This window comes from Astyanax mexicanus, chromosome 10 (genome assembly GCF_023375975.1).
Source record: "Astyanax mexicanus isolate ESR-SI-001 chromosome 10, AstMex3_surface, whole genome shotgun sequence".
Lineage (NCBI taxonomy): Eukaryota > Metazoa > Chordata > Actinopteri > Characiformes > Acestrorhamphidae > Astyanax > Astyanax mexicanus.
In genome coordinates this window covers 45,405,810-45,528,334 of record NC_064417.1, presented here as the reverse complement: position 1 = coordinate 45,528,334, position 122,525 = coordinate 45,405,810, and the positions used below count along the sequence as shown (strand labels likewise).

At 36.4% G+C, this 122,525-nt stretch overlaps 5 protein-coding genes across 13 annotated transcripts; 3 read left to right on the top strand and 2 right to left on the bottom strand.

Moving 5' to 3' along the window:
* Positions 1–1,099: 1,099 nt before the first annotated feature.
* On the top strand, positions 1,100–26,102 carry zdhhc2 (zinc finger DHHC-type palmitoyltransferase 2). 3 transcript variants are annotated; one of them, XM_022684221.2, is made up of 14 exons: positions 1,100–1,418; positions 10,595–10,621; positions 10,768–10,859; positions 12,557–12,677; positions 13,206–13,275; positions 13,414–13,446; positions 13,814–13,934; positions 14,145–14,183; positions 15,944–16,076; positions 17,323–17,449; positions 17,571–17,660; positions 19,058–19,176; positions 20,665–20,730; positions 21,497–26,102. In XM_022684221.2, the coding sequence occupies exons 1-13, from the start codon at positions 1,292–1,294 to the stop codon at positions 20,703–20,705; spliced, it is 1,140 nt and encodes a 379-aa protein (XP_022539942.1). In that variant the 5' UTR covers positions 1,100–1,291; the 3' UTR covers positions 20,706–20,730; positions 21,497–26,102. The 3 variants fall into 3 exon arrangements, with proteins under 3 accessions (XP_022539942.1, XP_022539940.1, XP_022539943.1); XM_022684219.2 differs by having other exon boundaries at positions 1,101–1,418; positions 10,765–10,859; XM_022684222.2 differs by lacking the exon at positions 14,145–14,183 and having other exon boundaries at positions 1,103–1,418; positions 10,765–10,859.
* A 1,021-nt stretch (positions 26,103–27,123) lies between these two features.
* Positions 27,124–37,422, bottom strand: cnot7 (CCR4-NOT transcription complex, subunit 7). 6 transcript variants are annotated; one of them, XM_022684218.2, is made up of 7 exons: positions 37,346–37,422; positions 35,122–35,332; positions 34,839–35,032; positions 34,038–34,199; positions 33,377–33,521; positions 33,125–33,235; positions 27,124–28,433 (listed from the first exon to the last, which is right to left on the bottom strand). In XM_022684218.2, exons 2-7 carry the CDS (start codon positions 35,236–35,238, stop codon positions 28,302–28,304), a joined length of 861 nt encoding a protein of 286 aa, XP_022539939.2. In that variant the 5' UTR covers positions 35,239–35,332; positions 37,346–37,422; the 3' UTR covers positions 27,124–28,301. The 6 variants fall into 6 exon arrangements, with proteins under 6 accessions (XP_022539939.2, XP_007258687.2, XP_007258686.2 ...); XM_007258625.4 differs by lacking the exon at positions 37,346–37,422 and adding an exon at positions 37,091–37,314; XM_007258624.4 differs by lacking the exon at positions 37,346–37,422 and adding an exon at positions 37,191–37,313.
* A 1,132-nt stretch (positions 37,423–38,554) lies between these two features.
* mtmr7a (myotubularin related protein 7a) lies at positions 38,555–66,751 on the bottom strand. Its single transcript, XM_022684217.2, has 14 exons — positions 66,498–66,751; positions 62,527–62,649; positions 62,189–62,351; positions 60,904–61,061; positions 59,610–59,738; positions 55,786–55,920; positions 53,514–53,646; positions 50,064–50,173; positions 49,837–49,962; positions 48,499–48,548; positions 45,704–45,904; positions 44,638–44,772; positions 42,212–42,338; positions 38,555–40,681 (listed from the first exon to the last, which is right to left on the bottom strand). Exons 1-14 carry the CDS (start codon positions 66,522–66,524, stop codon positions 40,319–40,321), a joined length of 1,980 nt encoding a protein of 659 aa, XP_022539938.2. The 5' UTR covers positions 66,525–66,751; the 3' UTR covers positions 38,555–40,318.
* Positions 66,752–74,896: 8,145 nt separating this feature from the next.
* On the top strand, positions 74,897–109,320 carry slc7a2 (solute carrier family 7 member 2). Of its 2 annotated transcripts, none has more exons than XM_022684216.2 (12): positions 74,897–75,190; positions 81,349–81,733; positions 82,018–82,173; positions 86,644–86,809; positions 86,953–87,089; positions 88,257–88,479; positions 92,370–92,506; positions 96,857–96,959; positions 100,612–100,811; positions 102,231–102,397; positions 104,067–104,175; positions 105,735–109,320. In XM_022684216.2, the coding sequence occupies exons 2-12, from the start codon at positions 81,370–81,372 to the stop codon at positions 105,884–105,886; spliced, it is 1,914 nt and encodes a 637-aa protein (XP_022539937.1). In that variant the 5' UTR covers positions 74,897–75,190; positions 81,349–81,369; the 3' UTR covers positions 105,887–109,320. The 2 variants fall into 2 exon arrangements, with proteins under 2 accessions (XP_022539937.1, XP_022539936.1); XM_022684215.2 differs by lacking the exon at positions 92,370–92,506 and adding an exon at positions 91,965–92,104.
* A 1,234-nt stretch (positions 109,321–110,554) lies between these two features.
* Positions 110,555–121,436, top strand: pdgfrl (platelet-derived growth factor receptor-like). The gene is made up of 6 exons (XM_007258621.4): positions 110,555–110,749; positions 114,361–114,640; positions 115,651–115,802; positions 116,477–116,776; positions 117,782–117,918; positions 119,583–121,436. Exons 1-6 carry the CDS (start codon positions 110,695–110,697, stop codon positions 119,772–119,774), a joined length of 1,116 nt encoding a protein of 371 aa, XP_007258683.3. The 5' UTR covers positions 110,555–110,694; the 3' UTR covers positions 119,775–121,436.
* Positions 121,437–122,525: the final 1,089 nt, after the last annotated feature.

Genomic DNA, 122,525 nt, shown 5'->3' with positions numbered 1-122,525 from the left:
AACGAGTGGCCCAAGAGTGAACACAATCGTGCACACAGGCGACACAGACCTTTTACCCAATCACCTGTGGGAAGGAGAGGGAGAGGGAGAGAAAGGCACTCCCCTTGTGTGCATATTTATGAACTGCATGCAAAACAGAGAGGGTTCTGATTGGCCTGTTTTCTACAAAGAGTCTGTGAGCCGATCAGATTTTAGTGTGTGTGGGTGGGGAGGGGGGATGCATTTTTTTGACGGGATGCATCATGGCTCCCATCTAAACTCATTTCACCTGACTATTGTAAAGTATATACATGTAAAAAACAAAGAAAATCTTGCTGTACAGTTTGTAATAGTAATTTTAGCATTATATATTTCTGAATCAGTTTCTCTGTTTTTGCTATCTATAGGTATATGTTTGAGTAAAATGAACATTGTTGTTTTATTCTATGAACTAAGTACGACATTTCTCCCAAATTCCAAATAAAAATGTCATTTAGAGCATTTATTTGCAGAAAATGAGAAATGGCTGAAATAACAAAAAACTATGTAGAGCTTTCAAGCCTCAAATAATGCAAAGAAAACAAGTTAATATTCTTAAAGTTTTAAGAGTTCAGAAATCAATATTTGGTGGAATAACCCTGGGTTTTAATTACATTTTTCATGCATCTTGAATCAGAGAAACTGATTCAGAAACTGAAGTGGTCTCTGCATATTGGCATGTTCTCCTCCACCAGTCTTACACACTGCTTTTGGATAACTTTATGTCTTTACTCCTGGTGCAAAAAATCAAGCGGTTTAGCTTGGTTTGATGGCTTGTGATCATTCATCTTCCTCTTAATTATATTACAGAGGTTTTTCAATTTGGTGAACTCAATAATAATAAACTCATAATTTTAAGTGGTCTCTTATTTTTTTCCAGAGCTGTATATATGGGGGGTTAAATTTAATGAGCCAGAAAATAACCTGTAACTGTAACCTACCTGTATTTCCTCAGGTGTAAAGTTAGCTTTAGCATTAGCTGCTCTGTAGCTGCTGGGCTGGTGTGTATCCACTCCCAGCGCTCGGCTTAATGAGCGTCATGGCAACCCTGGTAAGAAGGGGCGGGGCCACCACGCTGCACCACAAACAGAGGACGGACCGGGGCGCGGGAGCGAGCGCAGGCTGGCCATGGGGCACGGGGCAGCGTCGCCCGCGCGCACTCCGCACACCACACCACACCGCTGTCCGCGCCCTGACCGGCTGGCGCGAGCCTGACCGCCGCGGTGCTGCTGGCGTTGTTTTGGCGGGTTTTGGTCAGCAGACGGGCTGGAACATGGCGCCGTCGGGCTCGCGGAACATCAGGGGGGGCTGCCGGAGAGTTCTGTACTGGATCCCGGTTCTGTTCATCTGCCTGATCGTCGCCTGGTCCTACTACGCCTATGTGCTGCAGCTCTGCATCGGTAAGCGCGAGCACCCCGCCGCCGCCGCCGCTGCCGCTCCCCGGGTCAACTTCACCCGCAGCCATGTGCCTGTACACACGGGGGGACCGGGAACGTGGGGAATACAAGTACACACACTCTCACACACACACTGTTTATTACTATGTGTTCAGTTAAAGGTTAGTGACTGGGACATTGCTGGAGATTACACATAAAAATATATGGTTAATATTGATACTTTTATTATTATATAACATTAATATTTTAAATAAATAATACATTAATTAATTGTATCTCATGTCCCATTGTTCTATAGGGTCATACTGGGTCATTCAAATCCCATTCCCAAAAACAACCATTATTATTATAAGAATAATAATTACTACTGATAAAATTATTATTGTTAGTAGTAGTAGCAAAAGTAGCAGTAGTAAGTGTTTCAAATAAATAATACATATACTGTTTAATTAATTATGAATAAAGACTATGTTAATATTAATATTTAAAATCAGTAAATCCGTACATTAATTGTATCCTATGCCCTATTGTTCTATGGGGTCATACTGGGTCATTCATATTTCAGTCCCAAAAACAACCATTATTATTAATATAATAATAATAATTACTACTACTAGTAGTAGTAGTTGTAGGTGTGTTTTAAATAAATAATACATAATATATACTATTTAATTAATAATTAAATATAGAATGTTTTGATTTATAATTTGGATACTCCTAGTTAAAAAAATATCAAAATATATCTGTCCAGGTGTTTGGTGATCTCTCAGGATTTCAGTTTAAAACTGGGCAGTACAGCGATGTTTCTTCTTATCATGATCAAGCTCATCTCAGTTCACCACAGCAGTTGATCAATCTGTTTTTTATATAGTAAGTATTGGAGCAATACGTAAGAAACCAGCAGAGGAGCAGAACATACAGATCTTTTATCTAAAAGTAGGATATAAGGTTCTCCAGTTTCCAGTTCCATACATTCTTTCTGCCATTTATTTATCATTAAGTTTATAATTTTTTATTATTAAACATTTTGGAAGAATAGACCAAGCATTAAATGTACAAAGGTTATGGCACATTTAATGTGCTGATTAATATGTTAGATGTCAACAATGTCAGGCTTTGGGATGTATTTGGCAACCGAAACTGTTAAGGTGACAATAGCAATGACATTTTGGATGTACACCCCCTCCTCCCCCTGCCTCCAGCAGCGCTGCATGTATAAGCACTGCTGTGTAGTGAGCTGTTAAACGACATTTTTAAGTTCATTTTTACACACCTACACCACTTTACAAACTGTACAAGCTCTACGTGTGAAGGATAGTAAATGGTTAGTATCTGTTTGTTTACCAAAAAGTGCACTTTCTTTGTTTAAGTATTTAGTTAACTTAGTTGTTCTATAGCTACATGTGTAAATGTATGATTAAATATAGCACTGCTGAGGTAAATTTATGATTAGAATTGCAGTGTACAGCTAGATTGCAGCTTAATGTGTGACTAGTAACGGACTGCTGAGGTAAATGTACTGAGCTGTGTTAGGAGTGTTCCAAAATATTAATATATCTCAATATTTTGTTGTAATGCTAATTATTAGTTTAGCTGGTAAAGATTTGTGTCAGAAGTGGTTTGTTTTGTGTTGTGATTAAACCTTGACCACTAGAAAACAGTGTTGTAATCTGTCGTTAGATTCATCAACTGATCTGACTGGATAACAAAAGTAAAACTCTTCTTTATTCAAATTTTATAATTGTGTCTTTTATACTATAACTATTTGAAACAATTGGAATATGTTGTGGTGTTTACATTACTGCAATATATTGCGATATATTGAATTGTAACTCCTGTATCGTGATGCGTATTTTCTCAATAAGTTTTTGCCAATACACAGCCCTATGCTGTGTTGGTATGTCTGCTTGAAAAGCTTAAAAAGTGGCAAAAGTAATGCAAACCTGTGAAATTTGTTTGGTATTGAGCCAAATTTTTCATTGTGTTCGCCGGTTTCAGTTTCAGGCAAAAAGTGAATGTTTGTTAATTTATTATCCATTCAGAAGATGTACAAAACATGTAATTTAAACAGGAGTGTCATTGAGAGATGTAGTCCTTTAACCAGCCTAAATATATTTTGTAAGAGTTTAAAGGGAGCTGTGTTAAATATATTCTACATTTTCCATAGGGTTTGTGAAGACGCAGGGCTGTGAAGCAGCAGGGTTGATGTGTTTAAGCTTGTGCGCAGTTTGCTTTATTTCAAAGCGTGAGAGTGAACCCCGCGGCTGTACAGTGATGACCCCCGAGGCTTGTGTGAGTGATGTGTCGGAGGCAGAGAGCACAGTCCCGAGTGCTGATGCTGCTGCTGAGTTACACCGGCGTTTATGCTGAACTGCAGTCAGCCAGGCTTCAGTATACACCCACCCGGCTCTCTGCGCTCCCTCACGCCACAGTACAGCCACCCTGGCCCAGGGGCAGGATGGAGAAAACTGGGGAAAAGTGTGATAGAATCTCCCTCGGCTTCATTCCAAATCAAAGGCTAATGTGGGCATATCAGTGCAGGGAGAAGTTGTGTAGAGGTGTGTTATAAGAGAGAGGTAGTACATCATCCTGAATGATGCTTCAGGGAGTGAGATTTAATCGATGGAATTCATATTAGAATAATTACAGTTGTCTGACTCCGTGTAGACTTCACAGTTCTCTAATGGTGAATTGACCTTGTTGTTGTTGTTGTTGAGTTTTACACCTACAAGCTGTATATGTAGAGGATAGTAACATTAGCTGAGCTGTTGGTTATTTTTTAAACAAAAGACTGCCTTTCTTTGTGTAGATTATAAGGGGGTTAGCTACTTGTGATTTGAGTGGCACTGCTGAAGTAAATGTATGACTAACATTGAGCTGATTAAGTACCCTCTTTTCGTATATTTACTATGAGGCACAATTAAAATCCTTACATTTTCCCAAAATTTGACAGTGCGCCTTATGAATGCTGTAGGAATTCTACCAGTCAGGTATTAAAGAGCAGCAAAGCCACTCGGCTGAAGTACAGCATTATAATGGTGAGTTCAGTTTTCAGTGAAGTTTCTCCAGCACTAAGGCTGAGTGCAGCAGTATTAGCATTAGCCGCTAACTGCAGCGCTAGCTCTTTTGCCATTCAGAGGTTGTTGGTGGACTGTATTATTCGTGTTTGTCATGTTAAAACAAACTATGTCAGACGAACTGCTACCATGAGGAACACTCATGGTTCCTCAGTCTAGCGGTTAGCAGCTAATGCTAATGCTGCTGCACCTAGCCTTAGTGCTGTAGAAACTTCACTGAAACTAAGGAAATCTAAGATTAAGGTATATAAACAGAAGCACTTTACTCACCAAGATAAACACTTTTTATGAGAGAAATCTGTGTACGGTAGATTAACATCCAGTGCTTGTTTGACTTTAAAAGAAAATGTTGTTTATTTAAGAATTGCAGTTTGGTTTACTTGCGTGCTTCCCCCAGCTTCCACATTGGAAGGGAAATATGGCGACACCCTTGATCACTTCGATGTAGGCATCCTTACTAGTGTCGCCCAAAAAGCCTTAAAATTTGGTGCACCTTATGTATGAGAATAGACCAGAAAAGACAGCAACAACACAATACAAAACCAGCAGCAACAACACAATAAAATAAGAAACATATTCAAACATAAATTAAAACAAAGAGAACAGAAAATATATAAGGCTAAAAAAAAACGTACTATACAAGGTAAAGATATATCTGTAAACGGAGCAGTGCAGTAGATGTTGCTAATAGTCATTAAATAATTAAATAATTAACAAAGCAAAGTGCAATGTGCAATGACATTGATTATGAAAGTGCCTGATGTGACATAGAAATATAATAGAAATATGCATCTGTAACAAATTTAGTTCTAAAAAGAGAATATGAATATGTGAATACCCAATCATGAGTAAAGTGTACTTGGGCTGGGGAAGTGTTAGTGTAAATAATTAAGTGGTTGAATAATGTCCATGTGGTGTGACTGGATTAAAATAGATGTTACTTGATAGTGCATTTTATAATCTGGTGCACTTTATAATCTGAAAAATACAGTAAATTCCTTTAGAAAATAACACAGATGAGGAAGCTAATTAGCTGAATGTGTGACTAGTATAGCCTTGCTGACTAGAAGTGGGCGATACGGCTCTAAAATAATATTATCATGATATGGCACACCCCTACTGCTGAGGTAACCATATTGTGCTTTGTTGGTATGTCCGGTTTATTTGATGTAATTCATATTAGAATAATATAACAGTTGTCTGACTTCGTATAGATCACTCTAATAGTGAATTGACCTTGTTGGTGTTGTGCTATGTTTTCCACTGTGAGTGTTACTACCCAGCAGAAGGTAAAGGGTGAATCACTGGCGAGGCAGCATGTGGTCTACACCAGAAACAGAGCTTGTTATGAATGTGTTATCAGCTGATTAGATGTCTCAGAGCTAATCTCATTGCCTGGCTGTCAAAGTGAACCCCAGCAATCTCTGCTTGACCTATTTTTGGTTGTACAATCATGTGCACCACACACTGAGTTAACCCAGAATTCACCGTAACCAGTCCTGACGCCTAACAGTTGTGCGGTCGAGGCCAAGAATATGGCTTCAGTTCTTGATTTGCTGAATTTGATTTAGACTCAGAGGCTGATCATCATATGCTTTCATTAGTTTTGACTGTTTCAGTTTCTCTTGCAGTGGCTCAATACTTGTACGCTGCTGGGGATTTTATTTTTACTGCAGCAATATTTACACAGTGTGGCAAAAATATATCTTAGATCAGGGGGCTCATGATGATCTAGAAACTATATCGGTATCAGCATCAGCTGATTAGGCCAATATTTCTAACCGATACTTGCTGATGTATTTATTGTGTGCTGGAAATGCTACTTAGAAATTCATTGATTTGAGCACATTTTTATTTATTTTTATTAGTTTTGAAACTTAGAGGTGATCATGCATTTTTCAGTGTATGCCCCAAGACTTTGGAATAGTCTGCCGCCCGTTATTCGCCAAGTTACCTCTGTCTTGGTTTTTAAATCAGGTCTAAAGACTCACTTATACAAAGTTTGAAGCTTTTGAACAATGATATTCTGGGGTAATTTAGTGGTCGATGTATCCTATATTTCTTGTTGTGCATTTTAGTTTATTCGCATTTTAGCACTCTTTATTCATTTTATTTCTCTTTTATGTTGGGCTACTTATTTTAATGTGTAATTTAAGGGATTTCTTTTACCTATGTTTTGGTTGTATGTGTTTATGTGTAGTCATTAGACTTTTATATACAGCACTTTGGTCAGTGTTGGCTGTGTAAAGAGTGCTTTATAAATAAAGCTAGCTTACTTACTTTTATTAGTTTTAAAATGATAAAATGATACCAGGGTATCTAGTCTCTCCGTAAGTTATAAATGTGTATATCAACATTGGCATCGGCAGATATATACATGTGTGATATCAGATATCAACATAGGCCCAGAATTCCCACATCGGTGCATCCCCGATTGCATTGATTGCAGCTCAGATATTCGTTTAATTTCTACTAATTTTGCGGTAGGGGCTAAATATTGATAGTGCTTCCAACATCATCCCACACATTTTCAGTTGTGAATAGGTCTGGCAACAAAGCTGTGTGTCTTTAAGGCAAGATCTTGAGAGAGCAGCTGTATGTGGATGAGCATTGCCCTGTTGGAACAGCTCAGCAGAGTGTGTGTTCAGGGCCTCATTAACCTCATTGACCTGTAATGATATAAAGACAAGGTTTGATATCCCAACTTGTTGGCATTTTCTGCAGCCAATCACAGTGCAAGAGATCCAGTAAGAGGAAACTGTCTTTATTCATTCATATGAATAATTAATAATGAATTCATCCATATTAATTCTGTGTGCTTTAGTTAAGAATCGCTAAGGGTACAAACAACTCATATCAGTTGTTTCTTAGCAGGTATCATTTTGGAAGAAAAAGATGCGTCTGATATAGATTTTAAAGCATTGCATCAGTTCTGTTGTGTGTTTTTGACAGAATGTGATTTTGGAGAACAATCAGACTTGCCGCGTGTTCCTGATAGTGAAATATCTTATAATTGGTGACCCATTGGTGATTTGGTATTGTAAGATATTGCACTCCTTCAGGACATGTGTTTCGTTGGTTGTCTGCACCAAGACAAAAGCATTGTCACTGACTCGTCACTGACAATGACCCACTGCAAAACAGTAATAACTGTTTGGCAAGACTACCCACCATGTTTGATTCCTTTTGGTTGATTCCTTTTAGGTGCAACTATTCTTTTTTTATTTTTGTATTACATCTGTACAGACAAGATGTTCAAAAAATAGAATACAATGTTATTCTCAAAATTGAACATTGTATTAAACCTAAAAAAAAAAAAATATATATATATATATATATAGTTGCACCTTTAATATATCTTATCTTGTGCTTGTGGGTAATTGAGGGACTACAATATTCTTTGTGCACATCAGCCTTTCTTATTGAAAACATTTGCATTATAAAGCAATTGACACTGCAGTAGATGCTTATAAGTGCAAATATTAAATATTAAAGAATTAAATATGGAAATAGCACACATCAGTGAAACCGGGGAGCCTGAGGAATACATTCATAAAAGAGTTATTTGAAACATTAAGAAGCACCCTGTTGATTCTCTTGGCACTGAGCACCCTACTACCTCACTGGACTCTATTGCACACTGTGTAATAGAGGTAATTACTACCTCACTGGTCTTTTTTGCACACTTTTTGCACACTGCATAATTTGCACACTGTCCTGTTATTTATTATTCTTTGTCTGTATTGTGTTGTATTGTCTGTCTGCACTTTTGTACTGTTGCACTATTGTTCTGTCTACACTGTGTTTATGTGCACCATGGTCCCTGGAGGAACGTTGTTTCGTTTCACTGTGTACTCTGTATATAGCTGAAATGACAATAAAAACCACTTTGACTTTGACTTTTGACTTTTGAGTTTCACAGATCTTTTCTATCCTCTGTTTAATGTGTGTAATCAGAGTTATTTATACCAGGTTATGCTGATTTACAGAAAGCCAGAAGGCAGATTCGGTGGCATCACAGATATGTCATTGTGTTTGTTAAACACCAGCTTTAGTTTATGTCATTGGTTGATCTGTGTGAGTGATCAGCTTGTCGATGCAGTGCAGGTAAGCTGGAGTGCTATGTTAGCATGGCCTGTTCACAGCACCAGTAGAGAAGTTGAAAGATTCCAGTTAGAGGGTCTGGGGATCTAAGTGTGTGATCAGCAGCTTGCTTCCCTGTGGAGCAGGTCCAGCATCAGCAGTTACTGCAACTGGATGGGAAACCATCTGCTGCTTGTTTGACCTTCTTTATACTGCATGGATGTTTTCAGCTGTACTCCACGTTAGGGGTGTGCCGTATCGTACCGTATGCGATAATATTGCCAACATTTTTTAATATTGTGAACGATATTATACCCTGAAATATTGTGCCATATCACCCACCCCTAATTATCACATCAGGGTACTACTTTTTAGCTGTTTTTATCAACAAAAAAAAACTCAAATATTTTTCAATATATATCTACGAGCCAGATTAAAGCTGTCCAGTATCATTTATTTTACTTTAATCCTGGATATATAGAGATATTTGGATAATTTTTTATTTATTTATTTATTTATTTTTATTCAGTGTTCAGTGTATAGTTATCGCCAAAATACCATGAAATATCATAATATTATTTTAGGGCCATATCGCCCACCCCTACTCCATATACTAGCACAGGGTCTAACCACTGATTTCCTGAATTGTTCAGTTACTATAACAGGTTTTGTTTGGTTATGAAAAGTAATATCTAAGAACTAATGTTGTAATTCTACAAGCAACAGATCTCAATCTATTTTTACTGGATTGCAAGTACAGCAAGATAAAAATATAAACATAAATGAATGAGAGACATTCTTTTATACTTCTATCTTTATCTTGGGGTACTTGTTGCTGTATTAAAAAACATCCCATTATTATCACAACATAAACAAGTACTTAGTTGATGTGATGTGAGGGAGTTGTCGCTGCCAGTATGAACACAGCTTGGGCGTTCTCGATACACGTGTGTAGCATAGTGAGTCTATAGTGAACTTGTGCATCAGTGATGTATCCTAAATTATGTGATGGACCCTGTTTTACGATCACATGATCAGATCGGGGGTTATCTCTACTGAAAATGTTGTTTTATTTACTGTGTAGTTCTTAGATGTTGTGTGTCCTATGAATATGGGTTGTAGCAATGTTAGCAGTAGCGATGCTAATACCACAGTAGTGATGTTGGGGAGAGGCCAGCAGCCAGCATGGTTGCGATAGTAATAGTATAGTATAGTAATGCTAACACCGTGGTAGTGATGTTGGTTGAGGCTAACAATACAGAGACGATGCTGCTAGTGCTGCAGTAGTAGTGCTGGTTGAAGCTGTTAGCCAGCATGCTGCTAATTGTTGTAAAGATTCACATATAAGTTGAAAACATGAGCTAATTTTGAATATTGGTCTTGTGTTGAATGTATGAATCAATGGGGCATTATTAAAATGACACATATGCATATAGTTAATAGTTAAAATTAACAGTGGATGAGAATCACTTAATTCAATTTCATTGTTCCAAGATGTGATTAATAAAATCTTATAAAAACCTTATTAAAACATTTCTAATACACATTTATAAACATGTATACATTTTAATGTACTTTTTTGTTACATTTTATTTTATTTTATTTTATTTATTTTTATTGTATTTAAGTTTACAAATTACAAGTCATTTTTTTATGGTAGAATATGCCTGGATTGGCCTCTACATGGATTATTATATTATAGGAGTCATTTACAGCACTTTATGTTTAGACTAAATCTTAAGTAGTTTGTTTCTTAAACGACAGAGAGAATAGAAACTGCTAGACTCCAGTCTTTCAGAAACATGCTGATATTTATGCCTTTCTGAGGCGAGCATTATTGAGGTCAGCAAAAAAAAAAAGCGTTATTTCCGACAGCTGCTGGACATACAAAATTGAAATATGAACAAGGAGAGCGCTGGGTACCATGAGACAAAGCGTTCACAAAAATAGCAAAATGAAACTGCTTATTGAGTCTAACCTCTTCTTTTTTTTCCGGCTTTTTCTCTCTTTTTCTCATAGAAACAGTGGAGAACCTGGGAGAGAAAAGTAAGTAAGCTATTTTAATAAAAGGTTGTGTGTGATCTCAGTCAGTACACACTGCTGGGAGATGTGAGTGTGATCTGTGAGCGGCTCTTGTGCTCATTAACAGTAGCCGTTCTGTTGTTTTATAAATGTTCTCTGTTTTCCAGTAGTTTACCTCCTGGCGTATCATGTGCTCTTCATCTTGTTTGTGTGGTCATACTGGCAAACCATCTTCACCAAACCTATGAATCCACTCAAAGAGGTATGTGAGAGGTTTTACTCAGCACTGAGATGGTCTAGTATAGGAACTGTTTTGAGAATTGTAGTAGAAAAATGTAAGAAAACTATATTTTGTGCTGTAAACATAAACAACCCCTCAAGGGTATCATGTTTAGCTTGGGTGTTATCTTGTGGGTGAATTTAAACACTGGCCAGAGAGCAAATGGATGGGGATATTAAGTTCTGCTGACATTTATCGTATTTTTCACACTATGAGGCTCACTTAAAATCCTTTTATTTTCCCAAAAATTGTAAGTGCACCTTCTGTCTGAATTCTACCAGTCAGGTTGTAGTGAGCATTAAAGCCACTCCGGTGAAGTACAGCGTTCAGTTTCTCCAGCACAGAGACTGGAGCAGTATTAGCATTAGCCGCTAACCGTGCTAAGTGCTAGCTCTTTCGATGTTCAGAGGTATTGTCAGCCTGTAGTCTGCGTTTTTACTGTATTAAAGCAAGCTACGTTGGACGAACGGGCTAGCTAATATCGCCCTGGCTTATTAGAACACTCAGGGTTCCTCAGTGTAGCGCTGCTGGGTGGCATTAGCTGCTACCCACGGCTAGCCCTAGTGGAAATCTGGAAATAATATAATCTTAAACTATAAATAAACAGAAACACTTTACTCACTCAAATGAACAGTTTTCAGGAGAGAAATCTGTCTAAATTAACATTCAGCGCTGGTTTGTCTTTAAAAGAAAATGTTTTTTAAGAATTACAGTTTGGTTTACTTAGCTTAGCTTTACAGGTCTTGGCACCCAGCAGCAAGAAGGAAAACATGTTGACACCCCTGTTCCTTACTATTGTCACATAATACGCCTTATAATCCAGAAAATAGACGTTTATTGATAGTTTATTGAAAAATATGGTAACATTTGCATTCGTCAGCTTACACAAGCTATGGCTAAAGTCTTTATAAGAGAACATTATAAGTAGGTATAGCCTATATTGTTACAGAAATAATGTTCACACAGTGTTCCCAGCTAGATAAATAGTAGCAATAGTAGCAAGTGTTAAAAGAAACATTCCTGTCCAAAAAGTTTTTAAAAACATTAAATAAAAACATCCAGAAAACTTGACATATTGAACTTTTTGTGACTTTAAAAAAATTAACAATTATAGCCAGATGATGCTGGTCATAATCTTTATCATCCATTCTATTACGTATTCCTGATACACACAAGACACTGTGGATTGAGGAATGTTAAATTTCCACACAACTCCGAAATGAAATGTCCTATCTAGTTTGTATCCACTCTCAGGCCTCACTCCATCTCCAATAATTTACAGTATATTACCTACAAGACAACACATCACAACTTATACAGGTTCATAAGGTTCAGAATAGATCTGCACAATATTGGAATTAATTGATATTGTTTTTTTTGTTGTTGTTGTTTTGCGGTATATTACAATATAAAAACATTAATTTTCACTAGAATTGTAAAATTAATTATATTGAGCAAATATTGTCTCTGCCAATTTTGCTTTTTTATCAAGCAGCAAAAATCCTGTTATTGCCTAATGTGACCATTGCATGTCCTGGGATTTTACTGATGCTAAAACGATATATCGTTCAGCCCTAGTTTCATCCAGTTTGGTACCAAAATGACTAGGTGAGGCGTGTGAATAAGCTGCCAGTCAAACATCTACAGAAATCAGAGCATTGTGTCTTTTATTCACTCAGTTCCACCTGTCTCACTCGGACAAAGAGCTGCTGGAGCGAGAGGATCGCGGGGAATCTCAGCAGGAGATTTTGAGAAGAATCTCGAAGGATTTACCCATTTACACCCGCACAACTTCTGGAGGTCAGCCATCATTCCATCACTGACTTTCTATAAGCATTTAGATTTAAACTCTGGTCACGTTCTCTTGATGATCTGCGGATTAAATAAAAGACGTATTTAGGCTAGATTTTAAATAGATTTATTGGATTAAAATACAGGCATTACAAGTGGTTCCTAAATATCAAGTGGGGTCTGTCTGTCTATCTGTCTATTAAAGTAACATTTTAGGAGAATTATCAAGGTATAAAAGACATAATATTACATGAATAAAATTAGTAAAAAAAAAAGTTATTTATCCCTTATCCAATAAGATCAGTAGGATCTGAAGACACACAATGTTAAACACATTATGAACATTTATAAATTTATCTGCCACTGTCTTTTCATGTGAGCTATTAATAATAAATCGATAGTATGTTTTGCAATTCTGTATCGATTATTAAAAACATTATATTGTGATACTTCAATATATCAATATTTTCTGACATCCTTAATGATGTGGATTATTAATCATCATTATCACCATCATTATTCATTCTGTCTTCTTAGCTATTCGTTACTGTGAGCGGTGCCACCTGGTGAAACCTGACCGATGTCATCACTGCTCAGTTTGTGATAAGTACGGCTTTCATATAACACACACACACGAACACAAACAAGAACACATACACACACACGCACACACACGTGGAGTTTATTTGAGAAGTCATGTTGCTTTTATAACAGCTCACCTGTGTTCCTCAATTCTGTTCTGCAGGTGCATCCTGAAGATGGATCACCACTGTCCGTGGTATGTACCAGCTCAGAAAACTGCAAGCAGATGAAGAATAGGAATAAATGTATTTTATAAAATGTACACACACAAATACAGGATGTATGTAATATCAGGGTTCGTAGGGTCATGAAAAACCTGCAAAAGTCATGGAATTTGAAAATAGCAATTTCCAGGCCTGGATAAGTTTAAAAAAAAAAAAAAATACCCAGACAGTTTTGGAAAAGTCATGGAAATTTGGTCTGCATATCTTTTGGGTTTCGTTTTTTCAATGGACAAAATCTATTTTGAGCTAACAAATATGTCAGCTCAGATTTAATTCAGTAATTAACATTATTAACAGTGGTTCCAGTATTTCAGATTTGTACTTCCTGTTTTCTGGCAGGGTAAACAACTGCGTGGGCTTCTCAAACTACAAGTTTTTTACACTGTTTCTCGCATATTCATTGCTGTACTGCCTCTTCATCACTGCAACAGACTTGCAGTACTTCGTTCAGTTCTGGACTGTAAGTATAAATTATGTATTTTTATGATTTTATTCAGTTGTGTGGGTTGATCATTCACAACACACATCATTCACATCATTCTGTTCTCAGGCCTTGACTTTAGCAGAAGACATTCAGGATTAATTAAAAAATCTCTCAGTCGGCACTCCACACATCTGAAAAATGTGTTGTTTATACTCTTTGGTTTTGTCTTTTTTATTTCTCTGCAAGGCTGGTGGTAAAGCCCACGATCGGCTGAGAGAGTACTGGGTAGGAGTTAATCTGATGCTGAACGCTGATGGATCTTTATACGCTTCTAATAAACTCCTGTAGAGTCCTGTAGAGAGTGCAGAGCATGAAGTGTAGAAGTGTGTGACAGTAGAGCTGCACACTATAGAGCACTTTTAACCAGCTCACTGCTTTACAATTAGAAAAAAACATAGAATATATAAATTTTCTAGTATAGGGGTGGGCAATGTGGTAAAAAATATGACATCACAATACTTTCTCTGTTGTACAGTACAATAAGTTTCTATGATGTTTAGCTTTTCTGAGAAACAAGTCGCATATTTTCTATAATTCTATAATTATACCCATCCAGAGGGAGCAAGGCCAATTGTGCTCTCTCAGGGCTCTGGTAGCCGAAGGAAAGCTGCATGAACAGGATTCAAACCGGCGATCCCCTGATCATAGTGATCTCAAATAACTAATGTTCTTTTTATTTTAAAAAGCCCATCTTTGATATGGAAATAGTTTGTTGTAAAAATTAACACATACCTCTTAAATTATAATACACTCATATGTTTTCTCATAAAAAAAGTCCACATATGTGGAATAGGGGTGGGCGATATGGCTCTAAAATAATATCATGATATTTTATGTTATTTTCGCGATAACGATACTCTGGCGATATGACAAAATACACTATACACTGCAAGAAAAAAAAAAAAAAATATATATATATATATATATATATATATATATATATATATATATATATATTATTACATACCATATAATACTGCATATAATCTGTCTCTAGTAGATATATAACAGGAAATGGGAAGGGTGATATGGCACGATATTTTAGGGCATAATATCGTTCACGATATTTAAAAATTTTGACGATATTATCGTGTACGATACCATATGGCACAATCCTAATGTGGTATAAACGGAAAAGCCATACTGTTTAAAAAAAAAAAGAATGGCTAGTAAATATTTTGGCCTAATAATAATATAAACATAACACTCTTCTGCTGATTGGTAGAGATTGCACAATTAGTTTCATACCTCCATATCTCATATTTAGTGACTAAAAAATTAGCAAAATGTCTTTTTGCACCCCAGTGGCTGATTCTGTCCCTCACAATTTAATTGAAAATCTGCATTTAAAGTCATTTCAAGATCACACATTGAACTAAATTGGTAACATTTTACAATAAAGTTTACAAATAAAAGTACCTACGACAATAATAAACATTTTTAAATGGTTAAGTACTTAATCAATTAAATATTAATTGGCACTAGTTAAGACATCATTAAACAACATTACAAAATGTTAATGCTTAAAATGTTTTATGTCTTGTAATTAAATAAAAACATTATTTATTAATAATGTATTAACTAGTGTTGACTACTGTTAGTTCATGTACCTTTATTTTAAAGTGTTACCAGTAAGTCTCATTGATCTTGGTTAAATAAAGCCACTATTCACTATTCAGACATGGAGTTTCTGAGGTGTGCTGTATTGATATTGATATTGATATTGATAAGATATTATTAATAGCAACATCAAGTTTGTGGGTCCCTAAAGGTTTAAATGATACATTGCCTTTGTTCAGTGTTTTATAAGAACTGATGATTTCCATAATTTACCAAGGAAAAAAAAAAAAACTGTGCCACACACATCCACATCCTCATATTGCCCACCCCTGATTTACAGCAGCTCTGTCTGTAAGCTGTGTTCTGCACAGATGCTCACAGATGTTGATTGGAACTCCCTGGTGTTTCTGTGTGTCTTTCCTCAGAACGGGCTGCCCGACACACAAGCCAAGTTCCACATCATGTTCCTGTTCTTCGCCTCCTCGATGTTCTCCGTTAGTCTGGCTTCACTGTTCGCCTATCACTGCTGGCTCGTCTGCAAAAACAGATCTACCCTGGGTGAGTGGATTCAAATAAAAGACGTAAGACAGCAATATACAGTAGAGTACAGCAGTAACACGCAGTAGTATTATCCAAAACATATAGTAAGATGTCTTCTAATTAATAACATACACTGCCTGGCCAAAAACAAAGTATCCACCTGGATTTAAGTAAGTAAATGATGTGGGGTTGATGCTGCAGTTGGTCTGCAGGTCTAGGTTCAGCAACAGTATGTGCTGAAAGAATGAGGTCAGCTGACTACCTGAATATACTGAATATAGACCAGATTATTCCATCAATGGATTTATTTGTTCCCTGATGACACGACTATATTCCATGATGATAATATCAGGATTCATGGGTCTGGAATTGTGAAAGAGTTCAGAGTTCAGGGAGCATGAGATCATCATTTTCACACATGGATTGAGAGAGAGTTCACCACAGAGTCCAGATCTTAACCTCATTGAGAATCTTTGGGATGTGCTGGATGGAGAAGAGCTGCTTTGTGCAGTGGTCAGACTCTACCATCATCAATGCTGCTGCAAGATCTTGGTGAAAAATTAATGCAGCAACACTGGATTGATGACTCAAAACAATAGAATTTTCTCAGTTTTTTTATTACTTAAAATATATTAAATATAGTATGTGTAGAAATAGATTGTTGCTTTGTCTTGAAAATGGTAAAATGCATTTTAAAGCAAAATCAGTAGAATAGAGTAAAATAGAATACTATTGTCCATCTCTGGAAATGTGTCTTTAGCTTTACCAGGTTGCACAATTTAAAAGTATGAATAATTAAATAAAAAGTTCCTTAGAGAAATTCAATAAGGAATAATTGAATTATGAAAAAAATGATGACCAGATGTATTCTTTAATTCTCTTCAGAAGGAAGTACTGGTAGATCAAATTCAACAAACATAGGATAAAATCATTTCTGTTCTTGCTACAAATTGATGAAAACTTAAAATTGTTCTCTGCTGTTTTGATCAGTTTTGTGTCATGATGGCACACAACCAGTTATTTTTTAGAATATTCGAAAAGAATTCTATTACTGCCGATTAATATGCTTTAGGCTCATATCATACATTTCTTTTATTTCTTCTTCTTATAATTTATTTCTTAAAATGTGGATTTTTTTCATACCACAAAAATAGCCTCAATACTTGTTTACACAATCACTTTTTACAATTCATCTTTAAGCCGTTCATTTTACAAGTACCTTCTTTTCATTTTTCTGGTCATCTGTTTTGTTTTCTGTCCTCAGAGGTTTTCCGAGCTCCTGCCTTTCGCCACGGAACCGACAAGAACGGCTTCAGTCTGGGGGTCAGCAAGAACTTGCGTCAGGTCTTCGGTGATGAAAAGAAATACTGGCTTTTGCCTGTTTTTTCCAGGTGAATCAGAGATTTATTACACGCTACACATCTACAGTATATACTGTATTATCAGTTTGGGTCAGTAAGACTCTGGGTCAGTAAGACAACCTGTTGTTGTGTTTCTTGGTTGGGATGTTAGTCAGGGTGATGGCTGCTCCTTCCCCACCTGTCTGGTGAACCAAGACCCTGAACAGCCTGCCTCACCGTCCGGACACGCTGCTGCCAAGAGGTCTTTCACACAGTATTTTTATTGAAAGATTATTATTTTAATTTAATTTTAAATTCCTCATATCGTTTTATACATTAAGGATTCAGAATGCTAAAAACAGCACATTCAGATGTTCAAAATTGGCTGTGTCCGATTTTGCGAGTTCCAGTGGTAACTAAGCAATGTTGCGCTGACCTGTGGGAAATACTAGTGCATCTCAAAAAAATGTGAATATCATTGAAAAGTTACTTTATTTCAGTAATTCAGCTCAAAATGTGAAACTCATATATTATATAGATGTAATACACACAGAGTGATCTATTTTAAGTGTTTATTTCTGTTATTGTTGATGATTATGGCTCACAGCCAATAAAAAAATAAAAAAAATTCAGTGTTTCAGAAAATTAGAATATTATTTAAGACCAATTGGTACTTTTGGCAGTATGGGCAGTGTGCCAAGTCCTGCTGGAAAATGAAATCTCCATAAAAGTTGTCAGCAAAAGGGGAAGCATGAAGTGCTGTAAGATTTTGTGGGAAAACAAAACTGCACTGACTTTATCTTGATAATAAAACACAGTGGATCAACACCAGCAGATGACATGTCTCTCCAAACCATCACTGATCATCAGTAAATTGTACATTTCATTTGTAAATCAAGGGATCAGAGTCTGGAGAAAGAGTGGAGAGACACACAGTCCTGCTGCTTGAGGTCTAGTGTGAAGTTTCCACAATCAGTGATGGTTTGGAGAGCTGTGTCTGTGTTACTAAAGAGGATAAAATACTTATTAATAAGAAAATACCAGGAATTATCGATTTATTGGTTCAGTTTCACAAAATTTGACAACCAATATTCCTCACTACAGGTTTACCCAATTCATTTGATTAGCGCCACCATGTGGAGTAATTAAGCAGTAACTTTAGTAAGTCTAATTCTTAGGGAATATAGAGTACCTGTGTTTTAATTAAAAAAAAAATACTGATATTTGTTGCTGCATATTAATAATCGCAAACAAAAATGATGATCTATCACAATATGAATATTTTGTCCCACCCCTACTGTCCACTGTGGGAGTGAATGTGTACTATGATGTATTCAAGTACTTGAACATGATGTGGTCATAACTCCCAACTTGGGAAGTAGGATATTTATTTATTTGTTTTTTTTTTTGTTTTTTTATAAAAACTATTGCATAATAACATGGCGTGTGTAAAAAAAAAAAAATCCAGAGGAGGGGAATTTCGAATTAAAAAAAAAAAAATTAACAAAAAGTTATGAATAAAAATTGTATTATAAAAGCTCTGTGGTTTTAATAAACCCTATGCACAAATGTATGCATAAAGTATATGACTGATACTTCACTCTCTGGTGATTCAGGCTGTTACACTCTGATCTGTTTATTCTGTTTTATTCTGACTAGTACTGAAGGAGAAACGCATCCGTTTCCTGCTAAACCTCTCAGAGAGTCCCAGAGCCGCCTGCTGAGTAACGGACAGACCTGGACAGACAGCGAGGGGCCGGAGGATAAAGACAGACAAGGTGAGTGAACATTGTGATTATCTAACCCATGTCACTGTCATTCACTTAATTACTGAAACACATGGAATACAAGATCACTAGCTCACAGTGGTGAAGCACTAATGCACTAAAGATAATCTAGGTCACTATAGAAAGCAGAGGGACCCGGGGATACATGAGTGTGGCTTTTATATTAAAACAAAGTGTGTTTTGTTGTTTTTTCCAGTCTCATGACTTTTGTAGATGTGATATTATGAATTTGTACTATTTGTAGGCTGATCAATTGTCCTTATGACCGCTTACACAATACACCCTCTCATAAAAGAAAGTACATCATGTTTCAAAAAGAAGATATTTTCACATATTTGTGAAAATGCTTCATTTTGTGTTTGTTTCTAAATTAATAAACAAAAATATTGTATTTAAAGCCATTCCCAGAAAACCAAAATTATCCTCAACATTTAACCCATTTATAGCAGTGGACACACACAATAGTGAACAGGTGAAGTGAGCAGACACAAAAGACAAAACTCACCAAATTTTATTATGAATATGTTTTAAAACCCCAGATATTCATGAGCCGACTGCAAATTGTAATACATATCCATTTAATTTTTACATTTTAATGTTCATTTTTATTTTCACATTTTAATTTCTCTATTTTTCTGTCTCTAATGAATTATTATTTACTGTTTTGCATGCATTTTTTTTTTCACAATTTTTTTTTTTTTTAATGGCATGTTTTATATTGACTTACATTGAAAATTAAGAATGTTTCTTATTCAGTGTTTTTATTACTTGGTATTTGGTAAGTTTATGAGGACAATAGGATTCGTCATCATAAGAACATACAGTCCCAATCAAAAGTTTGCACACATCTCTTCTCATTCAATGTGTTTTCTTTCTTTTTATTTTTTTTTTTACGTTGTAAATTTAATATTGGAGACTATATTAAAGCTCTACATGAACACATGCTGAATTATTTAGTAAACAAACCAGAATATAGAGTTTTATACTTTAGATTCTTCTAAGTATCACATTTATCTTTATTTATCTTGGGGGACAGATCTGCACACTCTTGGTATTTTAATCTCAGTGTCTTTATGAGGGAGAGTCACCTGGAGTAGTTTTCTCAGCATCTTGAAGGAGTTTCTGGAGGTGCTGAACAAATGTTTCCGCTTTTCCTTCATAAGTGTGAAGCTCCAGCTCATCCCAAATAAATCACCTCAAATCACCATCTCAGGTTTAGATCAGGGGATTAATGGGGGGGATTAACACTTTTTTTTTTTTTTTTTTTTTTTTTTTTTTAAGTGTTTACAACGTAATTCCATATGTGTCCCTTAATTGCTCTCATGTCTTCAATGTTAATCTACAATGTAGAAAATTAATGAAATAAATATATTTTTTATCTGACATAGATTTATTTGTTTTGAGTCTAAGAAATTCTTTGTATCAATATTGGTGTTAATATATATAATATTGGTATCTTTTTCTTGTTGTTCTGAACAGGCACAAGCAACCCAGCCCTGACTATAGAAAAGGAGACATAGATTTGGTTTGCTTATGGAGAAAAAGGTTGGCTTTTTTTCTTTCTCTTATACTTTGCGCTCTGTATATTGTAAATATCTTTGTAATTCATCACAAAATAGGCTCTGTTATTTTACCAAGAAAGTTTTAATTCACCTACTTTTTACAGGGATTGAACAATGAAACTGAAACACCTGTCATTTTAGTGTGGGAGGTTTCATGGCTAAATTGGAGCAGCCTGGTGGCCAATCTTCATTAATTGCACATTATTGCACCAGTAAGAGCAGAGTGTGAAGGTTCAATTAGCAGGGTAAGAGCACAGTTCTGCTCAAAATATTGCAATGCACACAACATTATGAGTGACACACCAGAGTTCAAAAGAGGACAAATTGTTGGTGCACGTCTTGCTGGAGCATCTGTGACCAAAACAGCAAGTCTTTGTGATGCATCAAGAGCCACGGTATCCAGGGTAATGTCAGCATACCACCAAGAAGGACAAACCACATCCAACAGGATTAACTGTGGATGCTGTAAGAGGAAGCTGTCTGAAAGGGATGTTTGGGTGCTAACCCAGATTGTATTCAATAAAAAAACATGAAACCACAGCTGCCCACATCACGGCAGAATTCAATGTGCACCTCAACTCTCCTGTTTCCACCAGAACTGTCCGTCACCACAATAAATTATTGTGGTCTAAAACCAGGTGTTTCAGTTTCATTTTCCAACCCCTGTAAATATCTGCTGAACATTAGAAACCTAAATGTTCTAAAAACAAAAATGTGTTTTTTGTGTTGATCTTCATTATCTTCCTTAGATCCTTTGTGGTCCTGCGTTTTGTCCACGGAACAGTAAAGCGTGGTCTCCGGGCTGAGGAGGCCGGTCCGCTGCGGCGCCGGATCATTATTCATTGGGTTTCTATCTAATTGCTTGAGTAGGGTGCTTCTATAGAAAAGCTGACTGTGCAGGATTTCCAGTATGTATATTCATAAGGACGTGGTCAGAAAGCACGGAGCGCTTTGTGCTCTGTGGAGACGCTGTGTTCGTACACTGTGCCTGAAGATAACGCTCACTGAAACAGTTGCACTCTGGGTAACATTCGACTTGCACACGTTTGGTGACCCAGTCGGTAGAACTCCGAGAACCGCGATTTTAAAATGATCACCAAAGTGATTAATGTACAGCTAATTAATGCCTTGATCATGCGTATCTTCGATATGTGGTGGCGATTGTATTTAAGGCTCAGTTTTTCTCTCAGTTGGGGGTGAGGCGTCGTGGTTGTGTGCATGCTGTGTGGTGAATATGTATACGCTGTGTTTCAGATCTGAAACCTGAGAGCCTGTTACACAACCTGAGGCACTGTAATACGTACTGTGATAGCTGTGTCATGAAGTGCTGTCCAATATGCAGTAGAACTCTTTCACGTAAACATTAAAAGTACATTTTTTGTGTGTTTTTCTTATTGATGAGTGTAGGCAGTTAGGAGTTATTTGTATTCTTAATGATGTAGGCGATGATGATGGTCTGTCCTGATGATAACCAGTGTTTACTGGCTCTGCTGTAATATCGTAAGGTTTTGTTTTAAGGTTCATTGCCACAGAAAGTCAAATAAATCGAAAACATTTTAGTATATAAAAATATTATGGGCTCTTGAAATATTAAAGGGGCACTCCAGCCTAAATGAAAAATGTAAGCATCTCTATATTCAATTCAATTCAGTTCAAATGTAATTTATTTATAACAGACTCCCACTATTTAAAACTCCCTCACACTAAGAGAAAGAAACCTGGAGGGGATCCAAGACATCCATTGTAAACAACTCTATTGTAACCCTTCCTGATGATGTATTTTAAAGGTGGGAGGAGCTTTTGGTGGATTTTAGGTGCAGACTGTTTTAAGTGACCCATTTTTTTCATTACATTACATTGTTAGAGTAGCTCAACACACTAAAGATCTCTGCATACGTCCTGCAAAATGAAGTTTGTGAGAGTTACACAAAGCTGAACACGCCTTTTTGTTGCTTCGTTTTGCATGTTGCCTGTCGTTCCACAACTGTGGGTGATGCTAGGAAATTTGTGGAGTTAAGTTTCATGACTACTGGAATACAATGATCACTTTTTGTGCTCTCGTTCGAGAAGAAAACAGGCTCTTCCATGGCAACGTGAGAAATATGGAAAGTGTATAAGTGTTGTTGTGAAATAGCTACGCTTTGGGAGGAGGAACATGCCTGAAGCTCCTCCCCTTTCGAATCTGGCATCTCATAAGTACCCTGGACATCTCTTTTGTGTTACAACAAGTTTTCTCACCATCCACCACTTATAGGAGAAGGGGGTACTGGCTTTCTACGATAAGCAGAACCTCCCCAAACTCTAGCCTAAAGTTTCTCCCCTCTCGTTCTCTTTTCCCGCATAGCCATAAACTGATGACATTTTTTTGAGGAGCAAAACATATTTGAGTGAAAAAACGTGAAAGGTTTTTATTTTTATTTTTTTATATTTTACACTTCTACTTAGTGATAAAACTCTTGCATCCAGACTGCAGTTGAAAAAACAGGAGGACCTGAGTGAATTTTTAGGCTTTCTCAGTCACTTGACATCCTGTTCAGTAGCTCCTCCATTTCCACTTGGTGTTGTTTACATGGATCTCCATGGAAACACACGTCCAGAATGTGATTACGGTGCATGGCAGTGCACAAATAGCTATTTTGTTAAACGCATGGTGATGAAACTCAGAGATGTGCGTCCGGTAACCACATGGCCTCCACATGTCTGAACACGTGCTTTTTTTTTTTTTTTTAGCAGCGGCAGCCTTAAAGCTGTGCACCTCAGTTCTGCACAATTTTACGCAGATATTTCCAGTTAGTCAAAATAATGCTTTTATTCCCAGAAAAACGATGTTATTTACCTTTTAAAAAGCCATTTAAATGCCTGATTATTTTTGTTTTGCTGTTTTCCTCGGGTTTTGAGTGCTTTATATATTATATCGCTGAAAACAAAAACAATGCGATGTCAAATTTTCCAATATCGTGCAGCCCTAGTTTACAAGATTGCTTAAGTAATCAGATAACTTTAGTATTTTTTTAATTGCATGTAAACACACTCTGTATTGTGCTGGCACAGGCGTCTGTTAGCTGATGTACCAGGGCTGAGGATCCAGCACTTTCCTCCAGAAGTGTTTCTGCCCAGTGATGCTCATTGAAAGAGCATCGACAAAACAACAGAACATCATGAATTGTCTCAAGCCATGGTTGAGGTATATAATGTGCCGTGACAGAAGCCTAATAAATCACATCATAATAAATAACTCTGTATTAAATGCTAGCTTTAGTCTGGAGAGCCCCTTTACCATTTCCAATACTGTACCATGAATACACTCCTGAGCTGTGTGGGACCAAAAGAGCAGGAGGAGGGGTTTTAATTAAATACGCCTCCACAGAGAGAATGAACTACAGCCAGCAGGAAAACAATGAGACGGTTTGACCTCATAAGCACAGAAAGAAGAAGAAATGCTGGCTCATTTGCACTTTATAAAACTACTTTACATGTGAATACACTTAAACCTGCTTGCAGTTTTATTATGTTTTTCCATTGTGAAAATAAAAACAATACTGATGCTTTACCAATAGATAGTTAGAAAATAATCTAGATGTTTCTACTACAGTTTGCAGTCTGAATTTTGTTTTGTTGGTTTATAGAAAGGGTTTTGTGCTTTTCTGATTTTTTTTCCCATATATACTGGTGCATCTCAAAAAAATTAAATATCATTGAAAAAAAATATCATTTTTTCCAGTAATTCAGTTCAAAATGGAAAACACATAAAATAAATAGATGTGACACACACAGAGGGATCGATTTTAAGTGTTAATTTATTTTATTGTTAATGATTATGACTACAGGCAATAAAAAAACCCAAAATAAGTGTCTCAGACAATTAGAATGTTATATAAGACCAATTGGTGTGGAAAGTGTGCCTGCTAGAAAATGAAATCCGTTGGTCCACTGTGTCTCCAAACTATCACTGATTGGTGGAAACTTCACACGAGACCTTGAGCAGTTTGGACTGTGTCTCTCCACTCTTCCTCCAGACTCTGCTCCCTTTATTTACAAAAGAAATATACAATTTACTGATGATCAGTGATGGTTTGGAGAGACATGTCATCTGCTGGTGTTGATCCACTGTGTTTTATTATTAAGTCTAAAGTCGGTGCAGTTTTGTTTTCCCACAAAATCTTACAGCACTTCATGCTTCCCTCTGCTGAGGACAACTTTTATAGAGATGCGGATTTCATTTTCCAGCAGGACTTGGCACACTGCCCACACTGACAAAAGTACCATTCTGATTTTCTGAGATACTGATTTTTGGGTTTTCATTGGCTGTAAGCCATAATCATCAACAATCTATCTATAATAGAGTTTTACATTTCAACATAAATTACTGAAATAAAGTAACTTTTTAATGATATTCTAATTTTTTTGAGATGCACCAGTATATTCCAAATTGTGGCACTATATGTTAGGGGGTTGCATAGACTAATTGACTAGTTGATTAGGACATCTACAGTTTGCCGCAGTAGGGAAATGTCTAGTGATCACAAACAGCAGCAGTAGATGGAAAAAAAAGCAAATTCCTTTTTTTTTTTTCTTTTTTTTTTTGCTTCAGCTTAGGAACTCATAACTAGTCTAGACTAATCGATTACTTCTCTGAAAAGCTAGTCGACTAGCAAAGATTAAAATTAGTAGTCATGCAACCCCTAATACTGTATGTTGAGACAAGTAAAATATATAAATATGGCTGCAAATACTGGATTATAAAGTGACACCATGCTTGAAGTCAGGTATGATGTTTACAGTCACTACACACACACTGCTGAAGATTTACTAGTGGTTTTGGGTGGACGGTGGAAAAGTTCCTAAGGGCTCTATTTCTATTTGATACTGCCTTTTATTTAACATGATTCTAAAACTACGGCATGATAAACAACACTGATATTTTTTGAAAATATGAAAAACACAGACAAGCTAAGACTTTCTATGTGAATGTGTTAAGTGTTTTTTAACGTGCCTGTTTATAGTCTTTATCGTGGAATCTGTCCAACATAAGACTGACCATCATACCACATTCCATTAATCATGTGATATATTAGCTTAGTGTAGCGTAGCATAGCGTAGGTCTAGCGTAAGGTTAGCTACAGCCTCTGCTGTTCTTTATGTACGTTTTTTCCTTTTATTGTAGAATTAAACAAAAAAAAGTATTAAAAAACATATTTTGGACTCGAGAAGACCAAATGAACTGTACCCTACTGTACTCTACTGTACTGTGCTACATAACCTCATTATTACATTATTTCTCATGGACCATTTAATGATAGGACCTTAATGAATGTTTTCAGTTGAAATACTGTAATAAATCCTATGTTTTATGTATCTGGTTGTGGTGGTTTTAAGTTTGAGTCTGTTCTTATTTATGCTGTTTTAAATTGTATTGTATTTTTATAACAACATGCCAAAAGTCACAGGAGAAGAAGTATTGTCTATTATTGTGTCCCAAGACTTTTTCATCGTTCTGTAGAATCTAAAACTAAAAACTACAGTGACCTGCAATGATCTATGTGTGATTTCTGCTTGTGTAGATGGACAATTCTAACCAGACACCACCAGTCACGATCATATTACCACACACAGTGCTGTCAACTGCAGGTATCAATATTCTACTATATAGTCTTCTATAAAGCAATACCAATACACACACAACACTAGGGATAGAGAAATAATCAATCCTCAGATATGAATAAATAAAATGGAAATTGAATGTCCCATCCATGTCCTACTCACTAATAAGATAACAGCTCACAACCTATACAGGTGTGGGCATTTCCAAGTCGTTCCCTAACGTAAGATATTATAAAGAATTGACATACTGCTATCCTATGTCTTTTGGCATGTCAGTATGCACTGCTTTATGTTCCCATATGGCAAATCTACAGCATCTTCAATGAACTTTTAAAAAATGACATGGAAGTTGATGTAAAAGCATTTTTTTTTTTTTTTTTTTTTTTTGGAACTTGTCTAATGATTGAAAAACAAAAGACAAAAAATATATATATGTATATATATCGTCGCTGTCCAATGAAAAACAAGTATCTCCATTTTTTGTCGATTTTTACTTTACTACATAATTTGAACTGCTTAACTGTCCCTTACACTGTGTCTAAACATCTTGATGAACAGACCAATAGAAATACTTTAAAATGACCTGAAATAACCTTTTTTTTACATTAACTTCCATTGAAAGGTCGGAAGGTTGTTTTTTTTTTGATCTCCTGTTAAGTTGCTGTTTTCGTTGGATAGATGATATACTAATGCCAAAAACAGGATTGGAAAACAGGCTGGATTAATTATGACTACACTGCATAACAAAATCAGCTGTAAAACATCTCCCACAACCTTTAGATGTTAGAAAATCTGAGGCCTTTATTTACAAAAGCTCTAAAAACAGTCACCCTTGATATTGCATATTCTCAACATGGATATTGTACACACGTAATGGAGTGGAGAAAAGGGAAAGGAGTCTCCGTGTTTGTATTTTTTTCTCTTGTCATTCTCTGGAGGCGACATTCAACGAAAGATAAGCACTGTCCATGCAGCTCACGTCTCTGTAAAAGCTCAGACCATGACTCAACACAGCATTTATTCAAACGCCTTCAGTACATGCAGCAGATCTACACAACATAGAACTGGAAAAGCAAACAACCCAAACGGCACCAAAAATCTGTGCATGATTGAAAAACCAGTGCTACAGGTCAATCTAAATCCACTGACACTGAGTACTCCAGTTGCTTAAGATTTTCCTTGTTTTTTTTGTTGTTTCGTTTTAAAGAAGCATAATGAATAAAAGGCTTTGATTTTTTTTAATACTAAAATACTACAAAACCTTTAAGTCACCTTTTTAAAAATGAAATGAAGAGACAGTTCTGACACAGAAGAGGTGATCTCACATCAGTTAAATAGTGGCAGTTATGCATCACTCTCCTTGGTTCGTGGTATAATCTGTGCTAGCCCAACATAAAGGTAAAATCAGTGCAAGGCTTCACTCGTGCCGGTCTGTAAGTGCCTGTACATTCGCCTGTGTGTGTTTTTTTTCTGTGGAACGCTCCGTTCAGTCTCAAGCTGCTGCAGAATGTAAAAAAGTGGATATAGTGAATGTAGTACTCCTCTGATCAGGGAACAAACAAACATACATGTAGATAACTGGCATCATAAGGGTTTGCTGAATTAGTCTACACACTATTCAAACAAAGCATGAGAACAAACGTAATAAATTAATAATGATAAAAAACATAAAACGTAGCTTAATATTAAGGCTGAGCTTTGCAGGAAAACAAAACATAAAACACCCATATTTTTTCCTTTTCTCTTATCATAAAAGAGGAACATTTTGTGACAAAAGTTTAACATAGAGAAGGCAACAAAGTGGAGGAAGTTCTTTAGCTTTCCATCTAAAACCAAGAGTCTCGTTGGAGCTTTAAAGTGCAAATTCCTATTGAACATCTTATGAAAACTAAAAAACCCATGTTTTTAAGCCCTGCAGGTGAAGTTCTCTACAGTGAGGGGGTTTGTGTTGTGTCATGACTGCTGCTTGTTGGCCTCCTCTTCGTAGGCATTGCCGGTGCCGTTCTGGACGTAGGACGAGCCGGAGCCCAGTCCGTATAAGTGACCACAGTACTTAGCGTCGTCAATATGATCCTCAAAAAACATCTGAAATCACAGGGAAGGCAGAAGTGGATATGTGGGTCATTTTACACAGAGCAGTCTGTTGTACTCAGATTAAATTACATGCTTAACATCTATGTTGTACAAGAACAGAAATGCAATAAATAAAAGATACATTACATTATATTAATGAACAAAACACTTTTACACAAGCAAAACCATTGGATCTCCATTTTGCTGTTTTTTTTTTTTTTTGATCCAGCTATTTTTTTACACTAATCTGTCCAACATAAATGCTCCAAAATAGACTGTAATAAAATCTTTAAACTGCCTGTATGACACCTATATTAGGTGTTATAATAATAATAATAATAATAATAATACATTTTCTGTAATCTATAAATACATAATTAAAAATCTTATTATTATTTGTTTAGATATTTTCCTGACCTGTTTTTCTTATCTTATCTAGAACTGTATAGGTATGTTATATATGAAAAAGGTAATTATTAATTATGAATAAACAACAGCTGACATCCCTGTAATACTGTCAAGACAACAGTTAAAGCTGGTAGAATTGAGTGAAGTGGGCTGTAATTTATAATTTTTCTTTTTAAGAAAAAAGGAAAGATCTACTGCAGTTCTGGGTGGTGCATCCAGGGACCACACCCACTGAATGCTAGCATGGCTAGAGGGATGAATGGACATTCTAACCAACAAACATAAAACAGGTAAATCGGTAGACAAACAAACATATGAGCATGTGAACAAACACAAGGATGGATGACAGGCCTAAAGAGAGAGACAGGTTATTTATATGGTCTATGGGGTTTTGATGTGAATTATTTAATAGAATACTACTAATGCAGCATGTTTTATATATGTGTACAGAATGCCCACAAGAGAATAATAGTTTGGGCGTTTAGGCTTTAAATGCAATGAATTAAAGCATACAGAAAATATAAAAGCTAAGATTGACTCTTGAGGCCAGATTTTGATCTCCTGGACAGGCAGAATTGCTGAGGGAACTGAGGTAAATGTAATCTGAGACAGTTAAATGACTATTATTACACACAAGCTCCAGTTATTTATTTAAAAGAAGCTGTCGCTCAGCGTAGTTTACAAAACATGCAAATGTGACTGTCGAATAGAGTTATGCATAATTCAGCATCACACTGAGGCAGGCTGTCATCAAGCAAATAGCTCAACAGCAGATCTCAATGGGATCATTAGAGTCACGCTTGCAGCTGCAGGACGAGCACTGACAGCTCAGCACAAACACACACATTTCCTAACTACTGGAAAGACTCACGTGTAAAAGAACTAATGCTTAAATTCTGAACATTGGTTAAAAAAGAAAGAAAATCTATACCGCACATAGGCAGCCTGCTTTACTGAGATTCCACTTCAAATTCTACCTATGCATGATAAGAAAATACTCTTGTATAGAGCTGTCACAATAATTACTGACAAATTATCGACGTATTGTATAATACAGCGCTGGAAAAAAAATTAAGAGACCACTTCAGTTTCTGAATCAGTTTCTCTGATTTTGGTATTTATAGGTTTATGTTTGAGTAAAATGAACATTGTTGTTTTATTCTATAAACTACAGACAACATTTCTCCCAAATTCCAAATAAAAATACTGTCATTTAGAGCATTTATTTGCAGAAAATAAGAAATGGCTGAAATAACAAAAAAGATGCAGAGCTTTCAGACCTCAAATAATGCAAAGAAAACAAGTTCATATTCATAAAGTTTTAAGAGTTCAGAAATCAATATTTGGTGGAATAACCATGTTTTTTTTATCAAAGTTTTCATGCATCTTAGCATGTTCTCCTCCACCAGTCTTACACACTGCTTTTGGATAACTTAAAAAATTAAGCAGTTCAGTTTGGTTTGATGGCTTGTGATCATCCATCTTCCTCTTGATTATATTTCAGAGGTTTTAAATTTTGTAAAATCATGGGAAAATATTTAATTATCTATTTAAGTGGTCTTTTTTTTCTAGAGCTGTATATGGACATGATCTCAATCATTTATGCTGATCTCAATATTTCAGTCACTTGTTTTTGTTTTTTTTTTGTTAGGAAAATTCTAGCTAAAATTAAGATCCATTAACCACTGCATTGCTGTCCACTGTGGGTGGTGATGTCTTCTATGACATAAACCTGGTACCCACGTAACACTGGGAATCACTGAAACTGGGTTCACAGCAACAGCTTCCACATGAAAATGCTACATCTGGAATCAGCTCCAGACCTTTTTCCTGCTTAACTGATGGTGGATTAACAAGGCAATAGTTCATGAAGCCAATAAAATTGAGATAATTTGTTCAATTATTTTTGACCACCTGAAATGAGGTGACTGTTTAGGAATTACAACCATTTCTCCACACATTGTTCACATGTTCAACTACTTGAATGAAATGTGGAAATCTACACTTTATTTGCATCTCATCAGTTTCATTTTAAATCCAATGTAGAGTCTAATTTATTAAGACTGTCTCGTTGTCCAAATACTTTTGGACATAACTGTACATACTGGTATCCCATCACTTTTGACATGCTATTGTATACACTTTATATTAAACATTTTCATAAACACAGTAATGTGTGCTTTTCAAAATGTACTGAGTTCGCTGACTTCCAATCTCAGTAAAGCAGCAGAATAAAAATGCAGACTCTATGTAAAGGAGCATGGTAAAAAAAAGTAATAATAAAAAAAACCAGTAACCAAGCACCTTAGTCTGTTGTCTGTGAATAAAGTACATAAAATACAAGAGTTAACAAGCTGCAGCAGCATCATCTCAAAATAATTCCAGGTGACTCTACCTCAAAAAGCTTACCGAGAAAAGGCCAAGTAAGCATAAAAGAGTTAACATGCTGCAGCAGGAGCATCATCTCAGATTAATCTGGCAAGATTTGCTCTTCATAAAATACTCTAAGACAAAGCTGACTCTGAGACAAAGCTGTTAACTGAAAGTCATTCCAGGTGACTCTACCTCAAAAAGCTTACTGAGAAAAGACCAAGTAAGCATACAAGAGTTAACAAGCTGCAGCAGCATCATCTCAGATTTATCTGGCAAGATTTGCTCGTCAGAAAATGCTCTAATATCATTATTTTAATTGCTCTGAAACAATGTCCAGTTTGAAAAACTACTCCCTCTACCAGAAATGGAGACTGTGTTGTTTTGAAGCTATGTGCTGTTTTGCCATAATCTGGATTAAAACATTACTCAGATAGAGCTATTCACTGTATACCTGTAACTCTACCTCTTCACAACTTTACAACTGATGCTCTCAAACACATTAAGAGACAAGAAATTCAGGTAATTAACTTTTGATGAGACAAAGCTGTTAACTGAAAGTCATTCCAGGTGAATCCACCTCGAAAAAAACTTACTGAGAAAAGGCCAAGATGTGCATACAAGAGTTAACAAGCTGCAGCAGCATCATCTCAGACTAACCTGGCATGTTCTGCTGCTCAGAAAATGCCCCGATATCATTATTTTAAATGCTCTGAAAACAAACTCCATCTACCAGAAATGGAGAATGTGCAATGTTTTGAAGGTGAATCCTACAATTGAATTTCTGCCTGTTTGTTTGTCTGTCTATGACTTTTTGAAAAGAGTAGAGGATTCTCAATACAACCAGACTGAACAGGGTGGGTCAAATGCACACTCACTGCTGTGGTTCCAGTGGCCATTAAATATAAACAGTGCATCAAAATTTTAAACCTGTATCACTGTCTGCCTTCTTTCCAGAGAGAGTCTCAAATACAGTCTTTCCTGTAGACTACTGTCAATGTCTGGTCTCAGCCTATCAGAGTAAAGTAGGTGGAGAAATTAAAGCGGTTTATAACATGTTTAACTGCATTGTATTGAGATACAGTGTATTCTACAACATAAAAACCTTAACATTTACAAATACAGAACCAGTCAAAGGTTTGGACACACCTTCTCATTCAATGTTATACATTTCCTAAACTCTAAATGAAGTCTGAACTCATCCAGACTATGAAGAAACACATCTGGGCTGCTGTTAACTTGTGGTTTCTGAGGTTGGTAACTGATGAACTTATCCTGTGCAATAGATGTAACTCTTGGTCTTCCTCTCCTGATGAGAGCCAGTTTCATCATAATGTTTTAGATGGTCTTTCTGAGTGCACTTGAGGACACTTTCAAATTTCTTGAAATGTTTCAGATTGACTTACCTTTATTTCTTATAAGTATTTTTTCTTTACTTGGTTGAGTAATGTTTGCCATAATATGGATTATCACATTACTCAAATAGAGCTATTCACTGTATACCTATAACTCTACCTCTTCACTACTTTACAACTGATGCTCTCAAACACATTAAGAAACAAGAAATTAAAGTAATTAACTCTTGATGAGACAAAGCTGTTAACTCCAAAGCTGTCATTCCAGGTGACTCTAAACCTCTAAAAGCTCACTGAGAGCCAGCTAAGATATGCATAGTTGTCATCTAACAAGAGGTGCTACTCTGAAGAATCTAAAATCTAAACCATATTCTGATTTGTTTAACACTTTTTTATTTAATAAATAATTCCATATGTTTTTCTTCATAGTTTGGACTTTGGTATTTAAAATAAAATAAAAAACCACAGAATTTAAGGTGTGTCCAAACTTTTGACTGGCACTGTATTGTACTCCTATTATGAGATAAAACAAGTATTCACTCATCACAGCCAAGACAGTTCCACACTTACCTCTCTCATCTTAAAGAAAGCCATTCCAGTGAGGAGAGAGTCTGAGCCTGCCTGATGCTGAGGCCCAATCCTCTCCAGCTCGAGCTGCTCAGCTACCTCCTGCAGGCCACCCTGCACATCACACAGACACCACTTAGTTACAACACTTTCATACAATTTTAACTCCAATACTAATGCCCTCTTAGATCATAAGAGCTCTCCAAAAATACAACAGATTTGTATAATTCAAATAAAGTATAAGATAATACATGCCTTCAGGTTTTTACAGCTCTTCATGAGGTATTTCACATCGTAGATGATGGGGAAAAATAATCTGAGGATGTCAAAGAAGTCAACTTCCTCCTCTGGCAACTTGGAGTTGGACAGAATTTTGATCAGGTAACCAAAGTCATAGCCACTGAATGGGAAGGAAAAACAAAGGGTGATGAGAAATTTAATGAAGAAAAAAAAGGAAAAAATATATACTTAAAATGGTTTTACATAAAAACAATTAAATTACTGGTTTAAATGTTTTTAAACAAAGCTTTTGAGCCCTTTTTTGGGCTCTATATTTGCCATAAATGCCACTATTACATCAGCTTATCTCCAGATTAAAAACTAACCTGAGATTTAATTTAAGATAAAAAAATGGACAATATCTCTATAAAAAAGTATTAGTAAATAAATTAGTAAATTAGTAAATGATTTGGGTCTAAAAATCTGACGTTAGTACCAAAAAACTTGTTGAATAATAGTAGAAAAAGTGTTTTTTTTTTAACAGTAGTAGTAAGTAGTAATTTAAAGGAAAATATAAAAGAAAACAAACCAAAAGACTGTGCAATTAAGGGTTTAAGTAATCTTAAATAATGTTTATGTTTGCAAAAGAAAGTGATTTGAATAACCATTAGAAGACGGTTGTCTGTGGTGGAGATACCTATGGAATGAAAGCCACTTGACGCCTTCACAAAGCACCACACCCGAAGTCATGAGGAGCTCTGCAAAATACAGTGTTTCAATGCCCTCATCTTCATGCTTTTTGAACTGGATACCTGATGTAGTCAGTAGCTCTATTGAATCCTGTGCATACATATCTTCCCTGAAGAAGAAGAAGAAGAAGAAGAAGAAGAAGAAGAAGAAGAAGAAGAAGAAAATACAATGATCATACTCTACCATGAAACAGAACTATTTATGCTCATATGCCACACCACTTCAAGTTTCAGAGTTTTAAGATTGGACACACATTCTCATTAATAAATGTTCTTTACTTGTATTATTTACTTCATTGTAGATTAATATTTATGATTAATAACTATTACTAGACAAAACAAAAGTGTTCATCCTTCTCAAACACCTGATATAAGAACCAGATATACTACCCAAGTGGTTTGGGACGAGTTGGAGCACAGAGGGAAGTAAAAAGCAGTTATCAAGAGCTCAGCACCTCTAGCAACTCCTTTAAGACAGTTGGAGAACCATTCAAGGCTCTACCTCATGAAGCTGACTGAGAGAATAATGCCAAGAGTGGGGAAAGCATGCATCAAAGCAAAAAGTGTTACTTTGAAGAATCTAAAGTATAAACCATATTTCAGTTTGTTTTACACTTTTTCTGTTCACATCTTTACCTCAATATTATCATGATATTGGTAGGGTATTTTCACAATACCAATACTCTTGGCAATATGACAAGACATTGAATTAAAGTGTAGTATATTCACACAAGAAATACTGCACTTACGTGAGGTTAAATTTGAAGTTAAACTGCCATGTTGAAGTTCCTGGGGGATACTCCCCTTGTTCATTCATAAAGGTAAGGCCAAGCTGGATAATCTTTAACAAATCAACGTTACACCGCAGTAACTGGTACTGATAGTCTGCATTGCTTCTAAACTCTCCAATCGGCCTCGCAACTACACCTGGAAACTCTGTGTCCTACAAACACAGAAAATTAACAAATCAGATTAACTGAAACACTGCAGATTTTAAGTAAATGGTATATGGCGAAACAAAACAAGGCTCACCATTGCAATGTAACTGTATTTTCGGATGACCTGCCGAATCCTCTTCAGCTCCTCATCCAGGTTACTAGCCCACACCTCACATATTCTTTGGCTATGATCCACAGTGGCTGCGGGCATAGTGCCACTTTCAAATGGAAGGCATCAAAAAATGAAACAAATGCTCCCTTGGGGACAATTTCGTAGAATTTTGGGTCTAATTCTTTATTTACACCTGTGCAAAAAAGGAGGACATATATTAGACTTTTAGAAAATGAGCAAAAGTGTGACACTGAATGCTAACTTACAATATGCTAGATACAACCTTCAGTCAAAAGAAATAGTGAGCGGAATACTCTATCTGTCCATTCACATTTATAGCACAGAATGCGACACAACAAATGACCTGGGTGCCCTTTAGTGCCCTTAGGTTAACTAACTAGTTGGTAAGTTAGTTAGCTAACCATGTAGTCAATTAACTAGCTAGTCATTTAGGGTTATAAACTAGTTAACGAGTTAGTTAGTTAACTGTATAGTCAACTAACTACCTAGTCATTTAGGTTAACTAACTAGTTAATTAGCTAGTTATGTAGTTAGTAAGTCTGTTAGTTAGGTAACTAACTTGCAGCTGAATTTATCTACTTCATACCATAGCAAGAAAGCAGTTATTTTTCTTTGCTAAATAACTAGCTAGTAAATTAACCTAACTAGCTAGCACGTAAGCCATACCATGACCTCATCTGAACCTAGTACCTGGCTAATGAATCTAGTACCTCATTTAAACAGCTAGCTAATAATTGGATCTAAACACAAAGCTTAGTTACCCAAAGTTCCCATATTGGTGCATCCCAAATTTTTACTGGGATTATGTGATTATATCAAGATAAATATTGTGTATTGAAAAAAGGGCTTATTTGTAAATACAGTGACATAACTAAAGTAATGTGTTTATCAAATCGCCTAGCCCTACTTTACTGCAACTTAAATAAGAATTAAGTTTACTAGGTTGGTTAGCCAAGTATGGTATGGCTTACCTGCTAGGTAGTTTAGTAACCAACTAGTTAATTAACTAGCTGACAATTTAAGTTAACCTTGCAGCTGAATCTATCTACCTCGGACCAACCTAAAATCAGATCATTATGGTCTGTGTTGTCTAACCAGAAAGCAGTTACTTTTGTTTGCTAACTAACACAAAACAAGGCTATCTAATCTAGCCATCTAACATACACATAAGTTACTTAAACAGCTAACTTATATAGGTTTAAACAGCTAGCTAATAATAAAAGCCTAGCTACTAAAAATGAGTTAGGTTAATAGTCAAATAGTTAGATTAACTAACTAGTTAGTCATTTAACAAACGAAAAACTAACCAGTTAAATAGTTATCTAGCTAGTTAACTAACTAGTTAGCTAACTTACCTTGTAGCTTAATTTATCTACCTCATATCAACCTAAACCAGATTATTATGACCACAGAACAAAGCTACCAAAAAGCTAGTGAGCTAACAAACACATATTTAAACAGCTAGTTAACACAAAGATAAGCTACCGCCCCCAAACAAACCAGGTGACTAACTGTTACCTAAAGGCAGCTAACCTAGCTAAGCTAACAGCCACAGGCTAGGCTAGGCTAGCTGCCACACCAAACTACACCCACAAACAAACAGCCGACAGAACCTGACACCTGCCTGCCAGTCAGAAAGCTGTGCAGCAGGACAGCCTGGTGTTGGTATATTATATCTGTCACGTTAGACACCGGCTTGCTAAGCTAAACTAAGCTAACGAGGCTCCCTCCTGCATGCTAGCGAATCCTAATAGGAGCTGTTAGCCCCACACAGCAGCTAGCTAACTAGCTGTAGCCCCTTAACTTTGTGCTGCAGGTCTTCTCCAGCTCTCCCCCTCTCTCTCTCTCTCTCTCTCTCTCTCTCTCTCTCTCTCTCTCTCTCTCTCTCTCTCTCTCTCTCTCTCTCTCTCTCTCTCAGTCACTTACTTACCTCCCTCTCTCCCTCTCTCTTTCTCTCTCTCCTCTATTATAGTACACTCATATGCACTGGCTGCTTCAGCAGCACGCGGCTGTCCCGCTCACACTCTCACCAACACTGGGGTCTCAGCTCCACCAAACCCGCCACACAGTTTATTAATCTAACCCCGACATCAGCAGCCAGCTGCCGCCCCTCGGGCTCCATTACAACCCGCCGCCGCCGCCGCCGCGCACCGCGTGACGACACCGGGATACGAGCGCCACTGACCTTGGAGCGTCACGGAGTCTGGAGTCAGTCCAGCAGCGGCGCGGCTTCAAACAGGGGTATAAAACGGTGCAGCAGCTTTAGGATGGAAAAATATATATATAATAATAATGCGTGGCCACGTCTTATTAAAGCGTTAGAACGAGATCCTATTGCGTGGCTACAACCCTAGTTAATTAAGGGAGTGCCTGGAGAGGATATTGCCAGGACTTAATTATTCTGTTCCCACTCTGTAAGAAGCCATGGCCACCTCTTAGGGCCACACATTTTATTTTATTTTTTTTAATATATATATATTTTTTACATAATGTCACATCACATCAGTGTGGAAGCCCATTTGTTTAGGTGGCGGGAATGGGCTTCCATACATCAGGGGCTGCGAAAAAGGTACGGAGCCCCTAAGGTGACATCATGTTTATAATGTTTGATCCTAAGTCATTATTTTGAATTATTAAGTCATTATTTTCAGATATTAAGTCTTTATTTTAACATTCTATGTTTTTATTTTAAAATATTAAGTCACAATTAAGAGATACTACGTGTTTATATGAAAATATGCTAGTATCTCAAAGTAATGACTTAGTTTCTCAAAATAAAAAGGTAGCAGCTCATAATTACAACGTAGTATTTAAACATAATGACATAGTATCTCAAAATAATGACTTTACTACAGACAAAGGATTTCTAAATTGACATTTTCAAAGCTCAGTTAATAAGAGCTGTGAGCTGTTAACCAATCAATTGTCTGGTAAATTTTTTTTTAAAAATATGCTTTTGCAATATATATATATTTATATGTATATTTGTTAATTTGTTTTTCTTAAAGGCCCTGCCAGTTTAAATGGCAAAAATACAGGGAAAATATGGGGGTGTTCTAAAACTTTTGACTGGTAGTGTATATGTTTGCAGTTTCCCAATATATATATAATAGAAATAAACAAATGCCTAACCAAAGAGGGTGAGGTCACATGTAAACTTTATTTATTTTTATTTATTGTTTAGGTACAATTGCACTAGTAATGTAAGTGTGAGAACAGAGAGTTACCTCTCAGCATCCACAGGGAAATGTATATAATGCTTACACTGCATTTTTTCATGCATATTTTCAATTACTGTATATGAGAGAATTAATGCCCAACATCATCTGAATAAACCAGTGTGAAGATAAGTTCCAGCAGTTTCCACAATGACCATCTAGTGTGCTTTATAATATGCTGCTCATATATTGTCTTTATTATTTATTATTCTTTTGTTCTCAGTAATACTTTTATAGTGTGTGTTCAGACTGTAGGTTGTTATGGTGTGAAGTGAAGCATCTTTGGCCTATGATCATAGATTATGAGCTGTGAGAAAAAAAAAAAAAAAACTGATGAGAGAGGTCAACAGAGAATGCTGGTTCAAGATGGTTCAAGACGACAGAAAGGCTACCATAACCCTGGCTACCATAATCCTGTATTCACACTGGCAAAGAACAAGTCGCTCACGCTGCCCCAAGTTGGTCTCTTTTGGGTGTGTTTGAGGCAGCTTGTGTTGTTGTGTGTGGGTGTTAACAGGTGTTAGTATAGTTTGTTAACATGCTGGCTAATCTAGCAAGCTACGTATCAACTGACCAACCAACCAGAGAAACCAACAGTATCTGCTAATTTCTCTCTCGCTTTATTTTATTTTTCTTCAGACTGTCCCTGTAAATGTGCAGATTTGCATCATAACAAGGGGAAATGAGAAACAACTATGATTTTCTTTCCTGTTCAGAAAAACATTGTAAAAAAATAAGAATGAAATGCTGGTCAGAACCAAATGTTCAGATAGAAGAGCATGTATAGACCTATCTGGACGGGATTCGCTTCTCAGGGGACATCTGTGAAAAAATATTTCACACTTATACTCAACTAGTTTATTAAATGAGAGGTGACGAAACTCAGAGATGTGCATCCGGACGGGACTAAAATTACCGGAGTTCAGCAAAAACAGGTAATTCTGACTGTAATTGTATCAGAGGACGTCTGAGAAAACCACATACAGTCATTCCGGGGGGAAAAAATCACAGAGAAAAAAATCAAAAGAGAAAATTACCCCAGGACCCCCTGAAAAACGAATCCCGTCTGGATAGGGCTTATGAAAAAAATTGTCAGGCTATTGTGAATATCGCTTTATCTTGTTGAAATTAATTTGCATACGGAAAATTTTAACTCAATTTGTTGTTCGCCACTTTGTCAATTAATGCACCCATTCGATATTACTTTGCCAGTTATTGAGTTATTAAGAATAACCCAGATAACCATTCTGTAAAACGAAAAATATTTCCACTTTTGTCAGCCAAGAACAGAAAGCTGAGGCTGCAGTGAGCACAGATTCACCAACACAGCACAGTTGCAGACTGACATAATTGTACTTGTGCTGTTCTTTCTAACTAGGGAATGTTCACTTAAAGAACCATTGAAACTCTTTGGCTCATTGGGAATGTCCTTTGAAAGACTGGGAGGTTGTGACACGTGTTTAGTATTATGGGAACAGAGACATCAGTCCAAACTTTTGTGAGGTCTTGTCCTCACAACTGAAACCCCTTACTCAATGCTGTTGTCCATTTTCCTTTGTCCTCACAGCTCTTTTTTCCTTTTCCTTTATGTAAAAATTGCATGAATTCTGATCTTGGAAATAATAATATCAGATTCAGTGTGTTTTTTCTGTTTACACTGCCACACATATCACACATCTGTGTCACACATCACTAAAATGCATGTTGCTACGCTGTGACATGCGGGTTTACAACTGCAAATCATTTCATGCACATACAAAATGAAATAATGTCATAAATATTGTAATAAATAAATCAACACTTCCCTTTGTTACACCGGCAACAATAAATACATTTGATTATGCATGTTTATGCATTTGAAATGGAGCATGTAGTATGTAGCATGATTGCACAGGCCCCAATGGGAATGCTATGGCTTTCATTTATTATAGATCACGTTTTTAGACAGTATTAAAAGCAGCTTCATCTAAATCAGCGTCCTTTACACTGTCTTCACTCGGAAATGAATCCCCGCCGCTGGAGGAGTGACCGCTGAAGTCGGCCACTCCGGACTCCTGATCGCTGTTGTCGGGGTCTGAGGTTTTTGGAGTGACTCCAAACAGGCCGAGCCCCGTGCTCTCAGTCTCCTTCTGCTGGAGGGACCAATCTTTAGGACTGCTCCCTAAAATTCCTTCGTTGTAATCCTGAGGCGTGTTGGCCAGGCTTATGTGTGCTGGCTGAGCCCAGAGAGCCTGGCTCTGATTAACTGTATGCTTATTCACACACACACCGTTCACCTGCTCTTTACCCAGGGCAGCGAGTTTCTGCAACAAGACACACAATTCAGTCGTTTAACAAAAAGCTTCAAATCACTGCAACCTAAGAAAAAATACTGAATTCCCTTTAGGGGTGGACGATAAGGCCATAACATGATATTACAATATTTTAGTGTATTTTTGTGAGAACAATTTTCTTGGTATGATATGGTATGGCAAAATTCTGAAAAATGTATAAGTATTTTTAAGAATATATTACCATAACAAAATATATGTTTGGTCATGTCCTTAGAAATACTGAGTGGTTGCGACACAAGCCTTTTATTATAATGGCAACAGAGACAGCAGTCCAAATATGTGTGGGGTCTGTTACCTCTGCACTGAAACCCTCACTGCTGTTGTCCAATTATTATTGTAAAGAATATACTACCATAACTAAATACAGCTCTGTAAAAACTTAAAACCTCTGGAATATAATCAAGAGGAAGATGGATGATCACAAGCCATCAAACCAAACTGAACTGCTTGAATTTTTACACCAGGAGTAAAGGCATAAAGTTATCCAAAAGCAGTGTGTAAGACTGGTGGAGGAGAACATGCCAAGATGCATAATAACTATGATTAAAAACCAGGGTTATTCCACCAAATACTGATTTCTGAACTCTTAATAAAACGTAATGAATATAAATATAAAGGTCTGAAAGCTCTGCTTTTTTTTGTTATTTCAGCCATTTCATATTTTCGGCAAATAAATGCTCTAAACGACAATATTTTTATTTTGGAATTTGAGAGAAATGTTGTCAGAAGTTTATAGAATAAAAAAAACAATGTTCATTTACTCAAACATATTCCTAAATAAAATAAATAAATAGCAAAATCAGAGAAACTGATTTAGAAATTGGAGTGCTCTCTTATTTTTTCTGTATATATATATATATATATATGTTTTATTTAGCATAACAGTTTCAAACTTTATATTTAGTGCCTAAATGTAAACTGCAAATATAAAAGATTAAACAAAAAATATATATTATATTATTATTTGTATTATTTTATTATTTTTATATGAAAATTATTTTGAACATCCCAAATTCTTTTACAGAAATACCCCTGCATTTTATGCAGTATTTGATAGTAGCTTTTGAGCCTTTTGATCTTTTTTCTGTGCTCTTTATGTTAAAATCTGACAATAATTTGTGAAAATAAAACTAAAGGTATTATTATATTAACGCACTTGGTGCATATAAGATGCATATAATGTAAGATACTAAGATACTGTCACTGGTGTACTGGGTTCGTAGGCATGAGTGTATTATTGCTTATTGTGCATTACTGGATAATTATAAAGTAACTGTTTTTTGGCATTTATTTTATTTAGCAGATGTTTACACATAATATTTTCAAGATTTCGGTCTGTTCTAATACTGTAAGTATATCTGAGTTAAAATGGAAAAAAAAACTGTGAAGTGTTCCTTTAAGACAGTATGAATGCAACTACTTAAACCATGACTGCTTTTAAATGTTCTTATTCAGATATCTTGAATAATCACATCAGTCACTGTGTTAGCTGACCCTTACCTGTTCACAATCAGCCAGCAGTTCTTCCAGCTGCTGCGTTTCCTCTTTCACAGCCATCAGGCAGTCCAGCACAGACTGACGCGGGTGCAGCCCTCTATCAAAACGATTATACAGACCCCTCCAGAACCTGAACACAACACAATAGAACAGGACATATGAAGGTTACTGTATACTAGTAAATCTAGTATACTAGTATACTAGTAAAAAAGATAATGCTTCAGCATGACTGTTTTGTAATTAGCACTAATACAATGGTTTGGTTGTGAGACTTTGAGACACAGTGACCCACGTGTTTAAATCTTATGCACAGATCTCAAGAGACATCTAGAAGCTCTCATTCAACGATTTAATTAATTTCTTTCTTTAATTTAATTTCTACGTGGAATATTAATATTAAAGACATTAAAACAACTAAGTGACTATAGAATTATGTAGTAAACAGTAAAAAAAATGTTTGTCCTGCACATTAATCCCCTGATCTAAACCTGATGAACTGAGATGGTGATTTGAGGTGATTTAATTGGGATGAGCTGGAGCTTCACAGCGTGAAGAAGGAAAAGCAGCAACTATTGTTCAGCACCTCCAGAAACTCCTTCAAGATGCTGAAAAAACTATTCCAGGTGACTCTCCCTCATGAAGACACTGAGATTAAAATACCAAGAGTGTGCAGACCTGTCCTCAAAGATAAATGTGCTGCTTAGAAGAATCTGTAGTTATTTTAACAAATTTTTAAAAAATAATTATGTATAGATTTAATATGTGTCTTCAATATTAAATTTACAATGTAAAAAAAATAATCATAAAAATAAAGAAAAATTATTGATTATGAAGGGGCGTGTCCAATCTATTGACTGGTACTGTATGTTCAAATGTTTGCAGACACCCCTTCTAATAAATGTTTACAGCTTCTTTAATACTGTACCCTACAGATGTGCAAAAGCACACAGACAGACAGCATTCCTGTGAGAAAGTGCCAACTAATAGAATATGATTCTCTGGAGCAGATAAACATGGACCTACAGGTCATAAAATCAAGTATATAAAAAAGTGTTCATTTTGCTTTTGTTGGAATAACTGTGCATAAGTAGGTGTCCAAATACTTTTGTCTAAATAGTGTTTAAATTAAGGCATATATATTTAGCAACCATGTGCAAAATTAGCGTATTAACACTGTACACAGCATGTAAAATACTGTGCACAGCATGTAAAACACTGTACACAGCATGTTAAACAATGTACAGAGCATGTAGAACACTGTACACAGCATGTACAACACTTTAGGCAGCATGCAAAACACTGAACGCAGCATGTTAAACACTGTAAACACTGTACGCAGCATGTAAAACACTGAACGCACAGTTAGAAGCAGCAGTCAGTGAGAGGAAGAGTTAAAAGTGCTCCAGCATCTCCATAGAAACTGCCTGCCACTACTTTAGGGTCAGTGGGTTTAGAAAGCCTAAATTATTCCTCAAACCAGGCCAGTTTCAAAGAGAGAGAGAGAGTACAGAAAGAGAGAGTAAAATAGAGAGAGACAGAGAGAGAGAGAGAGGAGAGAGAGAGTTGTATGTTTCAGTTCTAGGATATGGAGAGATTTCAGGTTTGTAAACAGGCTCTTGTGCCCCAGTTGCGTCAACTGCACACGGCTGGGTGGGTGAGTCGATCAGTCACCAGAGAAACAGGGCACAGCGACCCATGGGGGAATTTTGGCTGTGCGATTTAAACAGTTCACTTCACAGTGGTCTTAAATACCCAGCAGCTTAGCTTAACCACCTGGAGAGAGATAGCCTGGAATACTGGAACACTGGACTCTCTCACTAGAGCCGAAATATTTTGGAGATGCTACAGCACTTCCTAACAGTTCTGTTCGCACACAGTATACATTCTAGACCTGCAGGTACATTTCCTGTATGGACAGACTGGACTTTAAACTGTTTAAGCCATTTAAACCAGCAGCAGATTTCCCAATATAACATTTTTTCACCATTTCAGGAAAATCTAAAAAGTAAAAGTGTATCCTTTGCATATTTTACACAATAATAACAGAGAAGAACTTTAACATATTTCACTGTCTTCCAAATGTACACTTTTTATAGTTTTAAATCAAATATAATAGAATTGTCTAGAACACTGGAAAAGGCATAAGTTTATTTTAAAATGAAAAATTAAACAGAAATCAAATAATAAACCTTGTGTCTTGACCTCCTGATTTAAACATACATTTTTTGTCTGTATTCTGCAACTTCAACATTACTGGTATATATCGTAAAGAGTTAACAGCACCCACATGTTAATAGCAGAGTATTTTATTTTGTTTAACACTTTTAAGTTACTACATGATTCTCTATGAGTATCTTTAAACATGAAATCAGTCTGTTGGGAATTGGTATCTGACACAGAACAGGAAGTATAAACATGCTTTAACCCACTTGAAACAGTAGGGGGTGGTGAGCGGCCGCAGAACTCCCTGAGTCTGGCTGTGGTCTGTTCTGAACAGAGGGTTCATGAAGTCTGATTTATTGGTCCACAGGTGAGGCCACACAGAGTGAGTTTTCTCTTTAATGCTAGAAGCAAAACAGATAACAGGTTATAATTCAACTTCTGAGAATAAACACAATTAAAAATTTAATGTGTACATATATTACATAGATGTAATGCCTGTAAAATTGAAATTTATACATTGACATTTTCCATTTGTGTTCCCTTATGACATTTTTTTTGTTTTATGTATCAAAATGGGGTATCTTTAATCTTTACGAGACACTTTTTATAACTTGGAATTAAACAGGCTGTTGTCGTTACTGTGCCTTTAAGATGATAATATATGTAAATATATTGGACACTTTGTCTTTATTTAAAAAAGCAGTCCAGATTCAAACCCTGCATAGTTTTAGGCTGAATAGACTGACCTGTTCTAGGCCAAATAAGTTGATATGAGACTTGTATGGTGTCCCATGACTTTTGCACTTTTGCAGCGTACGCATTTAAAGCCTCCTACATTGAATGTGAATGTGATTTCGGTCTTTTCTCTTCAAATGGACAATTATAGCCAAATGTCGCCGGCCATCATTTGACTTATTCCAAGTAAACATGTGACACTGTGGACAAATGTTTAATGGTCACACAATTTAGGAAAGAGACTGTCTCATCCATCTGGCACCTACTATCCGGCCTCACTCCAACTCCCATAATTCCTTTTGCCTTGCCATGAGCATGCTGGCCACTGTTTAACCTCGCTCACAAGATAACACCTCACAACGTATACAAGTGTAGAAATTTCCCAAGCCGTCGCCTGATGTAACTCTTTACGATCAAATTAGATACAGCTATCCCATGACTTTTGACATGTGTATTCAAATGTGTAAATTTTGTAACATTTTAACAACCTTGCAGAATTTACTCGAAATGCTTGAGCAAATATACATTTTCATGACTGAAGAACCCTTTTTTTTATGAGTTTTTTCTAAATATAACCCTTTAAATAAATATACTCACCCCAGGTCTTTCCTCTCTTTCTCACAGTTGCTAATGAAGTTGCCATAGTGACAGGAGTGAACATGATTGTGGATGCTGATGAGGAATCTCTCGTTGTATTCGAAGGCACAGGGAAACTGCTCCATAAGCTGCCACACACACTCCAGAAACTGGTCTATAACAGGGGACACCTCCTTGGGGTCTTCATCTAGATGACTGTATCTAAATAAGGAAAAAATCAAATCCAGAATCAGATCACAAAGAAAAATTTCCTTAAACAAGTCAAAAGATTTTACCCTGCTGTTATCTTCATTTGTCAGGAACAGAAATGGTGTTCCTGGGTTAATTTGATCCAGTGCATGTTTAATTATTCAATTAATATCCAAAATAATAATTGTCCAAAATAATAATTATTCAAATAAATCCAAACAAGCAGTGTGAATATTTTATTACTAACTACACTGCTAAATATGATTAAGCAATATTCAGTGGAATGGTGTTTTCTTACCTTTAACAGGTAATGGTTCAATCAGGATAATTCATTTGTTTTTCAAAAACAAAACATGTTCAAACTTTTTAAAATGTTTTACTACTTTACTACTTTTGAAAGACCAACATATTAGACATATTAGCTTCACATAACATTGAAACATAACTTTGAATTTTGTTTTAGTTTTTGTTTATTGCAGGGGGTTATATGTTGATTACACTAATTAAGGAAAGCAGAAAAAGTTTTTTTTTCTGAATTTTATTTTTTTTAAAACTATTTGTCCTAGATCTTCAAACTTTTGAACGGGACAATTTGACCCATAACATAACAGGAGGGTTAAAATAAACAGAAAATGTTACACGTTCTTTGATGTATTATTCCCCGATCATTATCATTAGCAATCTGGCTAACATTGTGTTATTTCATGTGTGTTTGTGTATTTATTGAAAAATGATTGTAAAAGAACACAGTGTGTGGACAGAACTGTTACAGTACTATAAAAGCATTTATCAAACTCTATACAGCTATCTCACTCCTGTCTTGCTAACAGAATTAAGCCATAACACTTAAAGTGGCCCTGATGCCTTCTCATTCAATGTCTTTCTTTTTTTCTACATTGTAAATGAATACTGAAGTCATCCAGTCTATAAAGGAACACATGAGGAATCATGTAGTAATTTAAAAGTGTTAAACAAACCAAAATAAAATACTCTGTAGAGGGTTTTCCATCCACCAAGTTTTTGCGCATTTTGAAAATGCGCATGAAAAAAGCTGGATGGAAAAAGTCAAAAATTTGAAAAAAGCCCCAAATATCGCAAAACGATTTTTACGCTAGGAGGGGGTAGAAAAGTTAGAATATCGCATCGCCAAAATTCGGAAAAACTGGATGGAAAAGGGTTTTTCGCATAAAAAATGACGTATGTGGTATATGGTGCGCAGCGTTATTGCGCTGTGCTATTTCTCGCGCCTCCGTCGCGTCCGGTAATGCAATGTACCGGTTCATTAGTTTTATTCGTATTGCTTGGCATACAGCGTACACACAACGATGGACTGTTGTTACGCTTACACCAAATGTTTCACCCACTACTCTGTACTTAGCACAGGTGGCCAGCTTGTATATGGCGATGGCGATTCTCTTATCAGTTGGCACATGTGGGCGATCACTGGAAATACGTGGCCCTACATATGGTCCAATCATGACGCACAGCTTTTCAAACGTTGTTTTGGACATTCTAAAATGCCGAATCCAAAGCTGATCAGAAAAATGGCTCTGAACGATGTTCTCCCAGAACAGTTTGTTTCGTTTGTGCTCCCAGGTATACGGTGGCTGTCGCCGTGGTCGCGCCGAGATTTCCGCCCTTATAACGTTTCCAGAGCTCGTCCTGCCCGGCGTCTTTGAACACCAAACACCATCACCATGTAGAGATGGCAAATGGACACGAAAATAATTCTGCACAGAGCAAAAACAGAATCAAACCTCTCCATTCTTGTTTGGCGTCCTCTCCCACGTTATCTAAAGTTTATTCGCATAACTGTAGTGAATGGAAACACAGCTTAATTCGCATTTTTTTCTGCCGAAATTTGGAAATTGCGCATTCTTTTTTCGAAAGGTTTGGATGGAAACCTGCCTTGTGAAGCATTCTGAGGCTGGGAACTCTGATGAACTTATCCTGTACAACTTTTCTGGGGCAGTCCTGATGAAAGCCAGTTTCATCATTTCATGTTTCGGATTGGCTGACCTTCATTTCTGAAAGTTTTTTTTCTTTACTTAGTTGAGTAGTTCTTGCCATAATATGGATTATAACAGTACTCAAAGCTATTCACTGTATACCTGTAACTCTACCTCTTCACTACTTTACAAATGATGCTCTCAAACACATTAAGATGCAATAAATTCACATAATTAACTCTTGATGTTCAGCACAGCTGTTAACTGAAAGCCTGAATTCTAGGTGACTCTTCTTCATAAAGCTGACGGAGAAAATCCCACCAAGATGCGCAAAGCTGTTATCTAAGTATATTTTTTTCTTCATAATTTGGATGACTTTAGTAATAATCTACATAATTGAATTAAAAAAAATTAAAAACCACTGAATTTAAGGTGTCCAGAATATTGAGTGGTACCATATGTAAATCTTTATCTATCACAGCTTTAACCTCATCATAAGCTTCACTACCGGGTCATTAGCATTGCTACTGTGCCAGCCACCAGCCTTGCTCAGCACCCAATTCAAAATACTGTTGAAATGCCACTGACTATTCCGTTCCAGCAAAACTCGATAGAAATATATATAATATATTTCTGTACTTTTCTTCAGTATCTCACCTGTGGGAAAACTTGTGTCCAAACGAAACCCAGTCTTTTTCAATCAGCACCTGCACAGCAAACACAGAGGTATTAGGTATAATGTTTTGATTTGCATAATTTAAAATAAATTGAATTGTAAAAAGGATGTCACAGTAATCTATTGATTCTGACATAATCCATTATTCTGGCAACCTACTTTTTCCACTCCGTGCAACAGGAAATGAAATTTTGTCTGAGATGGGATTTTGAGACACAGCTAATCTATGCCGCGAGGCTTCTTCACCCTGTTCACCCCTGATGGAGTTCATTTTTTCCTAGAAGCGATATATTATTCTGCAAATATGAGCCTCGCTCCTTCCTGACTGATCTCCAGGAGAGGTAGCGCAGCCAGACAGAATAAATCCTTATGATCAAAGGAATACGGGCTATGAGCACAGTTTGACAGTTCTTCAGGCCAGGACCATCATTATTTTTTGCTTACATTTTGATTTTTCAAAAAAAATTTCATGGTGGCAAGCCATTATCTAGTCTCCATCAGTATTTACTAGAACTTTTTTACACCAATACTGATATTAACACTTTGAGTACTGACTGATTTTACAACCCAGTTCCTTAAGAAAGATGGGACACTGTGTAAAATGTCAGCAAATGCAAAATGCAAGGATTTGCAAATCTAATAAACCCATATTTAAAACTTTATGACAGCAATGCTTCTCAAAAAAGTTTAAATAATAAAAAACAGCTGAAATATGAGACGTTTGCAACCAATTAGTTTAATGATTGGGTTTAAATTCTAATTCTAATGTCTACAAATTGTGAAACAATTTTAGAAAAATGCTATTCTGTGTAAAATTGTGAAGACTTTAGATATCCCACCATCTACAGTACAAAATATCATCACAAGATTCAGAGTTTTAAGTTTTAAGAGTTCAGAAATTAATATTTGGTGGAATAACCCTGTTTTTTAATAACAGTTTTCATGCATCTTGGCATGTTCTCCTCCACCAGTCTTACACACTGCTTTTGGATAACTTTATGCCTTTACTCCTGGTGCAAAAATTGGAGCAGTTTAGCTTGGTTTCATGGTTGTGATCATCCATCTTCCTCTTGATTATATTCCAGAGGTTTTCAATTTGGTAAAATCCAGAAAAACATTATTATTAATTAGTCTCTTTTTTTCCAGAGCTGTATACTTGTTACGTTCACTGTACTTATCTAATTATATTACATTAACCTTAAAATGTCTTTGGTAATCTGTTAAAACAATTTTTTTAAGTTTAATGAACTTATTGGGTTTTACAGTGTTTTGATACTAATAAGTTGTGCATTACAGGTCACATGACACCCTGTGTTTACCATGAGTCCTTTCAGGGTCCTGTAGAACGGGTCAAGAAGTACACTGGCCACAGAGCACACCTGAGCTGTCCGATCCCAACCGTCAGAGCAGTGGACCAACACACTGACCCCTTCCTCTGCTACAGCCTGCACACACACACACACACACACACACACACTCATTTAAACACACAGTTAGTACATACAAAATCAAGTCCCAGTCACGGTCCCAAAATGTGTTTTTTTACCTTGCCAATGAACTTTCCAGCATTCAGTATCGTCTGGATGTGTTTCAACCAGTCTGAATTTTCCAGTCCCGATAGGAATTCTCCCATAGATGGAGAACGTAGATCAGACACTGTGAAATGAGTCACCATAGCATATTAAAAACACCCTAGAGACTAGATCTGACAAAATAAATAAATTATATTACATTTCTATAAAACAGATGGTACTTACTTACTCACTGCTAGATATATTCCCTAATGTTTGTGACATTTCTAAAGATGAACGCTAAAAATAAATATCCAGCGCTTGTTGCTGGACTATGTTCAAATATTTTAGATGGAAGCATGAAAAATGAGCTGAATCTAAACTGAGTGTTTTGTTATTTGTTATTTTAAATACTGACAAAAAGGACTGGAAAAATAATATATGGCTGATTTTGTTTTTATTTCCAGGAGAAAAATATGAGGATTATTTTTTGGATATGCAAATCAAATTAAAGCAGTATTAAAATGAATGTAAGGTGGTATTATTTAATTCTAACAGAGAATAAACGTGCTTTCTATGATTTTTGTATTAAGAAAATGAGGTAGAATAATACAGGGACAGGGGTGGGTGATGACATAGCACCACCAGAATACCAGTACTGATTTCAACACTTCCTCTGCATATTTTTAGTTTTAGTGGTGTTAACAGACATCCTAATTACCCTCAGTCAGTGTTATCTAGACTACTGCCTCTTTCAGACTGTTTTAAATGAGCTCCCCTAAATACACAAATACGGTATAAATAGTGAGGAATTTTCCTGGAAATGCTGTTTTTATTTGTTTAATGTTTACTTATCTCCTCTCGGGAATTTTAAGAGAAGAAAACAGAATGAAACAAAGCAGTCCATGCAGTCCATTTATAGAAACTATTTTAGTTGTGCTGTTTTTGTGAAGTCTGAAGTGCTGTTTACATTAATCCGCATGTTTATCCTGCAACAGTTTCCATTTGCACTGATGTTGTAAAGAGTACTTTTACAGTTTACTGAATACGGTACAATACAGAGTAGATTAATTACATGCATACGATACCAGTTTAACATTTTGATGTTTTTTTTTTTTTGTTTGTTTTTTTACATTATTTTAAAATGTTCTGTACAGTAGATTGTAGAGTAATACTAAAATCATTCAAACTATAAAGAAAACATATTGAATTATTAAGCAAACAAAATGCTTTACAAACTAGAATCTGATTTATATTTTAGATTCTTTAAAGTAGCTACTCTTTGTAGATGTCAGTTTTGCACATCTTGGCTGGATTTATAAGGGCAGAGTCACCTGGAATTCGGGCTTTCAGTTAACAGCTGTGCTGAACTTGTCAAGAGTTAATTACTTGAATTTCGCAAAAACATCAAAAACGTTATTATGAAAAAATATTGTCATTTAGAGCATTTATTGCAGAAAATGAGAAATGTCTGAAATAACAAAAAAAGATGCAGAGCTTTCAGAGCTCAAATAATGCAAAGAAAACAAGTTCATATTCATAAAGTTTTAAGAGTTCAGAAATAACCCTGATTTTTAAAAACACAGTTTTCATGCATCTCAGAATGTTCTCCTCCACCAGTCTTACACACTGCTTTTGGATAACTTTATGCTGCTTTACTCCTGGTGCAAAATTCAAGCAGTTCAGTTTGGTTTGATGGCTTGTGATCATCCATCTTCCTCTTGATTATATTCCAGAGGTTTTCAATTTGGTAAAATCAAAGAAACTCATAAATTTTAAGTGGTCTCATTTTTTTCAGAGCTGTATATTCTTATAATATTGCACAGGGGAACTGCACTAATAACTTAAATATGCCTTATAACAGACTGAAATATAGCACTTTTTTACACAATCAGCAAAAATAATGCAGAGCTAATGGCTTCCTCTACATGTCTCTATAGATCAGAGTGCACCAGGCATGAACAAACAGGTGAGCAGGTTCAGTCACACGGCTGATGTCAGTGCTAATAAACCTCTGTTCTAAGAAACAACCATACTGGGAAGCATTAAAGACAAAAAAGGGTCCAACTGGTTTTACTGTAACGAGAGCTAAAACTGCCATGTCGTCTCTGCTGGAGGGATACACGATGGCATTCACCCTGAGGACTCCCCAGTGCTTTCTGGGTCAAAATGTTATCACAGCTAGTCCTAGCATTATTTTTCCAACACTGAATCAAATCATTCTCACGCCCCTCCTTCCCTCGTGCGGGGGAAAGGGTCCCCCGATCGGCAGCTCAGCGGAACCAAAATAGTGGAGCAATGAAAGCCAGATGGATTGAAAGATGGCTTACCATATCCCCCTGCTTTACCGCGAAACCCTCCTACGGGCCAATCTAGGTCATCACACCGCAACTGTTTTCATTACAGTGAATGAGAGCGCTAGGTGGTCCAGAATCCAGCTGTACTCCAATCTTACTACAAGCGGAATTACAGGAGGGATGGGAAGCTGCTGTACTTTTGCACTAACTCTGCTTTGTCCAGCACTAAACCATAGGGGTGTGACGAGACACTAATATCACGAGACGAGACGAGACACGATACTGGGTTCACGAGAACGAGACAAGACAAGATTTAAAAATAAAATTTTAAAGAAGACGTCAAAAATGATTTTTTTTTTTTGACAATATCATATAACGCAAACTTAACAGACTGGTTTCTCTCACACATTGATTGTACAAAAAATAAGAATAAAAAATAAAAATAAAACTTTTCTAGGTCTATATAATGAAAACAATAAGTGCAACCACAACCAGTCAGTCATATTAAGCCTAGGGTTTGTGTTTTTTCTCCTTAATCTCTTGCAACTTAACCACAACCAGTCATATTAAGCCTATGGTTTGTGTTTTTTTCTCCTAAATTTCTTGTAATTGAACTATGCATTACCATAACCAGTCATATTAAGCCTATGCTTGAAGTGCAAACAGAGACAGAACATTTTTTCAAAATACAGCACAGAGCTAAGGTAGGATCACGTGTAGGATTTACTTACAGTATTTATATATGGTTTGTGTCTTGTTGGTCACTCTGTTACCGTTTATTGTTTCCACTGGAGCCAAAATGCAGCCAGACATACAACTTAAAAGTAGCAGAAGCTTCTTCTATACAAATACCCGAATTTCCCTCTTCTGCTAAGAGCTGCTCTCACTGCTCAGCCACCATAATCTATCGCTATCGCTACTGGGTTGCCAAATCCCGCGTGCCACGAGATCTCGTCACACCCCTACTAAACAATGCAATGCTTAAATCTCTGAATATTCAGAAACAAGCTTAAGCTCTGTGTTTCAGAAACCTCTGGAGTGTTGTAGAGACCGTGCAGGACGTGCTGTAATGTGTGTTTTATCTGCTATGAGCTCTTTGTTTGGTTAACACACAGTTTCAGGTTAACCTGACAATAAAATGTACAAAATACACCGATAATGCCAGTAGCAGCAGCAGCAGCACAATACCTTCAATCAGCTTCTGTTGACTGTTCCTCATCACATGGATGTTTTCGATGCCGATGAACTGAAACTTGATGTTGGTGTAGTTATCCTCACTTTCATAACCCTTCCCTGTCGCCCGATTCGCCATCGCATTTAACTGGAAACAAAAAGCATCATTTACATTAAATCATATTACATTCACATGTGTTCTTCTAGGCCTACAGTACCAGTCAAATGTTTAGACACACATACTCATTAATTAATATTTGTCCTTAATTTGTATTATTTACTACATTGTACACTGTAGATTCATATAAAAGACTAAAAAAACTATAAAGGACCTCATATGCAATTAGGTAGTAGACAAAAACTAGTATTTGGCCTCCACAAACAGCTGACTTTGGGATGAGTTGGAGCTCAGAGTGAAGAAAAAGCAGTTAAAAAGAGCTTAGCTCCTCTAGAAACTCCTTTAAAACAGATGGAGAACCAGTTCTACTTTCTAGGTTCTACCTCATAAAGCGGTTGAGAGAACAATGCCAAGAATAGGCAAAATTGGCATCAAAGAAAAAACTGCGTACTTCTTGACCACGAAGAATCTAAAGTATAAAACATATTTTAACTTGTTTAGCACTTTTTTGTTTGCTTCATAAATTACAGCAAAGAAAACAATCAGAAATATCCTTTCAAAATTTAAATACTGATTAATACATTTTCTACAGTTCTACAGTGATTTTACCTACTGTATATCAGATAGTTCAAAGGTTCCTACATGAACTGGTTCTATGTAAAAACAGTGTGTGGTTTGCATGTTAATAGTGACACGCAACAACCTTGTATTTTCATTATATTTTACATCATTTAAATGTGGAAGTTATTCTTTTCAATTCTGTTACATTTGGATTAATAGAAATGTTTCAAAATGGCTTGGAACAAATTAACTTCCACTGAAAGTTTAATTTCGTAGAAACAAAGTTAAAACCGCTATGCATTTTTCACATATTGCTAGAGGCGCTGTGGAGCGCAGTGTAGAACAGCACCGGTAAAGAGGTAGATCCAGCTCGATAACTAACGCTAGCCAGTTAGCATAACAAACGCTCTGTCCTGCCTGGAGAAAAATGTCTGAGGAGCTCCTGCTGCTGTTCCTCACTGTATGAGGGGATTTTATTCAAGTTAAATAGAAAAACAACAGCAAACAGCAATTATTCATTCAGAAAACAGAGGAATGGAATAACATAACAAAGGTTTCTCTTATCCCCCAAAAGAGCTTAGAATCAGTTCTGGGTACAGAATTATTTATTAAGTTCTAATCACAGGACAAAATTTCAAAAATCTGTAACAAATCTTTTCTTCGTTTCATTTATTTTTATTTCATGACAAAATTTGTATCGTCATTCATTCTGAAGTATAATAATAAAAGGAAAGTAACTTTGTTTATGGGCACTGACATGCTGATGTGACATTAGATCTGCAACTAAAAGAAACCTGAGCTGTAGAATATGAGTGGGAATCAAGAAATGATTGGTTGTTAAATTGTCATTAAATTCAAAGTGGATTCTGAAAAAGGTCTTGTTCCCATTAGACCATAAATGCTGTGTAAGTCACACACAGACCCAGACAATTCTGGGTCACTTAGGGACCAGAATTTGCCTGCCAGCAGCAGCAGCCATATTCACAATCAGTCATGCCATTTAAACTCTGGTCCCTCACGTAGCCTACCATGGAAACTGTTTATACAACATTCCTAGCACTTTCCTGTGGTACCGAAAATGCCACATCCAGACCATTCATAGTTTACAAAGTGCTGTATTTGTTATTTATGTAGAATATCAAAGACATTAAAGCTATACAGGAACACATGCAGAATTATTCTGTAAACAGTAAAAAGTGCTAAATAACCCAGAATATGTTTTACACTTCTTCTAAGTAGCACATTTAGCTTTGAGGACACAGCTGCACACTCTTGGTATTTTAATCTCAGTGTCTTCATGAGGGAGAGTCTCCTGGAATAGTTTTCTCAGCGTCTTAAAGGAAGGAGTTCCTGAAGGTGCTGAACAATAGTTGCTGCTTTTCCTTCACGCTGTGAAGCTCCAGCTCATCCCAATTAAATCAACTCAAATCACCATCTCAGTTCATCAGGTTTAGATCAGCGGATTAATGTGGAGGACAAACACTTTTTTTTTACTGTTTACTACATAATTCCATATGTGTCCCTTAATTGTTTACGCCTTTAATATTAAACTACAATATAGAATACTGTATATCTGTATTTCTTTGTTTTGTGTCAGAAGGAGCTCACCTTGGGTCTAGTGTCCACCACATACATGAACTGGCTGCCCGGGTTGGACTTCATGATGGCCTGCAGCATCTGCTCATCTTCCAAACAGCGGGCGCTGAAGCCGGACAGTGGCTGGCTGCTGCGACATATGGCTGCCTGGCACAGAAACAAGCATTTGGCACAATCAGGCCTGGACTGAACACAATGCTGTGAAAAAGCAGAAGATTCTGTCTGGAAATAATAATTTCTGTTACTGTGAAAAAAAAATCAGGGAGTAAAAGACTCCATCTTCAAAAAGTTGAAGATGAAACATTTTTTCATTTTTATTTATAAATATATACACATATAATATATAATATATTTTTTTCTGAATTAGTTTCTCTGATTTTGATATTTATAGGTATATGTTTAAATGTTAAAATGAACATTGTTTTATTCTATAAACTATGAAAATACAAATACTGTAATTAAGAGCATTTATTTGCAGAAAATGAGAAATGGCTGAAAAGAATTTTGCAAAGGAAACAAGTTCATATTTATAAAGTTTAAAGAGTTCAGAAATCAATATTTGGTAGAATAACCCTGGTTTTAATCAAAGTTTTCATGCATCTTGGCATGTTCTCCTCCACCAGTCTTACACACTGCTTTTGGATAATTTACTCCTGGTGCAAAAGATTCAAGCAGTTCAGCTTGGTTTGTTGGCTTGTGATAATCCATCTTTCTCTTGATTATATTCCGGAGGTTTTCAATTATATATATATATATATATATATATATATATATATATATATATATATATATATATATATATCAAGTACATAAAAACAAAGTTTTAAACTTTTAAACTTTTTTTGGTTTAAAGTGTCACACAAGTGGTTAAACTGTCCACATTTAGGACATATTTTTAGCAGTAATCTAGCTGCATGGTTGAATGTGCTTCTCTCTCTCTCTCTCTTTCTCTCTTCAGCTCCTAACCCCACCCACTACTTGGGGTTTTGACTGACAGGCAATTAAACCAAGCAACTTGCATGAACGAAAACGTATTGTAACAATAATCTCCTCTAAAACTCTATTTAAATAACAGGCAAATTTAACAGGGCTATATAATATTTTATGATAAATGCAGGGGTCCAAACAAATAATTGAGAAATGTGAAGGGGACACATCTCCCTCAGATTTAGTGGCAGCAACATCCATGCCTTTAGAGTTGTGAGTCAACAGGTTTTAAATGCTTTAGTTGCAAACAGTCACTCCCTTTCCCTGCATTTCTACTTTTCTGTTTGCTGTATTTTTCAATGTTTCCATTCTGGTCACAGATCAGACCACTGCTAATGAACTGAAACCACATTTCTAAGTTTTACTGCTCTTCTGAGCCAACACTATGCTGCGAAGCTGGAAATTCAAATTCTCACCATAAAATATAGTTACCAATTTACATTCTTCCACCCCCAGAAGATAAATCAATCTGAGAGCAGAGTGTCCTCTTCCACAAACTGGCTCCATTTCATGAGAATCTGACTTTGGCTTGTGTTAGTGATGTGATTTTTTTAGACACTTGTTCCGATCACATATGGCATTATCAGAGATAAGAGAAGAGGCTGTTCTACGACCACGAGGGTCACGCTGTCCTGCTCTGTAAGCAGAGGTCACATTTTATACTTTATGCTGCTTGAACCAACACAGGACCGTAGAGTCTCCTGGGAACGCTTGACCTCAATAAATGGAATGGCCTATAGTGAAGTAGCCAACCCACACACAGCATGAGGATTCTGACCTATCTTTACAGCAATCCACTTATCACGGGTGTAATACTGGAAGATTACGCTGTGCAATATATTTCAGAGGCTTCTGGCAAAGGAGATACAGTACAGCTTAATGTATCACACAGTTTAGATACAAGCAAAAAGCACAGCTATTTAAATACATTTTGCCAATGTTTTAAAAAAAAAATGTGATTAAAAATACAGCTCTGGAAAAAATAAGAGACCACTGAATAATGATGAGTTTCTTTGATTTTAACAAATTAAAAAACTCTGGAATATAATCAAGAGGAAGATAGATGATCACAAGCCATCAAACCAAGTTGAACTGCTTGAATTTTTGTACCAGGAGTAAAGGCATAAAGTTATCTAAAAGCAGTGTGTAAGACTGGTGCAGGGAAACATGCCAAGATGCATGAAATCTGTGATTAGAGACCAGGGTTATTCTACCAAATATTAATTTCTGAACTCTTAAAACTCTATGAATATAACCTTTTTTTTTTTGTATTATTTGAGGTCCTGAAGTTTGTTGTTTCAGACATTTCTCATTTTCTGCAAATACATTTTCTAAATGATATTCTAATAATATTTTATTTGGAATTTGGGAGAAATGTTGTCCGTAGTTTATAGAATAAAACAACAATTTTCATTTTACTCAAACATTTACAGGATTTATACACTTTTTAACCAATAAATTTCCATTATTTTTTCCATGACTGTTCCATGCCTTCCAGGCAAATTTTCATGACCATACGATCTTTAAAACAGTGCAGACATGGACAAAAAAAAATCAACTAAAACTATAATCGAAATTGATTATAGTAGGCCTAAAATAACACAAAAAAAACACACAATATTTAATAATAAAATGTGTGTCAGATCCTGAAAGCTCCATTTTGCAGGGCTAAATTACTGAATTAACTCTGAGCTGACGTATTTGTTAGGTCAAAATAGATTTTCTCCATCGATAAACTGAAACACAAAGATTTGTAGGCCAAATTTCCATGACTTTTCCAAAATGTTCTGGGAATTTTTATTTTTCCAAAACTTATCCAGACCTGGAAATTGTTATTCTCAAATTCCATGACTTTTCCAGGTTTTTCATGACCGTATGAACCCTGCATATACCTATAAATAGCAAAATCAGAGAAAGTGATCCAGAAACTCAAGTGGTCTCTTCATTTTTGTTCCAGAGCTGTATTTTATTTGACTGAAACTCACAAAATGCAAAACTACAGGTGATTTTTTATTATATTTAAATCCACTTGTAATGGAGGGCAATCTATTTGCTGTGATTATGAATTATTTATGATTATATGCATAATAAATTTGAAGTTACTTAAAATTAAGTAACGATAAATCAACTGACAAGCGCAAAATAAGCTACAGCTGATAAGTCACGTCAATACTCACACAAGATTTTTGATGGTGTTGGTGCAACAGGATTTGGGTAATTCATGAACTTCCACTGAAATAATTTTGCAATCTGTTCCCTTATCTTACCTGTTAGTTCATGCTCTTCAGCCGACCTGACTTAATTTAAAGATGGTGGTGCTTGAAGAACTACCTGAAGGTACTGTGTATATAAACAGTGTTTTTAATCAACTACCTGCATTTTCAAAGTTCTTAGGGCCTCATTTCAAACGTCAGGATCCTCAGAATTCCAACAATGAAGTGTGGAGCTACTTTGAGCTTAATAGTTAATAGTGTAAAAATAGCCACTCCTTTGCATGAACAATGCTACGCCCCTATCACTAAAAGTGACGTATTTCGGAAGGCTGGAGATGAACTGAAGTGGGCCATACAGTAAAAGTTAGTACTTCTTATGTTTCACTACAACCCAAGTCCATTTTACACTGGATTCCACCTTTAAACAGTACAAAAAAACAAGGCAAAAGCATTACCAACCAGACTTTTTGTTGTTACATAAAGATTTATGAGTGTTTATGTGTGTTTGTGTTTTCTTTAGCTGCAAGTCAGAAGCCACAGAAGCAAGACAGATTCAAATCTCTAAAGCCTCATAAACAGACCCATAGAACCTGGTGTTCCTCTTTAGGAATGTGTTGAAGGGTCAGCAGGACTCACTTGGGTTTCTTTGCAGAAGTATGACAGCGTGGGAAATCGGCCTCTGCTGCGAAACTTGGAGCTCCCCACGATAACCGGCAGGGTGGCTGATTTAGGCACGAACAGGTCTGCAGGATACGTGTCACACACCTGTCTCAAAACACAGCAAAGGCAACCATAAAACAACCATACTTATAAAGGCTGTAATGCACTGACCGTACTTGATTTAGATTTCCACAAATAAAATATAAAGCTCTGGAAAAAAAAAATTATTGTCATTTAGAGCATTTATTTGCAGAAAATAAGAAATAAATTTTGTTAAAATAACAAAAAAAGATGCAGAGCTTTCAGACCTCAAATAATGCAAAGAAAACAAGTTCATATTCAAGTTCACATTTATTTATATTAAGAGTTCAGAAATCAATATTTGGTGGAATAACCCTGGTTTTTAATCACAGTTTTTAAGCATCTTGGCATGTTCTCTTCCACCAGTCTTACACACTACTTTTGGATAACTTTATGCCTGCACTCCTGGTGCAAATATTTAAGCAGTTCAGTTTGATTTGACGGCTTGTGATCATCCATCTTCCTCTTGATTATATTCCAGAGGTTTTTAATTTGGTAAAATCAAAGAAACTCATCATTTTTAAGTGGTCTCTCATTTTTTTCCAGAGCTGTATAGGGGTGCACAGACATGCCAAAAAGTCATAGGACAGCAGTATGTAAATTGAGAATGAAGTGTTACATCATCAGACATTTGGAAACACCTTAAAAGAGCAGTCCGTGCAAGACAGACAAAACTACAGTTTTGTCTAGAGTTTTGCAAAAGAGAATAATAAAGTGTGCCAAATGTGCAAGAACTGACCATGCAGGGTACACAAACTTTTGATTTGGGCCCTTTTACTTCTTTATTGGTCTCAAACTAGGCCTGTCACGATAAAAAATTTTGTGGACTATATATTGTCCCATAAATTACTGTGATAAATTATATTATTGTAATTTTAAGAACACATGCCACGGACAATGATAACAGAATAACATATCAAAGCAATTATACACTTTTAAAGACAACAACATTTGTAATTAATCATCGATAATGAAATATAAACTTTTTTCTTCACCTTCTGAGATATAGTTATTAAAGCATTGGTCATTATTGCATGACTGGCTAAAATACTGTTTACTGTTATACATGTGAACAATCATACAAAGAAACACAATAGACCATATCAGCAAAATTTCAGACATAAAGACAAACAACTGAATACAACATCTGAGTTACATTTAAGGAAAAAAATATCTGAGTTATTATTACCCTGTATTCTCGGTTGATGGGGGAAAGATGCCAGAGCTTATTTGGTACTCCCATACGACTGTACTCAGCCCGAAGGTCTATAAAGTTCCAGGCCTGGTCCCTCTCAGTCTTGTCAAGATTAGGCTTAAAAGAAAAACAATAAAGCTCCTCATATCGCTCTGAAACATAAACACAGAAAATGACAGAAAACATCAGCCAAATGTAACAGTCACAAAACAGCATGATGACACTGAGTTTCACCGCTGATACTTTTTGCATTGCTGTTATTGATGCCAGTATTTATCTATTTTAAATCACAATCCAGTTCCAAGCCTCTGTTTTAACCACAGTGTTCACAGCACCATCTACTGCCCTCATTTTGACATTACTGAACACTGTTGCCAAGCTATAACACTGAGGAGAGTTCTCAGAGGGCAAATAAAAGCCTGTTAATCCTAATACACCCATGCTATAGAAACCCAAATAATACCACATTTAGCTCACACTAGACTAAATAACCTGCTAAACTAAATGAATTAGCTCAGAATGTCTCATCATAATATTGTATAAACTGTTCATATAAATAAAACAATATTGGGGTGTGTTTTGTAAGTCTGCATTGCAAGCACATCCAGTGTGCAGATGAGCTTACATATACTGGAGTGTAAAATTGCATAATTATCGAAGAAAGGTGCTAAGTGACAAAGAATGCTAAAAAGGGGGCTGGATAAAAGGTGTTTATAAAAGGTGGCTGGTGCTTTTTCCTGACTCTGTCCTGTGATTAATGCACCTCTGGGCTGCTCCACTACTGACTATAACAAAAGCAATAATAATAATAATAATAATAATAATAATAATAATAATAATAATAATAATAATAATACATTTTATTACATAGGTGCATTTCTGTCACTTAAGGAACCATACAAAAAGTGTAAAACGCATAAGAAAATAAATAAAACAGAAAAACATTGCATAAAGATTTAAAACTAGTTTAAAAAGACAATGCAATTGAGTCAGATGGAAAAAGCAATTCTACGCATGTGTTCCTTATGTTAGGTGGTAAGGAATTTTCAGAGTTTATATTACCCAATAAATGGTTCTTTGATTGATATCTTGGTGCAATAAAGCAGTCACTTCTGATTTCATAAAGAATGATGTTTTTATAGTGTAAAGAACTATTTATAGCACCTTTATTCCAAAGAGCAGTGTACATAAGCACACATTGCCACTTGTGATGCTATAAACACAAAATCGACATAAAAAACACCTGGAAGACTACAGACGTGTGAATTAATCAGTTTACCTGCCCTGGAGAGACGTACGAGTGACATAACCACATCATTGCAGTCGCTCTCTTGTGGGATGATCAGCTGAATGACTTGGAAATTCTTGCACTGGATGAGGAGCGGGTATCCCAGAGATGTAACATTCTGCTTCTCAACATTTCGCACTAAACTGTGATGGACCTACAGTATGATGGAAAATTAAATCAACTGTAAATTTAACATAAAGCCTAGTTTATTTCAAAAGTTCTGTATGATCTTCATTAGAAAAACACTGAATTCTTATTTACTTGATAAAATTTGCTTTAATAAAAAAGATCCAATAAGATCTACAAATAAGGATCAATCAACAACTCACCCATGTTTCATTGCGAACCTCAGCCTCACTATCCACAAAGATGGTATGAGATGCAGTCAAGTACAGAGTGCCGACCTGTGGCCTTCGAGAAGATCCCCTCTCCACTAGATGGACTTTATCAACCTGCAACATAACACATTCAGTATTTGATAAGTTTTGAAAAGGTAAAAAAAAATATTCTCAAATGGTTTATATACATCTGAATGTGTCTAACACATTAAACTCTAAAATAAAACTAATATTCTGGGCTCCTAAGTGTCAGCCCTGGTGATGCCATTATTCAGTAAGGTGGTAGACTACTCTGCAAGCTTTTTCTTCATTAGCGTTAGCATTCACAGAAGTTTGTAAAATGATAAATGAAAGAAATGAAAGATGTGGCTTCCTGTGACTCAGGAAAGAAAGCATGTTACATTACTTTGAAGATTTTCTATCATCATGTTTACTTATTTTATGTATAAATAATATATTATTGAAGTGAATGGTACTAAAAAAGGATGACATCAATTCTAATGTCAAGAGATCAACGTTGTTTTAATGCATTAGCGATTTGCTATCTGAAAATAATGTACTGTTAGTCTGTCTGCTGGGATAATTAAATGTTAAAAATGTTCATTGTTCAAAAAAAAAATTCAAATTGTGGTTTTGTACATCCTTTTTTGAAAAGTAAGACGTATAAATTTAGGCTTCTTTATTTATGCAATGGTTGAAAGTAGCACAGCTCTCTTCAGACAATTGTTTAATTTAGTTTGGTTTCAGTTAAAATAAAAGAAAATATCATTTATGAACCCTTGGGAGTCCCTGTGGATATTACAAACTTAAATTTTGACTTTAGATAACCAGCTGATCATTTGAATCAGAGCAAGGAAGCACACTAAACTTGCAGAGTAGGAGGTGATTTTCAGGACCAGAGATGACAGAGAACACAGTGTTGAATGTACATTGCATTATATTACATTACATTACATTTGGCAGACACTTTTGTCCAAAGCGACTTACAATAGTGAAGTACAAAAGTAAAAGAAGTTAAAGGTAAAACATCTTTAGAAAGGAGGTCTAAGGGAAAAGTGGAATAGAGGAGGAAAGAAGGGGAGGGAGGAAATGAGGTTAGAAGTAGTTAGTGTGTTAGAGGTGTTAGGAGAGTAAGTGCTCTTTGAAGAGCTCAGTCTTCAGGAGTTTATTAAAGATAGTGAGAGATTCCCCTGATCTGGTAGTAGAAGGTAGTTAGTTAGAGGTGTTAGGAGAGTAAGTGCTCTTTGAAGAGCTCAGTCTTCAGGAGTTTATTAAAGATAGTGAGAGATTCCCCTGATCTGGTAGTAGAAGGTAGTTAGTTAGAGGTGTTAGGAGAGTAAGAGCTCTTTGAAGAGCTCTGTCTTCAGGAGTTTATTAAAGATAGCGAGAGATTCTCCTGATCTGGTAGTAGAAGGTAGTTAGTGTGTTAGAGGTGTTAGGAGAGTAAGTGCTCTTTGAAGAGCTCTGTCTTCAGGAGTTTATTAAATATAGTGAGAAATTCTCCTGATCTGGTAGTAGAAGGTAGTTAGTTAGAGGTGTTAGGAGAGTAAGTGCTCTTTGAAGAGTTCTGTCTTCAGGAGTTTATTAAATATAGTGAGAAATTCTCCTGGTCTGGTAGTAGAAGGTAGTTAGTTAGAGGTGTTAGGAGAGTAAGTGCTCTTTGAAGAGCTCTGTCTTCAGGAGTTTATTAAAGATAGTGAGAGATTCTCCTGATCTGGTAGTGGAAGGTAGTTTGTTCCACCATTGGGGAACTCTGTATGAGAACAGTCTGGATTGCTTTGTGTGAATGTTTGTTTGGTAAAGCGAGGCGGCGTTCATTGGAGGAGCGCAGCGGCCGGGAGGTGGCATAAGCCTTCAGGAGTGAGTGCAGGTAGGAAGAAGCTGTTCTGTTCTGTCATCACCTTGTAGGCGATTGTAAGCGCTTTGAATTTGATGCGAGCATCAACTGGCATACCTGTCAAGTCTCCCGTTTTGGCCGGGAAACTACCGTATTTTACTCCTCTTTCCCGCCGTCCTCCCGTATTAGTATTTTCCCGTAAATTTCCCGTATTATACTAAATTAAAAAAAATATAGGCCACAGGCGACAATGCACTGTGTGTCTCTTAACCAATCGTGTTGCCGGTTCAAGGAGAAAGTCCCGCCTTTCAGGAGAAACAGCCAATCAGCTTGCTGGTTTTGCGGAGCGCAGTTTAGTGTGGGGGAAGCCCCGCCCCTCCCCTCGCTGTGAGTTCAGGCAGCTAGTCGGAGCAGCTGTCGTTAAAACTAATCTGGATATACGGAGATTTTTCTAAAAGAAAGGTAACTAACCATGTAAACTGTGATGAGATTGTTTCTGATAGCTGGTTAAAAAGACTCTTCTCTGAATCAAAACATAAATTAAACCCATTGTGTGTTTAATAAAATCCAGCTTGTGACTCAGTTAGCTTAACTTTTGAATTAGCTAGATAGATATTCAGGGTTTGAGAAAAATCTACATACATATAATGCCCTGCCCTGATGTGCCTGATCAGCCAAAACCTATAATTTCCAAACTCTATTAGTTCAGGGCTAGTTTTAGGGTTTGTTAGAATTTGTTTAAATCTCAAGTATTGTGGTGTAATGTATTATTTAGAAGGGGTAGAAGAGATGGTTGAGCTGGAGAGAGAGAGACAATGTGGAGAGGGCTGAAATTAACTGAACTGATCAGGAGTGGACTGAACGATCGAAAGAAGTATTAATGAAAGATTATTAATTGTGTAGGCCCCTTAGGACTATTATTTACTTATGGAATATATCTGATCCATGTCCTTTTTGTAAATTTGTGCACCCTTCAATTTCAATTTTAAATCTATTAAATAAATAAAAAATAATATATATATATATATATATATATATATATATATATATATATATATATATATATATACATATTAATTTTTAGCCCTCGGTTGGGCTGTTGGGGCGGCGGAAAAAATCCCTTATTTTTAAGTCCAAAACTTGACAGGTATGTCAACTGGTAGTCAATGGAGCTCAATGAGCAATGTAAGACTATAGTAAAAATATAAACAGCCAAAAATACTTCTTTATGTATTCTTTCACATATACATACCTTCATTTATGAACCACTCATTGTATGCCTCATTGTACTGGATGTAGATATTTTGTGTAACATTACATTAATTAATGAATTAATTAATTAATCAATAAATGGATAAAAATGAGCCAGTAATTACAGTAATTTATAAGTAAGTAAATCAATGAATAAATAAATAAATAAGATATGGAAATATGGGATAGAAAGATGTAATAACCAAAAATTTGGTTTGTTGCCTGAGGGCAACACATACAATGCATATAATTCAGACAATCCTTTTTCACAAACTAATTCAAGTTCAAGAATGTTTTCCGGATTTTTGACTGTAAAACAAGTCAATTATTAATGATTTTTATGTGGTTAAGAAAAGTAATCAAATGAAAGAGCTGTTTTAGACCTATATTTACTCAGGAAGCCTGAGGAAGAAATATTTGCTGTGGCTTTATTATGATGTATTGATTTAAAGCACCACTCTCTCTCTCTCTCACTCTCAGTCTGTGTGGTTTTGAAAGATCATAAATTAATAAGACAGATGATTTAGATCGTTTATCATGTGTACTATATATATAGGATGATATTATAAAGCTGCTGGACAGCATTTAGAGAGGAGCTGAAGTCATTAAAATCATTAAATTATTAAAGCAAAAATTAATAGTTTGGTATGAGCCTATATAATATAATATAGTATAATATAATATATAATATAATATACACAATAATACACACAAATGCATAACGTCACTATCTAGAGAGCTGGATGAGCTAATTTACTGCCACACACACAGAATATCCTGCTTTAAAACAGTTTAATCAGAAAACACAGATTTATAAAACATGTTCCAGGTAAATAACAGTGGTTACAGATGCTGCAGTGTTGTGTTTATTTACCTTTGGTAATCTGATGTGCTCCATCATTCACTCACACTCCCCTCCTCTCTCTCTCTCTCTCTCTCTCTATAATTAATAATATATAATAAATAAAACCGCTCTCGGGAGAAAGCCCCGCTCTCATTTATCTGCTATAAACTCATTTCAGTCTCTCCTGCGCTGTTAAAGCGGTTATATTAATGCAGAATCTGGAGCTGGAGGGTTAGTTATGGATGCGGGTTGACTGGGACATGGTTCCTCCTGTCAGAGCGGTGAATCACCGGCTGCGCTCAGGCGCGCTGCGGGGTCCTAAAGCCCGCCCGAGTTCTATCGAGTTTTGCTACCCATCGATACGTACTTCCTAAAGGCACTGCGCATGCGCTGACCTACAATTTTATATTTATTTTTTATATTTATTTTTTTATAATTATTATTCACTAAATAATTTTAATTTCATTCATTAAACAACCTCACTGTCATTAAAAGAAAGCATAAATTGAAATTAATAATAATAATACAATCATTATTATTTAAAAAATACAAAAATCTTTCCATATTTTTACCAAGATACAGTGAATTATACTATGCAAATATACTAGCTATTGGTACATCTACTGGGACTTCTACTGAGAACATGCTCTAATATAGTGCTTCTTTTGTATTTTTACAGTTAAATTTATACTAGGGTAGCACGATTTGACAAGTTAGCAAAACTCGACAGAACACCGAAGCATTGAATGTTTGTGGCAAAATTTTTATGCACAAAAGCAAAATCTAAAATTAAAATGTTAGGAATCTAAAGGAAAAAGTGTATGTTGCAAACTCCAAATATAGCAAATATATATGTTTAAATATACTTGGTTATAAAAAATTCAAGTAATTAACTCTTGACGAGTTCTGTTAACTGAAAGCCAGAATTCCAGGTGACTCTACCTCATAAAACTGACTGAGAAAATCCAGCCAAGATGTGCAAAGCTGTCATGTAAGCAAGAGATGCTGCTTTGAAGAATCTAAAATTTAAACATAGTCTGTTTTGTTTAACTCAAATGTTTTTCTTTATAGTTTGGATTACTTCATATGGAGTTAGTTTTGTTCCAAAAGTTTTAAGGAAAAAAAAAAAATTCAATCAAAATTTTAAGAATCAGAAGGAAAAAATGTATGTTGCAAATTCAAAAGATAAAAATATATAGCAAATATGTATTTTTAAATATACTTTGTTGCTTTATTATTTTTTGCATTTGTTTGAAAATTATTTAATTATTTTGGATTCCTTTAATGTTTGTGAATTTTTGTGGATTTCAGTAAATAAACAGGTTTCAGTGAACAGCAGCAGCAGATACTTTTCCAACAAAATTTCACACAAATGTTATGATTAATGTTATATTTCTCCTATGCGTTAGTGTTTCACTCCATTCGAAAGCTCACATAAGTGAGGTGGTGTAGTTACCCATCAGTCCAAAATCAGGTGATCAATGGAGATTCTTCTTAGCCCTGCTACCTGTGAAAACTGCGTCAAAACTCAGAAGCAAAAAAGTGAAGCAGGAGCAATGGAGAGATTCCAATAGCAAAAACCCTTTAGCAGCAAAATCCACAACAATCCACAGAAAATCTACATAAACACAAAAATGAAAGCAAAGAGAGGCAAAATCCAAACTGAAATAATTTTCAAATAACTGCAAATAATAGTAAAGTAACCAAGTATATTTAAAAATATATGTTTGCTACATATTTTTTCTCTTTTGCTCATAGATGCTCATAGGATGCAGTGATTTATTTATACAATACATTATCAGTATTTTATGGCACAGGTCCAGCCTACACTGACACTTTTATGTTTATATAGATTTAGAGAGGTGCCTGTAAACGGCTATAAGTTACTGACCTGTGCAAAACATTTAGATTAATTATAAATTAATAGAGGAAGTCTAAAGTATATTTTCTCATGCCAGTGTTTCTCTTTACATGTTACTGTGGGGTTATCAGCTTTTGTGATCATCACAGCATCAATAAACCTGCTTAGATACATTAGGCAGAAGTAATTACTATGGCATCCTTTTTTCCAATGTGAATTGTAGTAAATTTAGAGAAAACTACTTAAATCTGGTAATTGTCAGTCCATTATTTGTCCAGTTACTTTTGAGCCTGTGAAATGGAAAGTAAATGCAATATACTGTATATATCTTTTGTTAAACCAAATCAAATTCACTGGGATGTCCAAATACTAATTATAACACATCAGACTCTACTTCTTTTTTTAAGAGTCATAATTAACTAAAAACATATCCCACAGGTCAGTCGAGATTTCTTTAGTTTCAATGAGACATGGCAAAAGTCATGAGACAGACACTAGTATCATGTCCCATGACTTTTGCCATGACAGTTTATTTCTATTATCCTTTATTCATAATCAGTTGCACTATTCTGCTTTTTGTCATTAAGTTTAAGCTCTGTTTTAAATGAGATAAAATCAGCCGTTTTGGAATTTCAGCCCCAATTCCACTTATTAAACATACTAATTCTATAATACTATTTTTTTTTTAATTCTGCAGATCTAAATCTGTGAACTAAAACACTTGTACACAAGACTCTGTAATCTAGCCGTGTCTTTCAGCACTGTTTAAAACAGAAAGCACCCACAGGTTACACTTTCATCAGATACGCTGCCCACCACAGCAGTGTGCAGCGCTGTGTAATAAAGAGAGCATTAAGCTGATCTTAAACACACACAGGTGATCACTGCAGGCTCCAGACTGGAATTAAAATACAGTGGGAAATAGATTTCTCTTACGGGGCCATGTGAGTGCATTAACCCCTTAATGTCCAAGAAAAAAGCATATTATTAAGAACAATAAAAAAGGTTTTGTAATTTTTAATTTTAAGTTTTTTAAATACACACCTCTAACAAATACATTATTTGAAAAAAATGTTCATTTTTGCAGACATAGGCACTCTTAACATTTTTCACTGTTGCATTGATGTTGAACTGTATGCTGATGATGTTTTTGTGATTTTTTTTTTGTTTTGAGTGCAGTTACCAATTAACTTATATACTGTCCATCTTCTCCATGTTCTTTAAAGCTGGGTTGTTTTGTTAACTGCTGCTGATTTGGAAAAAAAAAACATCCTGAAGAAATCTAGTACCAAGCTTGGTTCTTTAGCGTCTTTAACCAATTTAACCCTTATTTAACCTCAATTATTTAGTTATTTTTCTCAAAAGGAAAAACAAAATTGCAACCAGTTTCTGTGGAGTACCACAAGGTTCTATTTAAAGGCCTATAAAAGTGATGAATCATAATAGTAGTGCAGTGCAGGCCCACAAACAGGCTTTAAAGTGTGTAAAGGCTTGAACTAGCTCAGAAATACTTTCTTTAAAACATTTTCGTTACATTTCTTGTATTTATGTTTATATCTAAATTTTGAAATACGTTTTAAATAATTGAATATATATATATATATATATATGTGTATATATATATATATATATATATATACGTATATATATTTATATATATATATATATATATATACGTATATATATATATATATACGTATATATATATATATATATATATATATACGTATATATATATATATATATATATATATATATATATATATATATATATATATATATATATATATATATACGTATATATATATATATATATACGTATATATATATATATATATATATACGTATATATATATATATATATACGTATATATATATATATATATATATATACGTATATATATATATATATTCAATGCTAATCTAATACATACAACAGAGGCTGCAGATTAGGTTTGCTGGGAAATGTGGCAGATAGGCATTTTTCTTTCCTGTGCCGTTTGACCTATGACCAGCAAATGGATTCATTTTGTTAATCTGGAGTCCACTACTTCTGCTTGCCTTAAAAATCGACAGAGGCAGATGAACTTTATCCCTCTATCAATAGAAGTTACATCATCCCAACCAAATGCATGCACACGATGACGTCCACTGAACAGGAAGTTAATAGATAACAGAAAGTTCACACAATGTTCACATCATCTTTAAACCCACTAATAATAACCTGCAACTTATAATATTGATATGTTAATATTGATACGACAAATATACATTTTTTACAATTATTCAGAGTCATACACTCATGCCGTCTCTACAGCAGCTGTCATGGCTCATAGTGTAGGTCAGCTTTTTTGGAGAACATCTGTTTGCACCATCTTCATTCTGGTCACTAATAATTGACCGGGACATTTCCTGGTGACAGCACGGCTAAGTGGTGCGAAGTGTCCCCTATGCAAACAGTGTAGAAACATTGTGTAGCGAGATCAGCTTGTTTTCACAGGAACGATGTACTGGATGGCCTAAGATTGATCGTTCCATTGGTGGTTGGGTTAATGCATTGGCAGAAAGACAGTCAATCAAGACGGAATAGAAAATATGAAAGATAAAATTTTGAAACTATGTATTGAGTAGGTCTAGCATATGTCCCCAATTCAAACAGAAATAATACACAGCCTGACCAAAAAAAAGTCACACAATCTAATATTTGGTTGAACTGCCTTTAGCTTTGATTGCGGCACACATTTGCTGTGACATTGTTTCAATAAGCTTCTGCAGTGTCACAAGTTTTAGTTCAATCCAGTGTTTCATTAATTTTCCACCAAGATCTTGCAGCAGCATTGATGATGGTAGAGTCTGACCACTGTATAAAGTCTTCTCCAGCACATCCCAAAGATTCTCAATGAGGTTAAGGTCTGGACTCTGGTGAACTCTCTCAATCCATGTGTGAAAATGATGATCTCATGCTCCCTGAATCACTCTTTCACAATTCCAGCCCCATGAATCCTGACATTGTTATCTTGGAATATGGCCGTGTCATCAGGGAAGAAAAAAACATTGATGGAATAACCTGGTCTATATTCAGTATATTCAGGTAGTCAGCTGACCTCATTCTTTCAGCACATACTGTTGCTGAACCTAGACCTGCAGACCAACTGCAGCATCAACCCCACATCATGCACTTACTTAAATACAGGTGGTGATTTTTTGTTTGGCCAAGCAGCGTAGAACAAAATATAGTGCAAAGGCGTCAACATGCCTGTGAATCAATCAAGATGAAATATAACAAATTTAATGTAAATTCCTAAAATTATATATTGTTCAGGTCTAGCATATGTGCCTTTTTCTTATTTTCTCCCTAATTTACACGACCAAGTACCCAACCCACTCATTATGACTCCCCATATTACTAGTGATGCCCTAACACTAGGAGGGTGAAGACTAGCACATCTCTCCTCCGATACATGTGAAGTCAGACTCCGCCTCTTTTCAAACTGCTGTTGATATATTATTGCCGAGTAGCATCACAAAACACTCTGAGGAAAGCGCAGCGACTCGTTTCTTATACATCAGCTCACAGATGCCTTGTTCTGAGCGACATCACCTTTTGATGATGAGGGGAAAGAGCGCCATCTACCAACCCAGAGAATGCAAGGCCAATTGTGCTCTCTCAGGACTCCGGTAGCCAATGGTAAGCTGCATGAACAGGATTCGAACTGGCGATCTCCTGATCATAGTGGCAGCACTTTAGACCTCTGGACCACTTGAAGCTTGGGGTTTGCCATCACAAACTCTGCGAGGCTGTGTTTTCTTTCTTGACCTTTTTCTTGAAATCTATCATATGTTTTTAATACATTTATGGTGCCATACAGATAGATAAGTAAAAATACTTCAAAAAGATTTAGTCGAAGTGCAAGAAAAAGAGAAAAAATATTGTGAAAATGGTAATTTCAGGGTTCAAGCGCAACTCTTTAATATGAGGCCTTATATGCCAGTATGCCTGTATGTGTCGTAAGTTTTAAGTTTAATAAGTAAAATAATTTCCAGCCAAAGCCACAAATACATTAAAATATTTTCAGTGATAAAGAATGATTACAAAAAAATATATGTAGAATTTGCACCCCCTCCAGGGTTTGCCATCTCTATCACAGTTCTAAATGTGTTCTTCCAGTGCTTTGCACAGCTTTGTTTTCTTTCTTGACTACACCTTTCCTCCACTAATTTATTCACCAGCTTTGGTGGAAGACTCCAGCGAAGGAAAAAGATAAACATTCACTGAGATTCTTAAACTGCATCGTGCCTCTCTGTCTCCCTGGGTGGTGTGTGTTTGTGTATGAATGTTTGCGACCATGGCTCCAACTCACCCATCTATCAGGGGTGGCATTTGCTTTCACCGTGGCATTCAGGACACATAATGGGCTCAGGCTTGGGCAGTGATGGACTGGGCTGAGTGTGGCACACTGCTGATAGATTTGGCAGACTCTGCTAGTTTAAAGCAGACTGGCTGTATTAGAACTGAGCTAAAAGCAGTGGTTTGTACATAAGCAATTTGACCAGTGACTGAAGAGTCTGGTGATTTTGTGTTGAATAGAAAAGAGAGATGCCCCCAGAGTAGTGGGCAGTATAATGACATTTTACTTATTTGTGATATATTTTGTTATTGTGAGGCACAGTATATATATTTGTGTGTGTGTGTGGTTGAGTCAAAGACAGAGCAGCACTATCAAAAATAGCCCTATGCGATCTTGTATGTTATTTTAGGGTTTTTTTCCTGGTAAAAAATGCTATTAAATCAACATTGTGTAGCATTCTTACCTGAAAACAACAGGTTTAACATTTGTATTATTCCCACTGCTGTGAGGAGACCGGCGTCGCGGTGGGCAGTCTCTACTTGCACTCGCACCGTGGCATTGATAACATTTCTCGGCCGCAGAGCCGCTCGAGTATGACATTAAGTAAAGTTTCAGGGTTAACTTTACCTAGCACTCAGTGCTGTATCTTGATAACTAGGGCTGTATCTCTGAAAACATTTTGTCCTTTGAATTTTAGAGTTGGGGGGACTGCATGGGCGGGCATTCTCCGCTGCAGTGATTTTAGCCAATCAGAGGTGATATATTTGCATGTATGAATATTCATGAGCAAGAGCCACAACCTGTCTTTCTTCAGAGACCTCTAATTCAGTGTTCTAAAGCAGGGCTTAACACTTTTTTTCACAAAAAATGGCTCACATGGCATTCATTCATACTAGAGACCATAACTAAACATTTTAAAATGAATTTAAAAATGATGGAATAAGCCCTTTAAAGAAAATATACACAAAATATATTAATGCTATTTATGTAGTGGTAAAAAAAAGTTCACAGGTTTCAGACAAATGTTAATTTAGTTTTTTTTCCTGTTTTGGCCAAAGTATCATGTCAGCTAGTCAAGTCATATCATATTTATAAGATGAGTGCATTTTTTGAACGCCACTACAAACTTGTATTTACCAGAAGGAAACTTTAAGAGTTTTTTCTGAGTTTGGAGCAAGAAAAAATGCTAATTTAAAGCCAATTTTTTTATACTGAACTCTCGTCCACACATGAAAAAAATCAGATACGTACTTGAAAACCACATTAGACAGTACGACAAAAAATCACCTCACTAGGGATGACAATAATTTACATTGTGATGTTTAAAAATCCAATGGTAAAAAATACTGACAAAAAAAATATGAAAAGTCAATGATTCAAGATGCAATCTATATTAATAATGCAATCTGCGAATCAGTGATTAGCGTAAAATAAATGGTATTATGTGGATATAATTGGTAATCTTGTAGATATTGTAGATATCATGTAAATTTAGAACATTGTATATTGAATATTGACATTTCATAAAACATTGCACGTTCTGCGATGTGACTATTGCCTATTGCACATGTGCAGCCCTAACTCGAAATCACACAAAGACCTTTAGTCCAACAAAATCAGACCGTCACTGGACTATCTTTTGCGTAAAGGCCTTTTACCCGCGATCACTCCTCCACACCCGCCTGTCCAATCAACGGCCATGCTTTTAGCCCACTCGTGCACACGGCGCTGGGTAAACAGACCTGTCTGTTTCAATGTTTGTCAATGTCAGTTGCTTAACCATTTTTTAGTGGTCAGTAAGTACTCTGGCAGCTGGACATGTTTGGCCTATGTGTGCACTGGAAAAAGCAAGCATATCTTTCCAAAGAGAGAGAGAGAGAAAAAAAAAATGGTTATTTCTGCCTCCCACTACTCATACACACGTTCGCACGCACTCACACTTACACTCACGCATATGAATACACACACACACACTCAAAAACACACACACACACATAGCCCACATTGCACAGTGTTGCTTCCTTGGACCCTAGATGACCTACTGCTGCTGCTGCTAGCTTTAAAGAGCCAGGTTGCCTCCCTGCAGTTATTGGTCCATGCTAACAAGCTAAACACACTCCCATTTCTATTCCAGCCCTCCTCCTAGGCCTCTCCCTCCTCCCCCTCTTCCTCCTCCTCCTCCTCCTCTGGGGGCGGACCACAGCTGTCAGAGTCCCCTGGAGTCCCAGCACCAGGGCAGAGCAAGTTAAGACTCAACCAGGATAGAATGAAGGGAGGAGTAAAAATAGAAGAGTTGGGGGTTCACATGTCAGTGTTGAGGACTTGAGCTTGAAGGGAGGAAGCGTTAAACTTAAGACAGGGTTTTATAGATAGGCCCACAACTCTCCCACCTGTACAGCAGTCAGTGTGGCAGGATTCCCTAAGGGGAGTGTGGGTACTGTAAGAGCTACTCCAGAACCAGCGCTGCCCTGCTAGACCTGTATCTCTACCTGTTTCATTCACACCTTTTACAGGTAAGTGGTCTGAGATTGAGCTGATCTTTGCGCACATGATTGAACTGTATATCTGTAATGCAGATACGTTACATTTTGAATGCAAAAATATTGCACCCCGCTGCAAACACTATATTTCTTTAATGACTAGTATATCAACAGTAGTATGGCAGCTGCATATGCTCATATGCTCAGTAAAGAAATCCTTTGGAGACCCCTTGTTATTAATGTAACTACAACTGTAGCAACTAATTATAAAAGTCGTGTAGATTCTTTTTTCGAAACTATTTATAACATTTTAATGATCAGTATTTTAGAACTTAATACTAGTACACTCTAAGAAAAGTAAGTACAGATTTGTACTTAAAAGAGTACAAAGCTTGTCGCTGGGGCTGTACCTTATATTGAGGTACAAAAAAGTACCTTTCCATGAAAGTCCTTTTTTGTACCCATGGTTTTTGTGCCAGTAAAGATTATAAAGATTATAAACATTATCATCAACTAAATATGGCTCAAAAACTTGATGATGCAAAATTGACTGGCTTTCAAATAAAAAATGTGCAATTAAAATATATATAGTTTATTAGTATAGTGATACAGAATACTGAATGTACCTTTTGTTTGGTTAAATGGTACAAATTTGTACTTATTGCTGTTAAAAATTACTTTGTACTTCAGAGGGAACAAACCTGACCCTGTAAAGACCAATATTGTACCTTGGAGGGTACAATTATGAAGAGTGTACCTTTGAGTACAAAAAAGTACTCATATCGTACCTCTGTTTTTTAGAGTGTATGGCAGTTTGCCATGCTTAGTAAAGTGAATACAATCAAAGGGTCACAGAATTGCATAACTGCAACTGTACTAGTAGTACACTTATTGGATTTTTAAAAAGTTAAATAAGTTGTTAAAATGACTTTTAACTAGCTGTTTATTTTTTACAAACCATTTATTTTTTTAATGATCAGTATTTTAGAACTTTTTAGAACACTAGTATGGCAGATTGCCATGCTTAGTAAAGACATCCATAAGGGCACAGTGTTACATAACTGCAACTGTACTAGTAGTAATATTAGTAAGGTTTTGTTTTTTTATCAGCTGTATTTGGTTAAAAGATTAATTTTAACTAGTTGTAGAATTTTAACAGCTAATATGCTAGAACTTATCAGAAGCATAGCAGTTTAGAACAGTGAAAAAGTCCTTAAGGGCAAAGTAGATGGTACAATATTTGGTATATTATACAACTGCAACTGTACTGTTGTTGAGATTAGCATAGTTTGAATTTTAACAAAAATTATATTACAGTCTATGTTTTCAATAGCTTCAATAGCTTCAATAACAGTAGTATGGCAGTTTCAGATGCCCAGTAAAGACACTCTTTGACACTTTTGTAAAACAAAATATATATTGTACCCTCTATTGCCACTAATTTGTAATAATCAGTATGTTAAAACTCAACACAACTATGGCAGTTTGCTACTATGGCAAATTCCACCAAACATCTTTACGGACTAGTATGTTAAACGTTTACAGCAGTGCAGCAGTTAATGTGAAATTAGCTTGAATTTGAACAAAGATTTTCTCACTTTTGTTTAGGTGCTAACTGCATTTCATTGGACTGTACTTGTACTCTGCACAATGACAATAAAGTTGAATCTAAACTAATCTAATCTTATCTTATTGCAATATGACTTTTGCCAATTAATGCATCAAAAGAGCTGATACATGCCTTAATACATGCCAGAAAATTCATTGAACTGCATTACCTGTGTGCATGCAAGGGGTGTGCCGATAAAGCATCAAGGATCTTAAATTAAATTTTAAATTAAGATTTTGAGATATCAATCACAAATTCTCATATTTTTGTTCACATTGTGCACAACTAATTTTGCCAACTTACTTTGTGCATTGACTGATCTATTAAGAATTAACAGTAGTAAGGCTAGGGCTAAGTTTCCTATGCCCATTGTAGACATCCTTTATGTACAGTAATTGTATATGTACTGTAACTGCAACAGTAGGCTACTAATGGTGAGATTAGCATAGCTTGAATTTCAAGACAGGAACTACACTGGCTAACTATGCTAATCTGCAGTGGCTAGACTGTTCTTTACACGCTGATTGGTGATTTAACGATGCAGGTAACACAAAGTGCAGACTAATGTGTCCTCAGGGCCGTTCATCAAAGTCTTCCAGACTCACAGAGCGAGAAAGTGCTCACGACTGTCCTTTTCACAGCTTTCCACAGCCTTACATTATAATGCTAATGTTCTTTCGCATGCACCAGGGCTTTGCTAAGCCCCTGACAAAGAGCATATTTTGTGTAGCAGGACTTTTAATGGATTTAATGGAGCTCAGCTCAAGTCAGGTGTTTCATGCAGGCTCCTGTGACGCAATCCCCAAGACTGGATCTGCAAGCCTGTGAAAATACATGTAGAAATGGCCAGTTGCCAAAAGGAACAAGAGAAACTGGCCTATATATATTGAATTCTGAAGTGTGCAGAACAGTGAAGTGATTAATGAGGCAAATAAAGGAGAAAATGACAAATCGAAAAGTGCATTTACCTTCAAGGAACCATTGAGGGACAAGTATGTACAAGCATTTGTGTATTTCTAGAGGCCTACGATGTGCACAATGCAGAAAATAATGGAGAGATTCACGGAATTGAGAAATAAAACCAAATTTATTGATATAAACATGAAATTAAACATGAAAATACAGAGTCGTTACTGTGTAGTTACTGTAGCCTGATGCTGGTGTTCTGATCTTCATAATTGAAAACCAGAGTAATGTACAAACACCATACACATATCATATTAAACATCAACCATTAATTTATCTCAGAAAACATTTACCATCCATGCTGGTTGGGCTGTCAGCTAGCATTGAACCGCTAGCTGCATTCTGGTAATATTATTTCTGAGGTAAATAACTAAAGACTGGAGGAAACTACAGCCATAATACACACATCATATTAAACCCCAGAATATACGAGTGTAAGCAGCACGGTGTCATTCATCTGTTATCAAACATCAGCCATTAATTCAGCTCAGTTAGCTAATAGACTAATCCACCATCTTGGTTTTCATAATAAAAGCCCCCCAGGGGAGATAATATAGATGAAAAGATGTATACTAAATTCAATTACTTTTTACTAAAATGATAAAGAACATAATTTTTATTTTTATTTTACTAAGTACTAAGTGATCAACATATTCTTAAACATCTAAATTCTGTTAATAATTGCATATATATTTTATTATTACAGAGCAACGTATTCCAGCTGTTAATGCAAAAATATATATTAGCATATGTCTCTTTTAGATTTGACTATTTGAGCCTAGAATCTCCTGAAAATAACCTCTGGCATGTGTGAAGTCTTGCAGAATTTGCAGCTATAGTAATCTGGTCTAGCGATATACAGTATTTGCAGCATCTGTTATTAACTTATGTTTATTGCAGGAAGATTTTAAATCTATACAGGTTATTTATTCATTTATTGAACTGTACAGTTTAAAATACTTTAATGATGAATGTGATTAAATAACAATTGAAATTAATTAATCACAAAGAATGTAATTAATTGGAATATATTTTTATTGCCTGAAAGCACTATTAAAAAATATTATAAAACAAATCTTAAACATGATGAAAAAAAAATCATATTTTTTTTTATATATTGACCCACATAATGAACATTATGTCATAACTCAGAAGATAAGCTACTGATATACTCATGTAAATGTATAAAAATACCATTAGATTTCATACAAAGCTTATTTGATGGTGTTATAAAAACGTTAGCAAAAACTGGCCCATTTTAGACGACTCCACCCAACGTAAATGATTCTATAGCAACCGCTTAGCCTAGCTTAGCCACAAGTGTTATGAATGCTTCCTTGGCATACACACAGCATAGTTAACAGAGACTCAGCCCTTATCAGTCCACACCTGTCAAGATCATTTTTTTACACATCATGTTATGTAATACTTGCTCAAGGCTTTTCTTTTCAGGCAGGTTTTATTCTTTTTTTGGTTTATGCCCCAAACTACTGAAGGAGCTGTCCAACGTGCAATTCATGCAGTGCCTGGAGGAACTGTGTTTCAGTGTTCAGTATTCCTAGAGCTTAACTTAAAGAGAATTTGTGTTTACAGTCTGTTTTTCACTCTGGGAATTAAGAGCTGATTGAGGAATGCTGGGTTAAAGCAGCTTGTCGTCTCAGTGTCTGAATGTGGTGCTAAAAAGCTATTTCTGCAATACTCTATTAGCCTCTTGAGAATTAAGGTCATGCATGGATTGAGTGCAGTCTTAGTAAACAGAGCTTTATTGTCTCTCAGAGTCTTTATATACAGTAAATCTGTATAAATCAGTATATACTGTAGTATCACGAGACCTAATCATTTAGAAATATGCAACATGCATCATGTGGCCACTCCCCTTCTAATGACTGCTTTCACACACTTTATGTTGCATGAGCAAATGCACACACACAGCTTGTCTAGTCCCTCTAGAACAATACACTTCAGAGCAGATCAGCATGAACCTGTTGGCCCCATGCCTGATGCAAGTCATGGGCTGGATGGATATGAAACCCCAGTATTGAGCTGTGGAGCAGTGGAACTGTGTTCTCTGGAATTAGCATGTGCCCCAATACTTTTGTTCATAATGACATAGTGTAGACAAAAACTAAATTGGTTAAAAAAGAAATATCACAATAACAGACAAGCCAACAGCCAACCAGCTTCTTGTTACTGTGCAGTTTAAGAAGTTACTATGAATGTATTTTTGGATTCTGACCCAACAACTGGATTTAATTATAATTTGTTTAGCAAAATAAAAGCTAATATATGCTTTTATAGATAGATAGTTAAACTATTTTACGCAACTAAGACTGCTTTTACATCTGGTCACTTAATGGGATTAGTATCTGGATTGTATTCTGATAAGATTGTAGCCACATGCATTCACACTTGGTACTCTGAAAATCCATTTTCATTAAGACAGACTAAAATCTGATAGGTATGTGGGAATGAATATGCTAAATGGATTGTTACACAACAATTTTTACAAAAATATTATATTTTTGGATGTACTGGGAGGAGTTCTAATTGTTGATTGTATGTCTCAGTCCACTTTTTGAAGTGGTTTGAGAGACTGAATTTGGATCTGTTTTAAATTTGTCTCAGACGACCACCTGAAGTGGTTTGAGTGACTGAATTTGGATTGGATTTAAATGCGTCTCAGACCACCTTCTAAAGTGGTTTGGGTGATCAGATTTGGATCTGTTTTAAATTCGTCTCAGACCACCTCCTGACGTGGTTTGAGTGACTGAATTAGGATATATTTAAAATGCATTACAGGTCACCTCCTGAAGTGGTTTGTGTGACTGAATTTGTATCTGTTTTTAAATTTGTCTCAGACTACCTTATAAAGTGGTTTGAGTGACTGGATTTGGATCTGCTTTAAATTTGTTTCAGATGTGGTTTGAGTGATTGTCTCAGATGACCACCTGAAGTGGTTTGAGTGACTGGATTTGGATCTGATTTAAATTCGTCTCAGACCACCTCCTGAAGTGGTTTGAGTGCATGGATTTAAATCTGTTTTAACTGTGTCTCAGACCGCCTCCTGAAGTGATTTGAACGATTAAATTTGGATCTGTTTTAAAATCGTCTCAGGCCTACTTCTGAAGTTGTTTAAAATATCTGAATTAGGATCTGTTTTGAATGCATCTCAGACCACCTCCTGAAGTGGTTCAGTGACTGGATTTAGATCCGTTTTAAATGCGCCTCAGACCGCCTCCTGAAGTGATTTGAACGATTCAATTTGGATCTGTTTTAAAATTGTCTCAGGCCTACTTCTGAAGTAGTTTAAAGTATCTGAATTAGGACCTGTTTTGAATGCGTCTCAGACCACCTCCTGAAGTGGCTTGGTTGACTGGATTTAGATTTGATTTAAATTGGATCTAGGTGTGTTTACACTTGCACTGTACTGTGGTTCAGCCTTACCCAGATATAACTTTGATAATCAAGATAAATTAAGTGACTAAATGTAAGGGGGTCTTACAGAGTTTACTTATTTGAACTTGCTAAAAACATAAAGACCGATTTCTCAGGCAAGGAAATGAATAAAGAATCAGAATTGAGTGCTAATGTTTTATATTATCTACACTCTTTTCAGTTCCTATAGTTGAGCGGAAGGATGCTGGCCCACTTGCTGTCGTTTGGCCACTCTCTGGTGAGGAGGAAGAATGTGGACTGTCTGGAGGACTCCAAGCTGTGCCGCTGCCTCTCCACCGTGGACCTCATCGCCCTTGGGGTGGGCAGCACGCTGGGGGCTGGGGTCTACGTCCTCGCTGGGGAGGTGGCTAAGGGTGACTCTGGGCCCAGCATTGTGGTGTCGTTCCTCATAGCAGCCCTGGCTTCTGTAATGGCAGGCCTGTGCTATGCAGAATTCGGAGCCCGGGTGCCAAAGACCGGCTCGGCTTACCTGTACAGTTATGTGACTGTAGGGGAACTCCTGGCCTTCATCACTGGATGGAACCTCATCCTCTCGTATGTCATAGGCAAGTGTAACAAGCTATTGGACCAATTACGTATTGCTTTCTAATGATCTAATAATATCATGTTTTTTACTCAATAACTTACTGCAGCTTCTAGCAGCTCTCATGACTACATAATCTACGTATTAGAGAATTACGTAATATTTATTAAGAGTATTATTTAGTTATTAGATTCAAGCATTCTGTAATCTTATAAATGTAAGTTGTTGACAGTGTTTTTTCCCATTCTGAGTTTTTTCATTCATTTTTCATTAAAAGATATTTTTGTTTTTTATCTTTTGATGCAGGTACTTCCAGTGTTGCCAGAGCTTGGAGTGGAACATTTGACGAACTCATTGGAGGCCACATAGAGACGTTCTGCACAAAGTACTTCAGAATGAGCTTGCCTGGCCTGGCAGAATACCCAGATTTCTTTGCAGTTTGTCTTATCTTACTGCTTTCAGGTATTTCTTTATTTTTTTATTTAATTTTAGACATATTTGAGATTGTACTTTAGGTAAACCCCAAAAATAATATTTAATATTAAATATTATAATATATAAAACAAAAACCTTAATTCATTCAATATCTTAAATTTTTTAAACTTTTCCTTCTTTTTGATATAATTTAGATTGTATAAGAGATTCATAATAAATGGACCTAAGATAGCTTAGAATTAAATATTTTACTTTGACTTCCACTAAAAGTTAGAAGAATTTTTCCTTCTTCTGTAAATACCAAATATCATGGGACACCAACTAAGTCCACTTCATAAGCTAAAGAAAACTGCTCTCTATCCTCACATATGCATTGAATGTGGATAAGATGATTTCTATGTGGAAGTGAGTTGCTTGTTTGTTTGCATGGACAATTCTAGTTATGATCATAACCACCTGCTGTGCTGTACACTGTAGGTGGTAAGTAATGTCTTCTACAATGTACAGTATTATTAAACAAGATAACGCCTCACAACTTATAGAGGAGTGGGCATTTCCAAGCCATCTTTTAAAGTACAACACATGATCAGCTTACATAATGCTATTCCATGTCGTTTTAGAAGAGATACAGATTAAGCATCATTTTTATAAATAGAGAATATACTTCAATGTTTTGTTTTTTTTTGGACTGGTCTACTAAAAATTCTTGGTGTTGATTTGGACTGGACTACTAAAAAGTCTTTGTCTTGACTCAAACTCGACATGTCCTGGTCTTGGTCTTGACTCGAACTCAACTACTAAAAAGTCTTGGTCTTGACTCGAACTCAACTACTAAAAAGTCTTGGTCTTGACTCAAACTCAACTACTAAAAAGTCTTGGTCTTGACTCGGACTCAACTACTAAAAAGTCTTGGTCTTGACTCGAACTCAACTACTAAAAAGTCTTGGTCTTGACTCGGACTCAACTACTAAAAAGTCTTGGTCTTGACTCGAACTCAACTACTAAAAAGTCTTGGTCTTGACTCGAACTCAACTACTAAAAAGTCTTGGTCTTGAATCGGACTCAACTACTAAAAAGTCTTGGTCTTGACTCGAACTCAACTACTAAAAAGTCTTGGTCTTGAATCAGACTCAACTACTAAAAAGTCTTGGTCTTGACTCGGACTCAACTACTAAAAAGTTTTGGTCTTGACTCGGACTCAACTACTAAAAAGTCTTGGTCTTGAATCAGACTCAACTACTAAAAAGTCTTGGACTTGACTCGGACTCAACTACTAAAAAGTCTTGGTCTTGACTCGAACTCAACTACTAAAAAGTCTTGGTCTTGACTCGAACTCAACTACTAAAAAGTCTTGGTCTTGACTCGAACTCAACTACTAAAAAGTCTTGGTCTTGAATCGGACTCAACTACTAAAAAGTCTTGGTCTTGACTCAGACTCAACTACTAAAAAGTCTTGGTCTTGACTCGGACTCAACTACTAAAAAGTCTTGGTCTTGACTCGGACTCAACTACTAAAAAGTCTTGGTCTTGACTCGGACTCAACTACTAAAAAGTCTTGGTCTTGACTCGAACTCAACTACTAAAAAGTCTTGGTCTTGACTCGGACTCAACTACTAAAAAGTCTTGGTCTTGACTCGAACTCAACTACTAAAAAGTCTTGGTCTTGACTCGAACTTAACTACTAAAAAGTTTTGGTCTTGACTCGGACTCAACTACTAAAAAGTCTTGGTCTTGACTCGAACTTAACTACTAAAAAGTCTTGGTCTTGACTCGGACTCAACTACTAAAAAGTCTTGGTCTTGACTCGGACTCAACTACTAAAAAGTCTTGGTCTTGACTCGGACTCAACTACTAAAAAGTCTTGGTCTTGACTCGAACTCAACTACTAAAAAGTCTTGGTCTTGACTCGGACTCAACTACTAAAAAGTCTTGGTCTTGACTCGAACTCAACTACTAAAAAGTCTTGGTCTTGACTCGAACTTAACTACTAAAAAGTTTTGGTCTTGACTCGGACTCAACTACTAAAAAGTCTTGGTCTTGACTCGAACTTAACTACTAAAAAGTCTTGGTCTTGACTCGGACTCAACTACTAAAAAGTCTTGGTCTTGACTCGGACTCAACTACTAAAAAGTCTTGGTCTTGACTCGGACTCAACTACTAAAAAGTCTTGGTCTTGACTCGAACTTAACTACTAAAAAGTCTTGGTCTTGACTCGGACTCAACTACTAAAAAGTCTTGGTCTTGACTCGGACTCAACTACTAAAAAGTCTTGGTCTTGACTTTGACTCAACTACTAAAAAGTCTTGGTCTTGAATCGGACTCAACTACTAAAAAGTCTTGGTCTTGACTCGGACTCGACTACTAAAAAGTTTTGGTCTTGACTCGGACTCGACTACTAAAAAGTCTTGGTCTTGACTCGGACTCGACTACTAAAAAGTCTTGGTCTTGACTCGGACTCGACTACTAAAAAGTCTTGGTCTTGACTCGGACTCGACTACTAAAAAGTCTTGGTCTTGAATCGGACTAGACTACTAAAAAGTCTTGGTCTTGACTCGGACTCATCTACTAAAAAGTCTTGGTCTTGACTCGGACTAGACTACTAACAACTATTGGTCTTGACTCGAACTCAACTACTAAAAAGTCTTGGTCTTGACTTGGACTCAACTACTAAAAAGTCTTGGTCTTGACTCGGACTCAACTACTAAAAAGTCTTGGTCTTGATTTGGACTCAACTACTAAAAAGTCTTGGTCTTGATTCTGACTCAACTACTAAAAAGTCTTGGTCTTGACTCGGACTCAACTACTAAAAAGTCTTGGTCTTGACTCGGACTCAACTACTAAAAAGTCTTGGTCTTGACTCGGACTAGACTACTAAAAACTATTGGTCTTGACTCGGACTCAACTACTAAAAAGTCTTGGTCTTGATTTGGACTCAACTACTAAAAAGTCTTGGTCTTGATGCTGACTCAACTACTAAAAAATTATTGGTCTTGACTCGGACTCAACTACTAAAAAGTCTTGGTCTTGACTCGGACTCAACTACTAAAAAGTTTTGGTCTTGACTCGGACTCAACTACTAAAAAGTCTTGGTCTCGACTCAAACTCAACTACTAAAAAGTTTTGGTCTTGAATCGGACTCAACTACTAAAAAGTCTTGGTCTTGACTCGGACTAGACTACTAAAAACTATTGGTCTTGACTCGGACTCAACTACTAAAAAGTCTTGGTCTTGATTTGGACTCAACTACTAAAAAGTCTTGGTCTTGATGCTGACTCAACTACTAAAAAATTATTGGTCTTGACTCGGACTCAACTACTAAAAAGTCTTGGTCTTGACTCGGACTCAACTACTAAAAAGTTTTGGTCTTGACTCGGACTCAACTACTAAAAAGTCTTGGTCTCGACTCAAACTCAACTACTAAAAAGTCTTGGTCTTGAATCGGACTCAACTACTAAAAAGTCTTGGTCTAGATATGTCCCGGTCTTGGTCTTAATTTAGACTTAACTATTAAAAAGTCTTGGTCTTGACTCGAATTCAGCTCTAGTGGTCTTGACTACAACACTAATATTAACACAGAAACAAACAAACGATTAAAAAAAAGTTGAACTTATGTATTATCAGTTAGTTGCATGTATCTGAGTAATACCAGTGCACTGAGAAACACAGTAAAGTGTCTCATTACTGCCGTCGTATTTATGAGTTTTTATGTCAGTAGGCTTCTGTTCAGCACACAGGCCAGGACATGCCCCTGATCTGGGCAAAACATTTTCCTCAAATCCAATAAGTGAAGGTAGAACATTGTGTAAAAGGGGCAATTCACCACACTCACATGGTGAAGAGAACATATAAGGAGCTGTTGTGGGACTGAGCATGTGGTGTTCTGTCAGGATCCAAAGTAAACTGGCATCTGCACCATTTGGCTGATCCAGCAAGTCAGGTGGCATCTGTAACATTCAGTTGGCATATGGACCCACTTCACCGGTCCAAAAAATGAGTGAAATTAAATTGCTGGACTGACCTTTGTGTTGCAAGAGGACACTCTGAGGATTTCTCAGTATTTCTCTTTTTTATTTGAGCATAGTCTGGCCACTAAAACTAAGGCAGTACAGAGCGTTCATTAAGCGAAGCCACAGAAGAACTGCTTCAGGTTCCATAAAGATCCATATTTGTAACAGAGATTATTTTTTAAACAGTTTTAAATGTGATTCAATGATATTTTCCATACATATTTGATAGAATGTTTTTTTAGGGACATGCATGCCACATGATGCATAATAAATGCATTAATAAAGCATTATGAATACAAGATTCATAGAAGTGTTACCAAATTTTCTTTATTTATTTATTATCTTATAGAGTTCACAGAGTTCATAGAGTACCTGAAACATTGGTACTGTATTCTAAAACAATTTTAAAACATTAGGGACCAATAATTGAGCCTTGAGGAACACCATTAAATCACATTGACTGCTTTCTTCATTGTCTTTATTCTTTCAGGTCTTCTTTCCTTTGGGGTGAAAGAGTCAGCATGGGTCAACAAGATCTTCACAGCTGTAAATGTCCTTGTGCTGATGTTCGTCATCATCTCTGGGTTCGTCAAAGGAGATTCTTACAACTGGAACATCTCTGAAGAATCCCTTATAAACGTTACTATTGTAACAAGGTGAGAGTACAGGACACACTGTTTTAGTGCTGTAGTCCCAGTGTGTGCTGAATATGCAATGTTTAAAGGTCAGATGCAGATATTAAGTGTTTCAATGTGTAAAAAATATATAAATTTTACTGTTACCTTACTGTTGATTACAGGAATTTGTCCTACACTGAAAATGTCACCAGTGATTACGGTGCTGGAGGATTTCTGCCTTATGGCTTTGGAGGAACCCTAGCTGGTGCAGCTACTTGCTTCTATGCTTTTGTAGGATTTGACTGCATTGCAACAACAGGTATAGACGTGCTGACACTTTGAATTAACAACAGAATAACACTGAAATAACACTGACAAAAAATGTAACACACCCAGAGGGATCTGTTGGAATCGAATGACACTTTATATGTGTGTATGTACTGATGATATATGAAAGTTATTACATTATTAGAGTAAAATTCTAAGTTTAATGGGGAAAACTGTTTAATTAAAAGCCTCTACAAAACAAAATACAGTTAGGAATCCACACATACAGGTTCTCTATGGCATCCTGTTGTACGTTTGCCCACATATGTTGCAGCTGGGCCTGTAGATCCTGCTCCACACTAGTAGGTTTCTGAAGCTGGTGTCCCAGATGGTCCCATACATGCTTAATTGGTGATAAATCTTGGGAATGGGCATACTAAAGAAGTGTTGTACAATACTGGGAAACCCTTGCTGTGTGTGGGTGGGAATTATCCTGCTGAAAATTCCCAGAGCATATATTCAAGTAATATTTACTTGTAATTCTCAGTGTATTTAACAACAAATACTTTGCAACACCTTTATTCAATTAGATTTTATTCAGTGTTTCTTAGTAGATTTTACAATTATTATTTTACTTTTATTATCTACTTAGTAATAGTAATTTTGAAATTCTTTATGAATGCTTACCTGCCAAATATTTAATTTATTTTAGTATTAATTTCTGTAGGTATTAATACATGGCATATAATTTCCAAAAAAACACAGTTTTTATAATAACTTGAAAATGTGTTATTTGTATTGTTTTGTCCCAATAACGTAATGCATCTTCTTTTACCAATAAAAAAATAACAGCACAATTAACAAGATAAGGGATCAAGGATAAACCAAAATAGATATTTTAACCACATATTCAAGCTTGTTACTTAGTCTTACTTGCTGCAAAAATAAATAAATAAATAAACATACCACATCCAACAGGATTAACTGTGGACACTGTAAGAGGAAGCTGTCTGAAAGGGATGTTCGGGTGCTAACCCGGATTGTATCTAAAAAACCTAAAACCACAGCTGCCCAAATCACGGCAGAATTCAATGTGCACCTCGCACAAGATTTGCAGCAATTCATTGTGCATTATTTTTTGTCAGTGATTGTATAAATCATTTACGACTTGGTGAAAAAACATTGCAAAAAACATCATTTTAAATGTTCTGTTGATCAGGAGAGGAGGTGAAAAATCCACAGAGGGCAATCCCCATCGGTATAGTGTCCTCCCTGCTGATATGCTTCTTGGCTTACTTCGGCGTGTCTGCTGCCCTCACTCTCATGATGCCTTACTATCTCCTGGATGAGAAGAGTCCACTGCCTATGGCTTTTGAATACGTTGGCTGGGGACCTGCTAAATACGTGGTGGCAGTGGGCTCACTGTGTGCACTATCAACCAGGTAACTATCTTTCCTCAGACTTGTACTTAATGCTGTATTTAATGCAAACATGCTTTCAGGACTGATAGTGTTTAGCGTAATTCATGGGTCTGTTTATTAAGGTAAGGTGTATTTAATTAATTAGAAATTAGAAATACATAGAAATATATTTATATAATTGTCCATTCTTATGTTTGTAATTGGGTCTATTGTGGATTGATTCTTCAAAAGCTTGAATGACTCTTTGGTGGTGGTTTGTTTGAAAGAGTAAAAAACATACATGGCCTTGTGTGGCTTGGAGTTGTTGTTTCAGATCTCTTTCAGAACAAAAAATTAAAGCATGTCTGGTGTCTTTCTTTGTTTCCTGGTGAGTGAAATCAGATTCACTAACGCAGTGTTTCTTTAACCTTGTCCTGGAGGCACCCTGCTCTGCACATTTTAGGCCAGGTTCATACTACATGATTTTAGGCCCAATTTTCCATTTTTTTCCTCAACTTGTTTTGGAAATTGCCTAAAAAAATAACCATTTGATTGATCTGGCTTGGTCAGTGGTTTAGTCTTAATGTGTAAAGGTTAAAAGACATCACCTGATGGTTGACTGATTGATGGCTGACGCCTTACAGCCCTGATAAACATCTATTATATTTGAAATCAGGACCTGTTGTGGACTTTAAATCCAGTATTAACCATTTTCACATCCATATTCATTTTCCGTTCTGTATATATTTCCAGTCGATCAACTAATTAAATAGCTTGTTTTGCTTACTTCTTACAGAACATCAATTTTAAAAGAAAAAAAGTGTATTAAGACGTACTTGTGGTGAAATATCTCGTGACAAAAATATGGCATGTAGTGTAAAAAACTTTTTATTGTGAATTGTTTGCCTGGTTGTGATTGCCAGTAAACTTCAGAACTAAATTGATTCGCTCTGAAAGAAAGAGGTTGAGTGTATTTCCTGTCCACAGAGAACATCGACTGATCTTCTGACCCCTTGTCGCTGATCTGACTGATAGTGTAGTGTGCAATCCACATTGGCTACCTAACTCTTTTTTTTTTGTATTTCGCCATCTCAAACTAATTAACACTGTCAGATTAAAATTAATTGAGTCTTTAAAAATCCTCTGCACACCCAAGGGCAGCTGAGGCTGAAATCTGATTATGTTTGAGCTCCATTGTTCAACAGTTTCTCATAAATTTGCACCAGGAGCATGATGGAAAATAATCTCTAAAGGAATGTAGTTGTGACCCTGCAAGATTTTTGGCCTTTGCAGAGTAATGACAGATTGCCTTTAGATGTGCCTTAGAGAGAGTTCTAGTTTTGCTTTTGTAAGACATTTTCTACAGTATGGTTGGCATTAAAGATTCACCATCAAAAGACTATTTTCCTTTCTTCTTGGGTTTATCTGCTTTGAGATCAACTGTTCTTCAATTGGGTTCAACAACCTTCTGGGCTGGAGAGCTACTAGTCTGTAGCACCCCATTCCATTACACTTCATCTTCCAAAACAGATTTTTTTTTGTGGCCCAACAGGTAATGGCTTGGACAATATCTGACCTGTGGCCAAACTTAATTGCCGACCCCTGCTATAAGGTGTATAATGTACAATTATCTGATGGAAATCCCAAAAATGTGAATATGAGGGTGCTTCCAGGACCAGGATTGAAATACACTGCACCATTGGTTGTGGATTAAACTTTAAAAAATAAAGCTTGTGCTGTAGAACAACTGGATTTTAATATCCAGAATGGTCAATCCCAGCCAACATGCTCAAGTGGGGCTCACTTAGATGGAATGTGGGCTTGGTGGTTTCCAAGTGGGTTCCATGGGCTCTGAGTGGGTTTGTACAGGTGTTTTTATCCAAATGGGACCCAAATGGGCTTCACAAATGGCCCCACTTTAATCTCACATGGGTTCTGGACAGGACTAGGCCCCATGTGCAGTGTACAACCCAGATGGGGCCCATGTTTAACCCTCCTGGTCCCATCACTGACCGTGATGGGGCCCATTACTGACATACTGTACATCTGTGGGGCTCGTTCTGGTTCCCAGCTGGAATGGCCATAGACCAGGCCTCACATGAGCATGTTGTTTGGGTATCTGCTAACCAATGTATTCTCACACTCTGTTATTTTATTAACAAACAGATATCAGAGAGATAACTGTCATGATTCATGACCTTCAAAGATGACCCAGGAACAAAAAAAAGACACCAAGACTGCATGACCACATCCTTAAAATGTCACTTAGTTATATATCAAGACCAGATCTGAATTATCTACCAATATTAACCAATAGGGGTGGAACAAAATATCAATATGGCGATGTATCATATTATTTACTCATTATGTTTGCAATTCATTATTAATACTTCAAATAGATCAAATATCAATATTTTTATTGAAACAGAGGCGCACTAATGCTTAATTTACACTGCCCTCACACTAACATGCCACATGTGGGCGTTACAAAGGCATTCCCTCCGTCGTCCAATTAAATTGTTTTAATAGATGGGAAATTGTAAAAGTTTTATTTCCTATGAACTATTGAATATAAATGTACTGTATATTAATAAATATAAATGTTTGATTTAGCTTCGTAACACTGTCTAGCGAGCTGCGTATAGGCTAACAAAAGCAAACTGTTCCAATTAAATTATATATTAATATTTTCAAAACCCACCAGAGACCCGAAACAATCTCTACAAGTCCCTGTAAATCAGCAGGGATTGATCATAAAGGACAGGAAAACCTGAAACTGTAATGGTTAGCCTTTCTTCCATGCTTCTCTGGAAGGATTGAAAGAGGAAATAAATGATTTCATACACTGCACTGAGGACACGTATCAGGCAAACACCTGCTCTCTGATTGGATAGATGCATTGCGTTGGAAGAATTAATTTCCACAACTTTCACCTCGATTGAACTTTTCATCGCATTGTATCCTCTGGAGTCGACGCATCAGACCCATAATGCACCAAACAAAGCCAATGTTTTTCATTGATAATTTATTGGGATATGTCGCTGTGCGTTGTCGCGACTGAGCAATGTAAATGCAGTATAAGACTCGCCCACTAATTAGACCTTAATCTAAAGCTAGTGCATCATTACTCCACATGGTGGCGCTAATCAAATATTGGTTGTAAAATTCTGTGAAACTGACACCAATAAATCAGTAATTCCTGGTATTTGCCTATTTAGGAGTATTTTATCTTCGTCAGTAACACAGATGCTGTGAATTATCGTAGAGAATTGTCTTGCGATATCGATATAGAGTATCACAGAATCACATTTATCGTGATAATATTGTATTGTAAGACATCCTGTGATTCCCACCCCTATTATAACCAATGCACACCAACCAATATAATTCATAGGATGTGATTTTAGGGATGTGGTCTTTAGCATGCACTGTAATTGCTGTAATTGAAATGCTCTGTGGTGGCTGGTGCGGTGGGTTTCCTGACTAACGTGTTGGTCCAATGCATGTCTCTGCTCCATCCTGTGCAGTCTGCTGGGCTCCATATTCCCAATGCCACGTGTAATCTATGCTATGGCAGATGATGGGGTGCTTTTCAAAGTGTTAGCCCGAATCAATCCTAAGACGAAGACCCCAGTTATTGCCACAATGACCTCCGGTGTAGTTGCAGGTGAGAGCTGGGGGTAAAACTTGCTGTGTAAAACTGGCTACATGTTCCACCAGGCAAATGTGAAGGTTCATATTTAGGTTATCATTGAGCTATTTTTAAAATTGGCTAAAAAAGTAGCTAAAAATCAATATAATTTTCAGTTTAATCTAAACACAGTTCCTGATTTTGGCGATGAGCTGCTCGTTCACAGTTGCCTGTGGTTTCTCATATGTTTAAAACTGTTAAAATGCTTGTGTTTGAACCATGACCCCTTTTTTGTCCCCAGCCTGTTGGGCTGCATGTTTCCGCTGCCCCGCATTCTGTTTGCCATGGCGCGGGATGGCATACTGTTCAGGTTTCTTTCCAAACTGAATAAGCGTCAGTCACCAGTGGCTGCCACCATGGCGGCGGGCACTACCGCGGGTAAGCTCCAAGGGAGAGAGGCCTGGCACGGCCTGCTGTCTCCCTGTGTGTTAGCCTGGGTGGCGGTGTAGCCCGTGCATGCTTGGGCTTGTGATGGTGGTGGTGGATGCATGCTTGTGGTCTGGTGGTGATGGTGGTGGTGGTGATAGTAATCTAGATGATCTAGATGGTGCTAGTCTTGGGAATTCCTGTCTTTTTCTTGTTTTTAGCCATTTAATTCAACACAGGTTGGAGTCTTTAACTCGATTAAGTGACCTGTTTTGCTCTTTTACAGCCGATTTTAAATCTTTGCTCTATGGATCAACGATGGACCAACAGAAATGGTCCAAATTATGTTTAAAAACAGTTAATGGAACAGTTCAGTTCATAATTCTTGCATGAACAATGAAAAACAAATAGCATAATGTGAAGTACATCATGCTAAATCATACCTGTTAGCTTCTAAACATTGTTAGCAGCATTAGCATCAGGCCTACGACTGAGGAGATAAAAGGTTTGGATTGGACAGCTTGGATTTGGGAACGCTGAGGTAAAGTGAGCTAAATCAGAAAGATAAAGAGTGAAATCAGATTTCGGCACTGCTATGTTGCCGAATTCAGCACCCCCACCATAAAAAGCACTCCCTCACGGGAGAAGCTGCAGGTGACATGACTATTTTTCCTTATTTCTTAGGAGTCAGCGTAGCTTATAACAGCATCTTTGCTATTTTTATTCTCTAAAAACAGGTTAAAGCCAAGAAGACGAACATGCGCACTTCCGAGAGGGGGTGCTTTTCCTGGCAGGGGTGCCGAATTCGGCACAACACCAGCATTACTAGTGATAGGGGGAGTCCTAATGGGTGGTTTGGGTAGTTGGCCTTGTAAATTGGGGTGAACATAAAGGGATGAAAATAAAAAAGAAGAAAATGTGAAATTATGGAACCAAAGTGTTCATGTTTTTAGTCAAGTTATAGTTTTAGTCAATGGTTTGGATCTTTTTCTCTAAGGCTGCTTTCACACCTGAAAGTCCGGACCGTGGTCCGAACCAAGGTTCATGTGTTTGCTACATTGTATATATTTGGTCTGCTTATTTTTGTTTTCACACTGCAGTTTAGAGAGCGCACCAAAGATACTCCTACATGTGTGATACTCCTACATCCTTTCATCATCACTTACGTATCGATGCGTTTTCCTTAACTTGATGCTGATTGGTTTTAGAAGGACGTGCGTCTGACGTTGGCGTGTTGATCATTCAGCGGGTGGGTCATTCAGTGGGAAGCTTTTCCAGGATGAGGAATAAAATTAATAAACAGATTAATTTTGAGGTTTTTATGCCAGCAGCAGCAAATTCAGGCAAAGGTTAGTTTAAATTCTCTAGGTTAGTTCAAATTCGCCAAACGAACGTGCTTGTCCTGAAGCAACTGTATCCATGGCTCATTTTTCCTGTATTTCTGGTTATTTTTCTTCTTTTGCTGCCATTGCTGAGGAACGCCTTCTCAGCTTTCCGTAATTGGTCAGAAAGTTTGAACCATCCAGAAAAGCGCTTTCACACTGCAGGAGAACCGGACCATGGTTCAGAAGATCCGGCTCGAGACCACCTCTCTTGGTCGGACCAAAATCTGGTCCTTTGGTCTGGACCGTGGTTCGCTGCCCCTTTCACACCTGCTGCTTTGGTTCGGACCAAACTAAAAAGTCTGAAAGTCTGGACCAAACGAGGCAGGTGTGAAAGCATCCTTAGTCTTTAAATAAATCTAACTTTATCTAAATTAAAATTTAGTCAGCGTTCGTCTTTGTTAGAGTGACAGTATTACACTAGCCTTGAGTTGATTGTTCCTATAGAATCAGATTAGTTTAACATGCCAGTTCTGAACTTGGGTCGGATACAGTTCTATGTAGTCTCAGCTGTAGAGAACAGTGGATATTGGAGGCTTTGATGGCAGCAGGGGTGAGTTCGGTGCATGTTGAAAGACTGTCCGCAGCTGGATGTAGGCTGGAGGCTAGAGTGGATATAAAGCCCCGGGCTGAGGATTTCAGGGGGTGCAGCTCTGGTTCAGGAGGCCACTGTGATTGTCGTGAGTTGAGGCCATATATGATCACTCAGAGTTTATTAGTGTACAGTGAGGACCTGCTGAGCGGAAGTTTGGGCACCTGTATCAATGCACTGGAGTCATGCTGCATGTCTGGAACTGTTTATTACATTATAACACCACTGAGTTCCCATCCTGTCTTTAGATCAGCCTGTGGTGTTAGATTCTATAATCTGATAATGTCTTACTATAGAACTGATGTTAAACAACAATGTTATTAGGGACTGTTTATTAATAATAACTATGAATAGAATTTAATGTTCTAAATGTCCTTTTTAATGAATACACACTCTCTCCTTTGATATTGTTCTACATTGTAAATTAATATGGATAAGGAATCATGTAGTAACTTAAATAAAGTGTTAAACAAATCAAAATACTCTGTGAGGCATTTAGGTGCTCTTACCTGAGGTGTTGTTAACTTGCGGTTTCTGAGGCTGGTAACTCTGATAAACTGGTGCGGCCTGATGAGAGCCAGTTTCATCATAATGTTTTTAATGATCTTTTTGACTCCACTTAAGAATACTTTCAAATTTCTTCAAATGTTTTACATTGACTGACCTTCATTTCTTAAAATTATTTTATTCCTTAGTTGAGTAGCTCTTGCTTCTCATAATATGGATTAGAACATTACTCAAATAGAGCTATTCACTGTATACCTGTAACTCTACCTCTTCACAACTTTACAACTGATGCTCTCAAACACATTAAGAGACAAGAAATTCAAGTAATTAACTCTTGATGAGTTCAGCACAGCTGTTAACTGAAAGCCTGAATTCCAGGTGACTCTACCTCATAAAGCTGACTGAGAAAAACCTCTAAACAAGAGGTGGTGGAATCTAAAATATAAACCATATTCTGGTTTGTTTAAGAAATTTTGTTCATATATTGGATGACTTAATCTACAATGCAGAAAAATCCAACATTTGTGTCCAAACCTTTGACTAATATTGTAATTAAAATTGACATTAGTACAGTAATTATGATATTCACTTCACCTTCAGTTAACTTCAATTTAACTTTAGCAGTAATTGTTGATAATGTAAAAGAAAATACACACATTTAAATAAAGTAAATTGTGTGTATCAGTGCATCAGTGTTTTACAGTGTAAGTGCTTATGTATTGTGTAATAATGACAACATGACTAACACTACTTTTTAAATAATATACACATTTTAAATGGATTTAAACCTTCAGTTTATTTTAGACCTTCAGTTATTTAGAGCTTTTTTAATGTATGCATTAAAAAATGAATGGTACAATGTACAGCAAAATCATATTTATTTTTAATTTATTTAATATTTTTTTATTTTATTAATTTTTATTAATCTGAAATAGTAAAGGTTTTAAAATGACTAACTGAAAAAAAATTACTCTTGCATGTTGTTCTTTGTATCATCAGCTGTACATGTGTGTGTGTGTCATATTGTCTGTCTTAAAGCTGTGTGATACAAGTTTACTGTTCTGAAACCCCTGATTATGATTTTCATTATCTAAAGGCTTGCTGTCTTTAATTTGCTGCTTTAAAAAGTGGAGATAATCTGTTTTGTATTGTGTTCCTGTGAAAAATGAACCTGATTCACCAAAATCTTTCTAAGAATGTTTCTTAATTAGTTCTCTAGAAAATTCCTGACAAAAAGTCAACAGCAGATTGATGATTCATGATGATGGTTTTAAACCACAGACTTGCTCACAGCTCTGATATTATAATGGCTGATCCCACTGTCTTCATAAACACTTTTCAGATAAGAAAACACTGGTGAATGCCAGAATCTGAAAATCTGTAAATGAGTTTGAGGAAGACATTCATTCTTAAGAACAGTTTGTGAATTGCCTGTCCTTAAATAACACTTATGTTTTATTACAAAGAATCTGTTTTATTTGAGACAATGCAACAAATGTTGAATAACATTTAAATAGCATTTTTAAAAATCTGCTTTAAATGATGCATTTTTTTCTTTATGTTAAAATAATCTATTAAAAACCGATTGTTTTTTGCTGAACTGGGACGGGTTTCCCAAACGATTCTTCGCAATAAGATGATTATTAGATACTTAAGAGAGCTTCACACTGAGCACTCTCTTTCTCTCTCTACATGTTAAGACAGTTCTAATGCTAAGATGCTTTTGGGAAACTGGGCCCTGTTTTTTTACAATTATATTATATTAAAAATATGTGTTTTATGTTTTTATTTTTAGCGTTTCTATTTTAGCATTCTCTATTTTGCAATAAGGTAAAATTTCTCTATCTAATTTATTATGCTGTGTGTAAATCAACCCCACAGCTATCATGGCTTGTATTTTTGACCTGAAAGCCCTGGTGGATATGATGTCTATTGGAACCCTGCTGGCGTACTCTCTAGTAGCTGCTTGTGTTCTTATTCTCAGGTAAGTGTGTGATTTTACTGCACTCTGCAAAACAGTAAAGTTATTCAAAAGCAGTGTGTAAGACTGGTGGAGGAGAACATGCCAAGATCCATGAAAACTGTGATAAAAAACAGGGTTATTCCATCAAATATTGATTTCTGAACTCCTAAAATGTGATTTCTTTGCATTATTTGAGGACTGAACGCTCTGCATCTTTTTGTTATTCCAGCTATTTCTAATTTTCTGCAAATATATGCTCTAAACGACAATATTTTTATTTGGAATTTGGAAGCAATGTTGTCTGTAGTTTATAGAATAAAACAATGATGTTCATTTTACTCAAACATAAACCTAGAAATAGCAAAATCAGAGAAACTGATTCAGAAACTGAAGTGCTCTCTTAATTTTTTCCAGAGCTGTATAGAATTTTATTGATCTTTTATTATCAATTTATCACATAGAACAGGGGTTCTTTACCGGTCTCAGTCCGGGACCCACATTTTCTCATGGTCATTAAGTTGTGACCCCCTTTTATAGAATTTAAACCAAATAAATAAATAGACATACACATGCAAAGTAAATTTAAGACCAATTTTAGAGGAAATATATAAAAGTTTTTCAGTGTATCTAGTTTATATATTAATTCTATGTGATCTATTGAATTGATTTGATATTAATAGGCGCACATGCTCAACAAACCTGTGAGCCGCTGTAGCTATACAACGTTGGGCAGGCTGAAGGATACGCCCCCATGTTGCAGTGATTTTATTGGATTAGGCCTATGATGTAATCAACTGAATACAACTATTGTGTAAGCCTGTGTGCTTTCTGCTTTCTCTTACTGCTACATTTCCCCAAGTCGTAAAAACGCTCCCTGTACAAACAAACAGGAATTCTAAGAATCTGTAGGGCGTCGACCTGAAAACACGCCCCTCTGGTACACAGACACCAAGAGCCCTTTCAGTAGCAGCGGCGGCGGCGGCAGCAGCAGCAGCAGGTACGAGCGGGACAGGCTATCTGAGTTATGCAGTCTCTGCGTTCTGAACATGAAAACCTGCTCACTAATAGAGCTACAGCTCAGCCCACCACAAAACAAACACCAGACCCTGGAGTCTGCCTACCTGAACCTGCCCCAGCCCACAAACAGCCACCAGTAAACCACGTAAACATGTTTAGAGGTTTAAATTACTTTATTTGTTATCTTTAAAACCCCTAGAGGTGTTATTAATTTCACTTTGCACTACCACTTAAATGTTATATCATAAATACGAACTGTAATTATCGTTATATAAAGTTATGTAATCATTTATTACATAAATATAATACATAACGAGTTACGTTTCTATTCAAGCTTCGTTTCAGTGTTTCAGGTAATGACAAAAAAAAGAAAGAAAAAAAACAAGGAAAATTGTTGATGAACGTTTTTTTTAAATCAAGCCAATCCTTGGAAAGTTTAGATCAAATTTAATCACAGAAAAATGTAAGCTTTTTTTTTTTACTAACAAACAAAAATTAAATATTAACATATTAATATAATAATATCTTAACCCTTGTGTAGTGTTCGGGTCTGTGAGAGGACCCGTTTTCATTTTTAATCAAATGATACTAAAAAAATATTTTTTCTAACTCAAACTCATTGGCATTGGCTCATTTTTTGTGAAAAACATATATCAAAACACATTTTCCATAAACACATACTGTACACTCCCCCCCACCCCCACCCCCTCCAACCATTTATATTACATACAGTATGTTTGGCCAAGGGTAATAAACATTGCTTCATTTGTAAATTTGAAACTAAACAAATTTTCTACTCATATCTTGAGTTTAATTCATTTTCTTTTACATTTTATTAAAAAAACTAATAAAAAAAAGAGTAGCACTTTTTGAAAGAAATGTAACATAAGAAAGGTAAAGGGCAAATATTAACCATGTAAGCTGTTTATATTGCTTGCAGTTTAGGTGAAGCAAGCATGTGTAAAGCATTTTAATATGAAATTGATTAATTTTGCTGAATTAAATACAAGTAACAAAGTTATTGAGTAACAAAAATATGAACACCACACAAGGATTAAATCAACTAGGGTTAAACTATTTCTCCAAATATATATATATAGGCCAAAAGTCATGGGATAATTGTATGTACACTTTATCATTAAGCGTTACTTCAAGGGATGTCTTGGGAGCACCAATCCTGTAAACTAGCACTAACAGTGGACAGTGTAGTGCAGTGAGTGGAATCCATGCCAACAGACAAGCAACTCTGGTAGAAATCACATCCAGGGTTATTCCAGGGGACACAATACTAGTTCCTTTCCCATGACTTTTGGCCTGTTCTGTTTTACGAGTAGGTTCATATTTTTGTTGCAGCATAAACATATTTCTCTCCTGTTCACTGAGCAAGCAACAGTGAGCTAAATACATTAATGAGTTTATTTTAACTTATTTTTAGTGTATTACTCATCGTTTCCAGCTTTAGCTACAGTAAGAATTGTGCAACATCACTGCCGGCAAAAGAAACTGTACAGGTTCAAAATATAAAGCATGCATGGGCATTAAAGCATGCATGGACATTAAGATTTCAAGAGTGTACCTTAAACGTGCACCACATTTATTTTAAATATATAGATATGTCTATTTTTATCATTTAAAAAAAGCAAAAGTCTTGAAATTTTACATATTTTGCAAGACATTTTAGAATAAATAAAGCATTTCGAACTAATGATTTTATCATATTGGAATAGTATTGGACTTTGGATCCTTTAAGACATAATAATGTCATAGTAAATTCATGTAAAATCATGATTTAGGGTTACCTTTAAGTTCATAGCTCCAGAAATAAACCTAAAATAAGTACATTTTTGATGCCAACCTTCAGTTTGGTTGATATGATGGCCCACATTTTGAGAAAAAATTTTTTTTCACCATAATTATATTAAAAATTACATACATTAATTATTTACTTACTCTTTAAACACTTCTTTTTTACATTTTCTTTGTTTTTACATTTTTTTTTACATTTTTTACATTTTCTCAAGCAACGAACGGGGAAAAAAATTCCACCCCAGTCGAGCAAAGAGCACTGCAATATACAGTACTTTTCTGTGTATATACCCATTTGAAATAAATGAACAGCCATCAATCTAAAAGGAGACAGGTAAAGAAATAGCACATATGAAATGTATAAAAAAAACTAAAGAAGCTGTTAGAACTTCTTTTCCAGAAACTAAGAAATTCCAGAAATTATAAGTTATGGTTTCCGTAAATAGGATGCAGTTTTTTCCAGATCTTCCAAAATTTATTAAAAAGGGATAAGAGCAGAAATCTGCGTTATCCACGAGACAACTGTGGGAAGCTGGGGAGTTGATCACTTCAGCAAGAAGCATTTTTATGCAAGAAATAAACAAATAGTCAACAAAGAATTGTCTTGAGTGTGAATGATAAACTGTAGCTATTTTATCACCTATTGGTGATGCCCTACTGTGCTATTATATTTTAATTCTGATATTTACAGTTTTATGGTGTTTTTTTCTGTATTTTTGGCGATAGTTTGTGATTAGCTACAGTAACTACACTCTATTATGTCTGAATGTCAGGGTTCAGGATGTGTGAAGACTGTTAGCATTAGCATACCCAGCTCTATATTTGCTGATAATCAGGTCCTGTGTTTCAGGTATCGTCCGGACTCAGTGCTGGAGGGCAGCAGGATGAATAAAGATGGAGAGGAGGTGAGGGAGTCGGAGCTGACCGAGTCTGAGTCTCATCTGAACAGTCTGAAGGATGGAGAGATGACCCTGCAGACAATCCTCCACCCGTCAAAACAGCCCACCACAGCCTCCTCCACCGCCGTCAACATGGCCGTCGGAGTTATTGGTAGGAATCATGAATTTTACCACAGTTTTACCCCTAATAAAAACCTGAAACATATGAGTTAGACTCAGGGGATCTAACGTAGCATTCAGAAGTTTAAAGAGTCACTTCTACAACAACAGACAGAGAGAGAGAGAGAGAATGCTGTCAGTATTCATATTAGATGGCTTTGTCCTTCAAATTTGGGGTCAAATCCAGAGACAAATAAGAAATTACAATTAATTGTAACTATAACAAATTAATTAGCATGATAATTGTTTTAATACAATAAGTAATAGTAATGAATTGGTGGTTATCATTCAAAAAACCAAATACTGTTAATACATTATTAAATATAACATACAAGTACTTTCTAGTAACTAATCTCAAGCAGTTCTCTGTGGTCTGTTATGCTCTGTAAGTTTTTAGATAATAATCAATAAGGCTGCAAAGATAATTGGGCAATATTAGGCAAGCAATATAAAAAGATTGCAGGTCCTTCCCATCCTGTGCATCAGCTTTTTCAGCCACAATCAATCAATCAATCAATCAATCAATCAATCAATCAATCAATCAATCAATCAATCAATCAATCAATCAAATACAGTCATTAATAAAGTGACAAGTGATTATTTTTTTAAATGACAATATGTGTCAAATGAAAATGGTCACTCTAATGCAAAAAAAAAAAAAAAAATTGTCATTATGTGAATCTGGCAGTTTTTGTGTTTTGTGTCAAAATGTAATGATATATGGCCCAATAGAAATGCTCCAAAATTATATGACAAAAATAAAGGTTTACTGAAGTATTTTTACATTTCTATTATTTCTACTTTACTTTCTTGTGGAGATGTAAGATTTTTGCATGACTGTACCTGTAATGCTACAGAGGCAGTATGCAAATGCAAGTCTTTTGCTCCATTACAAAAATTAACAAACACTAAGACAGTAAAACAAACACTAAAAAAACAAAGACTATAATACAAACAAAGGACTAACAAGAAGACTTATAAATGAACAAATAAAGAAACAAACAAACCAGTGATAACAGACCAGAAACTTTTCAGACAAAAACACGGCAGGACTGAGCCTCAAACAAACAGCAATCAAACAGCTAGTCAGGGCGAACACAACAGCACCACAGAGAACAAATGAACACATGGGATATAGATATAAAAACTGGGAGACTGGGAACACCTGGGGAAGGAAACAAGGGGGCAGGGTAGCAAATAGGATAGATGGGAATACTAATGACTGGGTGTGGCTAGGGCGGAGATAAGACAGAAACAAAACAGAGCCATGTTTACATGGCAAGGAAATCAAAACAGACTCAGAAAAAGAGAAACAGACAGAAAAGCAGGACATTTTATTTGTATTATAAAATTAAATATATACTGGACATTCTGTCACACAGATGCTGAAATGTATGTTCTGTTTCTGTAGTTATTACAGTGTGTGTGATCAGTGCTATCACTACACATTACGGACTGGCCATCCTCGCCATGGTGCCCTGGGTGCTTGGAACTCTCGCAGCATCTTTTGTTGTGTTTTTTGTTTGCATCATCCTGATCTGCAGACAGCCCCAGACCAGCAAGAAGGTGTCCTTCATGGTGAGTGTACTGCTAGCTGATTTATGAGCAGTGGAGTACAGGTTATTCATTTGTTAAGAAATTAAAAAACTTTCCCTCAGCGTAGATGTTTGTCCACCAGCACAGAAAAGTAGCATTTGAAGCTATGAAGCTAATGTAGCTAACAAACGTATACTGTTGTAATGTTAATGTATGTCTCTGATGTGTTTGAAAGCTTGATCATGAATCCTGTGTATGCTATATGTGGTAATTATTAGAATGACTGTAAACTGAAGCCACAATGCTAATGTACCTAATCAATATGTACATTTCAAGCCTATATGATCACATGCAACACTGGTGAAAAGTTTGGACACGCCTCTTCTCACTTAATGTGTTTTTTTTTTCTTTTTATGACACATTTGTACATTGTAAATTTAAAGGAGAACTCCAGTGTAAAATGGACTTTTGTTGTAGTAAAACATGATAAAAAAAGTACTTAGCTTTGATGAATAGTACACCTCCGTTCTATTAGATCCAGAAATTTTAATAGTTTGTCCAAACACCCTTCAGACTGGGTGATACGGGGCATAATTTGCCCTGATAAATCACTTTTTACACTGTTATCCAGCTCAAAGTAGCTCCACACCTCCTTACTAGAATCCGGAGAGCCCTGACATTTAAAACGATGCATTAATAACTTAAAAAGTGCACAAGAAGCTTATTAAAAACCACTGTTTACATCCCATAATGCTAGCTTAAGCTCCGAGCGCCGCTATTACTGATCTGAAAATAACATAGACATATATACATAGACTCTGCATAGCCTGCCTCCTGGCTCCGGCTGCTATGCTATGCTGAGTCTATGTATGTCTATATGTCTATGTTATTTTCAGTTCAGTAACGGCGTTATGGGATGTAAACAGTTGTTTTTAATGAGCTTCTTGTGCACTAAGTTATTAATGCCTCGTTTTAAATGTCAGGGCTCTCCGGATTCTAGCAAGGAGGCGTGGAGCTACTTTGAGCTGGATAACAATGTAAAAAGAGATTTATCATTTATCGTGTCACCCAGTTTGAAGGGTGTTTGGACAAACTGTAAAAATTTCTGGATCTTGGAAAGCTGTGGGAGAACGGAGGTGTACTATTCATCAAAGGTAAGTACTTTTTATCATGTTTTACTACAGCAAAAGTCCATTTTACACTGAAGTTCTCCTTTAATACAGACATTAATGCTAAACATGTGGAATTATTTAGTCAATAAAAAGTGTTAAACAAACCGGAATATATAGTTTTATAATTTTGATTCTTCTAAGTAGCACATTTATCTTTGAGGACAGGTCTGCACACTCTTGGTATTTTAATCTCAGTGTCTTTATGAGGTTGAATAAAAACAGGTGTGCCCAAACTTTTCACTGGCACTGTAAAACAAAAAGCATGGAAGCATGTGAAGCATATTTTCTGATGAAAAGAAATGATAAACCAGGGTTAATAAATAGCTGTGTTCTCCGCTAAAAGAAAATACCAGCGCTGTTATATTTTATTTAATAGCCGAGATCAAAAGCAATGAGGCGCGTAAGAGAGCAGACTCGCATGCCTAATTATTTCCCCTGGTCCCATGGCTGACCACGCTTCAGGCCATGTGTTAGTGGTGACCTGTGCAGATGGTCAGTGCAGCGCAGTGTGTTTAACACTGTGTGTATTTGCTCCGCAGGTTCCTCTATTACCCTATCTGCCCATTCTCAGTATATTCGTCAATGTTTACCTCATGCTGCAGCTGAGTGGAGACACGTGGATCCGCTTCTCTGTCTGGATGGCTGTCGGTAAGTACACACACACACACACACACACACACACACACTCACAGTGAGCATTTAGGACTCCAAACAACTTACTTAAGCTTGACTGACAGTACTGAAGGAGTAGCAGCAGCAAGCCAAGCATAAAAGGGGGAAAGGTCTGGTGATGCAAGAGTCAGAGCATAGCATAGCATAGCATAGCGTAGCATAGCATAGAAAAGGTAGGCCCACTGGTTGCAGGCCCTCATTAACGTAATATTGGACCGTAAATGGGCCAGTAATAGACTGGCATCATACAAAACTATACCCCGCAGTCCCTCTCCAGTTTTTTTTCAGTAATTCAGTTTGCAATGTGAAACTTATATATTATATAGATGTATTACACACAGAGTGACCTATTTTAAGTGTTTCATTCTTATATTGTTGTTGATAATTATGCTTTATAGCCAATAAAAAAAAACAAAAATCATTGTCTCAAAAATGAAAAAATTTGAATATTATATAAGACCAATCGGTACTTTTGGCCGTGTGGGCAGTATGCAAAGTCCTGCTGGAAAATGAAATCCGCATCTCCATAAAAGTTGTCAGCAGAGAAAGAGAGCCATGTCATCTGCTGGTGTTGATCCACTGTGTTTTATTATCAAGTCTAAAGTCAGTGCAGTTTTGTTTTCCCACAAAATCTTACAGCACTTCATGCTTCCCTCTGCTACTGACAACTTTTATAGAGATGCAGATTTCATTTTCCAGCAGGACTTTTAATCAAACTGTTGGGTTTCCATATCTAGTTACTATATGATCTGTATATGGTCCGTGTCAACAGCAGAAGCTACTTCAGATAGTATTTACTTAAACCCTTACAGACCTGATTTATCTCCAGTGATGGAAAAAAATGTAAGAATGCTGTTTTCTGTCAGTAATGCACAGAAAAGAAGATTATAATATTCTACTATATATATATATATATATATATATATATATATATATATATATAAATATTCTATATAGCAAAAATTCCAATTAACTAAAAATATATTATAGGTGTGTGTGTAATATTTTATATTGATCTTTTTATTTAATAAACCATCCTTAAACAGTAAAAAAAAAATACAAAAAACATGAAAAAAAATCTAAATCACTAAATTAAATTAGTAACACTTAGATGTTTTTGACTTTCCTACAATGGCTCTAGTTCTGTTTTTCCAACGTTTTTGCAGTGGATTGGGCCAAGTTACTGTTTTATTGGTTTATAAACTCGTTCATTGGCTGGTTCATGGTCTATTCTGATGGTTAACAGCTCTCAAATAGTGTTAAGTCCAACAAAACATTTAAAAATAAAGACAATCCATTTCCAGTCCATTGTAATGGATGCAGGGTCTGAAAGGGTTAAATACGATACGACCAGAAACCATCTAAAATAAACTGATATATGGATTTTCTAACACAAATGCGGGAGAAGCACACTCAGAATAGGGTGGATATAAGGTGGATAGCTGTAGTGCTACACAGTATACCTACAGTAGCAGTAATGCCAGTTATGTAAATTACAGAAATAATTGATGTGATTTTCTCTTAAATCCCGACAGGTTTCCTCATTTATTTTGGATATGGGATTTGGCACAGCAGTGAGCACCAGCGACAGAGACAGGCTTCTAAAGTACCAGAGAAAAAGACGATGCAGGAAAAGGAAGAAGTGGTGGAAAAATTCCTCCATCCAGAGAAGACGAGTCAGTTTTAGTGATCTGAGAATCTTCTCTTCAGACTGTTTCTCCTCTGAGCCACAGAGCTTTTAACCCCCTCACCAGCTGAGCGTCCAGACCTGCCCTGGACCCTCAACCCAAACGACAGGGTTGGGTTACAGCAGATGAATGTTTCATCAATTTTCTTACTTCTCTCTCTCTCTCTCTCTCTCTCTCTCTCTCTCTCTCTCTCTCACTTACTCTCTCTCTCACTCTCTCTGTCCTGAGATTGATATTAATATGAATGCTTTGATGAGAGTGTGAATGGTGTGTATGAATGTAGTGTGTATGAACTGTAGTGTATATGAGTGTATTTGTCAGACAGCACTGTGTATTTTAATCCAGATTGAGGAGAAGTGGTGTGTTGAGTGTTGAGTTTTACACAGTAACTTACTAACTGTTACCTCCAGCTTTATCAGTGTTCATGCTCCACAGCTTGAATAGAAATACTCCAGTATTATATTAATGTAATGTCTATCTGCTGCATTTATAGCACACCATTTGGGGCCTGTATGGGTGGACCAATTGTAAACCAGACAGTTCTATGTTGGCCCAGTAGTGGGACCAGTAGAGGTTAAACATGGGCCCTATCTGGGTGGCACACTGATATGGAGTCTAGAGATGGGACCCATGGAATAATTTGGGCCTATTTGTGAAATCCAACTCAGCAGGAGCCAATTCCACCTGAAACCCATGTGATCCCCACATTTGCATATTGACTCGGGTCTTTAAGGGCGTTTTCACACCTGAAAGTCTGGATCCTGAAGGTCCAAGAGCACCAAGGTTCTTGTCTTTGTTACATAAACAGTATATACAGTATTTGATCTGGATAGTTTTGGTTTCACACTGCAGTTTGGTAAGCGGACTTAGGAGCTTTACTACACGCTGTCATCATCATCAGCTACGTGGGCAGAGTTTCTCTATATTTTATATTAATAACTGGTTTGTAGAATGTTAATTATGTTAGATTTCAGTGAGTTGCTTTGTTTTTTCAGGTGTTGTACTTAACTGTAGCTTTCTGTCAGAATTTGATTCCCCTTCACGTACACACCTTCACCCTGCAGCAGAATGAGTGTAAAGTATTCTCCTCAGATTTCTTTTATTCCTGTTTATAAATAAGGGTTAATCTACTGATATAGTGAATAAATCAATTCTCAGTATAATGGAATACGGATTAGAGCACAACAACAGCTAATTTTCCTCTAATTTGTTTAAAGATTGACTCAACTTTCTGTAACTGGTCTAAAAGTTCAAACTATCTAGAAGTGCTTTTACACTGCAGATAAACCAGACCATGGTCTGAATAAACTCTCATGCCCCATTTCACACCTGCTACTTAGGTCCGAACCCTAAAACTGAAAAGTCTGAAAGTTTGGATTAAACTAGTCAGGTGTGAAAACACACTTAAAATATTCAGACGTCTGTGAAAAATATTTCACACTTCTACTCTGTGATAAAACTCTTGCATCCAGGCTGCAATTGAAAAAACAAACAAACAAGAGGACCAGTGAGTTTTTTGGCTTTCTCGGTCACATGACATCCTGTTCAGTAGCTCCTCCATTTCCTCTCGCTGTTGTGTTAACGTGGATCGCCGTGGAAATATGCACCCAAAGTGTAATTGCAGTGCGTGGCAGTGGACAAATAGTTATTTTGTTAAACGCGAGGAGACGAAACTCAGAGATGTCAGTCCGGACAGGACTAAAATTACTGAAGGACCACAGAGTTCCTTGAAAAACAGTACGAAATCAGCCTGTCATTTTTTCAAAGGACACCCCCCCCCCCGTAAAAGAGAAAATTACCCCAGGACCCCCTGAGAAACTAATCCCATCCGGAATGGGCTTTAATGTTTTTTTCTTAAGGTGTAGAAAAACATAAACATAATGTTTAAAAGCTGTGAACTGTGGTAATGCAGCAAATGTGTCAGATAGAGATTGGCTCATGGAGTAATTAATAATAATATTCTAGTATTATGATCTCTCTTTTTACTTATATTTCCCATTCACTTACAAACAAAGTCTGACTTACTTTCACTGTTAAAAATCTACTGACCGTGACCAGTATTCCTAGTATTTCTACTGAAAATATATTTTCTATAACTATTATTTTTTTGCTATGATTTTTTGTTCTTTTTGAAAACAAAAAACGTTTTAAATTCCCTGCAGCAGACTTATAATAAGGCCCACTTTATATTGTGTGTCTGTAATAACTGAATAGTAACACATTTTATATACATGTCTCTCCTCTTTCTGTCTTCCTTATTCCTCTTTCCTTCTTGTCACACTACAAAATATATGTAGTGGATATGTCTTGTTTATTATTAATGTGTAATTACAAAGTTATTACAGACACTTATAACTAACTTATAAAGTGGGATCACAGTTTCCTTTACTGTCACTTTATAGACAGCATAGTGATGATGTGTTTATACTATGATACAGAGTTTATGTCATTTGTGCCAAATTGGCTTATTGTAGAATTTGAATATATTGTAGCTGTTATGCACAAATCTTGTATCTCCATTTTTTTTTTCTTCAATTTTAAAGTTTTGACTTTTTTAAATATAAATTTCAAGATAAATGGACCAATTGAAATACTCTATAATGACTTTTGGAAGTTAAAAAGTTAGGACATTTTGTGGAGATACAAGGTTTTGATCCAATAGCAACAATATGCACCTCTGTTTTAGTAGTCTGCCTCTTAATCCTACATTCCTTGCTCTGACTGTGTTATAGAACTTGTTTTTATTAAGTTTTATTAAGAGCAGTCAGGGAATTATGAATTAAGTATTATATGTGTTAGTATTTGTAATTAAATGTTCTATTAATAGGCTTTTATTTCTTAGTTGTTTTAGAGATATAAAACTTCTATACATGTGTAAATATTTCAGAACAAGAATGCAAAGGCTATTAGACACGTCAGCAGCATTGCATTGGTATTAAAGCATTCGCTTTATGGGAGTTTGTAAAATGTTGTAATGCATGTTTTCTTCTGGACAGATGGCTTTTTACTGAAGTGCTTTCATCCTTACAGACTCCAAATGTGTCTTACTGCTTCTGATACTGGTCATACAGTGTGATCTAATCATTCATTTTGGTTTTATTGTTGTGGCTGATTGGTATACCTTAAGGCCTTACCGCTTTCCTGGTACTTCAGTTTGGCAAAACCTGAGAAATCCAGTGATCTTAGTGCATTTCTATTTGCAGCAAAGGAGCTTGTTCTCATTCAGAAGTTTCTACTCACAAATAATGATTTTGTATCATTTGTAAACCTGATAAACGTGTCTGAAGTCTTCTTTTGTACAGTGCCTTTAAATAAAAATAGTCTTAATAACCAGACAACACATCACAGAGTGATTGTAGACAATTCAGTTCGATTTTTCATCTTTTTTCTATTCATATTTGAACACTGTTGTCAATAAATGTGCTTTTCATTACTTCTACTGTACTGATCTGTACTTTGTTGTGTGGGGGGCTGAAGGAATATAATCAAGAGGAAGATGGATGATCACAAGCCATCAAACCAAGCTGAACTGCTTAAATTTTTGCACCAGGAGTGCAGGCATAAAGTTATCCAAAAGCAGTGTGTAAGACTGGTGGAGGAGAACATGCCAAGATGCATTAAAACTGTAATTAAAAACCAGGGTTATTCCACCAAATATTGATTTCTGAACTCTTATAATGTATGAATATGAACGTGTCTTCTTTGCATTATTTGAGGTCTGAAAGCTCTGCATATTTTTTGTTATTTTATGTAAATTATGAATTTAAAAAGAATACTTTATTTTTGACAATTAAAACATTCTTGTTTCTCTTGTTATAAATAATAGTAGTTGCTCACTGCTAATCCTGAGATTATAGATTTATAGAGAGTCATTTTTTGGACTAATATGATTACACCTGGTAATAATTTTATTGCTACCTCATTAGCTAATGTTCTGCAGAAATGTTAGCTAGCACTGTGTGAAAATACTTTTTTTTTAATCTCCCTCATCTGCTGAGTTGCCACAGACAGTAGGTATAGATCCCTACCTCAGACGAAGTCTGCTGGCTAATTCTGCTGTGTACTGTCTGAGGTTATCATTCAAAATGAGTGAAATTGGGTTTCATCAACTGGTCTAGCGGGTCTCAATAAGGGAGCATCCAAACGGCTCATAGAAGCATATTATTTTTGACACCAAACACATAAAATGGATGATTGGATTTTTTTTTTGGAGCAGTCGAGAAAGTGCAATAAAAATCGTTCAAGCCCTCTTAAAATCACTAATCACCTAAAGGCTGCAGATTCTGGATTCTGAAGGACATGAAGTGAAGAGTGCTGCCAGATATGGGTTATGTAAGCGTAATATTACAGGATTATTTGTGTATTAAGTAAGGCATGTCAGATTTTCATGTTGAAACCAAATCTGATCTATTGTATGTTGAAACTGACTGCTGAGAAAAAGATTAAACTAAATTAGAGTTGCTGGGGATTTTCTGTTAATGAAAATAAATTGTCATCATGCTGGGCAGTAAGTCCAGGTTTATTGCACAAATTCTGCTGCTGGTTGAGGATAAACAGCAGAATAACCCATGGTGTCCTAAAATCCACCACCAGGAGGCACCAGAAGATTGCCAGTTCACAGCACATGGTTTTCTGGGGAGTTGTTTTCTGGGGGGAGCTGCAGGGCTGAACACCACTAATGCACCCCCTCTTCTGGTGGACTGTGGAAGATGAAGCTCACAGTGTGAACAGAGAGTGAGAGAACTTGCAGAGTGGAAGTTCTGCAGTCCTGCAGTCTGGGCCTTCTGTGCAACCAGTTTCCTGCACCATGAAGCTGTGGGTCCAGCTCACCCTGATCCTGGTCCTGCTGGAGCTCCAGAATGGTGAGACAGTCTGCTTTTTTTATTCTTCTGCTTTGTTGCTCTTCTCCCACAAAACATCCGCAGCTGTAATTTTCACAGTACAGAAAGTATTGTGGGCGTGTGGCTTGTGGAGTTTGCCAGGAGTGATGATACTGGTTTGGGTGGAAGTGATGAAGATTCCAGACTCTGGGAATGAGTGAGATTGTGGGCCGAGAAGATTTCGGTTATCTACGGAGCCCCTAAGGTTAAAAAAAAAAAAATTATGCATGGCCACCACTTATTAAGGCATGGGAATGAGATCCTAATGCATGGGAATGAGATAATTAAAGCTTGTGAATGAGATAATTAAATTGTGGCCACTTAACTTATTGGGGAATGGGAACGAGACCCTAATGCATGGACACAACTTAAGGCATTAAGGCATGGGAATAAGATCCTAAGACTTATTGAGGTATGGGAAAAACTTAATCCTAATGCGCAGGAATGAGTTAATAAAGGCTTGTGAATGAGATAATTAAGATGTGGGCATGACTTATTAAGACATGGGAACAAGATATTTAAGTATTTAAGTTTGATTTTCTGCAAAATTAATGCCCATGCCCACAATTACATTGTGTAATTTTTAAGTAAAAGACACTTAATTCTCATACTAACAGCTGATTGGCTCAGATAGTAGATAGCAGACAGTATGCAGTAAGCTGTTTGCTTTGTTTGCTGTGAAACAAAAGAACCTTGTGGCCACGCCTTAACGGCTTCGATTTAAATAATTTAGAAAGTCATGGTCATGCCTTAATTATCTCGTTCCCAAACATTAGGATCTCGTTCCCAAGCCTTAATTATCTCATTCTCGAGAGAGGATGGCATGCCTTTCTTTGTTTTTATACCAGCACTGAACATCATGACTGGAGGCTAATGCTAACACACGTAAAGAATTTTTAAGTGTTTGAAAGAAACTGGGAGCTAAAGGTCAGGTAGGTTAATCAGACTGGATTATAAGCTACTAAACCTGCTATAAAACACTCATTTCTTTTAATTAGGTCACTACTAAATACAGCTGATACTCAGCTTTAAGAGACTGGGATCTGGATTGGCTAGATTGGCAAAACAGCCTGATTGGCACATCCCTACTTATCAGTATCTGAAATGTTAAATATTAAATGTTATGTCTTGCAAAATCAAGCAGCAGCAATGTTGGTGTTAAATGAGGTGAACATTTTAAATATAATGCACTAAATTAGAGAAGAAAAAGGCAGATTTCCTGCACTGCTGTTTATACAGCTGTGGGTTGGAAACACAGAAGTGGAGTAGCTTTCCAGATGTAAGTTCTGCTGATCTGTTCTCCATCTCCTCTCTATCTCACTGGCTCTGCTTCTGGAAATTAGACACCAGTTCTGGTTAAAGGGCAATCCACTTTCCATTCTTTCATTATACAGCAGAGGAAATCTGATCATATGAGTTTTAAACACATTTCCGATATTGTTGGTTATGTTCATTATTTTTATATACACACATTTTATCTGTCACTGACTGGCGTTCACTACAGGGTGAATTATATGAATAGTAAAATTCACTTTTCTCACATTTATAAGTGAAGATGTCCATTGTGGATGTTATGGTTAATTCTTGTCAGTTGTGGATTTTATATGGTTCATATAATTATATTGTATCGATTGAAATTAACCCATAATAACCCAGACCCACTTCTGAAGATTGATACAACATCCAACTTTGTATTAGTTAAACTAACTAACTGTGTGTCAGAACTAGTTTTATTTAGTTCAACTAGTTTTTTAAAACTAGTTTTTACATTTACATTTTCTACATTCTGTAAAAGAAGTCACATGATCACACTATCATTACACACTGTCCTTTGATCCCTCAGGATGATCAGTATACAGTATGTGAACTAGAGACTTAAAGGAGAACTCTGGTGTAAAAAAAAAATGACTTTTGTTGTAGTAAAACATGATAAAGAGTACTTACCTTTGTTGAATAGCCCACCTCTGCTCTCCTGCAGATTTCCAAGATCTAGTTATTTTTAGCAGTTTGTCCAAACATGCTTTAGAATGGATGAATGGGGCATATTTTGTCCCTGCAGATAAACTGCTTTTTACACCGTTATCCAGCTCAAAGTAGCTTCACACTTTTTTGGTAGACTCTGGAGAGCCCAGACATTAATGCAGAAGAAGCTTATTAAAAAAACACTGTTTACAACTCATAGTGCCCGGAGATTAGGTTAGGTTCTTCTTGTTCATTTTAAAAGTTCTACATGCCTTGTTGTAAATGGCAGGGCGGCTCTCTGGACTCTAACAATGAAGTGTGAAGCTACTTTGAGTCGGGATAATGATGTAAAAAGTGATTTATCTGCAGGGGCAAAATATGCCCCATATTATCCATTCTAAAGTATGTTTGGACAAACTGCTAAAAATACTGAATCTCGGAGAGCTGCGGAAGAGCAGAGGTGGCTATTCAACAAAGGTTAGTTCTAGGGGTGGGCAATATTATATCGTATACAATATATCGTAACACCGAAATATCATGATATTAAAAATCCATATCGTGATAGAGATGCTCTGTCTTAAAAGTAGTCTATTATTTACTGTGAAGCTTTAGGTTTATTTATTGTATATTTGTTTTAGTTTGCAGTTTATATGCATGCACTTAATATTCTGCAATATTATTTTCTGCATTATATAATTTTATGCTATATTATTTATTTTGCCGCATTATGATTATGCTGTTATACTCTTATACTATATTCCTGAAATTAATTAATTATTTTTCTGTTTTCCAATATCACCAAGTATATCGATATCGCAAAAATACCCTGAAATATCGTGATATTATTTTAGAGCCATATCGCCCACCCCTTGTTAGTACTCTTTATCATGTTTTACTACAACAAAAAAATCTAATTTACACCAGAGTTCTTTCTTAAGTCTCTAAATCACATACAGTATACTGATCATCCTGAGGGACCACATGTAAATATTTTTTTATATCTTTTTATAGGACAACACTAAAGATATGACACCTTAATAGAGTATAAAATAGTCAGTGTAGAGCTACAGTATAACTGTAAATGTGCTGTGCCCTCAAAATAACTCAACACACAGCCATTGATGTCCACTGGCAACAAAACTAAGTACAATCTGAAGTGAAAATGGCCAAATTGTGCCCAAATTGTCAATATATTTGTGTGGCTATCACTATTATCTAGCACTGCCTTAACCCTATTGGGTATGGAGTTCACTAGAGCTGCACAGATGGCCTCTATGGAATCCTCGTCCACTCATGTACTTCATGATTATATCAAGGAGCTTTCGTTTGAGGATGCCCCACAGGTGCTCTATTGGGTTTAGTTCTCAAAACATACTTGCCTAGTTTATCACCTCTACCTTCAGCTTCTTGTGCAAGGCAGTTGTCAAGACGATTGGCTTTTTGGGATTAGGAAATATATGATATAATATAAATTATACAGTATTATTGATTGATATGTTGTTAATCGAGCCCTATTGACTCTATAGACTCTTCAGGTATTTTTTATCTCATGTTGTTTTAAGCTCTTACTAGCATTCAGCAGTTTTACCAATAGCTATCCATAACACATGTTGTTTCCCATGCTGCCCCAGGTTTCAGTCAACATGTCAAGCGTCAGAAAGAGATCCCGGAGAATCGACTCAGGCCAGGGAGGAAGAAGGTGAAGGTGCGCTACCCAAAGCTGAAGGAGAAGGAGTCGGGAGGAAAAGCTCAGTTCATTCTAACCCAGGTTCTGGAAAAGGGCCGGTTCCAGCGCCTCGGTGACACTCTGACCTTAAACCCCGGGAAAACACTGGAACTGAGATGTAAAGGAACCAAGATTGGATGGGCGTACCCCTCTTACCTGGATACATTTAACGACTCTCGCCTCAGGTAATGTTGCTAAGCTAGCATTCCAACAGTCAGTATTTATTGAATGTTATTTAGAGCATAGCTAATTGGCTTATGAACACAATACCAAATTATAGAGTACTGCACCATGATTAACTGATTTTGCTATTTATAGGTTTATGTTTGAGTAAAATGAACATTGTTGTTTTATTCTATAAACTACAGACAACATTTCCCCCAAATTCTAAATAAAAATATTCTCATTTAGAGCATTTATTTGCAGAAAATGAGAAATAACTCAAATAAGAAAAAAGATGCAGAGCTTTCAGACCTCAAATAATGCAAAGAAAACAAGTTCATATTCATAAAGTTTTAAGAGTTCAGAAATCAATATTCGGTGGAATAACCCTGGTTTTAAATCACAGTTTTCATGCATCTTGGCATGTTCTCCTCCACCAGTCTTACTCACTGCTTTTGGATAACTTTAGGCCACTCCTGGTGCAAAAATTCTAGCTGTACAGTTTGGTTTGTTGATCATTCATCGTTCTTTTGATTATATTCCAGACGTTTTCAATTTGGTAAAATCAAGGAAAAACTTCATCATTAAGTGGTCTCATTTTTTTCCAGATCTGTATAACAGATACATGAATAAGCTGGGTGAAGGTTTTTAATTTAGCACCTTTTCTTAGGAAGTGGTAAATACTGTATGTTATATATGTATATGTAGAGTGTGTACATATACATTGATAAGTGTATATTCTGAAATTTAGAATATGTATACCATGTAAAATACTTTATTTATTGCTCTTCTGTCTTAGTCCACATGCTTCTTTCTCTTTGAGTGACAGTTCTGTATCTCGTTGCTTGTCAAATGCATGTGAAAAGTGTGTTCTTTAGGAATAACTCAAAGTCCAAATTACACTTCCCGACTGTAGGTGGAGCACAGGAGCAAAAATGCCAATTCTCCTGTAAAGAAAGACATTGGGATGTATAAAAGCAGCATTATCTTTTAATAAAAACTCATTGGTTCACTTTTGTTATGTTTGTGTCAGCATTAAGCAACATGACAAGTTTGGTCAGTTGATCTTGACGTCGCCCTCTGCTGCCGACACGGGGGAGTACAGCTGCTGGGTGATCCTCTGCGATGGTGAAGAGTGCGAGAAGGACCCTGATCGCACCTCCATCACTTACATTTACTTTACAGGTACAAGAAAAATATATATTTTTAGCTTTTAAGCTTTAAAATCTTTTCAGGCTTGGCCTAAAGTTAATTAGAATAAAAAAAACTAACAGCTGGTAACTGGAAGAATTAATCTGAAACTGGAAAAAATGTACTTAATTAAGGCCATGTTCTAGTGTTTGTTAAGATTGTTTTAAGCAGCAATGGCACTTTACTGGATTACAAAACACAAAACAGAGCTAAAATGATGTCAGATTGACCTTAAAACTATTAACTATTAGCTTTGACTGTCCTGTCATCAATTCTGTGAGTAATCCAGCTCAGAAAACGTTAAGCATCGCAGCTGAACTAAGCTAAGCCCAGTCAAAGAAAAGAGCATTACATACTTGTTTCAACTTGGCCAAACCAAAGACTGGCTGCTGCGTGTGGATACCTTTTGTCAAATTAAAAGTCCTCAACAGGGTTGTGTAAGTGTGTGTAAGTAGAAACACTGTGTTGTGCTTTGTTCTTCTGCTGTGATGTTTGTACAAATATTAAAAATATTGGCAAATAAGTGGCAAAATAAATGAATCTACCAAAAATCAGGTTTAGTATTCATTGATCCTTCAGACAAATCTTTAATTTGGTTCGGTTTGGTTTCGGCCAGCACTAGATGTAAATAGTTGATGACTACGCACTTTATTTATCTCTCTTCAAAGACAAAGATGAGCTGTTTGTTCCGTCGGCCATCCACTTCGAGATCGTGTACCTGCGGCCCGACAAGCCTGCCACCGTTCCGTGCCGGGTGACCACGCCCAAGGCCACAGTCTCGCTGCACAGAGAGGTTCCTCCAGAAGAAATCCCTGCTGATGGAAGTCTGATCTCCTACCACCCCACTAAAGGCTTCATCCTGCAGGAACCCAGTCCTGAACATGGAGGAACGTTCTACTGCAAAGCCAACAGCACCACCAAAACCACGCCCCAGATCTCCAACAAGTACCAGCTGCTCTACGTGGAAGGTGAGACGGATGTTACTGGTGACGATACAGTAAATTCTGTTGTATCAGATGAACTGTCATGGGATGTTTGTATGTAAATTGATTATTAAGTGTTGCTATAGGCGACAGCCTGTAAAAGTGCACACCTGTATAAGTGTTATGAGGTGATATCTTGTGAGTGAGGTAGAGCACTGACCAGCATGTTCATGGCAAGTCAGTGTAAATTACCAAAGATCAAGCGAGGCCTGAGAGTGGGTGCCAGATAGGTGGGACATTTCTTAATCCACATTTCAGAAGCGCCCCCAAACATTTCCCACAGTTCACTGCAGCATTATTTAGCTTCCATTAGACATGGCAAAAGTCACGGGATACTGTATTATTCCCATATACCATCAAATTTGGCATATCAGTGTAGAACGCTTACTGAAAAATGAAATACTTTTTTTGGTGCTATACAGAACCATTTCCAATTAATAGTTATCAATCTATTAAAAAATTATTTGAACCAAGTAAAGAACCATGTATGCATTTAGTAGAACTGTCACTGTTGTGTATATATGTACTACAGTATATGTTCCAATCCAAATATGTATGAGAGCTGGTATTATGCCTATTGCCATGTGTAAAGCTGTGAAACAGTGGAACGACTGTGCTCTATGGAATTATAGTGCTCCATCCAGGACTTTTGAGAAGAGTTTTGGTTGGCGGTTTGGTGGTCATTCAACACCCTGACCTCACTCATGCCTTTGTTGCTGAATGCAATCAAATCCTCACAGCAATGCTCCACAATCTAAGAAAAGAAAGCCTACTCTGCACAGTAAGGACACTCCAATAAAAAAGCAGCACAAGCTTTTTTTATAACTTAAATTTAACAAGAAACAATGATTGAGCAGGTCACCAAATTCTTTGTCCATATATTTGCTCACTCTGTGCATATATAGCTTGTAATATAATAGATTTTCTCAGTACAAAGTTATTGTCACACTTCTGAAATGCAGGTTCTCCTCTCCTGTTTGTTAATTCTAGTACCCAGTGGTCCTCCATTTGCAACTATTCAGGCCTCCTCTAGTGAAGTGAGCGGAGGAGAGGTCTTCAACATCACCTGTACAGCTCTGGGGGAGCCTGAGGTTGAGGTTAACTTTAACTGGAGATTTCCGGGTCAGGTAAGTGTTTCTGTAAAGGAATGATGTGTTGTTTGGATGTATTGTATGGTGGGTTGTAGGGCTGCAACGATTAGTCGATATAATCAACAATGTCGATTATTTAAATGTGTCGACTAATCGTTAATTTGTCACTGTACCGCATTACACAAAGTCCTGAGAACAGAAGCGCAATGGGAGATGGGTAAATGGATCACTCACTCAGTTTACACTCAACTTATTCTGTGTCTCCAAAAGTGCCCAAACACAACAGATTACATATTTAATCACAAAATATCAGTAATTTACACATTTAAACAACATCCAAACATTGAAATGCCTTTTTAAATCTCATGTTCAACTGTTTCTATCGTTTTTAGAAATAATCGCTGACTAATCGAAAAAAAATATCATCAGATTATTCGACAACCAAAATAATCCTTAGTTGCTGCAGGGTTTTGACCCAAAAGTTTGTGAGGGGGAAAAAAAGTAAAATAATGAATGGTCATCTGATTTTGCACTCGTCTTTTACGTTAGGGAAAAAAAGAGAGTTTTTTTTACTAAAGTACTCTGAATGCAGATTTATGCAGGAAAGTGAAAAATCTAATTTTGTGGTCTTAAGTTTATATTTTAAAATGTATATAAAATATAATTTTATTGTAGTAACTTTTATACATGTAGTTGTCATGTTTCTCCTCAGTTTCTTAAAGCTCACCTTCCGCGAAAATCCGATTTTTCTTGTTTTTTGTGGAATACAGTAGGTCTCTCCGAGTTGAATGTGTACACCTGCACATTAAACTGTTTTGCAGCCCCCATTGTCTGCAGGAGCTAAGCAAAGAAATCCCCCCTCCCCCCCTCCGAAAAACGGGTGAATTTTGAATTATCTTTCTGCCTACGTAGGCAGAAACTCACAGACCAGCCCACCTTGGCTCGAGAAACTCCCAGAGGCGGAGCTGAAGCGACGCAACATCACCGCTCATCAGTTAGGAGGTGGGAGGCAGTGAGCGGCAGAGCGGCGGAGGGGCGTCGCAGTGCTCCTAGCCAATCAGAGGAGAGATATTTGCATGCTGTTTGCATGTATGAATATTCATGAGCAAAGCTGGAATCCGGTCATTTTGGACACACCCCTAAAACAGTCCATTAAAAAAGAGCTATACAGAGACACCTGAGCACTTTTTTTTTACAAAAACGGCTCACATGTCATTCATTCATACTAGAGACCACAACTAGACATTTTAAAATGAAAGAAAAAACGACAGAAGGTGAGCTTTAAGAAAATGATCTTAAATTCAATTTGCATGCATATGTTTGTTTAAATGGGTTTTCAAAGGCTATTTTTTTTTATACATTTTTTGGTTTGTATTCTAAAAAAAAAAAAAAAAGGTTGTGACTTAAGACATGTGAAAATGTGGGTCTGGGCTAAGCCTTTTTTCTCTCCTTGTAGAACATTTTATAAAACACTCTGCTCTATTCTCTGCTCTGCTCCAGTTTTACCCAACTGCTGTTTGTCCCCCTTTGTGATGTTTACATACAAACAATTGTGTAAAAAACGAGGATTGTGAAGGATGCTTAAGTTGCTTCCACAAAATCACACCAAAGCTTATGTTAAAAGATTTAAACAATCAGTAAATTCATCAGTTTTGCCTTTTTCTGCACTTACACACCCTCTCTTTATGTTCCCACTGCAGGACCAGAGGCCGGTCAGTATTCAGAGCTCCTGGAGGCTGATACACAGAGGCGTAGGCTACACCACCCGCATCTCTCAGAGCGTGATGACCGTGGAGGACGTGGAGACTATCGACATCGGGAACTACATATGCACAGCCAAGAACTCTCACGGAGAGACATCTGTGGCCACACTCGTCAACTCGTACGACTAACTCCACCGAGAAAACACCAAAACTCCAACAGACTCACCACAATTTACACCACAGGCACCCCGCTGCAGATCTGTATCACTGATACTTCTTTACAGGGATTAGTGAGTGTGAGGCCATGGAATAAACTGCTTTTTCACAGCAAACGAGGAACAAAAAGAAGCTTTCACCCTGTTCTTTAATGCTCAGGACCCCACAGGAGAGAAAACCACCACAGAGCAGGTACTGTGTTATTTGGCTGGTGGGTCATTATACTCAGCAATGCAGTGACGACTCCACTGGCATGATGGTGGTGTATGAGGTGTTAGAGTGTGTTGTATTGGAATGAGAGGATCAGACACAGCAGTGCTGCTGGAGTTTTTAAACACATCAGTGTCACTGCTAGACTGAGAATAGTCCATCAACCAGAAATATCAGTGATGAAGTACTGGAAGAAACAAAAACACAAACAAGCTGCAACAGAAATGGTGTTTAAAAACTCCAGCAGCACTGCTGTATTAGATTCAATTGTACACACAGTACAGCATGCATTAACCATCATTATACCACTGTCACTGCAGTGATGAGAATAATGACCCGCCACCCAAATAATACAGTATCTGCTCTGTGGTGGTTTATTCTGTGGGGTCCTGAACATTGAAGAACAGGGTGCAAGGAGGATATAATATGCAATATACACCTCTGGTCTAGAGACCACTTCATTTTCTAAATCAGTTTGTCTGATTTTGCTATTTATAGGTTTATGTTTGATTGAAATGAACATTGTTGTTTTATTCTATAAACTACAGACAACATTTCTCCCAAATTCCAAATAAAAATATTCTCATTTAGAGCATTTATTTGAGTAAAAAGAGAAATGGCTGAAATAAGAAAAAAAGATGCAGAGCTTTCAGACCTCAAATAATGCAAAGAAAACAAGTTCATATTCATAAAGCTTTAAGAGTTCAGAAATCAATATTTGGTGGGATAACCCTGGTTTTAAATCACAGTTTTCATGCATCTTAACATGTTCTCCTCCACCAGTCTTACACACTGCTTTTGGATAATTTTATGCCTTTACTCCTGGTGCAAAAATTCAAGCAGTTCAGTTTGGTTTGATTGCTTGTGATCATCCATCTTATTCTTGATTATATTCCAGAGGTTTTTAATTTGGTAAAATCAAAGAAACACATAATTTTTAAGTGCTCTCTTATTATTTTTTTCCAGAGCTGCAAGTATGCAGAGAGACTGTAGATGCAGAACTACAGAATGTAATTAAAAAAACAACAGTACTTATATATGGTCCAAATGAAGTTAACTGTGAGTGTACAAGCATAGAAGTGGTCAAGATTCTGGTATGCCTGTATATATACAATAATAATACATGATAAGATATTTTTTTTTGATTTTGTACAGAGAGATAACCATCATTCTTACTTTTTAAATGTTCTGTTGGTAAACAACTGAGGACTCAAAGATTATGTTCACATTACAAGCGACATTGCTCAAATCAGAATTGTTTTGCTCTGATTGAATTTGTCCATCCTGACGGTTCACATTCACAAATGTAAATGATCTGTATGTGTGTAATGTGAACAAATCTGTCCCTGAAATGCCTCACATCCGCACATTGATACGTGTATAAACACCGCCTTCTTCACAAACAATAAAAAATGCCATATTTTACATATGAGAGACGGCTCGTAGCTTTATAAAGGGAAATGGATGCGTTTGTTAGCAGCTCATATGTGGAGCATCTTTTGCTCGAGTGAAGTCCTGAAGTACATGCTCAGGTCGAGGAGGTGAAAAAAGGCCAGGCGGTTTGCTTTTGCTGTTTTTGCAGCTATAGCTGCACAGCTGCACCGAGAGATGTGTGGGTATGAGATAGAAGCACGTAGCGCATGCGTTGATAGCAAAAAGACGCATGAATTCAGATTTGACTGTTCACATTCATGTCGCATGTCCATGGATCAGATATAGGTATTCGATTTAGGACCACATATTAAAGTGTCTCAAATCTGATTTGAAAAGTGTCAAAAGTCGGATTTGGCACATTCACACAGCCATGAAAAAATCAAATCTAAGCTACATTGAGCAAATAATCAGATTTGAGTCACTTCAGCCTGGTAATGTGAACGTAGCCAAAGTGCTTATCCACATATACACTCTTTAGAAAGGGCACATAATCCGATCTGCGCTCCAGCACAGAAGGCTGAGGAGTCAGTGTGTTACATGGTTCACACATGGCTGGCAGTCAACATAAAGTGGGGCTGATGGTGGAGCTCAGTGTGGAAAGTGTGCTAAGCCTCTAATGAACTCCATATGTGGAATGTGCAGTTCAGGCTCAGTGCTTATTTTGGTTGAGCGTTGCACACTTTTCCCTTTCTTCTTTTTTTTCCATACAGCAGCCCTTCCACACAGTCTACACTTTCTGTATTTCTGCATTAGTGCTGCCATTACAATCACTAGACCTGTCATGATTATTACAATAACAACTTATTGTACAATAATACAACATATAGGTGTGACCTTTACTTCTGCAGAGCTTCATATTGTTGATTGTGTTTCCTCTCATGTTTGTTTACATACACCTACATACACATAACCAATATTATTATAGCCTGTTGCACTATAACCAATGCATTAACAACAGTACCTTTATATACGCAGATCAGACCAGGCTATATAAGTAAATGGTAGACATCTGCCAAACTACTCTTAATTAAAAGGGTACCACTTTAAATGAAGGCTCCTTTATAAATAGTATACATATAT

Excerpts from the sequence above, each read along its gene's own strand:
- slc7a2 (XM_022684215.2), top strand. The coding sequence starts at position 81,370 with ATGCTGGCCCACTTGCTGTCGTTTGGCCACTCTCTGGTGAGGAGGAAG. Across the intron at positions 86,810-86,952 it reads AACGTTACTATTGTAACAAG|GAATTTGTCCTACACTGAAA; the intron begins GTGAGAGTACAG and ends TGTTGATTACAG. Across the intron at positions 100,812-102,230 it reads CATGGCCGTCGGAGTTATTG|TTATTACAGTGTGTGTGATC; the intron begins GTAGGAATCATG and ends CTGTTTCTGTAG.
- cnot7 (XM_022684218.2), bottom strand. The coding sequence starts at position 35,238 with ATGCCCGCAGCCACTGTGGATCATAGCCAAAGAATATGTGAGGTGTGG. Across the intron at positions 34,200-34,838 it reads AACTTCAAATTTAACCTCAC|GGAAGATATGTATGCACAGG; the intron begins GTAAGTGCAGTA and ends CTTCTTCTTCAG. Across the intron at positions 33,522-34,037 it reads AAGTGGCTTTCATTCCATAG|TGGCTATGACTTTGGTTACC; the intron begins GTATCTCCACCA and ends CTTCCCATTCAG.
- pdgfrl (XM_007258621.4), top strand. The coding sequence starts at position 110,695 with ATGAAGCTGTGGGTCCAGCTCACCCTGATCCTGGTCCTGCTGGAGCTC. Across the intron at positions 110,750-114,360 it reads CCTGCTGGAGCTCCAGAATG|GTTTCAGTCAACATGTCAAG; the intron begins GTGAGACAGTCT and ends ATGCTGCCCCAG. Across the intron at positions 115,803-116,476 it reads CACTTACATTTACTTTACAG|ACAAAGATGAGCTGTTTGTT; the intron begins GTACAAGAAAAA and ends CTCTCTTCAAAG.
- zdhhc2 (XM_022684219.2), top strand. The coding sequence starts at position 1,292 with ATGGCGCCGTCGGGCTCGCGGAACATCAGGGGGGGCTGCCGGAGAGTT. Across the intron at positions 14,184-15,943 it reads ATCGGCTGAGAGAGTACTGG|AACGGGCTGCCCGACACACA; the intron begins GTAGGAGTTAAT and ends GTCTTTCCTCAG. Across the intron at positions 19,177-20,664 it reads GGAGGATAAAGACAGACAAG|GCACAAGCAACCCAGCCCTG; the intron begins GTGAGTGAACAT and ends TGTTCTGAACAG.
- mtmr7a (XM_022684217.2), bottom strand. The coding sequence starts at position 66,524 with ATGATGGAGCACATCAGATTACCAAAG. Across the intron at positions 62,352-62,526 it reads AGGTTCGCAATGAAACATGG|GTCCATCACAGTTTAGTGCG; the intron begins GTGAGTTGTTGA and ends ATCATACTGTAG. Across the intron at positions 42,339-44,637 it reads ACCACCCCCTACTGTTTCAA|GTTCTGGAGGGGTCTGTATA; the intron begins GTGGGTTAAAGC and ends TGTTGTGTTCAG.